This window comes from Mytilus californianus, unplaced genomic scaffold (assembly GCF_021869535.1).
Source record: "Mytilus californianus isolate M0D057914Y unplaced genomic scaffold, xbMytCali1.0.p SCAF_12, whole genome shotgun sequence".
NCBI classification, from domain to species: Eukaryota; Metazoa; Mollusca; class Bivalvia; order Mytilida; family Mytilidae; genus Mytilus; species Mytilus californianus.
Window position 1 is genome coordinate 41,746,391 of NW_026262604.1, and position 106,077 is coordinate 41,852,467.

The 106,077-nt window shown below is 33.0% G+C and overlaps 4 protein-coding genes across 6 annotated transcripts; 2 read left to right on the forward strand and 2 right to left on the reverse strand.

Annotated features, from left to right (window-relative positions):
* Positions 1-8,294: 8,294 nt before the first annotated feature.
* On the reverse strand, positions 8,295-22,969 carry LOC127721835 (solute carrier family 25 member 44-like). Of its 2 annotated transcripts, none has more exons than XM_052228644.1 (4): positions 22,953-22,969; positions 13,435-14,605; positions 12,917-13,044; positions 8,295-10,563 (listed from the first exon to the last, which is right to left on the reverse strand). In XM_052228644.1, the coding sequence occupies exons 2-4, from the start codon at positions 14,096-14,098 to the stop codon at positions 10,375-10,377; spliced, it is 981 nt and encodes a 326-aa protein (XP_052084604.1). In that variant the 5' UTR covers positions 14,099-14,605; positions 22,953-22,969; the 3' UTR covers positions 8,295-10,374. The 2 variants fall into 2 exon arrangements, with proteins under 2 accessions (XP_052084604.1, XP_052084605.1); XM_052228645.1 differs by having other exon boundaries at positions 22,863-22,969.
* Positions 22,970-26,168: 3,199 nt separating this feature from the next.
* Positions 26,169-72,992, forward strand: LOC127721822 (cytoplasmic aconitate hydratase-like). Of its 2 annotated transcripts, XM_052228628.1 has the most exons (22): positions 26,169-26,210; positions 30,871-30,963; positions 34,935-35,103; positions 40,377-40,514; positions 42,087-42,194; positions 43,444-43,513; positions 46,201-46,384; positions 46,859-46,998; positions 52,071-52,242; positions 53,258-53,358; positions 53,726-53,854; positions 54,668-54,815; positions 55,937-56,072; positions 57,451-57,535; positions 60,812-60,968; positions 61,868-61,992; positions 63,923-64,027; positions 64,591-64,733; positions 65,571-65,718; positions 66,285-66,407; positions 68,147-68,332; positions 70,986-72,992. In XM_052228628.1, exons 1-22 carry the CDS (start codon positions 26,195-26,197, stop codon positions 71,094-71,096), a joined length of 2,787 nt encoding a protein of 928 aa, XP_052084588.1. In that variant the 5' UTR covers positions 26,169-26,194; the 3' UTR covers positions 71,097-72,992. The 2 variants fall into 2 exon arrangements, with proteins under 2 accessions (XP_052084588.1, XP_052084589.1); XM_052228629.1 differs by lacking the exon at positions 42,087-42,194.
* A 3,214-nt stretch (positions 72,993-76,206) lies between these two features.
* On the reverse strand, positions 76,207-83,305 carry LOC127721836 (ornithine decarboxylase antizyme 2-like). Its single transcript, XM_052228647.1, is given in 5 exon segments — positions 76,207-77,968; positions 78,305-78,390; positions 78,818-79,107; positions 79,109-79,163; positions 83,131-83,305. Coding segments are annotated over 5 exon segments (657 nt in total). The 5' UTR covers positions 83,229-83,305; the 3' UTR covers positions 76,207-77,840.
* Positions 83,306-86,040: 2,735 nt separating this feature from the next.
* Positions 86,041-94,840, forward strand: LOC127721820 (uncharacterized). Its single transcript, XM_052228624.1, has 4 exons — positions 86,041-86,115; positions 87,975-89,158; positions 90,512-91,046; positions 93,231-94,840. The coding sequence occupies exons 2-4, from the start codon at positions 87,980-87,982 to the stop codon at positions 94,454-94,456; spliced, it is 2,940 nt and encodes a 979-aa protein (XP_052084584.1). The 5' UTR covers positions 86,041-86,115; positions 87,975-87,979; the 3' UTR covers positions 94,457-94,840.
* The last annotated feature ends 11,237 nt before the right edge of the window (positions 94,841-106,077 follow it).

Sequence of the window (106,077 nt, forward strand, 5' to 3'; positions counted from 1 at the left end):
TGAAGCTTTTTTTTTCTCGTTCGCTGCGCTCACTTGCCAAAAAGGTTCACATTGCGGCTCGCGGCAAATATTTTACGACATCAATGGGTAGAAAACCCGGTAGTCTATACAAACTGAGTTTGCACCTCCTTTCGACAAAGTTGACAAATTTTGGTGTTTATGTATGGTCAGAGGCGTTTTTATGTGAAAGTAATGAGATGGTTTGATTGCCAATGAAACAACATATCCAACTAAGTCAGACATCACGTGACTGTTGTGACGTATACTAGCCGCCATTTTGTATTATATTGCCCCATATAAAATGCATAGGTGCTTCAATAAAGTTTAGTTTTCTCATGAACCTGACCCGTTTTCTAACTTTTGCAAATCAATCCTTGATATTCAAACATATTTCTATCAAACAATGTTGGTCCTAACAGTTTAATTTTTGATTAAATTCTGTCACTGGAGAATCGTAAAAACATGTACTTTTTCTCGTTGTTTCTCCGTTGACTCAATGCTAAATGTACCGATACCCATGTCTACTTGTATAACAAATAAAGAAATTCCGTTAATAAAAATTAAACTTTGCAAATCGACTAAGTATATTCAAACATATATCTGGCGAAAAATACTATTTAAAACAGTTTAATTTCTGGGCAATTTCGGTCAAAAATCGATTTAAAAAAGTGAATATTTCGGGATTTTTCAAAATGGCGGATGATGTATATGGAAATGTTGCATCAAATCTCTGATGTTTCTGTTATTTTCTTTGGTGATATTTCGATATGATTGATTTCAAAATTTATTGATTAAAAAAATATTATTTTAAGTGTGACACGGGAACATTTTATTTTGACAGATATCCAGGATATACTGTTACCAGAAAATAGTTAACAATAAAATTTATAATAAAATTTTTTCTCTTCTTTTTTTAAAAGTTTTTTTTGCTGTTTTCTGTATAATTTATCTTTCTTTAGAAATATATTTATACATTCCTTTTAGAACAAAAAAATATTTACTTCCCAAGAGAGAAAAAAATCCCAACAATTATTATAGATAAATATTCCATACCTTCAAAATCCCATCACTTGACGAACAGGTGAACTCTGACTTTGGATGTAATGTTACATAACAATATATTGTCAGGTAGACGTGCAAACCAAAAGCAACCAGGTGACATTAAACATCCTGTGTATACATGTATTACCAGAGTTTAAATTTTGTGATATACAAAAGTTTTCATAACTGTACAAATAAATATCTTATCTTCCCCGTGTCAAACCAGAAGAAGTATGTATCATAATAAACTTTAAGAAAATATGAATATTATAAAAAAAAATCTTTTAAAAAAAAAATTTTTGCTTTAAAAGATAATCAAACTAATATTTCTGTTTCTATAATTATTTTAAAGAAATATTTTGATTCAAATTTTAATTTAAATGGATTTTGTATTATTTCGTAAAAAATTAAACGAGATTTCATTGAATATGATTTTATTATTTATTTTTTTAATTCAATATTTTAAGCAAAATCCAGGCATTCAATAAATCGATATAAAGTTAAACTTGTGTAAAAAAATTTGTTATTGTATACATTTGAACAGAGACATATAAAACAATATTTGCTCTGATTTCAACAACATTGTATACCCGACAATATTTATCGACAGAGTTATCGGTCCTGAATAGGACTGATATAGTTGGGTATGCTATCCAAAAATGAGACCAATGTATGTAGATAACCAACTAAAGGTCACTGTATGGTCTTCAACAAATTACAAAAACAAAATAATAAGTTAACTAACAAATGCCCCTGCATGACAAAATTCGAAACAATCGAGAAAACTAAGGCCTGATCTCTGCTAAAACATAAACTAAAATAAAACTAAAATACATATATTTCAGATAGACAGCAACAACGACAACCACTGAATCATATGATTGAACCAATAAACGAAAAACAAATATGACAGACAGCAACCAATGAAAACTTCTGGATTACAAACTTGAAACAATAATTACTGCAAATTATATCCCGGAATTTGTTTCATATTATGTACTTTAGACTTTTCTGTTAACTCCATTTATTTTTATTTTTCTGCATCTTAAAAATGTCTAGGAACAGTTATTATCCGTATGTTCGTTCAGCTGATATGATAAATGTTTTCCAGTTTTTTGCAAGTGACTTTGTTCTTCGGTAATGTACAAAAAAATAACTTGAAGTTAAGTTCATTTTTATTTCGAATTCTTACTGCTAGTATTTCTCTCCGAAAAATTAGACCAGGTATTAAGTTAAATAATGATTTATTTTATAATGTTTTATAAATACTATAAAGAAAACAGTAGATTGATTAATGCTTTGATTGATGCTCAACGTTAAAATGGTAAATATTACAGTCGAGGAGTATGCCAGGCAATGGGCTTAACGCGAAAAAGAAGACGTAGATACTCTTTCAGAAAAAAATTAAGGCCAAGGTCGTTGATACAAATCAGAAATCAGATTTTAAAAACTGTATGGGTCTATGAATACGCATGCTACATCAATCTTTAAAAGCCTAAATGTTGCAAAGCACCTGTCCTATCACCATGGCAAATATGTTAATGTCCTCACAGATAAAGCCCCAAACAACCTCGTGTTTGTGTGTAAATCACATTATATAAACTGCTTGATAAATGAATTAGCATTGACAATTCACATGGAAATTCAACATATACACCCACGACACTTACCACGGAGGAGATCCTGGATAAGCAAAGGTCTGTTCTATGTTCCTTTGGAATTTCAACCAAAGATGAATCTTCCGTCACTGTATTAAATTACATAAGTGAAACCTCTTTTTAAATTATTTACTTCAATCTAATCAGCAATCAAAGCTAGGCTGTAGAACTATTGTGAAAATACCTAACCTCCCGGTGACATAAAATCTAAAACTCTTTCATCTTGCATTAGTATTAAATCATTTGACTTTTCTTCCCTTTTAAAAGTTTTCCCCATTCCAAACTAAAAGACAAATTGAAAGAATTTGTCCTGCATTGTTTCATAAAGAATAATGGCCAACGTAGATACAACTTGAATTATCGTGTCTTAGGGAGGGATGAATCATACTTTGTAAGATATCACTCGGATTCAAACAAACAATTCCCCGAAACTGACATTATCAAAATGCCTGATTTCTTGGTTGACAACATATTTGTAAGGTTTGGAGGACGTGTTTTTCAGCAAACAATCGGCATTCCCATTGGAACCAACTGTGCACCTCTTCTTTCCAACTTGTTCCTTTATTCATATGAGGCTGACTTCATACTGGAGCTTCTTTAGAAGAATGAAAAGAAGCTAGCATTATCCCTTAATTTCACTTTCCACTATATAGGTGATCATGTCCTCTCACTAAATAATTGAAAGTTTGGTGACTATGTTGAACGCGTCTATTCCATCGAACTTGAAATAAAGATACAACGGATACAGTTAAGTCTGCCTCATATCTTTACCTACTACTAGAAATTTACAAGGGTCGATTGAAAACAAAACTTTACGACAAAAGAGACGATTGCAGCTTCCCAATTGTGAACTTTCGGTTTCAATGATGCAACATTCCAGCAGCGCCAGTATATATGGAATATATATATCCTAGTTGATACGATATTCCAGCGCTTGCATTTTCTATCATGATTTTCTTGATAGAAGCTTGCTGCTCACAAGGAAGCTATTAAAGAAGAGTTTCAAGTGATGTAGTTGAAATTATTCCTTTGAAAATTTTACGGACACCATCACGAGTTGGTTGATCGTTATGGAATATCTGTTATAGGATAAAACCATGTAGGAGGTGTTGTTAGACAAAGCCAGTTCGGCCAAAATTTCTAAGTTGCAAGGGCATAACTAACAAGCACTCAATGGATCAAAAAATCCTACCCACATGCATACACTACAAAAGTCAAAAAGTCTGAAAAGACCAGTTTTTGTCTGAATTTTCATGAATTTTTACTCGACATTCTTAATTTGTCTGAATAATTTTTTTAAATTCTTGACATAGTATGAATTTGTCTAATAAGGTTCTTGATTTTTCTTGACAAGTGTCTTGACAGTATGAACATTGTCTTAAAATTACTCGACACTTCCTGTATCATCTGATAAGAGTCTGGATTAGTCTCGACCAATTCTTGACTGTCTTAAATTTGTCTCGATCTGTCTTGACATATTCTTGACATTCTTAATAATGTCTGAATATGTCTTGACATATTCTTGACATTCTAAATAATGTCTGAATATGTCTCGACACATTCTTGACAGTCTTAAATATGTCTTGACACTATCTCAACAGTATAAAATTCACCTGAAATGTGAACAGACTTATTCTGCACTGTTTATGACATTCTATTGCTGTTGTATACTCCTTTTTATTATGGCTAAACTAAACTTTGAAGAATCAAGGATTAATTTGGTATAGTAAGATACCCTTTTGGTGCAACTAAGTTGGAATACCCTGAATAATCCCCCATGTAGTTTAATTTTGATTTATTTTTATTAAACATTTGAGTAATTGTTTTCACTTGGAATATAAGTCGAAGGTATTGACAAACAGCATTTAGATTTTTGCCGTTCGCAAAACTGCCAGTCAAATTTGCTTTACTAAAATAGGTGTCTTGTATCTCTTTTGGACCCCACAATTCATCTTTTGGGTGTGTGTGGCTAAGAAAAGAGGGGGGGGGGGGTCTTTCGTTTAGGTCAAAGAATTTGTTCCCATCTTGATTCAAAAACCTTATTCATTTTTTAGAACAACACAAAAACATTTTTTATTCAAATTTGAGTGTTGAATTTTATAATTTTTTTATCAAAAATAAATATTTGTGATAACTCCTTCCTGAAAAAAAAAATGTTTAGATCTATATTATGCATGTCTGTTTGAGAACCATTTCATAAGACCGATGATTTCTATAGAAATCATTGATGGGACCCATTATAAATACATTTTTTTTTATTATTCCTGGAGTAGATGATAATTTTCTTTTAATCTTTGGGAATTATTCAATTTGTTTTAATGTTTAAATAATTAACTTCATAATTTTGATGAAGAAAATCCATTTCAATTCAATTTTTTTTCATCAAAATGATGATTTTCATTTTCATCTATCAACAAAATTTTTAAATTATAGTGGCATGGTCGGTCAACTGATAAGTTGTATGGCTGATTACAGGTAAAGCAATAACTTCTATTTGACAGTTGCGTGTACTCTGGGGTGTGGAATACCTTAATTTTATGGGGAACATCCTGTCCATGTGTAATACTTAATATATTCCAACAGATGACATTACACAAATTTTTCTTCTGTTAAATGAATGATTTGTATATCATCATAATTTGCTATTTATATAAGCCACATTTTGGTATCATAATTATTTACCATATCAACATTGAATATTATGAATGTAGAATGAAATGTGTCTACAGTATGATTGGTTTGAATCATTTAATTTATAAGATTTAGGAATCAAAATTTGTAATTATTTAAAAACTCACATTGAAATTGTTTTATATCAACACACCCACATTTGAATTATTTTATACTTTAGATTTCATAGCCATAATTGCATTTGTAAAAATATTTATATACCCAAATTTTCAATTATTTTACATGCCCAACTTTTATTTTTGTTGTAAAGAAGTGTAACTTGAAACAACAGTATATCATATAAAGAGAAATAAAGTTATATCATGAATATTGGTCATGATTTGTAAAAATTTAGAACTGTCAAGTAAATTTAAGACACAATTCAAAATGTTCAGAATATGTCAAGCCATACTGAGAAAAAATAAGAATGTCGAGAATATATCGAGAAATTCAAGACAGTATTCAAATGTCAAGAATTTGTCAAGAAATTTTAAGACCATATTCAGAATGTCGAGAATATGTTGAGTAAATTTCATACAAATTTAATATAAATGAGAATTTGTCAAGAAAAATTAAGACACAAGTCATACTTTTGGAGAATGTCGAGTAAAAGTTCATGCAAATTAAGACAAAAACTGGTCTTTTCAGACTTTTAGACTTTTGTAGTGATATCTACATATTAGGATCTAACACTGTACAAAGTTTCATGTAGATGCAATAGACCATATAGGAGGAGTTGCAATGACACAGCTGGTTCTGGAAAGAGTAAAAATTTCTAAGGTGAAAGGGACTCAATTCTCAATAAACCATACAGAATAATTAAAGAACCTTAGCGCGCTCACATACCTCACGTCCCCACATTGTCATTGGAGAAATAAAATAAGTGTAAGAAAAACAAATTGAAACATAATTTCCTGCCAATATGCAAATCTACATAGTATGTCCTTATTATCTACAAAGTTTCATGAAATTCTGTTGTGTGGTTTCAGAGGAGTTGTGATGACAAACTGTTGCAAAAGTACATTGAAGCAAATAAGTTCAAAGGGGCATAACTCCTGGAAAAAAAATTGAATCTTAATTTCCTGTCGATATGCACATCTACGTAGTATGTCCTTATTATCTTAAAAGGTTTCATGAAATTCTGTTGTGTGGTTTGAGAGGAGTTGCGATGACAAAAGGTTGCAGCAGTATATTGAGCAAATAAGTTCAAAGGGGCGTAACTCCTGGAAAAAAAATTGAATCGTAATTTCCTGTCGATATGCACATCTACGTAGTATGTCCTTATTATCTGAAAAGGTTCATGAAATTCTGTTGTGTGGTTTGAGAGGAGTTGTGATGACAAAAGGTTGCAGCAGTATATTGAGCAAATAAGTTCAAAGGGGCGTAACTCCTGGAAAAAAAATAGAATCGTAATTTCCTATCGATATGCACATCTACGTAGTATGTCCTTATTATCTGAAAAGGTTTCATGAAATTCTGTTGTGTGGTTAGAGAGGAGTTGCGATGACAAGAAATAGGACTGACGGACTGACGGACAGACAGACAGACGGACAGACGGACGGACAGAAGGACGGGTCAAAAACATTATAAAAATTCCTTCACATGGTAATGTTTGTGTATCATGGTCTTTAATTCTTCAGAGTTTGAAGAGAATCCAACAAAAGATAAAAAGTTGGTCTTGACAAAACAGAAGGCTGATTCCTATATACCCCCCACACACTTTGGTGGGGTTAGCCCAGTTGTACATGCCATTTGCCTTTCTAAACACTACATCATAAAACTTAGATAAAGGCAACAGTAGTATACCGGTGTTCAAAAGTCATAAATCAATTGAGAGGAAACAAATCCAGATTACAAACCGAGGGAAACACATCAACAATAAGAGGAAAACAAAGGGAGAACAGGAACACTGAAGTGCAACAAAAACAAATGCCAACATACATAGAAACGAACTATTTGATAACAACTGCCATATTCCTGACTTGGTACAGTACATTTTAAGAAAAAAATGGTGGGTTGAACCTGGTCTCATGGCTAGCCAAACCTCCTGCTTACATAGCAATGTTAAAAAATATATCGCTAAAATGACAATACTATGTGACAGAAATACAGCACAAACACTCATCACAGAGAAACGCACCAACAAATAATATGATAGTTGACAAAACATGCAAACCACAGAACAACAGCAAATATCTTCCATCAATGACAGACACCACAGGACATCACAAACAGTGACGTTCTTAAGTAACGAACATGCAATCTCGAACTTTATACAATTATTTTCACAATACTAGTCCAAACAATTTTCATGACAATGATGGTATTGAAAGGCTATTTTATAATTATTTGGACTACAAACGATAAGACATAACACATTATCCAACCGAAACCATAACAGAAACATCAATAATAAATACATGAATGTTGGATGTACAAAATACCGAGACACGTCGTATAGCAATGCAAATTCACACTCGGTATAACAGTCATATTTGGGATTAGGTAGCGTTCGGTACTTAGCAGACAGCGACATAGATGTTAAACCACAATCTAAGAAATGGTAAAAATGTCATTAGTTAGTTTAGACACATACACATTGTATAGATCAACCAATTCGTGATGGTGTCCATAAAATTTACAGAGTGTCATTTTTAAATCTTTCCTCCTCATAACTCTGTTGGAGCAGTTTCTGCGTAAGGAGCACACTCCTGTATATGAAGTCAGTATAGTGTGAACATGCATGAGCATAACATATCAATTGAGATATGTAAACACCATACAACGGAGCAGAGGGTATGTTACTGCTGAGGAGTGGGAAATTGATAATTGGGAAGTTGAAATCGTCCCTGTTGTCATAGATTTTAGTGTTAAAAAACACAATAAAAAATCTGAACAGTGCATTTTCAAAATTAAAGACGTAAACATTTTGTTTTGATTTTAATTTACATATAACAATACATTATTTCAACAATTATGTAACATAATAAATTGTACAAATGTATAAATATATAATATCTTCCTAAATATGAAACTAAGTGAAAATTAAATGAATACATATGTTATTCACACACATAGTATACACAAGCTTTGAAACTTAAAACAAATCCTGTTCTAGATAATATAAAAATGCTCTCAATTATATCTGCCTTCCCTTATGGGGTTCCCCTTTCACAAGTTAATACTAAATGCAATAAAAATTCATATATATTTTCATGTGACATGTGGTGAATTCTATACAGAGTCAATTTATAAAAGTCTTAATTTGCATCATCCTAAAAAAACAAATTCGAATCAAAATCTACAAGTTTGTAATATCAACACCCAACATTCAGTAAAGCCTATAGAAAATAGAATAAGTTTTTTTGATAAATGGACAAACTTAGACAAGGAGTTTAAAAATCTGAAACAGAAACTTTTTATACTATGCCATTTATTATGATGATAATTTAATTTTAATTAATTTTCAATGATTGTTTATCAAATTTAAGCACTTTAATGGTCTTTATTTTGTAAAAGATAGTTGAATAAATTTGGCTTTCATTTTCTTAACACCAAGATTTATCTCCCCTATCTGATTACATTCCATAAAATCCTGTTTATAAAACACTTGATGCAAAGCTCTGATTAATTACAATGAGGTTTCATAGATCACAAACAATAATTAATTGTTATCAATTAAAAAACTTCCTTTGAGAATAGAAAAATAAATCTGTTTAAGGAGGTGGGTTTTTTTTATTACCATCAACACAATGTGGTCAGCACTCTAAAGATTCTGTTAATATTTTTATTATTTCCATACACCCAATGTGGTTAAATACTTTTTTTAAATATTAAATAAAACAAATTATCTCATTTTTCCACAATATTGCAGGTTCAATTCATTTGATGAAGAAGAGAAATGCAAGTTCCATGTAATCTATACATTCGGAAAAGGGGACAATGTAGGAGAATTGGGGACTCTGTGCCCTGCATTCTCATAGGTGGATATGACAAAATCAACTTGACTTTTAGTGTATTTTAATCTCCTTTGAAAAATATTCATCTTTTAAATAAATAAAAATCTTGATTAGACTGACTTTTTAAAACAGAATCTTTTTTCAATCAAGCAATTTCCTTATAAAGTGTTGATTTCAATTATTTTTCAATGTTCAGTTCTCCTGATTTTAGCATTTATAACTAATTAGGTAAATAAGAAATGGAGTACTATATCTATGTGTAATGAAACCAACAAACAAAAATCAGACACATAAAAAATAAATATCTTAGAACATGAGTACATACAAATATGATTTCCCTATACATTTTGTGTGCAAGTTTAAAAATATTAATAGTTTAAACATTCTTATATATTTATTTCATTTCCTACTCAAATCAGAATCTGAAAAGCAAATATTGAGATCTTTAACATAGACTGCATTAAAACTCATGAAAATATGCAATATTTTTTTTATTTCACAATCTTTTATTCTTTTACATGTTTTAGGCAACAGCCTATAGACATGATAGATATAAAGGCAATTATGGTTTTGTCACTGTACAGAAAAGTATTTGACACCATAGTTATGCAATTTTGAATTGCCTACCCTGCATGTTTTTTGAAATATCCTTAAGTAAAATTATTTGTTTATATGGTCGAGCAGCAGATAATTTGCTGTTTTTCATTTACCTAAACAAGCAACAGTCACGCTAGATTCTTTCCTGCAAGGGCACATATAACCTTAACTAGTGAGGATATGGGCCATACAAATGTATAGTTGCATGAAAAGACTTGGTTTAGTATAATGATTAATAAATCTATAATTACAGAAGAAAAAACTTACAATTCTTTCAAATAAAACAAACAAAAGTAATCCTTAAATAAATCATTCATCTTTTAGACCTAAAACTAAAATCATCCCTATCTTACACATCTTCCACTCATCACTATCATCACCATTATCTTCAAACAATCACATACATTCACCCTGAATAAAACATCTAAATAACCTAAAAATCTCTATCATCACCATCTTACATCAGCCTTGAATTCTTCCTTTAAACTAAAACGTTTAACTGATTCATAGCCAAAAGCAATCATCAAAGAGAATAAACAGCTGGTAGTCATTCTTGCGGAAATTCCCTTGGTCAGTATATTCCATCTTTCTTCTCGCCATAATATCTTTAATGTTTCGCTATAACTTTCACCTAGTACCTGGAAATACAAAGGTTTAAATGAGTCTGCTAGCTCACCTGTTTTCTAGATGTATAATGTAGACACATACAATTTGTACCAATATGTGAAAAGTATTTACTAATATTCTTCTAATGGCTAAGGTTTTCAAAAGAGCATGGTGAGTCTAGCCATTACAGATTTTGTTCTTACATTGTGCACTTACAGGGTTCAGTGCAAAACAAACATGTTAACCCCCCCTCACCCCCTTTCCAAGTCTGGATCCTGTAATTCAGTGGTTGTCATTAGTTGCTGTCTGTTATATCTATTTTTTCATTATTGTTTTGTCATAAATCAGGCAGTTGATTTTTTCCTTTGAAATGTTACACATTTTGTCATGTCAGGTCTTTTATAGCTGACTATACAGTATAGGTTTTGCTCATTGTTGAAGGCTGTATGGTTACCTATAAATGCTTAAATCTATGTCATTTGGGTTCTGTTGGATAGTTGTCTCATTGGCAATCACACCACATCTTCCTATTTCATATGGAACCTTGGCAGTCAAAATGGGACTTAAATGTACAGAAAACTCCTTTTTGAAACTTTGTTTAGAAAAATTCGAAAATGAAGCAGGGGTTTCAAATATCAAGTCTAATCTGGCTCATCTGAGTACATGTATATTCACTCAATAAAATTATTAAAAAACTAAATTTTGTGTGTCATATCTATGTCACTTGCAACCATATTGAAATATCATATTGACAAAAAAGTTAAATTTCATTTGTTCCCCCATAAATAAACCCGTTTCATTTTAGAAACCCATTATAAAACATTTTCAACAGGTTTGCGGGTTTTCACAGATCCCTGAGATAACATCATTATCAGGTCAACCATACATATACATATATGAAGAATCTGAAAACTCTTTATATTACAAACTATTTACAAAGATTCAGTTTCAAATATACACGTACCTACCGCCAATCCAGGTATAAAATAATAGAAATTGTTATATACATGTACTTGAAGATGTCAGTTATGTTTTTTTTTAAATGCTTGTAAATAAATTTGCCAAAGTTTAATTTTCTTTTGAATATTTGAGTTATCTCCACTTGCATGTCTCCAAAAGTTTCCTTGAATACAAGTAATATTTTTTTACAACTTTAAATTTTCATGAATAACCTTTTAAGCCTCTCGATTTATACAGGAGTTATAATTATCTCCCATCAAAATGACTTCACTGACTTATGTAAACAAATAGCAATGTTAACAAGGTAAGAAGTCCTTGGATTGGTCAATACAGGACATCCATGAACTCTTGTTCTTATTAACACATCTTATGGATTGGTCAATACAGGACATCCATGAACTCTTGTTCTTAACACATCTTATGGATTGGTCAATACAGGACATCCATGAACTCTTGTTCTTAACACATCTTATGGATTGGTCAATACAGGACATCCATGAACTCTTGTTCTTACCACATCTAATGGATTGGTCAATATGTAGGACATACCTGGACTCTTGTTCTTAACACATCTTATGGATTGGTCAATACAGGACATCCATGAACTCTTGTTCTTAACACATCTAATGGATTGGTCAATATGTAGGACATACCTGGACTCTTGTTCTTAACACATCTTATGGATTGGTCAATACAGGACATCCATGAACTCTTGTTCTTAACACATCTTATGGATTGGTCAATACAGGACATACCTGGACTCTTGTTCTTAACACATCAAATGGATTGGTCAATACAGGACATACCCGGACTCTTGTTCTTAACACATCAAATGGATTGGTCAATACAGGACAAACCTGGACTCTTGTTCTTAACACATCTAATGGATTGGTCAATACAGGACATACCTGGACTCTTGTTCTTAACACATCAAATGGATTGGTCAATACAGGACAAACCTGGACTCTTGTTCTTAACACATCTAATGGATTGGTCAATACAGGACATACCCGGACTCTTGTTCTTAACACATCAAATGGATTGGTCAATACAGGACATACCTGGACTCTTGTTCTTAACACATCAAATGGATTGGTCAATACAGGACATACCTGGACTCTTGTTCTTAACACATCTAATGGATTGGTCAATACAGGACATACCTGGACTCTTGTTCTTAACACATCAAATGGATTGGTCAATACAGGACATACCTGGACTCTTGTTCTTAACACATCAAATGGATTGGTCAATACAGGACATACCTGGACTCTTGTTCTTAACACATCAAATGGATTGGTCAATACAGGACATACCCGGACTCTTGTTCTTAACACATCAAATGGATTGGTCAATACAGGACATAACTGGACTCTAGTTCTTCACACATCAAATGAGTGGTCAATACAGGAAATAGTGACATACCTGAACTCTTGTTCTTAATACGTCAAATGGATTGGTCAACACAACAGAACTGATTCCAGCCAATGGAGCAGCCACCATTTTAAGTGCAAGTCTTGATGTAGATACTGGAAAAAATTCAATCATCCAACCTACAAAATATTTAACCAATCATCATTTAAACTCTGTTTGCCATTTCTATGTTGATTGTAAGGCTAACCTTTAGACAAACACAAGGAACCAGAAGAGGTTGTTTAATAAACAGCCAATCAAAAATGTTGCTGCAAAAACAAAAATAAATATAAAATAATAATAAAGGGAACTAATAAATTTTCTAAACAGACATTATTTCATTCACTGGTAATCTTACGCTGTTTATTCCACTAACTTTCTTTCAAGAAAGTGTAAGACCCAAATACTAAAACTTGGTCATAATTATTTTTCTTATGTCAGCAGTTGAACTGTCAAACCTAAAAATTGATTGAAGGGGTATATTTTAACGACATCTAGTTCTAAGGGAAACTCTCTATACATGAACTTACTTCCATATATATTATAGAAGAGCCACCAAAATCCACTTCCAGCAGAGTATACAGCTAAAGATACACCAGATCCTTTGTAAAATCCACGTAAACCTTCTGATTGCATTATCTCTCTACATATTGCCCTCACTGCACCAAATTTACTGTTTTTTATTTCATCACTAATATGTATTTTTTGTAACTTCTGTAGTTTCTCCTCAATGCGTTTATTTGTAGCAGATTTTTTTCCTTCCATCAACATTAAATGTTGGGACACAATGTCTAATGGAACTATAAAAAGTTGATTAACACATGAAGCCGAGAAACCAGCTATCATTGAAGAAATGTGGCCGTTATTTAGTCTTGCCGTCCAGTACTGTCTAACACTTTCATAAATAGTGATATAAATCACTGAAGAAGGGATCTGTATACAACTGACACCAAATCCTTGATAGAATGCACGAAATCCTTCACGTCTGCCGATTTTTACAATGGCATCAAACATTCCTTTGTACACTGTTTTACCAGTCTGTGTCTGTAAACGAGTCCTTACCAGTGTCAGTGGATACAGTAAACCACGTACACTTAAACTTGTCATTAAAGTTAATGGATAAAATTTAATTTTGTCCAGCATGTGGAATTCAATCACATGAATCTCATTCTCTAGATCTCTGCTTAACTCCATATTTAATTTTCTACGTAATGTTTATATTTTGACTTTATCTTTTGATTTTGGTTGAAAGGTAATTAGCTTGTCTGCTTATATTTTTGTTTATTTGTTTATGCTCTGATAATCAAAAAGTCATAACAATATGGGTAGGTGAAGAGCCCTCTCCATACTGGTTCCCTAAATATACTATTTCAGAGTTATAGTTTTCACTTTTGCTCCTGGATGTTGCCTTCAAATCTTCATGTACATATTCTGAATGTGTGCGTTTTCAATTATGCCTGAAATTTGTTTAAAATTTCTTTTTACTGCCCTTTAAGATATCTTCCTAATTAAAGTTCTTATTTTTCTACTAAATCTTCTGAGAGACAATCCTTGAATGTTGGTTCTACAGCTGTTAGTTTCATTCAAGTTCTTTTCTATGCCACTGAACTAGTATCTTTCTTTATGAAACTGTTTGAAGTATGTGATATTCTTTTAAACTTTGCTTGCGTGCAGAACATTTTTTAAAACAGCTTTTCATACCTGCAACAGAAGAAATTTAAATTAAAATTTCTGCCAAAATTTTCATTACATATCCTAAAAAGCAACAAATAGAAATAGTTAAATCATTTTACTATAATTACATGACATGTATGATGTTTCATAAGAATCTGTAATTTTTATTTGCTGACAACAATCCCTAGGCACTTCAATATCATATTTTATTTTTGTATATTAACGTAAATAATACAACAACTATGACTGCAAGTGCTATCCGTGACAAAGTTAAAACAATGCATAGAAAAACTAAATTTGCAAAAAGCCTGATATTACTCTTACTTTCATGGTTGTAGCATAAAAATGTAAATAAAAGAATTAAATGCTTATTTTGATAATTTAATAGGGTTGTAAAAACATTGATTGTGAGTACATTTTTAGTATGAAGCGTGTATATCTCACATCTGTATATACAAGTCTAAATTGAAAACAACGTTCAAACCTATGATTGCGTTGGATAAAAACTGCAATTTTTATATGTGTACAAGCAAAACAAATTTCTTGGTAGAGGGGTCTAAATACAGCACCAACAACATTTTCCAAAAGACCAAAAAAGTGAAAAAGTATATTTTAACAAAACGCATTTGACTAGCAGGTCGAACAACAGATGTTCTTAAACCCTGCTGACTGTCATGGCAATTGCCAAATAAACTGATCACCAGATGTAACAAAATGAATCTTAAATATTAATTTAATACCAAACAGAAAACAATAAACTTGCAGAAAAGATGGTGTACAGCAAACATGGCAAACATGAGGTGCAAAAATTTGTACACCATATCCGGATTTCGACAATTAATGTCTCTTCAGTATGTAAGGAATCGAAACAGTATTTGGAAGGCCATATAATTTACCTCAATTTAGGTTAGACTCTTGAATTTTGAAGAGTCGAAATAGGATCATCCTGGATGATATATATACTGTGCACCACTCCTTATAGAGCATTTTCTAACTTCTTTTTTATAAATGAGTAAGGCTGGTTAAACCAAGGTTATTCAGTATCATTGAACAATCAGCTTTTTCTGTGACATAACAATATAAGCATTGTGACATAACAATATAAGCATTGTGACATAATAATATAAACATTGTGACATAACAATATAAGCATTGTGACATAATAATATAAACATTGTGACATAACAATATAAGCATTGTGACATAATAATATAATCATTGTGACATAATAATATAAACATTGTGACATTTGAAATATGCACAAATTTGGAAAGTCGTCTATCACTCATGGGTAAATCTTATACAAGTCATGTTTATTTACTTGAAGATGTAAGTAATATTTACTTGTATGCTTGTATGGGACATGTTGTACATGTTGTATGGGTAAATTTGTGATTATAATTTTATTTTCATGCTTTGATAGTCTCCCCTTAATGATAATCTTATTAAAAAATTTACTTATACATGTACAAGTTATTTGTTTTTACAACCCATTAAATCATTTAAATTCTCATGTTTTGAGAGGTCAGAACATGCCTACAATTCTTTTTCCAGGTTTGTTAATTTTTTTTAATCAGAATTCAACCTTTAATAACAAGAACTAAAAAAAGAAATCTACTGAGCACAGATGTAAGGTAACTGTGCAAGACATTCAAAAATAGCTTCCTAATAAGGCGTGTAAATGAGCAGTATTTTGAAGATAACAGACAAATGAGATGTTCATCATGTACATTGTCCATGAAATCATACTTTTAAGAATAGTAAAGACAACTATTAATTACAGACAATAAAACACTCTATTAGAGCAATGTAGTCAACATATATATGTGAACATCCCAGTACAATAATCCTGTTTTCAGGGGTCTCCTCCCATCCTCCCGTTGAATAGAAAAAAATCCTGTGTATAAAAAATGAATGGAAATTTTCAGATGCCATTTTTTACTATGCTGTTTACAAATATTTAGTATTCGGATAGAAGATTGAAGAAAAATCACACAAAACAGACAATTTTTACATCAGACGGTTGCATTTACAACAGGGATTCGCCTTTTATTTCATTTGATTTGTTTTATTGTCCCATACAAGAATATATATGGTTTCGGGGTGGTGATCTCGACCGTTTACAAATTCTTAAACAGGAAGGGAGTGGGAGTGACCCCAGGGGACTCGCCTTTTATTTCATTTGATTTGTTTTATTGTCCTGTACAAGAATATATATGGTTTCAGAGGTGGGGATCTTGACCGTTTACAAGTTTTCAAAAAGAAGGGGGTGGGGTGACCCCTGTGGATTTCCTCTATATTTCATTTGATTTGTTTTATTGTACCATACAAGAATATATATGGTTTATGGGTGGGGATCTCGACTGTTTACAAGTTCTTAAACAGGAAAGGGGTGGGAGTGACCCCAGGGGACTCGCCTTTTATTTCATTTGATTTGTTTTATTGTCCCGTACAAGAATATATATGGTTTCGGGGTGGGGATCTTGACCGTTTTCAAGTTCTCAAAACAGGATGGGGTGGGGGTGACACCCAGGGACTCCCCCTATATTTCATTTGACTTGTTTTATTGTCCCATACAAGAATATATATGGTTTAGGGGTGGGGATCTCAACAGTTTACAAGTTCTCAAACAGGAGGGGGTGGGGCTGATCCAGAGGGACTCCCACTATATTTCATTTGATTTGTTTTATTATCCACAGTGATCCTTACTGAAAATCACGTGTGTCTATCACTTACTATTTTCAAGTTATAGTCATTTGAAAATTAAAAAAAAAAAATCCCACACTTCTGTTGGCCCCTCAAAATACCCCTAAATAGATCTCAAGAAGAAAAATAAAAAGAACTGAGCAAAACAATAAGTCTCCAAACTTTGTTTGGGAGACTTAATAGCAAGTAGTATAATTACGAATTTTGTTATAGTCCGATTTTCTGATGCCGATTATGTAATAGGCCGAGTTTATTATTGGGCCGAGATGAGATACCGGGATACTTTCGATACACTCGGGCTTTTACTTCTTTAATAAACATTGTAAAAATTGTAGTAGGAAGTACACCACTAATTCATGGCCCCATTGCTTTCTATGTTAAATTTTCAATTTCAAGCAGGCACAGCTCTTTTGTTTTAAGTTCAAATAAAGTGGCAATCATTGCATGTCAAAGCAACACTTTATGTTGTCTTGTACTGAAAAAATCAACATAATGCTTTAAATAAAAAACTTTAATGGCATATAAGAAAGAACTGGTTCCCTGAACTTTGGATGTACCAAAACAGGTACTTCAGATCTGACAAACAGGCAAAATGTACCCTCTTTTTAAATTTTGGTGCAGTTTTTTTAATATTCAAAATTATAAGTCAAAAAGTGTTCTACAATGATCACCAGTCATTCAGCTTTCATTTGATACCAAAAATACCTGGATATTCTACATATTTTGAAAGTTACACTCATGCGTAGGAACTATTTTGTGTTAAATATATACTATTTTCTGGTATGTGCTTTCTGGCCGGGCCGAATTAGTGGTGTTACACCTATAACAGAACAAAACTTGCTATATTGACTTCAGCTTTACTTTATTTCATTCTATGATCTTTTTCAAGCAATAAAAAACATATAAAGCTTTAGTCCAAATACTATTCGACTAATTTTAAGCTCAAATTGGACTGGTAGTAACATATGGGTTATTCAAAGAAAACTGCATATGGATATTACCAATGGCCAATATTCTTTTTTTATTCTCAATATCATTGTTCTATTTATTAATTTCTATTAGGAAAGTAATGTGCTTACCAATAGTCATATTTTTACCAAAGGTTGTTCATTTAATAAAAATATATTAGTCCAAACCTAAGACATAATTGAGAATATTGTCCCCCCTTTTTTCTTCAAATTGGAAAAGGGACATTTTTGGTAAAACCATACTTCTGTGGTACAGCATAGATTATTAAGAGCAATTTATACATCCCTCAGCTGGATAACTTGCTAAACTAGTTCAAAAGTACATGTACAGTGAGATTTTGGAATTTTTATACAAGTATATATATATACCAATTGCCTAGATTGTAAAAGGCAACCATAAGAAAACCAATAAAACTTCAAAAATTATCGATGAACATTCAGTACATTTTAATTCAAACTGTAAGCTAATCATAATAGAAGTAACTCAAAATTTCAAAAGCATCTTCCTAGAATTAGTTGTCAAACACCAGTTATAACTACATTATCTAGGAGTAGAACACACATCTTAAAGTAAGATAGTCTGTCACTTCCGGTTTGAGGCCAATGCCTTAGGAAAGTTTTTGCTATAGCAAGCTATAGCAAACTTTCCAAAAACAACTTACATAAAAAACAATAGACATAAAGCACTAATATAAGACTACTTGCAGTATTTGAAAGCTAGTTCGATGCCTATTACAACTAACAAACAAATCAGTGTCTCCCAGACTGAAGTAATTGTGAATATAAAACAATATTTATATATAAAACAACAACATGTGAATGTAAATTCTATTTGAGAAAAATGCAATGGAAAATAAGAGTTATATTATTTATATTGGTGAATTACTCATATTGTTTCATTTTTACAGTTTACTGGGTTTTTTTTCCTTTTGTTTGTTAGGTGCCTACTCGTCACTTTATTACATCGTTTCATACATAATTTGCGATTTGTATGGTCTAAATAATGCATATATCTGAAATAAAATAAGTTCAGCAAGTGCTTTAGTACAGCAATATTTCAGAAATCTTAAAATTATAAACCTTGTAAATGTTACTTCGAATACCCATAAAAAGTCATTTAATTGGTATTGTGATGCAAAAGAAAATGTTTGTGTTGTTTCAATCACATTCTTATTCCAAGAAGTCATACAGTAAGATTCTAATTAAAGCAAAACTAGTATTCATTTTGCAAACTCTATCAAAGTTTCAAATTAGTTTCACCCAAAGAAGAAAGTCTTGCAAACCTGGGAACAGTATATTTAATATATATGTTCCTGTGTAAACCTATAGCTATATATAACAGTTCAAAATGGGGTGAAACATACCAATGGGACATTCAAAACAAGTCGAGATAACTGACCACTCCATTGCAAAAAAATACAAAAGACAAGGGAAGGACCAACAAGTTCACAAAACACAAAAGTTACTTAGAACATAGAAAACTAAAGACTCAAAACGGGCTGCCCAAAACAAAGGATGATTTAAGGTGCTCATGAAGGGAAGGCAGTGTCAAAGCCGCAGGAGTGTAAAATGATTACTCTAGATAGTTGTCTGCTATAACATAGAAACTTTTTTATACTGATTAGACTTTCATTGACAGGCATTAAATTTGTCTGGGATCCATTTATTTTTCGTCTTCCAAACAGAAATAAATGTACCTTTCACAGTAATTAACTCTATGTCTGGTAGCAGTTGGCTATCATATATTTATGGAAAGGATGACCCATTTAATTCTGCAATCACTGTTTTTTTTTATTTGAAAAACTTGACACAAACATTCAAATACGGTACATGTATCTATGTATGTTGATACAAATCCTTAAAAAATCACGTTGATTCATGAAAAAGAATTCTGTCACTGTTATAAATACTAATACACTGTATTGTGGACTTACTTTAATTCTGTCATAAATGCAATCCCAAATTATTAAATAAAATTATCTGTAGGTCAAAAAAAGGCACCCCAAAGATCTGACCGAGGCATTTTTCAACCCCTAAGATGTATTTAATTTTACCTTTACTGCAGCTCGACCCTTAGAAGATTTTGGGGTATAATTGTACGTAGATAGATAGATAGATAGATAGATAGATAGATAGATACTTTATTCTCTTAAAACTAAATACTAGTTTACAGAGAAACATACAATATAAACACAATCAAATATTGTTTTTCTAAATATGATCAAATATGATTTTCTGAATTCTATGGTCAATAATTTCAGAACTGATTATTAAACATGGAGCGCTGAGCTGATTCCGATTGATGACTGGTTTCGAGATTAGTATGCCTTTTATCTGTTATAAAGTATCTGACAAAGAACCAGTTTTAAATTATCGATCATAAGTAAACATGTCCAATTAATATTTGTTTTTATCTTCTTTTCTTGTTTTTTGTATATTACTTTGATCATCAAAGTTGGATTTAATTTATTTTCTACAGAATGATTTTACTTTTCCCGTCGGACAAGCTTGATATGGCTTTTACTTGTCCGACCTTTTTTTCTTCTTGTACCGGACAATCCGACAAGCGTTATTGTCAAGCCCTGACATCTAGATAGTTAGGTGCGGTTACTTTATTTCTTGTGAAAATCCCTTAATTCCTTTTGTCCCTAATTAGAATCAGACTTAGAAAAATTCAAAAAGGTTATATATAATTAAGGCTTTTGAGACATTTCCACCACACTACCAGTTCGTCCACAGGTTGTTTCAGCCACAGTCAATTTGGCAATACTTTTCCATATTGTTCCTATGCATTAATTGGTTTGACCATGTTGACAGAAGTTTGTTTTGAAAAGGAATTTTTCATAACAAAAAGTACAGTAATTTGACCATAAAGTGTGCAACTGCTGTGAAACACGACTTTCTTATGTCACACATGATTAAGACATTCATAATGTCTCCCTTCGACTTTGGTTTGATTAATTCATTTTATATAACAGACTGAGACATTTGTTCCATTACAAACACAAGTATGAGAAACATGACCACAATACAAAAATGTTATAATGAAAAATATATATTTCAAAATAGAATCAGAGTCTTCTATTTATTAAATATGCATCCCAATTCAGATAATCCAATTAATTATCATATTAACACCTCCGAGTTAATAGGACTTTAAACGACATGCACCATTTGATATAATTATCGTGTGTTGATTAACAATTTTTTATAGATAGTAATATATTCAATGGTAATCATGTACAATTACTTGACAAAAGCATAATGAATACTTTAGATATATCAAAGAAATGATAATTAACAATTAACAAATGATCAGCAGCCGGTTGTACGAAAGTGTCATTAGTCTAATGAGCCATTAAGTCTTCATTAGCCTAATGCATCATAAAGGCTTAATGAAGACTTAATGACTCATTAGGCTAATGCCACGTTCGTACAACCCGCTGCAGAGGGATAAAGGTTTTTAATCATGTGTTAATTATGATAAGAACAATAATCTTCTTCACTTTTTGATAACATATCACTTTTCATTAACATTTTAAACAATCATATCTTGTTATAAAAATATCATTCTTATTTTAAAGTCAACATTTTTTAAACAATATTTTTATAACATTCTTAAGGTTCATCATAAAAAATGGACAAAAATGGCTGTATTTCCACCTCAAAAACTACTCTGAGTACAGACTTACCTGTCCAGTTGGAAAAGTTTTAATGCCTGGCATCCACTAGATATATAAAAGTTAAATGCATTTTGTGTTTCAGAAAGATAAAATCTTTTTTGGTTTTGATGGCCATTTTTTTCCTTTCTGCAGAAGGTGTAAAAATAAACTAAGTTGGGATAAAACTTTGAGATGCTCCCTCTCAGGTAAAAACTATATAGTATTGTATTGATTGTCCTTGATTGACACAGACAATAGGTATCTACACAATTATAGGTGAGTTAAAGGGTTTAACTGAGTGGACAGTATCAAAGCAATTCAGGTGTTTGTTTATTTTTACACCTTCTGCAGAAAGGAAAAAAAATGCCCATCAAAATCCAAAAATGATTATATCTTTCTGAAACAAAAAAATGCATTTAACTTTTATATATCTAGTGGATGCCAGGCCTTAAAACTTTCCAAACTGGACAGGTAAGTCTGTACACAGAGTAGTTTTTGAGGTGTAAATACGGCCATTTTTGTCCATTTGTTATGACATGTATGATGAACCTTAAATTAAAACAAATTTTACCAATGAATATAAATTAATGATTAAAATGTAATTTTTAATATTTCTGATTTTAAAAACCATTATATTTGCCTCTCTTTTTACAATAAAAACGATGTAGCCTTGTAGGGCCGAAATGACTTTGGCCGAAACGGCAGTGTGGCCGAAACGTCCTGCATCGGTATTAAGGGTATGAGTTTTTCTGAGTTACACAAAACAGGAAAACACATTGGAAACCAAATCAGAAAGGGATTTATAAGTCTCTTATGTAACTCTTCCCTGTATCACTCTTGTTGTACTTGTGACAGTTAAATTGTGTACGAAGCTCCTTTGTTGATTTCGGATGACAGCCTTAGATTGACTAACTTTTAATAGTTTTATAGAACTATTATATGTGTTACTTTATAACAGAGGTACTATTCTTTCGCTCTTTTCTGTGTGCTTTATAAACATGTGGCCTGTAACATATTATTATATATAAACAATCTGACCCTGAGATTAGGTTAGCTGGGTTAGCAGACAACTTTCCACAACGGAAGTTTAATCCTGAATAAAGGAGAGATCTTATCATGGAGCTGTAAACTGGGTTGTGCTAAAACGAGAAACGAAATCGAAACGCAATAAACGAAACGAAACTTAACGAACAAAACGAATCGAAGCGCATAGAAATATATGAAGTTTGATAGACTTACTATAAAAGGCTCAAACGTAAACTGAACCGTCACGAAACTGAATTTCTCCAAGAAGGCAATGGCTCGCGGACAAAATGTATATCAGATCACACCAAGACGTATAACTTAACTTATAATTATTTGTAATAACATAAGAAACACGACGGGTGCCACATGTGGAGCAGGATCTGCTTACCCTTCCGGAGCACCTGATATCACCCCAAGTTTTTGGTGGGGTTCGTGTTGCTTAGTCTTTAGTTTTCTATGTTGTGTCATCTGTACTATTATTTGTCTGTTTGTCTTCTTATTTTTGGCCATGGCGTTGTCAGTTTCTTTTCAATCTATGAGTTTGACTGTCCCTCTGGTATCTTTCGTCCCTCTTTTTTAACATCTAATACGTCACGGCCTTGGTCACACATATCTAATTAGCCTGAACTTTCAACAGTGAAGTAAGATAAAATTGAGAATGGAAATGGGGAATGTGTCAAAGAGACAACAACCCGACCACAGAACAGACAACAGCAGAAGGCCACCAACAGGTCTTCAATGCAGCGAGAAATTCCCGCACCCGGAGGCGTCCTTCAGCTGGCCCCTAAACAAATATATATACTAGTTCAGTGATAATGAACGCCATACTAAACTCCAAATTGTACACAAGAAACTAAAATTAAAAATAATACAAGACTAACAAAGGCTAGAGGCTCCTGACTTGGGACAGGCGCAAAAATGCGGCGGGGTTAAACATGTTTATGAGATCTCAACCCTCCCCCTATACCTCTAGCCAATGTAGAAAAGTAAACGCATAACAATACGCACATTAAAATTCAGTTCAAGAGAAGATGTATTCATTATTTTGACAGTCTATGAAACAGTTCTATTAAAGGCCAAAACGTAGAACTTGACCACTTTCTTTAAAATTATTGATGTAAATTAGTTCATTGTAAGGAGGTGGGACACTATTTCATAATGAAAGATTGTCCGGGACAGTATTTCATTATGAAATAGTGTCTGCAGACAATATTTTACATGACCTTTTGTCCGACAGCTATGCCCGGAGTTATTTGTATAATGAAATACTGTCCAGTACAAGATTTCATTATGAAATAGTGTCCCTGTCCATCTTGTCACCTCCTTCTGGGCAATAGTTCTCTATAAAATACTGCAGGTGACAACATTTCACTGTGAAATTCTGTCCATGAAAATATTTCTTAATCCAATCATGTCTCCCCTGAGAAATCATCTGCCATGAAATTGTGGGCGTTTCTGGAATTTTTAAAATATTTTTCAGGAAAAGTATGTGTATAACCATAAATTGCTGCACTAATTAATTATGCAGGTTTGTTTGTTATAATCAAACAAATAAAACAATTCAATGATATCAGTAATATATTAAATGTTTATAACCTCCCTTTCAGAAGACAAAATTTCATGACAATCCATCAATGAAATATTGTCTCAATATATACAATATATAACATTGGATAACCTCCCTTTAACAATAAAATTTCATACTATTCATCTTTGAAATATTGTCTGTATTTGGACAGAAATACCAGCTTTTGGCTTGTCCTTAATTCTAGTTAAAGGACGGTAAGCATTTTTGGTGACCGATCCTTCTTCTCTAGATTTGTAACCTCCTGTGATAAATTGTGCAGCTCTACCCTTTCTACAATGTAGTTGGTTGATGTTATTTGTGGTATATGAGTCTCATACTTTTGTCCCATATTCCATTGTGGATCTTACCAGAGACATATAATACAAATATGTCTCTGATCTTACTAATGAGATGTAGGTGGTTTTCTTGTAGTCTTTTGGGCAGAATTGTAGGTTGCGTCTGAGAAAGCCGAGTGTCAAATTTGCATTCTTGGCTACATTTGAGATGTGTGTTGTCCATTTTAAGTCTTCAGATACTTGTAGCCCTAGGTATGGATTGTGTTGAACCTGTTGGAGTATATGTCCATCTAGGTTGTAGAATTTCTGGTTTTCGTTCTTAATGCCCAGAATGTTGCAATGCTTTGTGTTAATTTAAAGTGCATTCCTAGTCTTTGTCCCATTTTCTAGGTTAACCAGATCTTGTTGCAGTGGTGTGTGATCTCGTTGTGTTTTTATGTTTCTGTATAGCAGACAATCATCAGCAAAAAGTCTAACGGTTGATTTGACTGCATCTGGCAGGTCGTTGATATGACAGAGGAAGAGAGGGGGTCCGAGTACTGTTCCATGTGAAACTCCTAAGTCGACTGCCGGATTCCTCTCCATCAATGGCAACTAGGGTAAGATCCATTTCCAGCCATTTATTTAGTGCATGGTCCTCTCATACCATATTCATCTAGTTTGTGTAATAATTTATTGTGTGTCACCTCAAATGCTTTCGAAAATTCCAGGATAGCGACATCAACTTGGTTACCAGCACCATGTGAATTCGTGATCAGTCGAAAACTAAGAGGCTATTGCAATTTTTTATTGGGTTCGTTGAGCTAAGGGAGCTACAATTTGATTTTTATGGGGAGGAAGGGGGGCTAGGATGAAATTTGAAAAAAAGGCAGAACAGGAGTTTTGAGTAAAAAAAAAGGCAGGATGAGCAACTTGGCAAAAAAAAGGCAGGATGACAATTTATGTAAAAAAGTCAGGATAAACTAATAAAAAAAGGCAAGACCGAATGGAGTGAAAAATAAAATCGCAGGACAGATCGAGATTCCAACTAAAAAAATATGCAGGATAACATTTTTCATCCTAGCCCCCCCCCCCCCCCCCCCCCCCCCATAAAAATCAAATGGTAGCTCCCTAACAGTTGATGTCAATCGAATCTATCGATGCCTATTTTTAGTGAGTCAACTGGTATTAATATCCACTGTCAATCAATCAATCAATCAATCAATCAATCAATCAACCAATTAATTATTTGATTTATAAAACTAAATTACGCTCTAATCATTATTTGATTAATCTTCGTTCTTTTCCCTCTCGGACAATAAAATCGTCCATTCCCAAAATAGAATTTGTTGAAAAGAAATCTTACGTTTATCCATCTGACATTGTCACACGTGACGAAAGCAAAAGTGAAAATGGCGACTACAACAGGTTTAAAAATTTGCTAATTTTCTGCCATTCTGTATTAAGAGAAAACTAAAATATTCCCTATTATTCGACCGTAGTTCATCTTATCCACATTAAGACTTACACGTATTTTTATATATATTCATATCACCTGTCAACACCTATTTCCATAGATCCTGTTATAACAATCGCAAGGTCATAAAATAGGTCGTCTTTAAAATTTATAAGATTGGAGATGTCGACTTAAATAATAGCATAAAATATAATCAGTTAATTGTTTTGATATTATTTGATTCGAGTCTCTCAATCCAATTCATTACCTATAGATGTCACATCAACACTGTAGAAATAATACATGTTGCTACAGTGTCTGCTTTTCTTGTGTAGCGATGCTTCTATAATAGCATAAAACATAATCAGTTAATTGTTTTGATATAATTTGAATCGAGTCTCTCAATCCAATTCATTACCTATAAATGTCACATCAACACTGTAGAAATAATACAGTGCTACAGTGTCTGCTTTTCTTGTGTAGCGATGCTTCTATAATAGCATAAAACATAATCAGTTAATTGTTTTGATATTATTTGATTCAAGTCTCTCAATCCAATTCATGACCTATAGATGTCACACAGTGTTTTCCGTAGGCTATTCAAGCATTGCGGTACCGCTACGCATAAATTTCGACCGCCATGCTTTCATCATTGCCGCAATGCATCCCGCTATGTGTGAAAATAATAACTGTGTAAAATATTTATTATCGATATTTTGAAAGTGAAGTGACAAGTGACAACACTCCACAGGTGTTTTAAACTCATCCGACTCATAATTGGATGCATCACGTCGCGCGTGCCGGGATTTTATAACCTTCTTGATTAGTTGCATGGTTGTATACATTTACACATCGAGACTTCGGTTACATAATAGAAGTTGCCAGTTAGCTGATAAATAAATAGTAAGATTAATCTCCAATGCATATCTTTCTGTGCCAAATAAAAAGTTTTAACATTTTCCCAGTATAAATTTCACCAAAAAACGGGAGTTTGACATCGTTATTTTACTGTGATCTTTAAAAAGTAGAAATTTAAAATTTAGTATAGTCTCTGATATCATAAAATAAAACTAACGTAATTTCACCGAGAATGAACAAAACCTTTTTTTTAAATAAAGTTTCGCAGTTTTTTCATCAGCTATATCAATGTATATTTACATCGATGAACTATTTTTTGATTGGTCACAACAATCAGTTATTTTTAGATTAGTCGCGGTTGATTGATTATATCAAAGAATACACATCACCGCAACCGTGCCGAGAAAAAGACGTGTCTTATGAAATGATGGAAAAACTTTCAAAACATACGAAGTTATTTACGGAAATATTGTTTTTAATATAATTAACTAGTGTTGTTCTATCTTTAATTCAATGGGTCACATAGCGGATTCATTTGCCGTTTTTTACACAAGTGGGGCTAAATAATTTTTCTTTCACTTCGGCAAGATAGGATTTTTACAATTATGAAGCGTTATAAATAAATCGGACAGGAATGTATTTAAAAATTGTCATGAAATAAAATGTCAGTTAGCTTCCAAACAGGTAATTGCCAAATATGTCATCTGTATGTTAGGTATTCTTCATTGACGACTTCTGTAATTAAGGGACGACATCAAAAGATCAATGTAGGATAAAAATACTTCAATCAAATAGTTTGGGGGTGGGGGTTAAAATTGCTGCAAGTTTTGTTTATCCAAAATCGACTTTACATATATCCATATTGGTCAATCAATTAATCAATTTTTCCCAAAGTAAGTTAAGGGGGGGGGGGGGTCAGTGAAAAAACTATGTGAATTAAGTTTTTTTTATCCTACAATGAACTTTTGATGTCGTCCCTAACGCAAATAAACTTTTTTATTATTGTTCCCTGTAAAATCTCTGTGAAGCAATGAAGACATTCAAAGTTTCATTTAACAACTTGCTGTTACTGCTGAAACCATTCTATCAGCAAATTGAGGACACTGTTAGTGAAAGAATGTAAAGACATGACATTTAGGCAGACAATGAACATAGTTGCCAGTCTTAGAACTTTGTATCCATGTCTGTCTAAGTATGCAGCAATTGGTCTTGTTTTGCCAGTTTCAGCAGCTGATTGTGAAAGGTGTTTTTCATGTTTAAACAGAGTTAAAACACCTTTGAGAAACAGACTATGCCAAAAAGTGCTGAATTGCTTAATGCATATATCAATTGAAGGACCAAAGGAGGAAGATTTTGATTTTGAAAAATGTGTGGTGAACTTTGGAAAGTTGAAACGGAGAAAGATATCAACAAAATAATGTGTACATGACATTAATTTGTAAATAACTAGTGCAGACTGGATTATTTTTATTATTGTTTATAAGGTCTTTCATTAATTCCTCTCATCTGTAATAAATACTTTAAAGTTCCATGACTTACCTATAATAAAACAATTAGATTGGTATATGGCTTTAAACATTTAAATTATGTAGTGTTCCTAATTCTGAAAAAGAATCATCGCGCGCCGTGTTGCAAATCCACCATGGACCCACCATGCATGAAAAATTTTCTAGGGAAGACACTGTCACATCAACACTGTAGAAATAATACATGTTGCTATAGTGTCTGCTTTTCTTGTGTAGCGATGCTTCTCTTTACCTACATGTACATGTAATAGATAAATATATAATATATGAGGCAGGCGTTACCTGTGAAAGGGGACAAAGTCCGTATACATTAGTTTTTTTTTAATTCAAGCATATATTAACTTCAGAATCTGTTAAAAAAGAAACAGATATACAGAAATGTTTCCGACGTTGGTCCTGTTGTTGGGGAATTTTGTTGTGACGTCATTTTCAATGTAAACAAAAAGCGCTATTATCTAGTAACGTATCAAAGAATGAATAAATGAAATTATTATTGTGCTTCTTCCCATATTTTACTAGACTGATAAATATATATTTTACTCTTAAGTCTCGTGACAAATGAGACCAGAAGAAAGAAAAAGATTTCTGCACAGATGTGGGAAACTAAAAAAAGTCTGGAAAAAAAAGTTAACGATTTTGAGTTCAGTAGTAGATTGTTTTCTTTTTTTTTTATTGATTTTTCTACCGTAATTGGGGACTTCATCCCCATATAAGTAATCTCCATTAGCTTAAATGTATACAGTGGCTTACTGTGCCAGGGGTTGCAGGATAAAATCCTGGTAGGTGCATTTGTAATTTTAGAGGTCAAATCATGCTCTCCCTTAAAAACCCACACTCAGAGAAATGATACATAACCAGGGTAAGTGATATAAATTTCATCATTATAGCATATATATTGAGGTGGGGAAGTGTATTGGTGCTTCCCCATACCTAGTAAATACATATATAACCACCATCCATTCAGTACTCCATTAGCTCAGTTGGTAGAGCTGACGCTTACTGGATTAAAAGGTAAAACCGTACGTCTGGACTTACCATAAATGAAGCTCCATAAGGGGGAGGCCCCAGCATTCCCCCTAAATCCGCATCTGAATGATGTAAATAATTTAGTCATCAATTCTTCATTTAGGGAGGGGGTATTCAAAGGTGAAAGTGATGTTCTAGATGAAAATACAACAAAATGTCAATAAACATAGTGCCATTGCGGTTGTTTTCAATATTTTAGTACATGTACTACAAACACAGTAGCAGATGGTAAATATATATATTTATATTTAGTAAAAACAAAATCTTCTTGTCTGCAAGATTGTAAATTCGTAACTTCCGGGTCCATTTCCTGTCAGAAAAACATTGAAAATATCCGATTGTGCATGGTTTTGAACAAAATGACCTGAACATTCTTATCCGATTTGCCGATATATTCTTATATCCGATATTCGATTAGACGATAAAATTAACATTAAACATATAGGGAAGGGTTTGGTGTTTTGAAATAATATTACAATAGCCGATATATTCGTTTAGCCGATATCCGATTAGGTGGAGTCTACTGTACTACAAACACAGTAGCAGATGGTAAATATATATATTGGTGACCCTATGATTTTATTTATATGAATTAAATAGAAAATTACATGGTAATTACAACATATCAAGTTTTATATGTTTTAGGAAAATCTATGTATTTGATGATTTTAGGACAATTTTAAGAATGTTTTTTACTTTGCCTGCTTTCTATTCAAATGTGACAAATGTCCGTCTATTTTGATAGAATCCATTTCAGAAAATAAAAGAGATAAAGGCATTATTTTGTTTGTTAGTTCATACTGCAGTTGTATGCAAAATCTAATTAAAATCTTTGATAAGTTTATGTTCAAGTGCAATATGCAAGTGATATGGTCCATTTACTGTCACTTCGTTTACCTAAAATTGAATAGAAGAAGACATCCTCATTATTTACACATCACATATACTGTAAAACAACTAATTTTTGAGAGAGATTTATTTTCGTAACTTTCCAGATTAGAAAAATATCGCAAATAAAAAGTGTCCAGAATATATACATGTATCAATTGGATCTTTCCCTGTATAAATACACCATGACAATATTAGAAAATCGCAAAGAACAAATCACTGTGAAGTCGGTTAGACAGGGCTAAACGGGAAAGTAACCTGGAAAAATAAGTTTGGTTTCCTGTATACATGGTATACATGTATATATATCAATATCTTTTGATTTTATCTTCAGAAAATCCCTTCCAGCATTTGGTGCAAACAGCTAACATTGGAGGCAAAGACTACAGATTCTTCAATGTATCAGCATTAAATGATCCTAGATATAGTGAGTACAATTCAATGTTACATCAATATTACATGAAAACCCTTCAACATTTTATTTATGTTATTGTCGGTTCAGAATTGAAAATAGAGAGTTCAGTGTTGCACCAAAGCCTCCGTTTTATGTTAGTCCTACAAGATATTGTGAGTACAAAATTATTTCATTCATTTCAAGAGTAATCTGACATGATTGTAATTTTTTAAGATACATGTAGTTGAAATACATGAAATACATTGTAGTTAAATTAAAATTCTCAATGAAATAGTTGAGGTATTGTAACATGAATGGTAATTTTTCCTTTGATCTTCGAGTGAGTTAACTTCGGTTATTTATAGAGGAGTGCGTTAACTGAATGATTTTTTAGTTATTGCACTCTCCAGTCCCGCCGTGTGTCGCTTGTCATAGGAAAAGCAAAGAATGGGAGGAGCTTAGACCAGTGCTCTAACTTCCATCTCAAAAGTTATTATTTCACTATCTGTCTCCTTGGCCTTATAAACTATGAAATCAACGATCATAAAATGTCCTAATAAATGTAAACAAAATGCATACACAACAATTAATATAACAAAAACAAATAGAGAAATGGGGGGGGGGGGGGGGGGGAGGAGGGGGGGGAGTGAGGGGGCTTACCCTAACACTAGCCAAACTTGTAAACCTAACCCTAAATTAAAAATAGTTCCCTATACATTGTTGTACTTGAAACAAATGACGCCCGGGACTAGACTTTTACACTTCGGGCAATTAAAACTTGTAACCGAATATGCCCGACGGACTAGTAACAAACAATTCTTGGCATTTCCAAAATAGTAAGTGGAAAATCCCCTCATCACTATTCTATCTTAGCCAATCAGATTCAATTACGTACGTCATCCGGGATTCCAAGAATTTGAACCGATTTTGTACATGTTTTAAAAATAGAACAACTAACTCTGGGTGGACCGGTATCATGTATTGATCGCAATTCATGTACTTTCAATATCAATTTCTCAGTACAGGGGGTATTGTACATTGCTTATGCCGAGATTTTCAATTAATGGTACTTGGGTGTATGATGTAATGATCGATATTGACCTGTCTTGTCGGACGGCTGTTAATTTGAGCTTGAAACCATGCACAAATTATTTCTAAACATTTTAGTACGGCCACCACAGGAACTTTGTCAGTTTCAAAACGAAAAACGGTAGATGAAGGGGGTAATGAGGCTGAAAATTTATCCCAAAAAATGCCAAATACGACCAGGAAAAGCGGAAAAAAAACATTTATAGTGTCATGGACAGAAAGATTCCCCATGGGCAAGGTCGACTGTTACTGATGATAAACAAGAGATGATGTTTTGTGAATATTGCCGTTATTTTCCCGATCACGCTGATAAAAAGTCTGCTTTGTATGTGGGAACAACAAATATACGAATTGAACCACTGGTTTAACATGACAATATCAATGAACATGTTTTCTGTGCCCGAAAATATTTAACAACCCATAGTACAAGGGATATCCAAAAAGATGTCTAGAGATCCTTGTTATAATTAATAAAACAAAAATTTATTTGATTTATTTTATCAAATACCGTGTATAATGCCGCATTCAAAACAAGGGACACCCACTCTAAATTTAAAAGATATACTCGGGCTAGCAGGTCAGTTTTGATGGGCTAGCAGCACTTTCAACAGGGCTAGTAAAATCCTGCTACCAATAAGTCCTGGGCTAGTGAGCAATAACAAATTTTTTTAACCCCTGTGAATGCTCGAGGAGAGCTACAAAAAGGAATAAAGTGGTCTATAAACAAAGAGGCGATATTGATAAATTGTTGGATACTTGTTTTTATCGTGACAATATAGATATTCCCAAAAAATTGTCACTGGAATTTTAATCGTTTAATTTCCTCCATTTAATGACCATTTATCGTGTCGAAATTAATGAAAAAATATATGTCACTGGATGTTTAGTAATTTTCTTCATTCTATAAAGGCCTACCTCTGTGAATTGATCATGCTTCAAATATTTGTCCCTGGATCTTACACGCATTCAACATGCAACCATTGCAATCAATTAACCGATCTTTTTCCAGTTCTTGGGAATGGAAGAATAGTATTAATTACCTTCATAATTGGTATTATAAAATGTTTCCTTCTTATCGATAAACGATAAAACTCCTTTGAAACTACACATCATTTTCGAGTTGGAGAGCAAATAAACATCGTATAAAATTTTGCATCACCCCACCCCCCATTTTTTTTGGGGGAGGAAAAACATTCTATAACACGTAAATGGCTATCGAGCCTGAATCCCACGCTACAATTCATTTAAATGTACCTGTATCTGACACAAAAATCCAACTGACATCTGCTGCATGTGTTAATTTTCCGGAAATCAGATATAGTATCATGCCACTATTTGATTGACATATTGAAAAGTACAGTAAAATTTTATTTGTCAGCATTTAACCTTTGACGTGTGTCATAGCCCATTAATGTTACAAATCATATATAGCCACGCCTTACTCATTAACGTATTTAATCCACTCAAAGCTACGCTTTTCGTGAATTAGATACGTTAATTTGTAAAAGGTGTGCTATATATATAACTTGTATGTAAAATTGAGAATGGAAATGGGGAATATGCAGTGTTCTCCATTTTTCACTAAGGTAAGGTGGATGTTTTGAAAAAATCACTTACAACCGGGTGTTTTTTATTGTTTTAACATTTCTTACCGGGTTTTTTACTGTTGGAGGGGGTCACAAAAAGAAGGATTAGTATTGTATACACATTTAATAAAATTGAACTGTTCTTCTGCTATCACTGCTAGCCATTCATTTGACAAATTAGTTTTGCGGATCTCGGATATGTCTTTTGTAGGACTCCCTCCTCCTGCATATGCATAGCTTATCGATCCAAGTTTATTTCTGTCCTGTTCCTCGCTTTAGTGCTGTATTTTTGGAACACAAAGCAGTTATATCCTCCTTCTGTGACGATTAGCCATTTAAAGTCCTGTTCATATTCATCAAATGAGGGGTAACCTCTCAATGTAATGACGATCTCTTTTATGAGGGGGTACATTTTTGAGATACAAATGAGCACATATTTATTTTATTTACAGAAAATTTTCCCAAAGTACTATACATCTATTTGGTATTATATGGTCAAAACATGTCCAAAAATTTTGTAATATTCCTGGACTTATATCTTCTTTATCATTAAAAATAATGGGACCTTCTTTTAGAAAAATTGGTCCGAGTATAATGATTTTTCCCCCTTTTAAGTTAAAAAATCTAAGTTTTTCTTTTTTCTTTTAACCTCTTGCCAGAGAGAAAGTCCCTCATTTAAGAGATATCCCTCATTTGGGGGATAGACGTATTTACACTTGTATGCAAATTTGTCCGCCATCATGTAAAATCATACAGGCTCCCGTAAACTTTTCCCAACGTGTTTATCTTCGCGATCGCTTCTGTGCCTTTTCCGTTGTTTTGATACTTTTTATTCCATTTCAACAATTTCAATACAACTATCCGTTTTAGTTGACTTATTTGGCCAAGAATTTTCCTTATCACCATCGTCATCTGCCTTTCTCTTCCCCCGATTAATAAAAGAAAACATTGAAATTTGATGATCCGCCATTTTTGTCAATGAAAACAATCAGCGAGGCGCAATTAGTATTTAAATTTTTACGGTTCGGAACCGAAAAAAATCCAGAATTTGAAAAAAAGCCGACCACCTCCTAAAATGGAAACATGGTCGGCTTTTAAAAGAAGGTGGTTGGCACACCCGGCTTAAATGCCGAATGGAAAACACTGATATGTCAAAGAGACAACAACATGAACAACCCGTCCAAAGAGCAGATAACAGCCAAAGTCTTAATATTAAAGAGAGAAGAGGTCACTGCATCAAAAGTTCTGTTCAATTGTTCAAGGTATCCTTCACATCAATTTCTGGTGGAAAGGAAACACTGATGATGATATTCAAATTTTACTTTTTAGAAAAGCTTCCGTACTCCATCAGAGTGCTATTGGAATCAGCCATCAGGAACTGTGATGATTTCCAGGTACTACAGAAAGATGTGGAACACATTCTGGACTGGGAGAAAAATCAGACCAAAAATGTTGAAATTCCATTTAAACCAGCCAGGGTCATCCTACAGGATTTCACGTAAGTAAAGGAAGAAATTTCAAATGGTTCACGAAATGCTTGACTTGAAAAAATTAAATGATTTAATTTATACTAGGCAGTAGTTACTAGTTATGTTACAATATTTTAAGTAAAAATATGGAAAAAATATTCTATTTAATAAATATCTGATATGAACTTCAAAATTTTATTCATAACATCCAGGCTATGTTAAATAAAATACCTTATTGACCTAATATAATGTTATTAAATTGATTTAGATTTATGTATGTTGTTTCAGTAATTTTTTTTAACTTTGTTTACAAAATGAGGGATAAACACTCAAATTAGAGTTAGTTTATTCCAATTATATAAATAAGAAGATGTGGTATGAGTGCCAACTATCCATCCAAGCCACAATGTGTAAAAAGCAAACAATTATTGGTCAAAGTATGGCCTTCAACACGGAGCCTTGGCTCACACCGAACAGCAAGCTATAAAGGGCCCCAAAATGACTAATGTAAAACAATTCAAACAGGAAAACCAAGTTAACCAACAGTCTAATCTATATTAAAAACGAGAAACACTTATGAACCACACCAACAAACGACAACCACTGAACAACAGGCTCCTGACTTAGGACAGGTGCATAAAAATGCAGCGGGTTTAAACGTTTTAACAGTTGCCAACCTTCACCCTAATCTGAAACAGTGGTGTAACATTACAACATAAAAAGACACACAATAAAATATCAATTGAAATGGCTTAACTCGATCAAAAAGACAATACACAAAAACAAGTAAATATCATAGATGCCAACCGTTACGATTTTCCCGTAATTGTTACGAATTTTGGACCAAAATTACGGTGTTACGACTAACAGTCTATTTGTTACGGATTCATAACCTGTCCAAAACAGTTCTCCGTTTAGAAATCATTTTTGATAACTGTGACGCTTCATTTTTATACGACCGCAAAAAAATTTTTGTGGTCGTATATTGGTATGACGTTGGCGTCGTCGTCGTCGTCGTCGTCGTCGTCGTCGTCGTCGTCCGGCGTCGTCGTCCGAATACACATTAGTTTTCGCACTCTAACTTTAGTTTAAGTGAATGGATCTCATTGAAATTTTACCATAAGGTTCAATACCACAAAAGGAAGGTGGGGATTGATTTTGGGGGTTATGGTACTAACAGTTAAGGAATTAGGGGCCAAAAGGGGCCAAAAATAAGCATTTTTGTAACTTCCAGACATAACTTGTGTGTAAGTGTACGAATCTCTCTGACATTGTACCACAAGGTTTCATATCACAAAGGGAATGCTGGGATTGATTTTGGGGGTAATTGTCTCCAAATTTTAGGAATTAGGGGCCAAAAAGGGGCAAAAAACAAGCATTTTTCTAGTTTCATGACAATAACTTGTTTGTAAGTGTATGGATCTTTATGAAATTGTACTACAAGGTTCCATATCACAAAGGGAATACTGGGATTGATTTTTGGGGTAATTTCTTCCAAATATTAGGAATAAGGGGCCAAAAAGGGGCAAAAAACAAGCATTTTTCTAGTTTCATGACAATAACTTGTTTGTAAGTGTATGGATCTTTATGAAATTGTACTACAAGGTTCCATATCACAAAGGGAAGGCTGGGATTGATTTTGGGGGTTTTCCCTCAAAATTTTAGTAATTAGGGGCCATAAAAGGGCAAAAAAACATGCATTTTTCTAGTTTCAGGACAATAACTTGTGTTCAAGTGTATGAATCTCTCTGAAATTGTACTGCAAGGTACCATACCACAAAGGGAAAGCTGGGATTGAGTTTGGGGGCGATGAATCATAAGGGGGTTCAAAAAATTGGGGGGGGGGGGGGGGATTTTTTTTTTCCTTTTTTTTCTTTAACATTTTCCATTTTAAATTGGTTATTTCTGATTTATATATAAAAGCAAATAATAATGATATGGTTTGAATAGGCATACATGTGAACCTCCCGACGGGAGTACAATAATCCTGTTTTCAGGGGTCTCCTCCCCCCTCCCGTTGAAAAAATCCCGTGTATGAAATTTTTCATGAATGAAAAATTTCTGCCCAACATAACATCTCAGGCATCTGGTGTAACTGACATTACCTGAAGTTATATTTTACCTGTAAATCAATTAACATGCATAATTATATGGCTTCACTTGTCAGCTTGGGTGTCAAACATACTGGTAAGCAACGATTTTTACCTCAGGCTAACTGCCGTTGTGTAACAAAAACTGTGTATTTATTGGGTTACTTCCCTTGATTTATCCTGTTTTAAGTTACTTTCCTTTTAATAATGAAAATTTTTAAAAGAATATAAATAAAATATAAATTGAACAAATAATCATAAAAGGATGGTTATTAAATGATTTTAAATGTCTTAGGACAAATAAAAAAATAATAATTTGAAAATTATTTGAGGATTCTATACTTCCTTTTAAGGCTTAAATTGAAATTTATATAGTAACTATGACCCTAACTTTACAGATAGAATGAATTTCTGAGTTTGCAAATAAAAACTATTTGCAAGAGAAAAAAAAAAAAAATAAAAACTATTTGCAGACAGCTAAACAAATGTTCTGGTTGCAATGATTGTTTTACAGAATATGAAGTAAAAAATTTAAAGAACATACTGGAAAAAAACAATGTTAGATTGAACATGTAGAATATAAAGATGGAGAAAGTACAAGGGTACTATAAACATAATAAATTGGTTGGAAAGTTGAAGAAAACACACTTTTAAAGACCATTTTTACAGCACACGGTTACATTTACAACAAAATTAATGTCGATTAAAAACCTCCTGATCTGAGTCCTAATCTCCTGACCAAAATTTCCCAATCTCCTGATCTGAGTTTCACAGTCCATCACATGTATGAATAGGTAAATTGAAAATTTTTAAGTTCTTAGACCACTTTCATTCTGTGTCAGAAACCTATGCTGTGTCAAATATTTAATTACAATCCAAATTCAGTGCTGTATCAAGCTTGAATGTTGTGTCCATACTTGCCCCAACTGTTCAGGGTTCGACCTCTGCGGTCGTATCAAGCTGCGCCCCAGCGGAGCATTTTATTGATAATTGTGACGCTTCATTTTTGATTTCATGTAACAGTAACATATATAATAACAATAGGGACTACCACCCCTTTCATTTATAAAGGTACCTGGGGAATAGAAATATGGTTAACACTGTCGACCAGCAGTATAACCCTCGTCAAAGAGGGGCGTCCGTTTAGTTGTGCGGGATGTATCAAGTACGCAGCCGCGTTCAGTCAGAATGAGGACATTAAATCCGATGTCTTGTGTTTAGAGAGTGCCAAGCTTTATGCACGTTTAAAACCCATGCTACAACTCTTCGAAGGGTCCTTATGTGGCCTGTGGCAAGGCTTCATTTCTGTCCCAATCCAATATACCCCCATTTTACAGTGGTTGCCCGAATTTTCCGATCTCTATTGTAAGACCTTCCTAAATTGAATTTATTGTTATTTTGTTCTCGTCCTCAAACATGCATGAAATATTTGTCACTGGACGTTAAGTAACCAAAAATCAATTGGGACTACCAGTAGAAAACGATCTCTATTTCTTGTTCAGTTCTGAATAATTAATGAACTTAAAAAGTCTTTGTTTTCAATTTTATAATGTCTGGTGGAACAATTTTAATTTCAATTTCAAAGAAAGAAACCTAGAAATCTGGACAATTCATTATACCTTTTGCATATATTATAAGAAATATTTCCATTTAGCGCGATGGTCAGTGTTCCTCATTTGCTCATCAACTTTGAATCGTAGTTCTGATAAATCAAGGACATCACTTTGTCACCGAGTGCCGCCCTAAAGGGTGACTGAGGAAAAGAAATATGGTCACTACAGGTTTTACTTCAATTGGCAGCAATACTCTTGCAATAGTGTGACGTCTGATTTGCTGTGGTGGATATACAAGTACGCAGCCACGTCCGGTCGGAATGGGGACATTAATTCATATATCTTGAAAAAAGAGAGCTACACACTGTGTACGTTTAGAACCATAGAAACAACTTTGATAGATCCTTAGGTGGCCTGTTGAAATTCTAAATTTCTGTCTCGTATCCCATATATCCTCATTTTCCAGTGGCAGTGTAAATATCTACCGACCCTCATCCCGGACGACCTCTACTAAAGGACCCATCTTTTGTATTTATTGTAAATTTGTTCTCTTCCTGTACATGCATGAAATATTTGCCACTGGACGTTAAGCAACCACTGTTCAATCAATCATCCCTGTATGCCCATTGTTTATATGATTATTATAAAATTTTACGTAAATATTAATGCCTTTTTACTGATTGCACTCAAAGGGGTTTGGCATCTTTGAAATATACACTGAACGAATAAGTTTGATCTATGACACAATATAAATAAAGAAGATGTATCAATGTCAAAAAGACAACTTTAACCTAGGACAAAATGGCTTTAAATAAAGTAACGTACACAGGTAAATTTAAATATAATAATTTTGTTGTTAGGAGTACAGAAACATTTTTTACAAAATAAATTTGTTGTTCATAGAACGAGTACAGAAGTGAAAATTTATTGTCATACTAAATAATTATCAAAGGTGGTACATATTAAATAGTAAGAGGTGATATAACACAAAATAAGTAAACATTGAATAACAGAAATGCATTACAATTGTGTCAACAATTATTATGTTTATTCCAATTAGCATTTTTCAGTCAAGGTAAAGTCTGCTGATACTTTTTAGTCAGAAAAATACTGCTCTATAACATATTTTTTAGTTAGGAAATCTTGATTGTTAATATTTTTGGGATACCAATTTTTGTGGGTAATGGGAATGAAAATTTAAAAGCTTTAACATGTATAATGTGGATTCATCATTATTCGTTGAATACCAATTTTTGTGGATTTCGTTGGTACAAGTGAACCACGAATTGAAATGTTCAACGAATTACAAATTTAATATATGCTTTGTATGCAGAGATTGGCAAAACCACGAAATCAAATATCCAAGAAAATGCAAGTTTTCCTCAATCCACAAAAACTAATACCCACGAAAATAAATGAATCCACAGTATATATATATCAATTTTTAGGTGCTTTTATTGTACGAGCAAATGATGATATCACAAATTTTTTACCCTCAAAAGACCACAAGTTTTTCCAACCATGAAATTTAAAAACCAATGAAAATAAAAGACTCCACAGCACATGTATATAATATGTTTAGTGGATATCATTCAATATTTCCAATAGGGTCAAAGTTTATTTCCAATATCAACTTCATCTTGTTAATTACATTTTCAGGGGGGTACCAGCAGTGGTAGATTTTGCTGCTATGAGAGATGCTGTCAAAAGATTAGGAGGGGATCCACAGAAAATTAACCCAGTCTGTCCAGCTGACCTAGTTATTGACCACTCTATACAGGTGGATGTGTCAAGGAGGTAAACATCTTATAAATAGGCTACGGTTATCTATGTAATATAATGCTTGATTACCTATCCCAAATGTTCTTTTCTATAACCAGTTTATCACCTATAGATACATAATTTTCCATTTCAGAATCAAGGGAATAATACATAATTTTTTTGTTCGTACCCCAAAAGGAAAAAAATGTCATGTCATTGGTTGAATTTCCATTGTTTATGAGGTTTCTAATGAAGCACTGTGATTTTGGGAACACTTTTGAAAATACCAAGAATGTATAAGATTCTGAAATAGAGAATTGAATTGAATATTTGTCTGCCGTTACGATGATAACAGTACATATTTGTAAAAATAAATTATAATTATTGACACAGTGAAAAAAAGTGTTGGTTCCAAAAAGTTCAACTGTCAGTCTGAGAAAATTCTTGTTTTTTAAGTTTTTTTCAAATTTTTGGCAATATTTTTTTTTAACTAAAATTGAATTTGGTTGCATTTTTAGCATTAAATCCCTCAGAAAACTTCAAAACTAGCATCTTCCAACTGATATCCAGTATATCATGCATTTTCCAAATTCAAAGGGTCTTAAGGTTTTATATAAATAAAAATAATGTAAATTCCTACCTGCACATTTTAACCAGGTCTTGCATGTTCTATCTCTTGATAACTTTGCTGTATAATGATTATTTTTATGTTCACTGGTGCTAGAGTAGTCATAGAATGTTTTGTCCAGTGTTTGAAATGGACAAATATATATTCCTCATTTTTGAATCTCAGTAAATAATGAGTCTCTGATTTGAAGATTGAAAAATAATATTGAAAAATAACATTTTTTCATTTGATCCAACATCAATATAATTGTACCTGAAAATTAGCTTTCAGGAATATTTCCAAACACTGAGTTATTAAGATAAAGCCCATCAGATTATTATAAAATGTCATACAGTATAATTGTTAGAAGGTGCTTATTTTCTGAATGATACTTAGATTCAGTTTGGCACATATATCCATTAACATAACAATTCAATAAAAAAAAACTTTTGGACTGGCAAATTTGTTATTATTTTAGGAAATATATCAAGAACTTTGTTACATGATGTCTCATTTAGAAGGACTTTTCAAAATGTTCAAAATGTTTTATTTGCTTAAACATGTTAAAAGTAACCTGGTGACCTCATACAATTTTTAAATATGACCTTGTGACCTAAGGGGGTACCTTACTGGAGCCCCACATAGTAACAACACAATAGGAAGACCCTCTTAGTGTCCTTACTAACTGTGATTAAGCCTCTTTTTAATTTGATACTTATATCATGATCATCTTAAAGCTTTATGTATATGCTGAATTTTCGTAAGAGAAAAAAAAACAAGACACAATAATTTGTATTATTATCATGCTTAGTTTCTGAAATAAAACTTTTTTATGATAAATATTTGAATATTGAATATTGATATACAGTATCTGAAAAATTTCTTGTATGAAATAATTATATACATGATATAGGAGAGAATAATATCAAGAAATATTTTAGATTTTATGAGAGTGAAATAGAATTAATTTTGTAAAATTTAAGATTTTTTTCTCCTTACAGTACTTTGAGATTCTCCCCAAACCCTGGAGGAGGTCAGCCCAAATGTTTGAACTGTGAAGGTCCTTGCTCTGATAAAATTTGTCCATTTCATGGCAACAAAACATCTAGGTTGGTAGCCATAGTTAAAAGGTGTTTGAGTGTTGTTTTATTTTATCAATTTTTTGACATGATATTTAATTAGAATTTGGGGAAATATCTTCATAAAAGATGAAATAGTTTGACAAATCTAAGGTTGATTGTCAGTAGTATGTGAACAGTGAGGTTAGTTGTTATATTTTTCCTCAAACATCAAGCTGAGAATGCATTCTTGCATTCTTAATGTCAGAAAGATTTGGAAAGAAGTGTAGAAAAATTCTCCTGGTAATTAGAAAAGTCTTTGCAATACGTGTATATAACTAAAGTCATTGAAAGTTACTGACAAAACTGTTCTCATGATACATAATTGTTTGAAATTTTATGACTTGGAAGTATTCCTTATTTTGAGATTTTCTAACTTCAATGAAGATGTTACCCCACAAGCATGCATATGACAAATGACATTGTATTCAGATTCATCTTTGTATATAAAGGATTTTCTCCATATGTCAGATAATGTTATTACTTTATAAATTTCATCTGATTTGGCATGACTTAAACAGATATATAATAAAGTTTGTCATATATATATATATAATGAAGAAGATTTATTGTTGTAGACTGAAATAGCGATATGGACTTCAGCAATATATATCATGTACATATATTTTTGAAATTTGAAATGATCATAAAGGAATTGTCTGCCCATGTTTATTTTATGATAAACAGAATGTCTTTAAATCGCTTTGACATGCATGTATATATCTGTTTAGGTTCTGCTTGATTGGGTAAAATTAATTCAGTAATATAAGACTTGATCAGGTAAAATTATTTCAATATAATGGAAAAATAAATATTTACTTGGAAATTATATATTTATGATACATGTGTGTCTTCAGCAGTCTAAACATGCTATTTAAAGGGAAATAATATACAGTCTTTCTGGCTCAGTTTGTTGAGCTAGTTTGTTCTTTTTACATCTTACAAGTTCAATTCCTCATGATTTGTATCACATATTTGTTGTCATTTCATTATTACTTTTTTCATGTACTTATTTTTTTTTTACCTCTACTTGCAAGAAGAAAAAATTATTAAAAGTAAAAGTTTGTCAAAAAAAATTGTCAATGAAAATCTTTTAAAACTGAAAATTGTTCAAAAGATATTATAAAACTTGATTTTATTTTGATCTACACACAGTTACTTGTTACTAAAATGTTGGTTATGTATGAAATGATGTCTTGATATAATATATATTAACTTTAATGGTGTTGCTTTATTACAGTGCTGATGCTTTAGAACAGAATCAGGAATTAGAATTTACAAGAAATAAAGAAAGATTTGTATTTTTGAAGGTGAGTAGAAATTAAAGGTCGTCCTAGAAACTATAGATATTAGTTAAGATGAAAAAAAAACCAGAAATATTCGTTTGAAGGAAAGAAAAATTAACGCTATACTGTTACAAGCAAACCCATTCATTTGATCAAGAAATATTTCCTTTCAAAAGGTCAGTTCTATTTTAGTTTTATCAAGTATGAAATAAGTAGTTGTGGGACATATGTCATGGAGACAGCAACCCAAGGACACAAATAACCACAAGCAGAGTTCTCGAAAATTGATGGTTCGAAGGTTCTGACCACCAAAATTTTGCAAAGGACCTACGCAATTTTGGTATTTTGCAATAGAAATGTGAGCCAGGGCTTACACTACTTCAAAATCACAGGGAGAAGTGACTTCTCTTTTTAAAACTGGAAGGGAGAAGTGGTGAGATTTGAAAGAGAAGTGCTCATTAGCTCACGGCGCTACAATGTTTGATTTTTACTATAATATAAAGGACCATATGTACTTTTTTTTTAAAGAGGTGTTCAATTCATACCTGAGTCATTTAAAGTAACAGTTGTTTCAGTTTATGTCTTAAATATATAGTCATTGCATTCTCAATTTTATTTATAGTTGCATAATTATATTAATCATCTTGTCAGAATCTACCAACTAAATATCTAGCACCTAAAAGAACTTTTTTATATCAAAAAGGCAAAGAAAGTATCATATATCAATCAAAATGCAATTAAAAAACTATTCTGTTTATCAACTTAATGAAATTCGCTGTTTCTCATTAAAAAGATATATAAATTTAACAAAGTTAAGTAACTTTAATCAATAAATTGAAACAATGCATTTACATGGAAATATATACATTTGGCAAGGAGATCTAACCAAAAGTCTATTAATGCGTGTGGAATGTGTAATTTTCACTTTTGGGGTCATTATTCTTTTATCAGCTGTTCAATTCAGGCGTCTGTAGTTATTATGGTAAAAATACGGATTTCGGTCATAGCTGGTCCTTTTCCGATGAAACCTGCCTCCGATCCATTGATCGTACAAATATTTCAATGGCGGTCGAAGAAAATTTACGAAAATAAACAAAGTTTGATAAGCGATTTCGGAAAGAAATATGAGGCTTTTCATGCAATCAGTGGATCAAACATTAACTAAAGGCAATTTTGATCACTTTCTAATGAAGTAAAAAACTTATTTTTGTCGAAAATCAGAATATTTTGATATACGATCTCGAGTAACAAGTACCGGAAGTTAAAGAAAATACTTCATAAAAGTTGTTTCTTTGAAATAACATACGACCAATCTGTAAAGTCAATACTTTCACATCTTTTTTTAACAATTAATCGTTTATGTCTTTGAATTTCTTCACTTTTAAATGAAAATAAGCTGTTTCATTGACTTGGTAAGAAGGGGAAATTGCCAATGACGAAAACGACTGCAAGCGACTATTGTAAACACCAGGGCGACTAGATATTGGTTTGACGGTTGGGCAAAGCGAAGTGACAGACATGAAAGCGACTTTTTCGCCCCAGTCGCCTGCTAGCGTGAGCCCTGTGAGCACCAGCAGATTTTCTTGAAGGACCACCAGGGAAAAAATTATTTCAAAAACTCTGCCAAAAGACATCTAGAGATTAACATACAGTCTCCAACAGTAGTCATGTGACTGTAAGAGCTGTTTAAAAAATATCAGAAGTTGCAACATAATTTAGTACCATTCAGTTTTTGTGGATTTCGATTTTTATAGTGTGATCATGGGATACATTTTGTGGCTATTTACTTTTTTATGCCCCACCTAGGAGCATTATGTTTTTCGGTCTGTGCATGTGTGTGTGGGTCTGTCCATCCGTCCGTCCGTCTATCCCGCTTCAGGTTAAAGTTTTTGGTCAAGGTAGTTTTTGATGAAGTTGAAGTCCAATCAACTTGAAACTTAGTACACCTGTTCCCTATGATATGATCTTTCTAATTTTAATGCCAAATTAGAGTTTTGACCCCAATTTCACGGTCCACTGAACATAGAAATTAATAATAGTGCGAGTCAGGTATCCGTGTACTATGGACACATTCTTGTTTTAAACATACTATTAATTCATTATTATTCATGGGATACCAATTCTTATGGATATTTCATGGATACAAGTAAACCATGAATTTAAATGTTCACTAAATTTAAAGTACAACATTTCTATAGGCTTGTATGCTGACTTTGGCAGAACCTAGAAATCAAGTATCCACGAAAATACTATTTTCTCCATTCTACAAAAATTGGTACATGAAAATAAATGGAATTCACAGTAATCTATCGATTGCAATTTGCTAAACATTCAGTTGTAAATATTTCATGCATATTTAGAACAAGAACAAATGAAAAATAAATACAATACATAGATTTAAGCAAAGACGGTCAATTGCGATGAAAGGCAGGTAATGAAGACTGCTATTGGAAAAATAGTGTATTATGGATAAAGGCAGAAACTATGCCTTGCTACAAGCCTATTTTATAGATTTAAAGTTCTGTTTTTGGAATATTGTAATTTTGAAATGTACATGTATATATGTATGTACTAATATTCAGGTCTTACGAGGCATGATAAAATTAATACACTGCATAAATATTCAAGTTGTTTTATTTTAGTCAGAATAATACACATGACAAATGTGTGTTGTCACTTACTTAAAAGTATGAGTTTGTTTTTCTTTACAGTGGGGAGCAAGGGCTTTGAAGAATATGTTGATTGTACCTCCAGGGTCAGGGATAGTTCATCAGGTCAACTTAGAATTTCTTGCCCGAGTTGTTTTTAACGACAATGGGACATTGTATCCAGACAGTTTAGTTGGAACTGATTCTCATACTACAATGATCAATGGTTTAGGAGTTGTTGGCTGGGGTAAGTTATTCCTCTCGAACTGAAACTGGATTTAGGCTGTCATGTTAATATTAGAATAAGAAGATGTGGTATGATTGCAAATGAGACAAATCTCCATCAGAGACCAAGTGATATAAGCTTGTCATTGTCAACATGCTTTCTATCAATGAATGTGCAGCTCGGGGGAGTATAGTTGGTATTGTCAGGTTTTCGTTCGTTTTAAAGGTAGTGACAGGATTGAGGCAGTCATGTAACAGGCCAGTTTGACTGCTTTCATGTTCTTTTATTTCTATGCAGTCATATAATATGCCAGTCACATTGTACTTTCAACTCTTTCATTTTTATGCAAATCTTGTTAGTCCAGTCTGACTGTACTTCATATATTTTGATGCAATCATGTAATATGCAAGTCTGAGTGTACTTTTATCTCATTCATGTTTATGCAGTCATGTAATATGCCATTCTTGCAGTATTTTCAGTCGTTTTATTTTGTAGGTGTCGGCGGGATTGAAGCAGAAGCTGTTATGTTAGGCCAGTCCATTAGTATGGTGCTTCCTCAGGTTGTTGGTTACAAATTGACCGGAGAAGTTGACCAAATGACCACATCAACAGATGTTGTCTTAACAATAACAAAGGTAAGGGGTTCAATCAGAATGTCTGAGGCAAAACATGAGGCAGATGACATGACTTGATGAGAATACATACCAACTTGGCAACTAGAACCAGAATAAAAACAAGGACTTGTATAACACTTCATGGTATTATGCCTTTTATACTCAAGGAGAAGGGACAAAATGGTGTATTGTCTTTTTTATGTCTGCTAGCTATATATAGTGTTACAGAACAGGGAAAAAACTTAACGGTCGCCCAGTCGCCCATGGCGACCAGAAATTGACCTGGGCTATCTTTTTATTCAGTTGTGGTAGCCCAGGTGGCGAATTGAAAACAAAGTACTCGACAGACGGAAATCCGCTGTTTACCGTGGCTCCAAGTGCCGGCTACTTCACGGACAAAAATTTAAATTCAAAAAGAAAAAAAAATCTTTTTAAAATGTATACAGGCAAGTGTCGAGAGTCGTATTGTCGCAAAGTTGCAATAAACAAGGATGTAAAATCAGTGTTTACCTTTGACTAAATATAGTTCACATTAATTCAGGTCACTGATTGGTCATCTAATTAAAGTCCGGAAAGTATCGTATGTTTGCAAGGATAACAAGAGAGACGTTCCGATAGTCATTTACAATATGAAGCGGTCAAATACCCTGTTCGGTTTTGGCTTCAAGAAAGCGAAGAAATTCAGAGAAGATGACAATAGCATGTTATGAAATAATATCAGTCAAATAAAAGAACGTATAATATATAATGTTGTTAAGAATCTGGAAAACAGTACCTTTTGTAGTTCCCTTTTCAAAGCCCACGTGGTGTCCAGAGAATGAAGGGTCAAAAACGAAAGTACGGTAGTGTCACCTATATTCGTGGATATAAGACCATTCAAACGGAATGCGGTAAAACTAATAAATAGCCATTTGATTTTTATGTTGATAATGTTACCTTAGAACTTCATTAAAATAATACAAGTTAGTTTGATTCTTTCCGTTTCATAGTTTCTTTGATATGACCTACATTTCTAGTGTAAACAAATCGGCATTGGATGCCAAGTACGTCACCTATTTTCGTGGGAAAAGTTCGTTCTAAAAATAACACAAGAAGAACACAGAGTATGGAAGTCCAGTGGTGAGCATAAAATTGTAATTTTATACAATAATATTTTTGTACATGTTCAGTTCAGTAAAAATAAAAACATTGTTTTTAAAGACTAAGTATTTAATTTTAATTTTTTGGAGACTGAAAACCTTACAAAAATAAAAAATGGAAACACCAAAAAAAAAAAAAAAAAAAAATTTTAACTTTTAAAAAATTATTAAAATTATAAGTAACAAAATAAAATCAAAAGTTGCTAATAACAATTATTTTTACTTACCATTAATAAAAAAAAATGTGCTTAAAGATACAGTTCAGTCAATTTTTTCCTTTGGAATCATGATTTAATTTCTTTCCACAGAAGATAAAGTTCATATTTATAAAATCAAGCAAATGTTCACAACTCAAAAGTGTTCCAACTGTTAATAAAGAACTGGCAACAGTAAATGTCTTTAAATATAAATAACTGGAAACGGTCAAACAATTATCAAATGTATATCGTTATCATTATTCTTCAGTTTCTTTCTGTTTGCAGGGTAAGCCATGGCATGGGCAGTAAAATTTATCTGACCTGCGTAGGACGGAGACATCACAGCAAAATTTAAGATGAGTCCAATGATCACATTGTAGAAATTCACATTTGGCCCATTGTGTGAATACAATGGAGATGCAATCCTGTAACTCCTTTGGCTGCCACATGTTACAAACACAACACAATGTGTTATCATCATCTTGATCATCTTCATCTGTAATTGAACCGTCAGAAACAACTATTTTTTGTAGTCCTGATGGAACTGGCTGTTGTGAATCTTGTTGATTCTTCTTTAATTTCTTGTTTGTGGTTGTTGAACTGGAAGAAGATGATGAACCATTTTGTTTACGTTTAGTTGTTGTTTTCTTAGCATTTTGGTTAATGTTATGTTTTGTTGATTTATTGTTTGTTTTAGACTGGGTCCTTGACTTTGACTGTGCAATGTACTCCTTTATTTCTTGACGTGTCTCTGGTTCTGTAATTGCCTTTCCTGCTACTATCTTGTAGATGGAACGTCTTTCCTGTTTTGGTGGATTTTTCTTGGACAAATTTGTTGATTTTGCAGTGAAGAAAGTTGTATTTTCATCTGGTTTTTCGTCAGTAATTTTTTCAGCTACATAAATCTGAATGTTTTCATTTTCCTGGTTTGATAATAAAGGTTCTGTGTCTGCATTGATCTCTGAATCAGACATTAAATTAACTGGTTCAGTTGTTTCATTTTCAATGGCAGGGACATCATCAACTTTGGTATTTTCCTCTGATTGGCTCTGTCTATGAATAGCATCAGAAATAGAAAACAAGGACTGATCTATAGCATCTTTATCTAACGGGTAAATACCAGATTTACGGAAAGCAGACTGCAAATTTGAAGGAGAAAGAGCAGAATTGTAAGATTTGCAGGCAATAGAGCATAAGTTGTATTTGTTAATTACTGCTGAATGGGTACGTTGGAATTTATGACATTCTGAACTGTAGATTCTTGCGAAAGGCCCAAAACAACCAACATCCATGGGCTGAAGAACATGGCTGGTGTGAGGAGGCAAAACATACAAGATAATTTTTTTCTCTACTGCCCAATCAATGATATCTGGTGTTATGTGAGTCCTGTGACCATCATACAGAAGAAGAATATGTTTGTCCTGCATACCAGTGACGTATTTAATGAAATGATTTTCCAGGTAGGACTGAAATATCTCTGAATTGGACCATCCAGTTTCACTGACAGACCCATCAGCACCAGGTGTGGCCCCTTCTAACAACTCCTGTATCATACGTTTACCAGCGAAAATAAAATATGGTGGAATTTGATGTCCTAAGGCATTACCACATCCCATTACAGTTGTTGTTTGACCTTTTTCTGAAGACAAGGTAGAGGGTACATACTCTGCAGAGGCCACAACATTTGGTGGTTTATAGTTTGGTTGTAAACCCTTCTCATCAACATTATATATACTCTGTGGCTTGTCTTTTAGCTGATATTTTTCCATTATACGGTTAAGTTCATCAAAGTACCTGTAAATTGATGCCCTTGAGGTTGCCTTTGCTCTAAGTTCTGAGATGGTTTTAGGTCTCCATACCTTTAGTTCAGGCCATCTACCCATGAAGCTGTAAAACCATCTCAATGACAGCTGCTTGTCGTCTTTTGTCTTTATACCCAAGTGAACAGCATACTCAGATCCAAGATCCACCACTTCAGCTCTGGTGTATGCATATCCTACTGCACCCATTTCTTTTATGTGCTTAACCAATCTTGCCTCCTGTTCACAGTCAAACACTGGTGGTGGTCCAGACTTTACGTTGTCTATAGAGATGTGGCCCAATACACGGTCTCTTAGTGTCTGTTCAGGAAGACAATACTTTCTTGCAGCCTTGGCAACATTAAGCTTCTTGTCAGTAACATCCAGATAAGCATTAGTCAGTTTTGTTGGTGAATACGACTTGTATTTCTGCCTTTTAAGTTGAACCTGTAAAATATTAAAAAAATAACACTAATAATTTTGTGATACACAAAACTTTTAACAAAACAAACAAATACACAATAAAATAAAATTGTGTATACAAATCCTCTATACTACCCAGTAATCAACGTAAGTTGAACTTAATTTACAAGAACTGTGCTCAATAACTCTTTTGAAGTTCATTTGATAAACCAAAATTCATCTTTTTTCGCTAAAATACATCAAAAACATATAAGATTATGACACTGATTGCGTTCCATAGATTTTTTTTGCTGACAGGGAATCTCCTTGTTAGTCACGTGATATTGTTCATTGGAAAGTAGAGTAACCAGACGACACTTGGATTTTGGATAATAACTTTGGAATAAAGGTATCGAGGTCGATGGAAATTAGTCAAATTAGGAAATAAGTAAAATCAGCCATTTTGCTAATTAAATGAATAAGTAATAAGTCTTACCTTGCTTGAAACGACGAGATTCATTTTGTATGTTGACGTTGTAGGGATATCCTATAGCAATCAAAACATGGGAATGATGACGTCATAACAATAACACGCATGCAAAATATTTGGGATTTCCGGAAGTCCACGAACTTATGTATCCACGACATTATGTGACTAGACTGTAGAATATTGTCGACCACAAATAAATAACATTAGTTCAAAATGATTTTAGTTTCCTACTTACTGAACAGTTTATAAAAAAAAAGAGAAAATCAGAGGAGATATCAATTTTATGACAATGCTTTTGAAATTCGTGTACAAGTCTTTTGAGAAAAAAGGGGGGTCATTTGTTAACAAATGTACGTAGTTACGCAAAATAAATCGATCAAGATATCTAATAAATTAGATTATTAAAGAAATAAAATTAAACATTTCGTCGATCATCTACATGTTTAACTTTTTAAGGACAGAGAATTCTTTAGTTGTCTTAAAAAGATATTAAAAAAAAAAAACTTAAATGATTTTTTTTTTTATTAAATTTGATTGAAGTCAACAACAAAAATAAGACAAAATTTACATTTTCCCAAGCATCTAAATCACCTCCAGGTATGCTCAGAATGCAGGGTTTTGAGTCTAAAATTTCAAAATTTTCTTGGGGGGGGGGGGGGGGGGGCATGCCCCCAAACCTCCCTAGCAAGTTCAGTATCACCGGTGATACTCATAGTGAAATAAAGTGGGCTACTAACTTTTTGTCTGGGCTAACTGATTTTCAAGTCTAGTAGCCCAGCTGGCTACTGGCCTTACAAAGTTAAGTTTCACCCCTGCAGAATGTGTCCCTCCCTGTTTTGTGATGAACACTAATGTCACTGGTCAAAGAACATAACATATATATTTATTTATGAATGTAGTTTATTTCCTTGAAAACCTTCAACCAAAGACTGAATCTTAATGTAAAATGCCAAAAAATACTATCCATTTATCAGTAAAAGATGTAGAAATGAAAGAAAATAATTATCTCCTTCTTTATTATCATTTCAATGAGAGGAATTATACCAAGAGTATTTGTCTTTTTTAGCACTTAAGGCAGATAGGTGTGGTTGGAAAGTTTGTAGAATTCTTTGGGCCTGGTGTTTCCAAGCTTTCCATTGCTGACAGAGCAACGATCTCAAACATGTGTCCTGAATATGGTGCTACTGTCGGATACTTCCCTATTGATAATAAAAGTCTAGAATATTTATTACAAACAGGTGAGTATTACATTTTTTTCATGAATTATATTTGCTAATATACTTTTTAATGGATGATATTTGATAGTATGTCTAAAGCTGATTCAAATACTTTTTTGTTGCCTTGAAATTATGTTATTATGTCGACTTGTATAAACATTGACCATTTAAAATTCCTTAAATTAACATGATCAAAAATATGTTTTTATTACATTTACTTTTTGACGATTTGCCTCCAAATTGCACCTACTTCTTAGAAAATTGTAGGACTTTTTAATCACAATTTAATAAAAAAAAACAAAAGATACTATTTCTCAGTCTATAACACATTTTACTCAAATTATACTTCATCAGGTCATTCCTGACCTGAATTGGGATAGCCAAAAAACATATTAATTCTTTGAGAGCATCAAAACCCAAAGGCCCTAAATCTAACAGCCAAAACAGTCTACAGTCAACATTACCTGCGGCAGCAGCTACACTAGTTGAAGCACAATTACTGTACATACTGTAAATTCAGAAAATTTTGTGTGTATTTATTATTGAGATTTTTTTATCAATGAACAAAAATTCAAGTTTAATTATTGGGATTTCAGGAAATTGTGCATACAAACAATGCTATCAGTAGTTGTTCAGTAGTTGTCGTTTGTTAATGGTTCATAAGTGTTTCTCGTTTCTCGTTTTTTATATAGATTAGACCGTTGGTTTTCCCGTTTGAATGGTTTTACACTAGTAATTTTGGGGGCCCTTTATAGCTTACTGTTCGGTGTGAGCCAAGGCTCCGTGTTGAAGACCGTACTGTGACCTATAATGGTTTACTTTTATAAATTTTGACTTGGATGGAGAGTTGTCTCATTGGCACTCATACCACATCTTCGTATAGATAGATCAAAATTTATAAAATGATTGTTATTATTTTTGCGAAACCTATACAGTTGTAATTTTTGTTATAATAAAAATATTGCAAAAATTTCTGAATTTAGAGTAATTTATGAACTTTATGAATTAATGGATATATGTTACTTTATCTTTTGAGGGAGAAGTAATGAACAGATCAACTTTATAGAGCAATATCTAAGATCTATCACAATGTTCAGAAATTATAATGATCAGAATGAAGATCCTGTGTTCTCAGAGGTATAACATGAATTAATTATTAGTACAAATGTTTCCTTTTGTAGAACTTAAAGGGGTCTTGTCATGTATTCTTGAAATATTTTTTAATTTTTTATTTATATATTTGTGCATATTATATGGTGCAATATTTTAGAATTGTGTTGGAATTACCATAATTATACCACATCTTTTAACACATTTTTTTACACTTTTTCAGTATAAGAACAACGTTTAGTGAATATTTTTTCAGTTTCAGGTAACATATCTTCAGTTTTTTCAACATATGCATTTGTAACATAAAAAATTTATATAACTTAAATGAAAAATATGTAGGTATTATAATTAAAAAACATGGATGATATTAACTGTATGATTTGGTTTTATTTAGGTTTATGAGCTAGACTTGTCAACAGTGAGGGCCTGTTGTTCTGGGCCTAAGAGACCTCAGGATAAAGTGGCTGTTACAGATATGAAGTCTGATTTTACACAATGTCTCAATAATAAAGTTAGCTTTAAGGTAAAAACAACAGACATGACAGAAAAAAGAATAGTGCATTGAGATATTTACGAGTCATGTGTTGTTCTCTTTTGGAGTCTTTGAAGAGGCAATTAAATCTTTGCTGTTTTCTATGGTCATTTATCGCTGCCTTGAATTATGCATTTAAATTGACAGTGAAATGTTTTTAAAGTGATAATTTTATTGTAAATTGCCTACAGCAAACAAAGCAAAAAATAAGACTCACACATGAATTTTGCAATATACCGTTTAAAGAAAAGAAAGAAAAAAATTGTCTATGATATATTAACTAATAACCATAATGACCAAGCAAACAAGACCTTGTTGAAAAAGATTAAAACAAAATACCTGACACAAAAACAAATACCAAGTTAACAAAGCTTCCTAAAGGATACAGTGTGCGGCTCAAGAAAGGGATCACTATAAATCCATCATGCTAGTAAGTATCTTCTACAGATGTGGTCACTGAAGCACATGTATCTTGGTATTAAGTATAGGTATTATTTATAGAGTTCCTTACGATCCTATAAATGTAATTTTAACAAGAATTTAGTTTTATAGTAGAACTTATGAATGATTGATTGATTATTGGTGGCTAAATAGGGAGTGGCAAATATTTTATGCATATATTCAGAACGAAATATATTTGATGTGTATCAGGTTTAAAATACACATATTAGATTATGCTATGCTAATGTTACAAAAAAATATATATGAAAATCAAACAATTTGATATGAATAAAAGGGTATGTTTGATATATATGTCATTGAGACAATAACCTAAAACAAATATTGAATTTGTTCTTTTTTCAGGGCTTTGCAATACCGTCAGATAAACAATCAACAACTGTTCCAATCATTTATGAAAACAAGGAGTATACATTGTCACATGGTTCTGTTGTCATAGCAGCCATCACTAGCTGTACAAATACCAGCAATCCATCAGTCATGTTAGGAGCTGGTGAGTAACCTCCCTTTGTATAAAATATACATAGTCACATGGTTCTGTTGTCATAGCAGCAATTACTAGCTGTAAAAATACCAGCAATCCATCAGTCATATTAGGAGTGATGAGTAACCTCCCTTTATTTAGAGAACCAATGAAACAGCTATCCACCCGAGACCAAAAATTGTAGATGTAAGCTATATGTCAGTCTATGGCCTTCAATAATGAGCAAAACCCATACTGTAAAGTAAGTATAAAAGGCCCTGAAATGACTAAATGTAAATGATTCAAACAAGCAAATACTTTCATAGGTTTTTTTTTTGTTATGACAGCCATAACTAACTGTGAAATGTTTTTTAAATACCAGTTATCCATCAGTCATGTGGGACCAGGGGCTCGTTTTAGAATAATCTTACAACAAAGTTTGATTGTAAATAAACTCATCATTGATATGTAAATCATACTGAAATGTTCATGACCTAGTTTTTTTTCGTAAGATTTTTTTTAAATGAGTTGCATGTGAGTAACCTACCTTTATATCTATGACAGCAAATGGTTAGCATTGTCATAGGGTTCAGTTGTTCTGTTAACCTGTTCAATAGTCTTGGTAGCCTTTAATAGCCATATAATTACAAGTAAAGAGCAGGCGGAAAACTTTTCTTTGCATCCATGACATTAAAGGTCACACATTGTCACATGATTCTATTGTCATGGCAATTATCAGTAGTTACATATGAAAGTGTTTTTTTCAACATAAAGAAGAAGAAGATGTGTATTACTTGTTCATAAATTCAACAGTTCTCTGAACCCTTTTTGAAAACCATTGTAGTTTTTGAGGTAATGTTTTGTCTATAAGTGTATCATTGCGAGATAAAGATGGATTCAGCATTTCACTAAGGATTAATTTCTTTTCACTAGATAATGGCTTTTAGACATAGACAATTTCATTTGGTAGGTATGAAATATCATCTACTGTTAAATACATGAAAGTAAATACACTGTGAAAATAAGTATAAATATATATGATGTACATGTAGATCTAGAATAATGTATTGTTTCTGTCTTATAATTACATGAGTTTAAACATATGAAGAAAGATACATGTACCAGATATATTTATTTTGTTTTATTTTTAGGCCTTCTAGCAAAGAATGCAATAGAAGCAGGACTATCCGTGAAGCCATACATCAAAACTAGTCTGTCCCCTGGCAGTGGTGTGGTGACCTTTTACCTCAGAGATAGTGGTGTTACTCCATATTTGGAAAAACTAGGGTGAGTACCACTTACTATCAAGTTGTTCATCACAAAAATCTCAGCAAGGAGTGTGATAATATATTTGATCTTTAATGAATATGTGTCTCATTTGCAGTAATCTTCTTATTTTTACTTCATTCAAAACAGGTTCTACTGCTTTAGAAAATAAAAAATAAAGACTAACATTTGTTGTACAGTCAGGGATATAACTCTATAGGGTTATTACAGAAAATAACTTGCATGTGTTATTACAGATAACTTTCATGAGTTGTCTACTCTTTAATCCTTAAATTTTCTAAATCTGTAATAACATATGTTTGTTATTTGAAAAATAAATCATACATAATTTGATTTTTAGTGGGCTCTAGGGAGCTCTGGAAACTTTGCGCAGAAACTAAATGCATAGCCTTGATAACTCATTTTTGAATTAAATTAATACATTTTTCATTAACCATGGTAAATCAATGAGACGAGGCTTTTATGGGATAAACTTAGCTGTAATAACAAGGGCTTAGTTATTAAAGGCATGTAACTTGTTATATGAGACACTTGGGAATTACTGGGAAGCTTGCGCAGAACCTCATTACATACTCTGATCATTATTTCTTACAATAAATTAAAATTCATTGTAATTAAGCATGATGAATGTCTGAGCAAATGCTTAGGAGTGATGTAGAGATGCTGTAATAACACCCTTTAGTTATTATAGGCATATTTTTTCTGTAATAACATAGGTGTACTTTGCATGATTGGCAAACTATGAACTGTTATATCTTTCTATCGTTAAGTATACATAAAGACAATAGTAATATCAATAGAACTTGTATACATTTTAACAAAACTAATGATGTATATTGTCCCATTGAAACATGTAACATACATATGTTATCACAGTTCTTTGATTTTTTAGTCCACAATAACAAATGTATGTTACTTTTCTCTAATAACCCTATAGAGTTATATCCTTGACTGTTGTACAGGTGATACTATAAAGATTCAATAACAAATATACATGTACTGACTAAGTTCGGGAAAGTAAGGATGTAAGCAACTATTAGTCAATGTATGGTCTTCAACAATGAGTAAAACCCATACCCTGTAGTGTATAAGGCCCGGATGTGACAAAATGTGAAACAATATAAACCAGAAAACCATGAGTGGCCTGATGATTCTATCAGATTACACCAGGAAAATATGAGATTTTTTTTACATATATATTTTTTGAATGAACTTTACTGTTTTCTGGTAATATGCTTTCATCAAGGAAGTACTTACTGAGCATGCTCTTAAGTTTAATACAAAATATCAATATTACCAATATATAGTTTATATGAACATGATATATAAATGTACAATAAGAACCAATAATGGGTAGTATTATATATTTGTTTTCCAGGTTTTCTGTAGTAGGTTATGGTTGTATGACTTGTATTGGTAATAGTGGACCATTACCAGAACAGGTCGGAGAAGCCATTGAGAAGGTTAGTTTGTCTGTTTGCTGTCAATATCTCTCTTCTTTACTGTCTTCTCTCAGGATAGCATTCTCTAAGACGATTATCTTGTGAAAGAAGGGCAAAATCTCAGACCTATGACACTAAATTTTCTGTTTTGTTTAATTTCTTATCTTATACTGTAGAAAATTGTTGGTTCCTTTTTCACCTATGCAACATTCAACACACACAGATTATTGGAAAAATTGTTGTTTATGTTTTTTTTAAAGTGGTACCAAACACCTTGACTAAAATTGAATTGACTCGTTTAACTTTCATAAAATTTTGACAAAGTATTTACTTTGACCCTTTGACAAAAATATAAAAATTTCAAAAAACTTGAACCACACACTTTATCAGAAAAAGTTCATTGGATATGTAGCAGTTTGACAAACACTAATTTTGATCATTGAGAAGCTGTATAATTCCTTAACCATAGAACATGATTAAAACCTTCAGCTGATTTTTGCAGAGTTATCTCCCTGTAGTGTTAAGTACCATCTTAACTGGAGGGGTTGGATGAGATAGCGAAATCTCATTAGGGTAGAACATTAGTAATAGCAACTGTAAATAGTGGTAATATGATCAATATTTTGACAGTATTTTTAGGTAAATAATTGTTAATATTGAAATACTTTTTTGTCAACAACTTTTAGTGATTAGGAATGTAATTTACTGTCAATATGAATGGTTTATATTTGTGGTCAAATTTTGTTAATATTGGTGTACTTTTTAGCAGATTGCTGACTTTCATGATATTTCTATATAGCAAGTACCAATTGTCTGCAGAGGAAAGTATTTTAGGTTTTTCAAGCATGATTTAAACATAACTAAAATATAAATATTCATTGATGAACCTTACATATGAATTAATGTGTTTTATTGAGTTTATATGAGCTAACTACAGTCAAACCTGCTATTTACTCTATTAAGTGAAAAACCTGCTGTCAGGTCACCATCTTCTTGTCCCACTGTATAAATTACCTATGCGTTTTGAACCTCAATTCAAAGGTCCTTTTCATATAAGGTAAGTTTTCTCTGGTCCTGAGACTAACAGGTTTGACTGTACTTGACACTTATTCCAGATTCAGTTGACCATTTTATTTTTCTTCATAAGCTATCTACATAGCTTTCATCTTTATATGCAATATTTGGTCAATGTCTGAAAAATATCAACTTTTTTGTTGAGGCTTAGAAACTTGGGAAGGGACAGGTTTTCCAAGTCCTTCAACTGTTTTGTGCTGAATACAGAAAGTTGATATTTTTTTCTGACATTGGTCTAATATTGTTTTTATACTGCAGTTAAAAATGGGTATAGTTATGAAAATGATAACACAATAATAAAACACATTTATCATCCCAAAAAGAACCTCAAATTGGACAGAAAGTGACGGGACATGAAATCAGCATTGCAAGATATATCACTTTGTTACTATATTTGGAAGATAAGGCTACACCAATTTGATTAATAGTTCTTTGGATTTTCCCGCTCCTGTTTTGGAGAAATTGACTTTTCAATAAAAAAAAATAATTACCGCTTCCACAAATTTTTGGGCCGCATGCCGCTCCAAATTTAGTTTCTCTTTGAATTTTTTTTTTTCTCATAGACATTTTTATTGCTCCAATCGATTCAAACGCATGCGTGATAAATCAAATTGCAAATAAAAGGTAAAAAATCGGGATGCCAACATGCAGTTGTGTCAGCTCATTGCCGTGGAGAGGTAGTTACTGAACACACAGTTATCCGAAATGCATCTCGTTTTATCTATGAAGACCTGTTCTAGGAGACAAATATTTAAAATCTGTCTTAAGATGACCATGCACGATTATATCAATGTTCGTTAGAACCATCGTCATCCCCAATCATTGTTTCAACAGACATAGACCTGAATCTGAATAAGTACGTTGCAAGGCCATGATATGGCATCAATGGCAATGGAAAAAAGGCGATGGAAAATTAGTCCCACGATGTGAGAGCAACCGAAGTTTTACAGCTATCAATTGTCTTGGTACACACGAGATTGTTTGGGAGTCTATTCCAATAAAACATTGTTCTTACAAAGAATGACTGTTTATATTGACTCTATGTTGTTCAGATTTGCTACGTGGAATTTTGAAACACCGGCTGCTATTATGTACAAATTTATCTACAATGCTTGTTATTTTATAGACCTATCTATCTTTGATGGAAATAATATTGAATTCCCATGAATTTTAGAAAAAATCACAGATTTATCTCATTTTGATGAAACCCCATGGCCATATGTCCTTGTTAGTCTATTGGTATGCAAGCAGAACTCTTTTGTAAGGGAAAATTTAACAGTTCCAACGTTCGAGACCAAAGAGGTGGTATTGTGATTGGCATGCTCATAATAATTAGGGATGTGTAATTGGTTCAACCACTTCTAGTCAAGCTAAAGAGTTTAAAATGCATTGCAGCCTTTAGGAACAAAATGAAAGAGTATTTTGCTGTCAGAATAATGCATGTGAATGTGGTGACAGGTATACGTATTTTAAGGGAATATTTTAATACATTGAGATCTACATGCATAACAATATAACTATCTTACTCATAATGTTGTTGAAATATTCACCTCACTCATTATGTTGATCATTAGTAGGTATGGATAAATAGTTCCAAGTGGACATCAAGCAGCCAATAAACAATCATTACCATATATTGATATAATGAAAACAACTATATATAAAAAATATTTAATATTTTCCAGGGGCATTTTTTTAGATACATACACATATTTAAATTTATTCAACATATGTCATTTACCTAACTAACATAATTCCTCTTGTTAAACTGCATCTGCTATGCTTCCTTAATATATACACATGCATGAATTTTAATGCAAATTCACGCAGACAAAGCTTATTTGACGAAAATAATCGAAATTAACTAAACCACAGCGAGACAAGAAAGTTGGGTATGGTTCATGCACCAATTCATCAAATTATATGCATTAGAGCATGTTTCTTCTCCTTTTTCTATGAAGTAACCCAGTTTTAGCATGTACATAAATTCTGATTCGCACAATTTTAAAAAAAAATATACCGCTCGCTTCACTTGCAGATCACCCGCCTCATAAAAACTCATTTTCAAGAAAAAAATACAATTAAAAAAATTTCGCTCGTTCGCCCCATATTTTTTGGAGCTTTTGTCCGAAGAACTACAAATCAAATTGGTTCGGCCTAAAGACAACAAGAATTTTTCTAGCTGCAGTATAAAAATGATTATTTTGAAATTCTTCATTACAGGGAGATTTGGTGACGTGTGGTGTGCTCTCAGGTAACCGGAACTTTGAAGGAAGAATCCATCCTCTGATACGAGCTAACTATTTAGCCTCACCTCCTTTGGTCATAGCATACGCATTAGCTGGAACTGTTCTCATAGACTTTGAAACAGAACCTCTAGGTAGGTTAAGTTTGGTACTTGTCATAAACAGGGAATGGTACTAATTGGGAAACTCACATTTTAGAAATTAAAGAGTTCTAAAAAAGTATTTGGGAAAAGATTTGTCCTTATCATAAAAGGGAATGGTACTAATTGAGATACTCAAATTTTGGGAAATAAAGAGTTTTTTGAAAAAGAGTAGGTAGGTCCGGTAAGATCCCTTTTTGGCACCAAAATACAGCATTTTACAAAGTTGTTGAAAATGTAAACTTTTAGTTATTTATTGGAAAGTAGAATACTTTTGTTACATAAATACAGGCTGTTTTTGACAATACAATGGACATACATCAGGTACTAGCATCATTTCATGCAAAAATACTGAAATCTTCACAATCTCAGCATTTGTGCTAATTTTAAGACAGTTTTTGTCTAAAATGGAAGTGGCCGCACTTGTGTTCAGTCTTTATATTTAAATATATGTTGTATTTATTGATAAAACATATACAAATGTTGAGACTGAACACAAATGCGGCCACTTCCATTTTAGACAAAAATCATCTGAAAAGTGACGTTTTATGGCATACATGTATTTGATAGATTTTTCATATTTAAGCTTGAATTTGAGCCTCTTTGATGACCAAATCAGTTAAAATCTTTAACATAAACTAATTGAATCGACTGAAGTAGACACTTAATTGTATAAAAAAGGTCAAAATCTTTCATCAGATGTACTTCGAATTTTAGGCCAAAATTAGCCCTTATCGGACCTTCTCCTTTGATGGGTAGCGACTATTTTAGAAAGATAGCCTGAAAATTACATGTTAAGTAATAATCAATGAAAAGTAATGCATGATGACATTATGGTTTTTAGATGTGAGAAGAAAGTTAAAATATTTTAGAAATTGATATATTCATTGCAGGAACAAATTCTGAAGGCAAACCAATATTTTTGCAAGACATCTGGCCAACAAGGAGTCAGATACAGGAAGTTGAAAAAGCAGTAGTGGTGCCATCTATGTTTAATGATGTATATTCCAGAATACAGGTACAGTAATTGGGCTTGTATAGTTCGCACTGGTACATTGTCCGCACCCCCCTTCTTGCCACGAGATTTCAGGTAAAAAAGCTTTTTGTAACTGTTAGAAAATGACTAATGAAACTCCTGTCATTTCAAATTGTGTGTGGTCGTTTGGGGTATTTCCATGGAAAACCCTTTTTTCCATCATTAAATAGACGTTGAAACTGCTTGTGAATGATTCTTAAACACATCAAGAGTGTTAAAATAAGTCAAAATCACACAAAAAACAATTTGGAAACTTTCATATATTTAAACCGGAAGTTTGAATAGCATGTGTAAAAGAAAATAAATACGGTGAGAGTATACGGAAAATCCGTACTTAATAGATATCACTAGAATACGACTTTGAAATTAAAACAGTTCCATCCTTATGTAAAACAATGTTTAATATATCTATCACATTAATGTTTGAAGGATCTTAAGTTAAAACAAAACACATGTGTAAGTATGAAACACCAAAACGGAACGAATAACAGATTATGTTTTGTAGTTTATACATCATAAGCTGGTTCTTGGTTGACTTTTTGACTTTTTTCGTTCTGTTAAATTCAAGCAGATTCCAGTTTATTTTAAGCAATGCAGTGAAAAGAAACGAGAAATTTTTGTAGTGAAGCATTAAATTTTTAAATTTATCAGTATACATTTGGTATTGAATAAAAGTAGCATATAAATATGGATTAGGTAAAATTATTAGTTTTGAAAATGATAAGAGCGCCCTCTACAATATCAATAACAAACACGGTGGAACGTAAACAAACTACCTCTGGAAAATCGAATTTTTTCTCTGATTTCTTGCTTATAGTACTCTATAGTCCGCACCCCTGTCTGGCAGGTTCAATTTTGGAAAATAAAACCGTGGACTATACAAGCCTTTATTCGGTAATTAACAACAGCATTGTTGAAAATCATTAAAAATGTTTTAGTGGTATTTTTTTTGAATAACCTAGGAATATGCTATCCAATGTTGCATTGTCTTACCAATAAATATAATAAAAAAAAGTAAAAAAGAAGAAAAGGTTACCACAGATAAAAATAAAATTGTAAGTTGAAGTTAAATCTTTGCTTTGTTCGCTGTTTGCATTTCACAGTCTTGTACAATGCATTTAAATGAAAAATTGAATTTTGTATCAAGTAATTATGTAAATAAAATGCCTACAGTGAACATATTGAAAATTAAGACGCAAGTCAAAACACACTGACATTTGAATTTGTTTATCATTAAGTCACTCATTCCAATATAGACCAAATAATTAAAGTAATGTCCAGATCAAAACTTGACACAAGTACTTTATTCTGAACTCCATATTTTGATTTTTTCATCTTTTTTTGTGGGGAAGAAATCTACAGCGAAAAAAGGCTTTTAGTATTTCTACATATAAAAATTGCAGCACAAAATATTCAACCGTTTTCATTGGAATATAATTAATTATAGAAGTTCTTCATACCATGTGAATTTGCACACTTTCTTTTTTTATTTTATGCCATTTGATGTAAAGGAAACGAAAATCATTCAATGTTTTAGATTTTTCAATCGTATATTTTTGTGTTTTTCATGGGCATAGTAAAGCAGTTACAATTTCTATTTATTAGAAATCTGTTTGCAGATAGGAAGATTAGATATATAATTTCTGTCCACAGCAGCTTAGACATGAGGAAATGGCTAGAATCATGTGTTTTTGTGTCACATAAGTTTTGAATTCTATTGTAGCATATTGCTAAACAACAACAATAAATTAATTTGGTTTTTGGTGAAACCCCTTATCAAATAAATATGTTGATTACAACCACCCATGCATTACAATATAGCTTATGTCTAAACTCTAAACTTGACCTCTTGACCCTCTAACAATCTTAAACATAGTTTGTGAAATATTATTTTATCGATTTATTATTACAGAAAGGGAACACCAGATGGAATAGTCTAGAGGCTCCAGAGGGGATGATTTATCCATGGGATGATAAATCTACATATATTAAATCACCACCATTCTTTGAAACAATGGTGAGTAAGTTACCGATTAACCATTTCTGAATCTAATGCATTCTGGGTAAACCTGGGAGGATCAATTTATGAGCTTTGCTCACAGTACCGAGCCTCCTCATGGGGTTTTTTGATAATGTGATTACTTGGCCATTTTTATAGTGATTATTTGATTACCAGACCAAATATTTCATGATTATTTGATTATCTTGTTTAAAAAATAATTAATGATTATGTGATTATATTGGCAAAAGAATTGTGATTACCTGGACACCCCCATGAGGGGCCTCAGAACCTGGAGTTTCTTCAATGTACTAGATAATTTTATCTAGGAGACACTATTATATGTATTATATGTATTTTTTGTTGTTTCAAAAAGGTGTAAACAGTTATGTTGATGATTGACTTTGGGTTCATTGAATGATTAATTTATTTATATAATACTTCAATTTCATGGTCATCTTTTTTAGCCACAATACTATTTTCATTCAGTTATTATTTTTTTCATAATTGGCGTAATAAGCAATGAAATATTTAAATCCTGTTTGAAAATATATACCCGGTATTTGTAAATAAATTTACAGGTGAAAGATCTTCCAGTTGTTGAGGGTGTGAAGGATGCCTGTGTTCTATTAAATCTTGGTGATTCTGTGACAACAGATCATATCTCCCCTGCTGGCAGTATAGCTAGGAACAGCCCAGCTGCCAGATACCTAGGATCTAAAGGGTAGGTAATGTTAGAGATCTAAAAAGTATGTGTAGCTATAAATAGACCAGCAACTTGTTTCACAAAAAAATATTATACTGACTTACAAGCTTTTTCACTTTTTAAGAATTTATGAAAAGAGTTTAATACACCAACCTGAAACCCCTTGGTCCAAGTATAGCTATAAAGGAAAATGGCTGAATGTTAAGCGAAGAAAACCTTGTTGGCAAAATACATTGAATCTTAAGGGATGATTATTGCTAGAAACAGCTTGGGGCTATTCCAGAAAAACAATATAGGGGTTAGGGGGTTGGAAGGCACTTTTTATTATGGCCATCAATCATATAATTGCTTTTTACTTTCCATACATAACCACACAATTTGAACTACGTGACCTGCCCCTACCCATACAAAAATAATTCAAGTGCATTCCAACCCTCCAACCCCATATATTTTTTTCTTGAATAGCTCTTAGATTTTCATTGCTTGCTGTGTGCCATATTTGTTTTTCTTTTATTGTTTTAGCATAAATCAGGCCATTGGTTTATCTGTTGAATTGTTTCACATTTTGTCATGCCAGAGATTTTTTAGCTCACTATTTGGTAGTGGTTTTACTATTGTTGAAGACTGTAAGATGACCTTTAGTTGCTTCAAAATTTCTGGCGGATAGTTGTCTCATTGGTAATCAAACCACATCTTCTTATTTTAATAAAGAAGTGAAATGATTAAATTTTATTATTAGTATGGTGAGGTACATTCCATTTACTAGATACCTTTTTAATGCTCTGTATAAAACAATAAAACTAGAAATATATAAACAGTTTATCATCTCATAACTTTACTGTTTTTTTTCCCCAGATTAACAGCTAGAGAATTTAATTCCTATGGGTCCAGACGTGGTAATGATGATGTAATGGCCAGAGGGACATTTGCAAATATTAGATTAGTTAATAAATTTGTTGGTAAACCTGGAGCTCGTACAGTTCATATCCCCTCAGGACAAGAGGTAAACAAACTTACACATGAATAAGTTTGGACTGTTCCAGAAAAAAGTACTAATCAGCGATAGAATTTGTCAAAATTACATTGCTGATCATTTTTTTTTAAACATCAATGCTTGCTTAGGATTTTGCAAATCATTAGCAATGCCCTGATATTTTTTCCGTCTTTAGAAAATAGAGCAGGATGGTTTTAATATATATTTTTTTTTTACGCTGAATTTTGTACTTTCTTACTTGACTTGTAGAATAAAACTTTAGCTAGTTGTTATTGTAGAAATGTAATTCTGAAAGTCAAAAAAATTTTAATGTTTATTTTCCTCATTTCTTAGAAATAATTTGATGACCATTTGTTGGTCCTTATTATAGTAAAATAGAGAATTGAAACTGGGAATGTGTTGAAGAGACAACAACCTGACCAAAGAGCAGAAAACAGCCCAAGGCCATCAGTAGGTCTTCAACGCAGCGAGAAAATCCCAAACACAGAGGGGGCTACAGCTGGTCGCTAAACAATAAGTGACTACTGATAGCGTTTCGTATTAAAATTAAGTGATTTGTAACAACATATTTTCAGATGGACATCTTTGATGCAGCTCAGAGATACAAGACTGAAAATAAATCTGTGATAATTTTGGCGGGAAAAGAGTATGGTTCCGGATCTTCCAGAGACTGGGCAGCCAAAGGTCCATGGATTCTTGTAAGTAATTTTAGAATGTGAATTCTTTATTTTTTTGGGTACTAATTTTCATTGATTTAGGAATTTACTATTTTCATGTATGCTTGAATTTGAGGATTTGATTGATTTTTGCATAGATTTCTATAAGAAGCTTGACGTTGCATTCCAACATTAGTGATAACCTTTACAGGCCAAACCAACACAAAATTAGTATCCAATGAATTTTTATGAATCTACAATAATTGTTGTGAAAAATTATCGCTAGAAACTAAGGGCGCACGTGACGTTGTCAATGTAAACATCAACGTTGTCATAGGCAAAATAGCGATAAACAGATTATCATTGGTCATCTCAACTCGATTGCTTTTCTCACTTTTGCTGTACCAGTTCAAGTGAGAAAAACTATCATGTTGAGATGACCAACAATAATCTATAATAACAGTGAACATTCTAATTTTCCACTGAAAGTTGTATTATTTTGTCATCCAGAGTTGTCGGAATGCAGTTAACTTGAAAATATCTTCAAATATTTTATATGTCAAAGATATGTTATGTTTGCTGTGATGGAAATATATTAATTTTTTTACAGAGGGGGCATTGAGTTTTACCCTTGTGCGTCTGTACATCTGGAAATTGATTTGAATTTTGGTGGCGTCACTTTTACCTTTATAGAGTTATGCCCCTTTACAAATGGAAAAATTGATTTTTAGCTCACCTGACCTGAAAGGTCAAGTGAGCTTTTCTCATCACTTTGCGTCCATCGTCCTGCGTCCGTCGTCCGTCGTCTGTAATCTTTTACAAAAATCTTCTCCTCTGAAACTACTGGGCCAAATGCACCCAAACTTAAACACAATCATCATTCAAGTATCTAGTTTAAAAAATGTGTCCGGTGACCCGGCGAACCAACCAAGATGGCCACCATGGCTAAAAATAGAACATAGGGGAAAAATGTAGATTTTGGCTTATATCTCTGAAACCAAAGCATTTAGAGCAAATCTGACATAGGGTAAAATTGTTTATCAGGTCAAGATCTATCTGCCCTGAAATTTTCAGATGAATCTGACAACCCGTTGTTGGGTTGCTGCCCCTGAATTGGTAATTTTAAGGAAATTTTGCCGCTTTTGGTTATTATCTTGAATATTATTATAGATAGAGATAAACTGTAAACAGCAATAATGTTCAGCAAAGTAAGATCTACAAATAAGTCAACATGACCAAAATTGTCGATTGACCCCTTAAGGAGTTATTGCCCTTTATAGTCAATTTTTTACAATTTTTTCATAAATTTTGTAAATTTTTGTAAATTTTTTACAAAATATTTTCCACTGTAACTACTGGGCCAAGTTCATTATAGATAGAGATAATTGTAAGCAGCAAGAAAGTTCAGTAAAGTAAGATCTACAAACACATCACCATCACCAAAACACAATTTTGTCATGAATCCATCTTTGTCCTTTGTTTAATATGCACATATACCAAGGTGAGCGACACAGGCTCTTTAGAGCCTCTAGTTTTATTTCCGTTCTCTAACTTAAGTTTGCCTCAACTAAATGTTATGAAGGACCCACAACAACTTATTAAACTACCAAGCCACTGTACATAATGTATATATGTTATTGTAAACTATTTTTCTTAATTATATTATTTTTAATTAAGTCCATATGTACATAGCACACAAGTTCCGGGAAGTTTTTGCACTCCTACCTAGGAGTCTACTCCCGTATTCGGAAGAAGAAAATATTGCAAATTTTCAATTTCAGGGTATAAAAGCTGTGATTGCTGAGAGTTACGAGAGAATCCATAGAAGTAACTTGGTTGGAATGGGCATCATACCATGTCAGTATTTAGAGGGCCAGGATGCTACATCACTGGGATTGACAGGGAAAGAGTCGTTCACAATAGAAATACCAACAGACATACAGCCTGGACAAGTTACTAATGTTAAGGTATGCACTTATAGACTAAAGACCAGTGTTCTAAATAGAAACTGAAGGCAGAGGGGCACAGTCTTAGGAAAAGGACACTTTTGTGTGGCAATCTTTTTTAAACAGATTTACAAATATAAATAGCCCCTTTATTTTGGTGTTTTTTTAATACCCAAACTCAACTTCCTTCTTAAAAAGATAGGCGAGTTTCCTTTGCGTTATAAAAAAACTATTTTTCACTCTCAAATTTTTTAAAGGATTCAAGTTATTGATTGTCTTGATACTGTCAGTTGATTGCTGAGCACTGCATTCCTCTAATGTGGGCTAATGAGGAAACTGAACCAGATCAGAAATGGGGCTGGATGAAGCAGTGTTTTTTATGTTCTGAATGGTGTATATGTTACTTACAAGGATTCTGAATGAAAGTAACACTATAAATTGTGCGTGTTCAAAGCACTTTTTTTTATTTACCATCATTCAGGAACACTCAAAGCTTAACATTTAAAAGCCAGGGATGTATAAATATGTAGTAGTGTTATAAGTTACATTACCAAAAGGGATATAAAGAGATCTTGAAACTGCACAGTGTATGGCTTATGATGTTATTGTGTTCCAACTCTACTCGACTGAGAAAAACTATTTTAAGTCAAGTCGCTCAAGATGGTAAATTATCAAAAAAAAAAAGATCAAAGCAAAATTAAGAAAATAGCAATAACCAAGTATACCTAAGAGAGACTATGGATGAATTACCATGAACACCAATTTCCCATAATTGGAAACAAAAATTTTGAGATGCAACTAAAAGTCACCATCAACTGACTACCTGACATTAAAAGCACAGGCATATGAATCGGGGGTTTAAAAATCCACTAGCTCAACGCCCGGGACTAGAACATTTACGCCTTGGGCAATCAAAATTGTAATCCAAAATGCCTGACGGACTGGTAAAAAAAATTCTTAGCATTACCAAAATAGAAAGTGGAATATCCCTTCCTCACTATTTTTATCTTAGCCAATCATATTCAATTATACTACTCCATCCAGGATTCCAGGAATTTGAACTGATTTTGTACATGTTGTAAAAATAGGACGAATAACTGGGTTGACTGGTATCATGTATTAATTACAATTCACTTTCAATATAGATTTCTCAGTACTGGGGGTATTGTATATTGCTCATGCCGAGATTTTCAATTGACAGTACTGGGGGTATGATGCATTCATCAATATGACCTGTCATGGTAGGCAACACGAAACCATGCAGCAAAGTATTGCTAAATATTTTAGTAACTGTTGATGAACATGATGAAGGGGGAAATGCGGTCAATACGTACGTCATCAGAAAGTTAAAATGCCAATTACGACTGGGAAAAGAGGAAAAGAACATTTATCTTATCGTGAACAGAGAGATTCCCATGGGCAAGGTTGGGTGTTGGTGATGGTATTAAAACCAGAAACAATGTTTTGTGAATATTGCTGTTATTTTCCCGATCACGCTGATTAGCGGGTTAGCAGGTCTGTTTTGTCGGGCTAGCAGTTCTTCCAACAGGACTAGTAAAATCCTGCTACCAATAAGTCCTGGGCTAGTGAGCTATAATCATATTTTTTAACCCCTGTGAATACTGTAAATTCAGAAATTATTGCATGCATTTATTATTGCGATTTTTCAAGAATGGACAACAATGTGAGTTTAATAATTGCAATTTGAAAATTATGCATACAGATCTATGTTTCAGTTATCATAATGCGAGTTCTTATTAGGCCACACTTAAAAATATTTTGGTTTGCCCAAACCCTACCCAACATGGAGACAGTGGGTAGGTAGGTAGGCATTTTCTTTTTTTTTTTTTTGGTAAAGAGAAATTTAAGTATCAGATGTTTATTAGTCTTCATGCCTATCTGAATAAAAAAAAAATATTTTCACATCAGGACAATAAAAGATTTCGAGTAGGCAGCTATTTTCTGGGTAGGTAGGGTTAGGGCAAACAAACCTATTCTTTTTTATGGCCTTATTGAGATAGGCAAGTCGTATTATTGGCATTAATAAAAACCTTGCAATAATTTCTAAATTTTACAGTAGTCTTGGGTCAAAATCAAACTGAACAAGGACTGTTCCATAAAAACATACATGGTACCCAGTGAAGGCACTTTTATAATGGGGTAACCACCTATAGAGGCAAAGTTAGAATTTCAATTACATTTTCACTGTACTTGACACTGAACCATAGCAGAGATTTCAAAGTGCTGTCACGGGGTCCCATGTATATTTTTATGAAACAGCCCTAATACAATGGAAGCCTTCTTGATTTCAGGCTGTCTTGGCGTAAAAATTTAGGTTTTAGGACTATTTCTTTACCAAACTTGGCTGCATAATGCCCTAGGGTTAGATAAAGGTCCCTATTGATTTTGGGTCAAAGTTAAAATTATGAAAAAAATCAAAATATTTAACATTACATCCCCAAACATACATGTATTGACTGTATGCATCTAAAGGGGGTTTGGTATTGTAATCATAATTGTAAAATGAGTGTGGTCAAGTTGAAACAAAAATAAAAAATGTAAATCAGACAGTAAGCCAGCAAAACAATAGAACCACAAATTAACATCCATGCACATTTTCATGTTAATCAGAATCTATAGTACAACATTTCAATCGTAATTATTTTATTTTTAGCTAAGTGACGGCAGAACATTCCAAGTTAAAGTACGTTTTGACACCGAGGTAGAACTGGTGTATTTCCGTAATGGTGGAATCCTGAACTACATGATTCGTCAAATGTTATAACAGTCACTAAAAATAGAAACTTGTGACCATAATAGAACTTGGAAAACTTGTTGTTGACTTGTTGATAGATGTTATTGTATGATTCTTTGATAGAAGAGGATTTTATTTTTTTTTTGTGGATGTTACTTGAAATGGTTAAATAACTTCGTTATTTGATTTCATGTATTAGTTATATGATTTGATGATGGAAAACACTTACAAAATAACACAATTGATTTGTATAATGAACATCTGTAATAAACATCAACAGCTCTGATCAGGGTCGAAATTTTGAAACATAAAAACATTTTTTTTGTTAGGTATTTTCAGTTGTTGAAATCCATGACATTTAGAACCTTTTTCAATATAGCTGGTGTGTTGGTAGAATTCAATGAAATGAAATAGTATTTCTTTAGCTAGTAATAATCACTTATCATTGCTATATTAGCAATAATTTAAACAATTATAGTTATTTCTCCCAAATAATCCATAGATTGTCCTCACATACTAATAGGTGAAAGGATTTAAGGCCTAAAATATATTGGATCAGGGAACTGCTTTTTTTGGTCACTTCACTGAGTTATGTTAAAGTATTAAACATTTTGTTTTAACATTGGTTCCCCAGATGTCTAGTCGCCAGGTAGCCCACCAAACCTGTAGGTCGCTGGTTGCATTTGACCATGTTAGAACCACATTTGGTATCCGTCCATGAAGAAGGGTCATTGATTAACAGGAACCATTTTGTTGCATATTTTACTCAAATAATTAAGTGGTTACAACAAGGATTTTAATACTATAAAATCATTGGTTACAACAACTTATTAATTATTGAAAAAAATTAAAGTCAGACCTCAAAATCATATTCAGTCTAGGATACCTTGAAGGAGCTTACTTTTGTTTTGGCCTTAGAAAGATATTTGTTATTTGTAACAATCAGTTTTGACAATATCAATTGTATAAATGTTTAAAAGGGATGTTCCAATTGAATGTTAGATGAAATTAGAAGCATAGTAGAAATATAGACTTAATTGACCAATCAAAAGTAGTCACATGATATTAATTCTAAAAATACATTAGTGATTGTCTTACATCTTGTTGTTATGTTTCATAGTTTAGAGTTAGATAAACAGACTTGAATACATATCAGTTTTCTTTTAGCAGTTAAAGGTGTAATACAGAAATACTGATTCACCATACAGAACATAAATAGTTAAACTTTTTTCGAAAGAGCCGATACCATTCCAATTTTGTTTAGGCTGATGATCCTAAATATAGGATAACTTGTGTGAAAATAGGATTTTAATACCAAAAATATTGCAATTCCAGCATGCCATTCATTCTGCTTTAGATATGAATACATGTTGTATAATTACATTGTTTGTATATATGTGTGATAATATAGTTGCCCCCCCCCCCCTTTTCATTAATTTTAAAGTATGAAGGATGATGCATAATAATGGGTGTTATGAGAAGGGATGGTATTTACATACATATTTCAATGATTATTTGATATTTAAAAGAATTTTTGCAATCATTTTTTTTTTAAATCTTGGGCATTCAGGTGCTTGTAAGAATTTGTTAAGAATGATGATTTTTTTTGTTGTTCAAATATTGGGCATTCTCATGTTGAGAAAAATTTATGGATTGTGAATAAATTTGAATAAATATTAATAAGATTAGGTACTGGTCTTATGTGAACGGAAAGTAAAAACAAACACCTTATACATATGTATTGTACTTGTAATTAGGTCAATAGGTTAAAAATCCTTAATTTAATAAATGACTTGTCAAAATGTTCAATGATATATCTGAGTCAGATTAACTTGAGCTTCACAGGGAGTTATTCAATCAGAAATTTTATATTGTAATTCATTCATGTCATGATTTATAATAAAATTAATATCATATTTATTCTTACTACATGTATTGTCTTGACCTTTTTCCTTCAAAACTTATGTACTACACTATACTCTGTGCTGATCTCTTCATGCTTCATTCGCCATTACTAGAGGAATCCTAGTTATCCTAGTTAGTTAATTTATTTTCCTTGGCATAGTGATATGCTTAAATTCAGCAGGTAATCTCGTCTGATATGAGGTCAGATGATGATTAACTTGTGTGAAAAAAGTTGATCCATCTTGTCTGCCAAAGTATTCAGAAAACTCTTTATTTGCTACGAATGGTCACAAATAAGGGAGGTTTAAACATAAACAATTGGGAAGTATTTCTTATATAAGAATTAGCAATATAAACTTTAATTGATTAACAGCTCATTTAAGAAAACTTGCACTGAAAATAGGATCTTGCTTTTCTGTCGTCTGATGAGATACATGTATGATCCTGATACAATACTTAATGTACTTTTCTGGGTCTACAACCTGCTTGGTCACTCTGTTATTCTCATATCACAGCTATGTGACAGAGCAGAAATGATCAGCGATGTTACATTTGAGAAAAAGTTATCAGCAATGTCACAATGCAGAACTAATCAAGGTTACTTCCAAAACAATCAAGTGTAAAAAAATGTCCAAGGGAGGCAAACAAAATAAAAACCAGAATTAGAACAAGAAACAGATCATTGAATTTTCTTGAAAAATATCAGTTGCTTGACACAATGTGAAGCTTTTTGGCTCCTGGCTGATATTTTACAAAACCAATGTACAGAAAACCTGACAAGACTATACATCAAGGCTCAATCTGATGGTAGACTGACATTGCATTCATTTTTTCCTATAAATAAAGTTCAGCTTTCTGAGCATTTTTTATTCACAAACTCAACTTCAATCAAGAAGCCATGCATATTAAGTCAAGGTCAAATAATCATGTTCAATTTTCACTCAACTTCAGACATTACAGCTTCTGTATACAAGATTTAGATTGTTTATATTTTTATTTTCCAGCTCTCATTCTTACCTTCTAAAATACATTTTATGGGTAATGAACAATTACATTAGAAGCCGAATTCAGGGGCGGATCCAGCCATTTTAAAAAGGGGGGTTCCCAACCCAGGATAAAGGGGGGTTCCAACTATATGTCCCCATTCAATACATTGATCGTCAAAAAAAAGGGGGGGTTCCAACCCCCGGAACCCCCCCTCTGGATCAGCCACTGTAATGTCTCATTCTGGAAAATCTTTAGAAGGCCAGACAATAAATGCAGATTGTACATACTAAATTGTTTCAAGTTTTGTTAAGATGTGGTGTGATTGAAAATGAGACAACTATGAAAACCCAAATTACAACTACAGGTCACCACACAGCCATTAACAATGACCAAAAACATTTGTTAAGTTCATCCACCTCATTTTTGTTGTTTATTTTGAACAATCTTCAGTTTTATGTATTAAAAGTATCTGTGGATTATTGTCAGTGATTTGTTTTTAGCCATGGTGTTGTCAATCCTAACTCAGTTTTATGTATTAAAAGTGTATGTGGATTATTGTCAGTGGTTTGTTTTTAGCCATGGTGTTGTCAATCCAACTTCAGTTTTATGTATTAAAAGTGTCTGTGGATTATTGTCAGTGGTTTGTTTTTAGCCATGGTGTTGTCAATCCAACTTCAGTTTTATGTATTAAAAGTGTCTGTGGATTTTTGTCAGTGGTTTGTTTTTAGCCATGGTGTTGTCAATCCTACTTCAGTTTTATGTATTAAAAGAGTCTGTGGATTATTGTCAGTGGTTTGTTTTTAGCCACAGTGTTGTCAATCCTACTTCAGTTTTATGTATTAAAAGTGTCTGTGGATTAGTGTCAGTGGTTTGTTTTTAGCCATGGTGTAGTCAATCCTACTTAAGTTTTATGTATTAAAAGTGTCTGTTGATTATTGTCAGTGGGTTGTTTTCAGCCATGGTGTTGGTCAATCCAACTTCAGTTTTATGTATTAAAAGTGTCTATGGATTATTGTCAGTGGTTTGTTTTTAGCCATGGTGTTGTCAATCCTACTTCAGTTTTATGTATTAAAAGTGTCTGTTGATTATTGTCAGTGGTTTGTTTTTAGCCATGGTGTTGTCAATCCTACTTCAGTTTTATGTATTAAAAGTGTCTGTAGATTATTGTCAGTGGTTTGTTTTTAGCCATGGTGTTGTCAATCCTACTTCAGTTTTATGTATTAAAAGTGTCTGTGGATTATTGTCAGTGGTTTGTTTTTAACCATGGTGTTGTCAATCCTACCTTAGTTTTGATGATGGATGGCTGTTTAACATCCAGTAGCAAATTAAACGCATATTCAGGAAGTCACACGACGTCATATGAATATAAACCCTGCTTTGTACTATACCGACATGTTTAACCACATTTTATATGTGCTAGTTCACAAGCTAACAGTCTGCAGGAAGACATGTCACCCTACTGGAACATATTATTTTGACTCTTGAGTCTGCCATTATTTGCTCTTAAATGAGCTTACTTGAGAAACAGCAAATACCAATTTTCGACTCTTTGGTTCTAACCCAAAAACTCCCACTTCAGTTTTGATTTTCTTGTTCATCTAGACATACATCACACCATGATCAAAAGCATGATGCAAACCACAGCTGTGACTATGACAGTAAAATTGATCATAAAACATATGACCATTGACAAACAAGAATGCTCAGGCTGAGCTTAGCTTTCACCCACTCATAATTATAAGTAGCAGAAAACAGAAGTAGGCGTCCCATCAATCTCCACAGCTGACCTGCTGACCAAATAATAAGTCATTTTGTTCAGTTGTAATGGAGAAGTGTGTGACTAAAATTTTACGTGCATATACCATATTGAAAAATCCAAAGTATTTTAGCAAAGAAGGAGACATCATAGAGTGAAAAGTGGATACATGTTACAACTAATCACTGTCACGCTGCTGGACAAATATGAAGTTATTCTTTTAAGTACTTTCTGAAAAAGACAGACAGACAGATGATTGCACTACAAATCCCATTTTTAGAGTGGAGTTATATAATTGTTTCACTTCAGGGCAAAATAGTGAATAGTATGCATGCTTCTACCCTAGCCATTCCGATGCAACCAATCAAATTTTCTGGGATATATCCTTGGGTATGGTATGATTACATAAATATAACTTTCATGCCTTTAGGCTATTTTATTCAAGAGAATATTGAAATCTAGGCTATCAGTAAAAATAACTAAAACTACAAGTAATTCTTAGATGAAATTTATTACCAGAAAAAGTTCAATAAATGTAAGGTTAGGGAGTTAAAAATGTAAAATTGTCTAAAGTCTAATGGAAAAATTCAAACTGTGAAAATTATTGTGAATGCTTGGCACATTACATACTAACCTGTTATAATACAAATCAAATGAAAATAATTAAAATATTGATTATATATCTGTATTTCATCAAAATATGTAATCAAGATTTTTGGTTCGAACTTTTACCATACAGTTAACCAAGGATTCACATAGAACATTTAATAACCAATGTTTTCATGGTCTAAATGGAATTCCCTCATGTAGAAGCAACATAATAATTTAGAAACAACAAACTGTCCTCTAATAGAACTATTTGTTTGTAGTATGTCACACTTCACAATACATGGCAATCATTACGCAAAACTCCATTCCTCTCTCATACACATTTTATTGAAATTCAGATTTCAATTTGGAAAAGCATTTGGTCGTGTAGAAGCCATTGTTATGGAATGGATTATATCCGATATGATTATCAACAATTCTTTGATATTATTGCTGCAAAACAAAATAACAATACACAGTCTGACCTTGTTTTTTTTTTATATAAAACATTATCACAGATTTGTTCGTATGGTAAATTGGTTCTCAGATCTTTTTTAAGATTATACAATGTAAATTTGATCCCTTCTCTCTTTGATTGCTCTTGCATTACACCTCCTCAAACCTCAGGGATTTTAATAAAACTTAATCTCAACCATCATCAAGACATTTTACAATGTCATTTTTTTAAGAGAATGCCAGTAAACAGTGTAGTAAGTTTATAACAAATTTGATGTATATTTACACAATCTTTGTTAATTTACATTAATCTCTGCCTTTGATCTCGTTTGATACAACTTTCTGAGTTCAAAATGTTACACATTATAATTGTATGACATTATGATATTCTATAAAACAAGGACAGATTGTGGCTTTTAAAAATAATAACTGAAACATTTTTGTGAAATGATAGAAAAAAAAATATTACAATTTAAACAAAAAAGTACAATAAAAAAAATATCCATGCCTGCTTTACAAAGTAGTCATCACATCTTTCCTTGTTTTTTTGTATTTTTTTAACTTTTACATTTTTTTTTCATTTTTTTTGTAAGATTTTATATACTTATTATAGTGTGTCTAATTAGTGACAGAGAACATAGATGATTTAAATAAATAATCATGCCATTGGTGGAATTTTCTACAGGGATATACATGTATATTTTTTGTTCCAAACACATTTAATATCAAATATTTGTGTTTTCTTAGAAATCATTCTTGAAATACAAAATTTTGACTGCTGAAGTGAAAAGCTTCTATCAAAATATTAATTTAGATTCAACTCAATAAATTTTGCTTTATGTTGGATAAAAGAAATCAAGACATTTTTTCCTCCAAATTTACAACTTTTTACTGTACTATTTCAAAATTTACAAATTACATTTTCTAAAAAGAAACATCAAATGACATGATTATATATTCACAAGTGAAAAAAATGTTTTGTTCAATATATACAAACAACATCAATTAAATGAATCTGACAGGCGGTGCTAAATATATGCTAAAAGTTAATTCATTGAAATCAGACGTTTATCTCCAAGCTGTCAATCATCAAAGTCGCCTGGGTCAATATTGTAGATCATGAAGATCACATCAGCACTACCAATTGAAGCATTTCCTCCAGGTGGCGCTAAAGCGAATCCCATGAACATGAAGGTCCTTATCAAGGAAGCTGAAAAAAGAAAATGGTTTAAAATTTATGAAATTCTGTAGGCTTATAAATAAACTGATAAACATTGCCACCTGTGGAGCAGGATCTGGCTTACCATTCCAGAGTAACGGAGATCATCCCAAGTTTTTGGTTGGGTTCATGTTTCTCAGTCTGCATGACTTTTAGTTTCTATGAAATCTATTACAATTTAGTGTTTGATGCTTTATTTATATACCAATTTGCAAATTTGTCTTTTGATGTGGAAAACAATGTTGTACACTAATAGCCTCACAAAGTATACCCACAATATCACTGTGAACTTTCACTTTATTACAATCTAAATTTATGTTCACTTACCTTGGTCAGACCGATTCTTCTTAAAACAGATGACCACATCATCACATCCTAACACTTCTTCGGCATATTCTAACAATCTGACCAAACTACAATTTAAAAAGACAATGTCATGAAGGTACACTATTTACTATTTTTTTACAACAGAAACATTACACCTCTAATCATTTGAATGGGAATGAGAAGTCTAAGTGTTGCTTGACATAGTGAAAGACAACAATCTTTTGATACCAACAATTTATGACACTTTAATTGAACTAAAACTTTTGAATCAAAACTGAAACAGAAAGAAGAAAATTTAGTTCAATCTACTCCCTGATTATAAGTTCTCTATTTCTTAAATTCAAAGTTAGTTGACAGGGATACCAGGTGTTGGAATTCATGCACAAAAAGTGTGACTTACAGGACTTAATTTAAAATTTGAAAATAAGCTAAAATGTAATATTTTTTAAATGCCTGTTATGTTAATTTTTCTAATAATAAATATGGAAAAAGTATGACAAGTGATACAAGTACCTTTCTTTAGATCCTTCTGGCAGGATTCCATTTGGGACTTCAACGTACAACCTCTTGTCACTCAAGACGGTCTCCCAACAAACTTCAATGGAATCGGCCAAAACTATTTTGAAGCACAAGTTCGAGGCTACTTGAGCTCCTACCAAAAGACTGATGCTGATCTTTCGATCACCATTCTTGAACATCTGATTATCAGTGAACTGACTTTTAGCATTGACAGGGGGCTCTGTTGAAACCCCCACACCGCTGCCCTCTGTCACGAATGACACACTGGCGGCATGGGGAACATCAGGAACACGACAGAGGCCCTGGACCCAGTGATATATAATACCGCTGACTGGACATGCTGAAATGAAAAAAAGAGATATCAATAGTCAATTCTGGTTATTTACATCTATAGCCTATTTGTTAGACAAAATTCTGCACTGTAAATTCAGAACAAGTTTAATTGTTGTGATTTTAGGATATATAACAGAGATATATCTTTCAGATATCAGAATGCTTATACACCGTATCGCTATTTAGTTCAATCCAGAAAAAAACGTCACTTAGACAACTTCCTGTTTGGGTCAAGTGTTGCAAAAACAAAGATCATCAGTAACGACCTGAGGGAGGAAAAAATTTAGAAAGCAAACACAGTGAAACTTTGATAGATTATGATCCACTTTTTTAAATCACAAATTATAAAGAACAGAGTTACAATGTCCCCCATGTTGCACATATTTTATCTATCCAAGGCAGAGGTGGATTTAGGGGGGCCCGGGCCCCCCTTTTGTGAGAAAAATTTGGTTGATTAAATAGAAAATCACTGAAGCATGACTGGAGCGGGCCCCCTCTTAGGGCAGTCAGTGGGCCCCCACTTATGAAAATTTCTGGATCCGCCACTGCAAGGTACAAGGGCAATAACTAAAAAAAACACTTTTTTTTGTTCTTTACAACTATTTATTAATATCTTAAAAGAAATGAAGGCTTCAGAGCATCTGCAGTGTGATTTCCATTATAATTCATATTTCCAAGGGGCATAACTCGTTAAAAATATTTGATCAGAACTTATTTTCGAAAGTGTCAAAGACATTACTGATATAAATCTATGATATGTGTTTCATAAAAAACTGGCAAGAATTGAACACATGAGAGCGATAACATTGCAATTTTCCATATAATCAATATTTTCAAGGGGCATCACTCTTTTAAAAGTAATTGATTGGCACTGATTTTTGAACTCTTCAAGTACATTGATGATATAAACCTATAATATAAATTTCATAAAAATCTGGCAAGAATTGTACACATTATAGCACTCTAACAATTTTGCATACAATTAATATTTCATATGAGAGCGCTAACAATGCAATTCTCCATATAATTTATAAATTTCCTAGGGCATAACTCTTTTAAAAATAATTGATTGGCACTGATTTTGGAAACTATTCCTCGACATTGCTGATATTAACCTACGGCATAAGTTTCATAAAAATCTGGCAAGAATTGAACACATGAGACACTAACCATGCAATTTTCCATACAATAATTGTTTCCAAGGGGCATAACTCTTAAAAATAATTGATCAGCACTGATTTTTGAACTCGTCCAAGACATTGCTAATATAATCCTATGATATAAGTTTCATAAAACCTGTTAAGAATTGTACAAATGAGAGCGCTACCGATGCAATTTTCAATATAATATGTTTACAAGGGGCATAACTCTTTTAACAATAATTGATCGGCACTGATTTTCGAACTCGTTCATGACATTGCTGACATAAACCTATGATGTATGTTTCATAAATATCTGGCAAGAATTGCACGCACACCTGAGAGCACTAACAAGACCAAACGGACGGACAGATGTACGGTATTTCCATGTCCCCCACCACGTCGCGCAGGGGACACAAATCATAAAAATGCTTTGTTTGAAGTGTTTACAATGGTTAAAAAATGTCTCCTTTGAAAAGTTTTAAGCAAAATACATTGTTTAAACAGGGCCCCAGACAGAGCTCCAGATAAGAATTCACAAATTGGGGTTTTTAACCACCATTTTTTTTATGTAATTGGGTGATAAAGTTTTTTAATTGCATTATCAATTACAATTCACCCCTCAAGCAAATATCAAATTGGGTTTTTCACCACCAAGCTCCTTAATGTATTGGGTTTTTTCATCAACACAATATTGAATATTTAGGCATGTTATAATCACATTATATATATGTGTTTCCATCTTAAATGTGTTTCTTTCTTTGTAGAATATGTGCTAGCTGTTTTATTTGGTTTATTCACTGACGAGCAATTGTACATTTAATTTGTGTCCCGTTTTAAACGTTCTGTCAGTTTTGTATTTTCTCAAAACTTATGTAAACTGCAGCTAATGTCACTAGTTGGACAGGAACTAATTGCCTTTCTAGATCCCATATGATCACCCTACAGTTTAATTATAGTTGGGGTAGGTGCGTGGCTAAGTGTTTAGATTTTTGTGTAATATATGTGAAATGTAGGTGCTGTAAGAAAGTTTTGCCAGTCCTTTCACCTATTTGCCAGATCTACTTTTTAATAAAAATAAAAAGTAGTTTCCAGATTTAAGATATACTCCAAAACCTTGAGGTTTATAGGGTGGTTTATAATGACGGAGACCACATTCAACTTAAATTTACAAATAATTCTGCAACATCAAGTAAATTAATGACAATGTTATACTGCACTTGCAAATAAGACAACTATCTTAAGCATCTAGAACAATTAGACCAAAACAAAGAAAGTGTCAAGCTGCATTGACGTAAAAAACGGATATGTGTATTCACTCATCAACTAAAATGAAAAAAATAATATATAAACTGTTTTCGTTTAATTCAATTTACATAAATCTGGGTTAAATTGTCCCTTATCAGAACTTTTGGTTTCCGATGCTTTCAAACTACATATCATGTCATAATTGATTTGGCCTTTCACTTTTTCCAACTGATTTCGTTTTTGACGGAACCCCGTGTTTATCGCTCTAGCAATGTTCTCGTTATGGTACGCAAACACGCCCGTGCGTTCAATGGCCGCTTCCTAAAATCACTAGCTGAGTCTTGTTATCATCATAACTTTCCCTCAACTATCAAAAAGAAGCTGAAAAAATGCTTCTACATGTTCTATAATCTATTCAATATTTTTACCGGACATATCCTTTCGTTTTATTTCATTGTATGTTATGATAAATCCCGAGCAATTCGAAAAAATATGACATCACTAGCCTAGCATCCTGACCCAATCTAATACTTCGTCGTGCAGTGAGCCAGGACCCCACGCTAAGCAAGTCACACGCTAATTGGATAAACGCCGAGAAGATCGAAATGTTTTCATAAACACGTGTACCTTTTGAGCAACGGAAAATTCCAACAGGGACCCATTACAGCTACTTGATGCAGGGCTCTATTTTTAGAACGAAAGGACATTTCCAATTATAAATATTATAAAAATAGATTTACGCGACGACTGTAATCAAGTAAGGGTAAATAACGCAAACGATAGCGAATAAAAGCGTTAAGAACCCATGTTTTTGGCATTTAATTGGGTTTTCCTTTGAATTAATTGGGTTATTGAACCCTGCAATGGGCAATTGCATTGGGTTTTCAATTATTTTTATTGCGTGATCACGCAAATACGCAGCTTATCTGGAGCTCTGCCCCAGATGAAAAAGTTGTGCAATTTCGGAACTAATCCGGATGGGAATAAATAGCGATAAGGCGTATAATTGCCATACTTAAGGCATCAGATTAATCCCATTAATGAAAATCTTGCAATACTTTAAATTGCCTCCCCTAAATATGCAAAGTATAAACATTTTAAAATCAATCACATTTTTTTAAATTGTAATGTTTTTAAAAAAGATTTATAATAATGACCTTGACCCCAAAATCAATAGTTTTCCTCCCCCATCCCTATCTCCCATTTGTTAATATTTTATACCAATAAAAAAAGGACACTTTTAAAACAATGTGAGTAATTTAATATGTAACATACACATACGGTCAATGACCTCGAAAATTATTCAATCAAGATCAGCTGGTAGTCATTTGATCACAAGTCGACAAGATCTGAATCATGAACGACATCGCTTTACAAAAGTGAATGCATCTTAAAAAAGTCATAATTTGTTGTATAAATTCTTTATCGTAAATGACAATGAAAATTAAAAAGTGAAAATCTAATTTTATTTCAGAAAATTTCCATCGTAAACAAACATCCGCCATGACAGTGACACCCTTTTCGGGTTTCATTTGTCGTATTAACTAAGTAATAACTGTTTGGTCTTAAGAGGACGTTGATACTTACATCTGAGTGCTGTGTAAAGCAGGCATCTTCTCCTTTTCTTCTTTCGCTTTCGGGCCAAAGTTTTCGTCAATAACGATTGCCTCGGCGGCCCTTAACATACCTTGATTCTCGTAGCTTTCTACGAGCAACGAATATTATTTTGTTCTGAACACGTCGGAAGTCCTCAGCTATTTATAGCAAATCTTTACGTCATCTGTAATATTTTTACAAATCTTGGAAAAAACGAATTTAAAATTCTATCGTGCTGAATAAAACGATAACAGAAACGTGTTACACGTATGAATTAATCACGTATAGGCTTGGTATTATTGAACAGTCCACGCACGTGTAAACTAATTGAATAGAAAAGGCTTAAATCTGTAACTTTACACAATTATTTAAAAAATATCTTTGTGACTTATGTCAATTAGTGTTTTCACCGTTGATCATGTTGATAAAACCATAATATTACTGGTAGTCGCTTGAGGCGGATAGATACACTTTTCCCTTTTTTTTGTACGGACAATGTTCTACTGGGACAAATATATATCATGAATGAGTCCCATTTTCTATTATCAAATTTTCTTTTATATCTCAAAATATGTTCCCAATTTCTCAATATTTCGTACAAATGTACGTTAAGCAACCCGTACTGAGATTATTAACACGTGCTATAGAAGTCTCAGACCCGACACTTGAGTAGTAGTTTAACATGTATAAATCAATTATATTAAATGTATACAAATGTGTTGGATGATAACTTGATAAAAATATCATACAACTTATATGGATATATACAAGATTCATGTTCCAAAAGTTTCCCCTTTTCTTATGTGGGGTTCTCGCTTGCTATTATTTTATGTGTTCTTGTTTTCCATTATATCTTATGTGTTCTTGCTTGTTAATCTCTTATGTGTTCTTGCTTGCTATTCTCTTATGTGTTCTTTCTTACTATTATCTTAGGGGTTCTTGTTTGCTATTATCTTAGGGGTTCTTGTTTGCTATATCTTATGTGTTCTTGTTTTCCTTATCTTATGTGTTCTTGCTTGCTATTCTCTTATGTATAAAAAAAGAAGATGTGGTATGGTTGCCAATGAGACAACTCTCCACAAGAGACCAAATGACACAGAAATTAACAACTATAGGTCACCGTACGGCCTTCAACAATGAGCAAAGCCCATACCACACAGTCAGCTATAAAAGGCCCCGAAATGACAATGTAAAACAATTCAAACGAGAAAACTAACGGCCTAATTTATGTATAAGAAATGAACGAAAAACAAATATGTAACACATAAACAAACGACAACCACTGATTTACAGGCTCCTGACTTGGGACAGGCACATACATACAGAATGTGGCGGGGTTAAACATGTTAGCGGGATCCCAACCCTCCCCTAACCTGGGACAGTGGTGTAACAGTACAACATAAGAACGAACTATAAAAATCAGTTGAAAGAGGCTTAACTCATCAATGGATAAAAATACAAATACTACAAATACAAGTGGACGTGGCCGGGTACTTGTATATACAAACAACAAAAAGACACTAAGTACAGATCTGAGAGTACTCGCAGTTACTGACAGCTAGTTCAAAGCCACTAACAACTAATAAAAAAATCATGCATCTAAGACTAAATTATCAATCCGTACACATCCAACATCCTTGGTGTTCTTGCTTGCTATTATCTCATGTGTTCGTGCTTGCTATTATGTTAGGGGTTCTTGCTTAATTGCTATTAACTTAATATGATTTCTTGCTTCAAACGTACTGTCCATCTATGCGACTCTTTGGCAGAAAATAAGTTAAGAGGGACAGCATGTATGAAATACACTTAAAGTAAGAATATAGAGGAAAATAAGTTGAAATGCTCAAGAAAATATAACAGATATATAAAATTCAACACTTAATAAAAGAGTCTAAAAAGGGAGGAAAAGAAAAGGGGTCCATGTCCCAATTCGGCACATGTGGGTAAAACTATATATATATATATGTTTTCTGCTCTTTGGTCGGATTGTTGTCTTTTTGACTGAACTCATTCTGTTGTGGATATTTGAGGAAAGGGGAATTTAGTTATCTGCAATGACCAACGGATAATCTATTTTAAACACAACAAATTTATTCGAAAATAAAGCCAAGATACATGTGGCCCCTAGCTCTTTTCCCAAGTTTCACCCAAAAATGGAAGAACTTATCCATGGAAAGGTTGTTGTATATATTGATAAATATAAATTTAATTCCGATTAATTCTCTTTGTTCGTCTAAATCTCCTTCTATGCTTCAAATGACCTGTCAACTAAGATATATTACTCAATATGATTTAAACACTAGATTGAAGGTTGTATGGGAGTCTTTTTCGCCGTCTTGGATTGTAAAATAGCAGAACACAATTACAGGTCTCAATTTCCAATGAAGTCAGCAAATTTCGATGCAGGAATGCAATTTTCTCATAATTTTATACATTCAGAGTCAAATAGTCGTTCCCTTGTCACTTTATTTGGTAATTTTACATGAGCAACACAACGGCGCGACACATGGTACGTGGAGCAGGAGCTGCTTGTACAATTACAGAGTACTTGAGTCCAGTCCTTGTTTTTAGTGGGGTTTGCGTCGCTCAGTATTGAGCTTTCTACGTAGTGTTCCTTTTCACCGTTTTTCTTTTTTTTTCCATGGCGTTGTCAGTCAGTTTCTTCGACTTTAACTTATGAGTTTTGATTGTCCTCTTGCAGTCATTCCCAAGGTTCGTCAGACATGTGGCAATGTCCAGTAATAAATGGTTTGGTCCAGTTAAAATTCTCGCACAGGTATTTTTTTTTCAAGAATTTGGGTTTTCTGCAGAAAAAATGTATTCGAATACACCTTATTAATCCGGATGTTATTCATTATTTAGCCCAACTAGTTTTCGGTTTATAATCATCAATCGAGTTATCGTTCTTGTATAATTATCGGCTGCAAAGTTCAATCGACAGTTCAAAGAAAAGCAGTCGAAAACCTTCATTCCAAAGTAAATATTGGGTATCTGCATTCGACAAACTGATGAATAATTATTGAAACTTAAAAAAGAAAGGCTATTTTCGTCGTAGGAAGTCGTCACAGGAAAAAAATTATAAATTTTGGACTAGGAGTAGACTAGGTTGAGGTTGACCCGAGGTCTGAGATTTTTCTCTATTCTATATATTTTTTGCCCATTATTCTGTATTCTGTAAACCCCCATCCACACCCTCTGTTATTTGTTATTGTCTATTTGCTGTTTTACTATCAATGTGCTGCCCTCACAATGTCACATTCCAAAAGACATAGAGCGTTATTTGAAGTCGGTATATATACATACATATACATGACAGTCAATTATATAAAACATAATCAAGCTCTGGAGCTTATGTTTACCTAGTCTTTAAACAAGAAATTTAATTTCAGACTTAACCAGAATGATTCAGTCGTTATATTCCACTGCTCTACATTTAGTCTACGATGGCTACATTAATGCCTGAAGGCCCTGTCAATAATAAATCGTCAAATAATCATTCGGAATTAGCTCTGGATTTACCTATCTCGATAACATGGAGCAATTAGTTGATTGGCTCTCTCTCACAGAGAGCACCAATCAAAATCCTGGATTCGTGACATGTTTTTATTGTATAAAGAATTCAGGCCCTCATGAGTGGGAGAGTTGATCACGGGGAGGGACTGAATTATTCGGGTTATTTCAGACTAGGGTTGCAAACAAGATTTCAAGCAAATGGTCCCAATACACCTTATTCCAATCCGGATAAGTTCTAAAATTACACAACTTTTTCATCCATCTATTCAACCAAATTTTGCAATTTTCACAGCTTTCTTAATATTTTACCTTAAGTTTAACTTCATAGAAACCAGATATATCCTGAATTGTACATGTATCCCCTTTCTACATGCCAATTTTCAACCCATGTTTAAAGTCCTGTAAGAAAGAACTGCCTTTCATAAGCCAAGTACTAAGTACTAAAAATAACCCCTGATTTTCTAGATCTAGAAATCATAAATTAGTATACTATCATGACTATGGAGCACATTAATCCTCAATTTTTAATGCAAACTCATAGACAAGTAAATTTTGGCTCAAAATGGTCAAAATATATTTCTCTTTCACCAAAAGTTTCATTTCTGTAAATTTGTTGGTTAGTTTAAGTAAACAATGACATCAAAAGCACTATTTTGTGTCAGAGTAGGGCTACTTTTACATACGTTCTAAATTAGAGGGAGTGAATTGGTGGTCTGACACCTAAATAGTGATAAGATGTATAACCGTGATAACCAGTGATAACCGTGATAACAGATTTTTTTGAACTTATAAAGTGAATAATTCTTTTCTTTGAATTATTTTTCAATGCATGTTATGCATGTTATGTATAGATGATGTATAAAATGCATTTTTTTTTTATAGATGTACACTTGTAGTTTATGAAAAACAAATGATAAACATGATAAATCAAACGTGTGTTAAATTAGCATACTACATGTCATTTTTTAAAATTGTTCAGATATTATAAATCTGTACATCATGTACATAACATTTAAAAAAAAAATTAGATGTGGTATGATTGTCAATGAGACAACTATCCAACAGGCTTGAGGTTGAGGTGTCATGAAATAGAAGTTCATTCATAATATAAGTTCCAAGTGGAAGAAATATTCTGTCATGATATTTCCACTGGAAAAAACATTACAGTATTTGTTTCTAATGGAATAAAGGGTATAAAATATTTGTTCCAACAGGAACAGATATTATTGCATTGTTAATAATAAAGTTACCACATCTTATATCTATGTGTAGTGTCAGGATCAAGAGAGGTTTTATCATACAATATGATATTTTTTTTATAGAGGCCATGGAGGAGGAGTTTTATCTTGATGATGTAGAGGAGGAGGACATAGACGAGGAAGATCTGGTGCTGGGAGATGAGGATGATGTCACAATGGTTACAAAACCATTACTAAATGACGAACAAATTCATGTCTGCAGTACAGATACAAAACCTACTCAGAGAATAACAAGAATGGCTTTGAGAGTCTTTTTTCAGTTTGTTTTCAGCCATGGAATTGAGTTGGACCTTAAAACGGCAAGCAAAAAAGAATTGTCTGATGTTTTGAAACAGTTTTTCTTAGAAGTTAGAAAAAACGATGGACAAATGTACAAAAGGAATGCGCTAAGGGCTATTAAATTTGGATTGAATCGTGGTTTTAAAGTAAAACGTGAAGATTTCAATTTCAATGATGTAGAATTCGTTCCTGCTGTTAAAGCGTTCAAGCAAGCCCTGAATGAATTAAGAATTTATGGGAAAACTGTTGATCCTATTGAAAGATTAAGTATCTATGATTTGGAGAAACTGTACAGTGGTAATGGGCTAGATATAAATAGGCCCACCACCTTACAATGGAAAGTTTTCTTTGATATCCTGTTCTTTTTGCTCTGCCCAAAAGGTCGAGGTAACTTACGCATGTTGACACCCTCTCATATTAGCATCAAATTCAACCAAAACGGAAGGAAGTATGTGCAGATTGTTTTAAATGACAATGACAGTAATTCTTCTGGTCAGCATGGTCAAGATACGTTGGAACCAGCAGTCACAATGGATGACCGTCAAGGTGCAGGCTGTATGTTTGAGTTACGTGGTCATTCTAAATGTCCTGTTGCCTCTCTAGAAAAGTACTTATCCAAGTTGCCAACAAACTGTAACTTTCTTTTTGCTCAGCCTAGTGACCGTGCAAATACCTGTGACCACAATTTTAGCCAAATGGGCTGCTGGTATCATAACTCACCTGTCGGGAAGAACAGCCTTGGTGTAATGATGAAGGAACTATCAAAATACGCTGAACTTTCAAAGATATATTCAAACTTTTCTGTCCATGCCACTGGCTCTTCAGTTCTGAATTATAAAGGTTATGATATAAAAGCTTTCTTAGATGTTAGTAAAGGTTATGGCAGACAATTTTCTATGTTCAATGACCTGGATGTTCGAGAGAAAATATCAGATATACTGATGGAAACTTTAATTCCAAATTCTACGGTAAGTATTTGTAAAATGCAATAAGAAACTAGGGATGTTAAGATATTTTTATGCCCCACATAGGGGTATTATGTTTTTCAGTCTGTGTGTCCGTTTGTCTGTCCATCTGTCCCGCATCAGGTTAAAGTTTTTGGTCAAGGTAGTTTTTGATGAAGTTGAAGTCCAATCAACTTGAAACTTAGTACACATGTTCCCTATGATATGATCTTTCCAATTTGAATGCCAAATTGGAGTTTTGACCCCAATTTCACGGTCCACTGAACATAGAAAATGATAGTGAGAGTGGGGCATCTGTGTACTATGGACATAGTCTTGTTTTTGACCTTTTTTATCAACCAGAGATTCAGATTAGCAATGACCAGCAGTCCAAGCCAAGGGTTACTGAAATGATTAAAGCATTTTTGTTTGTACATGTAATTTATAAACCACCTTAAAAATTGCACGGCTTTGGAATAGATCCTAAATAAATCCATTTTGAAAAAAAAATGAGAAAACTATCAACTAGAGGCCAAAGGACATGTAATCAGGATGTGCGCAGTTATCTGTCTCTGTACGACCTTCAACAATGAGGGAAACAGTCTTACAGCATGACCTTGTCAACTGTCAAAATATAAGCATCGACAGGATGTTAGACCATATAATTTATAAGTGTTTATAGCAAGACATACATTTATTGATGTTTTAAATTATGAATGTTTCATAGAAAGCAAAAAATATGCTAGTTTTCCTGCCGAAGATCAGTGTTTCTTTCAGGGTGCTCTGGCTTCCTCAACCATTAAATACTGGCCACCATGATGTAGCCAAGGTCCCTGAAAGTGGCTTTAAACACCAGCAGTCCAATGATCAACACAAAAAGTCACTGAATGAACTTAACAGGAATTTAAGTTTAGAGGATTTAGTATTGATATTCATATGTATGTACACATGTCTCATCTGCTACAGTAAAAAAAAAAATATTCAAACATTTTCTTCATTTTTGTAGATTTCACTCTACTGTCTTAATAAAAATTGTAGGCACAGGAGACATGGGAGAACTCAACATTATACTGCATGCATGTTCCTTTTTTTTAAATGTTTAAGTAGAAAAACATGAAAAAGTTCTGAAATCATTAAACTATGATGTTTATACTATATATCGTTAAAACAAAAACATTTATGAAACAATTTGATTTATAATTTTATAATTACTGTACATTACTTACCAGTCGTCAAATAATACTAGAATTATTTCTCCCTCCCCCCCCCCCCCCCCCCCCCCCCCCAAAAAAAAAATGGCCTTTAATCTGTTAATAGACTTATTTTATTCAATGAGGTACAATGTAAACAATTCTTAACTGATTCAATATTTTGTAGAATGTACAGGGAAGTGGTATAACTACAATAAAAATACAAAATCCTTTTGTACCAGTGGTAATACCTTCTCAGCAAGTAGTACCACGAACAATAGCGCTTGTTTCAAGGACCCCCCAAGTTGTAATCCAACCTTTGATGTCCAGTACACCACCTACAATACAGAATAGGCCAAGGACAGTATGTATTCAGCCGAGAAGTTCAGGTCCAAGTCCTGTGATGCCACTGGTTCAGACATTTCAACAAAATATTGTTCGTCCAGGTCTGATTCAAATGCGCTTTCAGAATCCACAAGATAGACAAGTTTCTACAAACTCTCAACCCTTACAGCAAATTGTGATAAAACAAGAACCAAAGGATCCAGACAGTCAAACCTCACTGAATTCTCCCTTCACCGAGTCTAGTCAATCAAAAACACACATGGCGACTTCAACAAGTCAGAACAATATACCAGCCTGTCCTCCAATGAAACCAGGAACAATATTGATCTCTGACAATTTTACAGGGGTGGTAACTCCATCTCTTTTTTGTCAATCAGGTAAGCAGTAGGATGTTTGTACTGTGAATTCTTTTTAGTAGTTATGCAGATTTCATATATATTCATCATGTTCATAATTCCTGTATGGGTTTTATGATGAACATTCCCAATATATATATTAAAATAAAAATAAAAAATCAATTGATATGTTGAAAATTTCCATTCATTGATTATATAAATGAATATATATTAAAAAAACAAATAACCAATAAAAGTAATAAATACATGTATCTATAAAATGTATTTTTTACTGAAACCTTTTACCTCCTTGTTAATGAATAATGCGAGGAATGCCTTAAAATACTTTATACATACATATGTATACACATCCAAAAGTAGATATTTTTTTGTTGTTAAAGACTATATGATATCTCTTCACCTTTTAAATTTTGAGATAAAATGTAAAAAAAGAGAATTTCACATTCTGTGGATTCATTATTGTTCAATCGATATATATAGATTATACCACTATCAATGACTATATCGAGTGTGATACAATGTTTATCTACTCCAGACAGTTTTAAAAATTTCCAAATTTAAAACGTGAGGCTCGATGATATTTTGAATATCTAAAATTTAACTGTTGAGAGGGGATAAATATCGTATTGCACAAGATTTGGTGGTGGAATCTGTTTCTCTAATGATTTTTAAACGATATGCAGACAAATTCAATCCTTCCTTTCGAATGATCTGCAAAAAGATGTGTTCTTTCTATGTGATGTTATCAGGCATGGTCGCCTTTTTCCATGACGTCACAAAAGGAAATTCACAGGAAAGCAAGAAAATTTTGACCAATGAAGAACTGAGATCAAACGAACCACACGTTGATTAAATAAATATAATCAACAGGTCAGGAAAAGGATAAATCTTGTAAGAATTAGTGAAACCAATCTTCGTGGGTTCCTCTTCAATGAATTACAATTTTTCTATAGGAATATATGCAGACTTACAGACACCATCACAAGATGGTTGACCGCTACGGAATATCCGTTTCACAGTTGATAGCGGATATGTTTCTAATATCGTAACTACTATCCTGTCCCCTTTTCCTGAATGTGACCTACCGAACTAGACTTATTACCGGGTTTGTACTAACATGAGCAACATGACGGGTGCCACATGTGGAGCAGGATCTGCTTACCCTTCAGGAGCACCTGAGATCACCCCCAGTTTTTGTGCGGTTAGTGTTGCTTAGTCTTTAGTTTTCCATGTTGTGTTTTGTGTACTATTGTTTGTCTGTTTGTGATTTTCTTTTTTAGCCATGGCATTGTCAGTTTATTTTCGACTTATGAGTTTGAATGTCCCTTTGGTATCTTTCGCCCCTCTTTTGCAAAATCATGAAATCAAATATCAATGAAAATGCAAGTTTGCTTCAATATGTAAAAATTGTACCCACAAAAACAAATGAATTTACAGTATAGTATAGTTATTGTAAATGATTTATAACATTTACAGTTAGAATGGCATAACTTAATTGTCTTTACTTCTATCTTGTTTGGAAATATGAACTGTAAATTCAGAAATTAATGTTTGCATTTATTATTGTGAATCACTGATTGCTGGTACAGATTCACAAGATTGAAAAAAAAATTTGTGAAGCAAAATCATTACTGAAATTACGAATGCAAGTTTTTATTAATGACCTGATACTGTCACATTTCTCGCAGTTAATAAACACATCGCATTAATAAACACATCGCATTAATTTCTGAATTTACAGTATTTAAAACGCATCTTGAAGCATTCAATATAGAATGTATGTCATTTTTAATTTCATATTTCAGGGGCAGATCCAGCCATTTTTAAAAAAGGGGGGGTGTCCAACCCCTGGAACCACCCCCCTTGAATCTGCCACTGTATTTAATAAATCTGTGAACTTCACATGCATTTTGTTGACTAATATGAACAATTAACTGCAGAATGATTGCCTTATAAAAACAATTCACATGGACTGTTTTTTAAATTCGATTGAATATAAAAATTTATGTGACCTTAATAGAGTAACACTTTTTAAAACATAATTTTAACAATTGGGTGACCCAAGGGAGGGAGGTCTTTCTTAAAATCTTATGAATTCCATGAAAGTTAATCTGGATCTTTTCCAAATTGATGATTGGATCCACCTCCAATAACTTCATCATATAATTTATATTGAACAATAAAATATGTTTTCTTTTACTTCAGGGGATTCTCCACCTAGTAAATCATCTGTTTCTAAAAAAGACCAGTCTTTGGTTGAGCTACAACAGGAAGTAACAAACTTACAAAAACAACTCAAGCAGAAGGACACATCACTAGAGGACTCTTCAGTCAAGTTAAATGATTTAGAGGTATACTCTGGGGAATACAAAAGACTTTTACAAGACTCTAAAATTCTCCAGCAGTTCCTGTCTGCTAGTCAGGAAAAGAATGCAGACCTCAGAACAACAATTGCAAAATTAAAACAGGATAAAGAATGTGTGAATGATTCTAATATATGTACCTCTTTTGAGAAAATGTGTTTGAATAGGCCAATATTCAAGCATTACACAGGGTTTACTCCAGAGGAGTTCCAAATATTGTTTACATTTTTGATTCCAGACAGCACTCATGTTCCATACAGGGGAGCAGGACACAGTTTGTCAGCCAGGTCACAACTTTTGTTGACACTGTTTAAATTTAGACATAACTTTACCTTCATAGACTTAGGGCATCGTTTTTGTCTGTCTAAAATCAAGGCTAAGAATATATTCTGTGCCTGGTTATATCAAATATCAGATAGATTTCAGGATGTGTATATATGGCCACATCGCGAAACCCTCAAAGCTCAAGTTCCAAGACACTTTCAACAAAATTTTCCAAGCACCTTTGTTCTGCTTAAAAGAATAAAAATTAAAGTTTTCCAGGAAAGGAACAGGGCAAATTATAGCAGCTTGCCAAGTGATGAGGCTTCTAAGAAATCAGAGAAAACTCGACATGGTATTCTGGCAGTTGATCCACGTGGATCTGTCATTGGATGCTCCGGATTGGTGGCTGGAAATTTGTCTGATTCAGAACTTTTTGAAAATTGTGGACTTAAGAGACAGTTAGTTACCCTTATGACCAATGGCAAGCTAGACAATGGGGATGGAATATTGTGTGAGGGTTTAGACATAGAAAAAGACCTTAATGAGATAGGACTTAAGTTAAATGATGTAGCATTTATGAAATGTGATATTTCTGATCAACTAAAAACTATGCTGCAGAGGCAGCATGTTCAGAACCACAAAATATTGGTGGACAAAGCTGTGAATCGATTAAAAAAGTTTAGAATTATTTCTCAGACTGTGTCATCATGTTTATCAGTATCGTGTGACAAAATCTTTCAAGTTACAGCATTTCTTACAAATTTCCAACCACCTTTGACCTTTGATGTCACATCTGACACTTAAAGTTAAAAGTATTTAAGATAATTTTACTTTCATTACAAATGTTTTTCTGAACATTGTAGTTCCGAACATCTGACACTTAAAGTTAAAAGTATTTAAGATAATTATATTGTTATTACAAATGTTCATCTGAACATAGTAGTTATGTTAATGATTGCCATTACTTTGTTTACTTAATTCTAAGATAAACTTAATGTTACATTTAGAGACAGGAAGTATTGGATCATAAAATAGTAGAAGACGATTTATCAAGATTTGTAACAAAATAAGCCGAATATTAGGCTTGATTGCATTTCATCAGTAAGACTTGATTTAGTGAAGAAAATTACGTGATTTTTTTGTGTTTTTCAACTGTTTCTATATGGCAATGATAAAAAAAGAAGCATAGTCTTGTATTTGTTTTAATGAGAGGTAATTCAAAAAATGTAAACAGTTATTTTTAGCTCACCTGGCCCAAAGGGCCATGTGAGCTTTTCTCATCACTTAGCGTCCGTCATCCTCTTAACTTTTATAAAAATCTACTTCTTTGAAACTACTGGGCAAAATTTGACCAAAGTTGGCCACAATCATCATTGGGGTATGTAGTTGAAAAAAATGTGTCTGATGACCCCGCCTACCATCTAAGAAGACTGACATGGCTAAAAATAGAACATAGGGATAAAGTTAAAGTTTTGTCTGTTATATTTAAAACTTATAACAAAAAGAAAATCTGATTACCGGTAGGGCGGAAATGTTCAGAATGCTGAGCTCCTAAATGTCTATATATGTTAAAACAGTCAAACGACTTATTATAGGAGTTATTGCCCTTTAAGGCAAATTTAACCATTTTTAGCTCACCTGGTTCTAAGGGCCAAGTAAGCTTTCCTCATCACTTGGTGTCCGTTGACGTCATCGTCTATCATCGTTGTCGTTAACTTTTTTACATTTTGAACTTCTTCTAGAGAACCACAGAATGGAATGAAACCAAACATGGCATGAGGGTTCCTTATGAGGTGCTGACCAAGTGTTGTTACTTTGAAGCTGATCCATCATCTATGATGGCCACCAGCTAGGAACTTTGTTTCACATAGGACCCTATGGACAATACATACACATGTCTTCTTTTAGAGAACCACTGAATGGAATGAAATTAAACATGGCATGAATGTTCCTTATGAAGTGCTGACCAAGTGTTGTTACTTTGAAGCCGATCCATCAGCCAAGATAGCCGCCAGCTGGAGACTTTGTTTAACATAGGACCCTATGGACAATACATACGAATGTTTTCTTTTAGAGAAACACTGAATGGAATGAAACCAAACATGTTGTGAAGAATCATTATGAGGTGCTGACCAAATGTTGTTACTTTGAAGCCAATCAATTATCCAAGATGGCTGCCAGCAGAGGACTTGTTTAACATAAGACCCTATGCACGGGTAGTAACCTCGTCATATCGAAAAGCGTTTAGTACAGTGATTTTGTCATAGTTTGGTTAAGATGAACATGGTTGTGTTAAGTGTTTTTGATGACAAACAGTGTCAAAATATAAACATTCGAATAGTTTGTTAAAGGAACTAGTGACAACAAATTCAAGCTGTAAGTATCTTTGTTTATAGCTAATATGTTAATACATCAAAATTTGTATCATATAGTTATCAATTTGACACAGAATAATGCTTGCGTATGTCAAAATTTACAAGTTGTGATACGTTTCTAATGCATAAAGAAAATTGGTTTGCTTACTGTCTGCTACATCACATATTTTGTTATGATATAAAACTGCCGTCAATTTTCCCGAAAAACAGCCCCTAGTGTACACAATTTGAGATTACAGAATATTCGGTGTCATGGTTTGGTTCATTCGTGTCATGGATTATTTCATGTCGAACATAGTTCAGTTATGTGATTCTATTCGTGAATGAAGGAAGAGTAACGATCAAAATAAACAGACATTATATATATTGAAATACTCTTTTTTAAATCGTTTTATTTGGAATACAAAAGGACATATATACGCACATTCAATGTAGTATTATATATATTAAGTACATGAGGTCTGATTGCCAATGAGATAACTATCCATCCGAGACCAAAATCACGTAGATGTAAGCAACTATATGTCGTTGTACGGCCTTCAACAATGAACAAAATCCATACTTTTAGCAAGCTATAAAAGGCTCTGACAAAATTATATGTAAAAAAAAATTAAATGAGAAAACCAATGTATTATACAATATTGCAAAAAATCATTTTTATTCGTTCGTAATAATAATTGATAAAAGTGGACATTAAATCGGCTTCATTCTAATTCGGAATTGTGATTTTTCATATATTTAAATTCTGAACTTGTGTGTATTTTTTTTTAATTTTAATTTTACTAATAGTTTTTACAAATTTTACAAGTGATGCCGCTCACCATATCATCGACAGAGTCAATCATGGACATACGGAGAAAATAATCTATGTGAAACAGAAGCAGCGCTTTCTGTTTTTGTAATTATTATCTCAAAAGTTAGTTTACAAGAGCAGTAACTATTTGAATTATAAAAGCCATATAACAAAAATACGGGACTTTGAAGAAAATTCTAAACGGAAAGTCCCTAATCAAATGGCAAAACCAAAAACTGAAACACATCAAATGAATGGATAACAACTGTCGTATTCCTGACTTGGTACATACATTTTTTTCTGTAGAAAATGGTGGATTAATAGAAAATGAAAGGATATGGAGTAAATGTACATGGGACAAAATCAGACACAATACATAGAAAACATAGAAAATTATCAATGAACAGGGCTTTTATTCCTGTTCTTCATTTTGACAGTTGATGTAGGGTCTTCAACAATGAACGAATCATTCATACCCTACAACAAGGTCAAGACGGCCCCTAGCGTCGACTTAAGCGGTACTATTGATAAAAATGAAGCACAGTTCACCTTCTTGCTCCCCATCCGCCTCTGAGTGCCAACTTGTGCGATACTTGTGTACGACGGTTCTCCAGTCGAAAGCACCAGGGATACAAGAAAAGTGCAGTAATTTTGAAAGACATCAATCGCCGCTAAAATATGCCTTGAAGTTACACATGTCGGGAGCGGTCAATGAATTACATAATTTATAATTACGGGCGAGGTTTTTCAAAATATATTTGTCATACATTGCCCAACAAAAGACCAATAACTTCGAAACAACAAATGATAGACAATACATATAAAACTAAACAACAAATAATAGACAGCACGGGGCACATCGAAATATATGTAAGAATACCTAGATTAAACCTGGTTTTATAGCCAGCTTAACCTCTCACATGTATGACAGTCGCATAAAATTCCATTATATTGACGATGATGTGTGTACAAAACAAACAGACATAATAGGTAAAAATGTCAAAAAATAAGGTTACAGCAGGCAACATTGTGTTATAATCTTAGTCACTATAAAAACAAAACAAATATTTCAACAAAGAAAAACAAAAAGGCTTATAGACAAAGGACATATGCAAAAACGAAAGACAAGAATACCAAAAAAATTACCATAGCACAATAACACAATGATGGGATGTATAAGTACCGAGCCACGTCAAATGGATTGGGCAAAAATAGACCAAACAGTTAAAGTAATAATTTACAAAGACAAATAAAAGAGTACCATAACACGTTATTAAGGTGACAAACAACGTCAGTACTTAGAATGTTTACTTAAAGACCATCGTTTATTATTTGTGAAGTTGAAAAGGAATATTTATCAACAAGGTCTTCCGATGAACATTTTGGAAAAAGGACGAGACGTTCTTTGACATACCACTGGTTCATCAACTTTCTGCTCAGACACTGGTGACGGTTTACAAAGTCTGAGTAGCATCTGCCAGCTCTTGAATATCGAATGAGTTGGGAAATGTATATCCCATATGCCGGAGAAGTTGGTATATTGCTACTAAGGTTGGAGAAACTGATAATTTTAAAATCAAAATCGTCTCGTTTGTCATAGATTCTGGTACTAAGATGAACGCTCATGTCAAATTCGAGTTATAAGTCTAAAAAATGAGACAGAGGAAGCCGAGTCTGTTGCTTTAATTTCTAGTTCTTTGGGATATTTTAGTGGAATTCAATCAGAAAAGTCTGGATTGTTAATGAAAAGAACAATATATATGAATGTGAAATTAAATAATCTGGCTTTTTGATCTTGTTTTTTACAAATGTCTGAAGGAACTCCGACTTATATGAAGATAAGAAGAGGTCGCTGCCGTACAGTTCTCTCCCATAGAAATACCTACAATTTGGTGACAAAGTCTACCTCCAAATTCAACAAATATTTTGTCAATAAGAAACTCCAGCATATACTGGTCACTTGTTCCTCTGTAGCATGTTTTATTTTTTTGTTCACTATTAACAAAATATGCCGTATGGTATCCAAAAGTAATAAATGTATAGCGTGCGCTATCATTTTTATGTTGAAAAGCATTGTAGATTTTAATTATTTCTTTTAGACGATTTTTCAATTACACATAGGGAATGGTGGTGCACAGGGTTGAAAAATTAAACGTTTTGATAGAATTAATTCAGAGAAATATCGAGATTTACATTTATTCAGAAGTTCTTTAAGAGTTTTTTTTTAAATCCATATATGGTTAATACCACTACGCGAGTAAACAGTTTCGCGGTATTTCTGAAAACCCTCTTTCATTGCGGAAAGAATCTTTGTCAATCTAATAGACAATTCTTTCGTCGAAAACATGCAGATGAGCTGGCAATGTACGGCCGTTTGTATGGAATTTTGTGAAGCTTAGGTATCCAATACAAACAAGGTAAGTCCTCCGATTTGCTACTCAAAGTAATGTTCATTGAAGCTATTAAGGACTTATGAATCACCAAAATCTCATCCTTGTCAAATGATGTTTTTGTATGTGGGATTACATGAGTGCTCATTTACTCCTAATTCATTTACAAGACACTCGTAGTAGTACGATTTGCATACAAAGACAAGTCACGAACAGTTAAATTGTTTAATGTACGCTTTGCCAATTACAGCATCTAATTTTGGTTTTAAAGGCTTTTTTTCTTCTTAGTCAGTTGGTAAATTGTGTAATTTCGTTTAATTAAAAGCGTTTTTAAACAAACTATCAATATTGAGCTGAAACACATCCATATTAATTTCGATCTAAACCATGACAAACTTGATCAAAACCATGACGAATTTTTAGACACTTAACCGAACCATGTCATAACTTAACCAAACCATAGCAATTTCGATAGTTTGCTTATTCTGCGTTAGTTTCTTGAAAACAACAATTCCAATGCAGATCGTTTGACTAACAAGGCAAATTAAAACATCTTATTTGCTTTTTATTTGCTCGTTTGAATAGAACTGAGGCAATCGTTCGGGGAAGTAACTTAACACAACCATGTTCATCTTAACCAAACTATGACAAAATCACTGTTCTAAACGCTTCTCGATATGACGAGGTTACTACCCGTGCTATGGACAATACATACAAATGTCTTCTTTTAGAGAACCACTGAATGGAATGAAACCAAACATGGCATGAATGTTCTTTATGAGGTGCTGACCAAGAGTTGTTACTTTGAAGCCGATCCATCATCCAACATGGCCGCCAGCGGGGGACTTCGATTTACATAGGACCCTATGGACAATACATACAAATGTCTTCTTTTAGAGAACCACTGAATAGAATGAAGTCAAACATGGTGAAAATGTTCCTTATGAGGTGCTGACCAAGTGTTGTTACTTTCAAGTCAATCCATTATCCAGGATTGCCAATAGCAGGGGAATGACAATACATGTATACGAATGTCTTCTTTTAGAGAACCACTAAATGGAATGAAACCCCAACATGGCATGAATGTTCCTTATGAGTTGCTGACCAAGTGTTGTTACTTTGAAGCCGATCCATCATCCAAGATGGCTGCCAAGAGGGAACTAAGTTTAACAATGGACCCTATAGGAAATATATAAACAAATGTATTCTAGAAAACCGCTTAATAGATTGAAACCAAACATGGTATGAATGTTTCTTTTGAGGTGCTTTCCAAGTGTTGTAATTTTGTAGGCGATCCATCATCCAAGATGGCCGCCATCGGGGATTTAGTTTAACATAGGACCTAAGGGAAATATATGCAAATGTTTTCTTTGAGAGAACCACTGAATAGAATGAAACCAAACATGGTATGAATGTTCCTTATGAGGTGCTGCCCAAGTGTTGTTACTTTGTAGCAAATCTATCAACGAAGCTTGCTGCCAACGGGGAACTTACTTTAACAAAGGACCCTATGAGAATATATACAAATGTCTTCTTGTAGAAAACTGCTTAATAGATTGAAACCAAACATGGCATGAATGATTCTTTTGAAGTGTGACAAGTAATTTTTCTTTTAGGCCATCAATCATCCAAGATGGCTGCCAACGGGGACTTGATTTAACATAGGGTCCTATGGGAAATACATACAAATGCTTTCTTGTAGAGAACCACTGCATGGAATGAAACCAAACATGGCACGAATGTTCCTAATGAGGTGCTGACATAGTTTTGATACTTTGTAGCCAATCAATCCTCCAAAATAGCTGCCAGCAGGGAACTTAAACAAAGGACCCTATTTGAAATATATACAAAAGTCTGCTTTTGATGAACAACTGAATGGAATGAAACCAAACATGTCATGAATGTTCTTTATGAGGTGCAAACCAAGTGTTGTTACTTTGTAGCTGATTTGTCAACCAAGATGGCTGCTAGTAGGGTAAGTAAGTTTAACATTGGACCCTAAGGGAAATACATACAAATGTTTTCTTCTAGAGAACCACTAAATAGAATGAATCCAAACATGGCATGAATGTTCCTAATGAGGTGCTGACAAAATGTTGTTACTTTGTGACAAACCATCATCCAAGGTGGCCACCAGCAGGGGATTTAGTTTAATATAAGACCCTATGGAAAATACATACGAATGCTTCTTTTAGAGGCGCACTGAATGGAATGGCCACCAGCAGGGGACTTCGTTTAACAAAGGACCCTATGGACAATACATACAAATGTCTTCTTTTTGAGAACCACTGAATGGAATGAAACCAAACATGGCATAAATGTTCCTTATGAACATTTGAAGAGACATCGATTGTCGAAATATGCATCTGGTGCAGAAAAAAATGGTACCGTTTATGTTATTGCTACCACTGGTTCGATGCCTCTGCTGGTGGACTGATAGTCCCCGAGGGTATCACCAGCCCAGTAGCCAGTACTTTGGTACTGGCATGAAAATACGGATTTTGTGCTATTAAAATTTGCTGATACAAAATTTTGGAAATTATTTATAGTTAAGTAATGTATCTCCCTCATGCAAAGCTCTGATTTCTTGCCCACATTTGTTATACTTTTTGGTCCTTTTTGGTTTATAGCTCCTCGTAATTTTAATAAGCTTGATTTTCAAATATTTTGGCCTCGAGCATCACTGAAGAGACATTGATAGTCGAAATTTCGCATCTGTTGCAGAAAAATTGGTACCGTTTATGTTATTATGAGGTGTTGATGAAGTGCAGCAAGAAAAAAAAGTATAATGATTATAAAAATAAGAAGATGTAATATGATGTAATATGATTGCCAATGAGACAACGCTTCACAAGAGACATAATGACACAGAAATTAGCCATTATAGGTCACATTATTGCCTTAAAAAAATGAGTAAAACCCATCCTGCATAATCAGCAATAAAAGGCCAGGAAGTGACTCAATTGTGCTTATAATTTTCTAAAGCATTTTGTAAGTTAAGCAATCCTATCAAATTCTGTCAATCAATTCGTAATGTGACGAAATAATCAATTTTTCAGAACGTTATTATATAATTTGGAACCAAACTTGTTAAAGTGGCCTATGATTTTATTACATTTTTAAAAATAGCATGACACCAAACACAATTTGGAAAAGTGTTGAACAATAGAGATAGAGAGTTTAAAGGCCTGGATCTCAGCTACATTGAAGCCTAGGAAACAGAGTGCAGAATTCAATCTGTCAACGAATAAAGAGAAAATGAATAAGTGGTTTTGATCACATCTTTGATGTAATTTAATGGAATAATTGGCAGTTACTGATTTGGCTGGTAAAATTTTAATGTTTAAGAAAACTTTAACTAACTGATGAGGCTATCATATCTAGCTTCATGTAGCAAGCACATTCTGACCCTTCTCTTAGAAGTGTTTGCGATATCCTTTTTAGCTCACCTGGCCCAAAAGGACAACTCGTTGTTGGTTTGCTGCCCCTAAATTGGTAATTTAAAGGAAATATTGCAGTTTTTGGTTATTACATGTATCTTCAATACTATAATAGATAGAGATAAACTGTAAACAGCAAACTTGTTCAACAAAGTAAGATCTACAAATAAGTCAAATATGGAGTTATTGCCCTTTAAAGTCAATTTTCATAACTTTTTGGTAAATTTGTGTACTCTTTTATAAAAATCTCCTCCTTTGAAACTACTAGGCCAAATTAAACCCAACTTGACCTAAATCATCCATAGGGTATTTAGTTTAAAAATGTATCCGATGATCCCGCCCATCAACCAAGATGGCCGCCATGACTAAAAATAGAACATGAGGGGGGAGGGGGTTGGGGTGGGGTGGGTGGGAAAAATGCAGTTTTTAGGCAGTTAAGCTGCCTTATGCTACCACCCTAGATTTGTGTTCTTCCCACTGAATGGTGAAAAAAGTACTATTGTTATTATTTAGCTCGCTAATATGTTATTAATAATTAATTGGACACATTTTTCATACTTTCAATTCTGGAATACAAAAAATATGACCAGCAAAACCTTAAATGATCGTCGAACAACCCAAAAGTTTTGAAGTTGCACATAGGAAGTAGTGCTCAATAGAAATCCTTATGTAGTTTATTTTCCCCTGTACTTTTGGCTAAGATGTCAAAGAACAATTGTATGAAATATTTAATCGCCGAAAATCTCTAAAGACAAGTCGTTTACATTTCCCAAATGGCAAAAGTCGTAGGAATATTGTTTGTCCGCAATACGTATTACAGTAGTCTAAGTTGGCGGAAATTTTAACTTAGAAGACGAAATGTTCGTACCTTTTAAATTTGGAGGATTCTGTTGATAGAAAGGTAATTATTGTTAGTCATGATATTCTTTTTGTTTGAGGTGAGTGTTAATAAATTGTGTATTCACATTTAAATTTCTTCCTTTTATATTATTCCATTTTCACATAAATGACCTTGTCAAGTATTAATGCACCAACAGGTGATGTTTACACTTTACCAGAAATCAAGAATGTCTCACTAATAAGGGACAAGAAGAGTGTAGAGACAATAAGCGACAAGTAGAAAAAAGTTAGCGACAGGAAGATTTGACAGGAAGAATGAATTTGCGACAAGAGGATAAATTTAGAGACAAGAAAGTTTATATATATACTATTAAAATAATAGATTTAAGGAAAAGTCAATTAATTACAGTTGATTTTTTTTCTGTTTTGTAAAGTTTTAAATTCTGTGCATTTTATAGCCCTACGTACTTTTCGACGCTTCTTGTCGCCTCTTGTCTCTAATTAGTGAGACCTTGTAAATATGTCAATTTTGCCGAGAATAACAGTAGAATGTGATATGGATATTAGACCTAGAAAGATCGTGTGATCATAGTAAGTCACACAAAAATGTAGAAAACCCATTCATATATTACTGTATACAGGATGTCTGAAAAATGTATAAAATCAGCGAAAATCAATAAAGTGCAAATGTGAATTGGGAAATATATGCGGATAGAAGAATTCGATTTACATTATCTTGATCATGACATGAAGCCAGTGTCCAACCCTCAGGCACTTGTTTATTTCCATGGGAAGATTTAGCTCATAATATACGTTGATAGTGGATCTTCCCATGCATAAAAACAAGTGCCTGTGGTCTGACTGACTTTGACATTTCAATGTTTATGACATTTTTTCTAAACCAGAACTTTTTTATTTCTGGGACTAAAGAAAATCTTCATTTATGGCTAATTTTAAAGAAGCTATATCTTTTAATAAGTGTAAAGTCCAAGAATGTTTGACAAACCGTTTATTTATTCCAATCTTGGTATAGATCTCAAGTAACATCATGGACTTGGAGGGGGCAGGTCATTTACATTTACTAAAGGCAGGTCAATCAGACCTCACCTTTGATTCCTGTAATAGTAAGGCATTATCTGATTTGTGTCATTGTACCGTAGAACTTAAATTGAACAAACTCAGTGTTCTCCACAGGTAAGCAAGTCAACTCACACTATTGTAAAGTCGTACCATGCCACCCAACTGATACCACTAAAGGTGAACTCAAATCATCATTAACTACTAAATTTTGGTATGCACAATATAATTGATAGACCTATCAAAGACCATGTGTCAACTTACAACAGAGGCAGACTAGAGCAAACTATATTAAATGACATGTACATTGTATGTATAAAATTGAACGAAAGAAATAAAATTTAACATAATTTTATCTCTCTGACTCTCAAACTGCTCAAACTGCTCATTTTTTTAATTTGTCGAAAATCAAACTTTGATCTGAGTCTTAAAAATAATATCCCATGATCCAATAATGATTTCTTTTCAATTTCATGGACAAAACTTGTGTAAATATATTTTATCATGATTGTATGTCTAAATAAACAATATAAATATTTAATTGCAAACTTGGCCTATATCATCCTTAGAGTATTTAGATTAAAATATGTATCCGATGACCCCAACCATCAACTAAGATGGCCGCCATGGCTAAAATAGAACATAGGGGTTCACTATAGAAGTCTATGGGAAAATTTAAAAAAAACAATTTCAAATGGTCACAACTTGAAAACAATTCAAATAATGATAAGGGGTTGATTGATTAATTAATTGCTGGTTGCTTAACGTCCAGTGGCAAATATTTCATGCATGTTCAGGACGAGTAATGATAAGGTGTCTTCAGTAACCATTGTAAGACTACAATGGGATGACCTGGTTTTAATTTAACTACTCGGTCAAATTAAACCAAACTTGGTCTAAATCATTATTGGAGTATCTAATATTATCTATTATGATTTGAACCTTATTTTACATGATTTCCAAAACCACAGTAGATACAGGTGAGAGCCTCTAGTTACTTGTTCAAACTGGTGATCATCCTGTTAGAAGCTGTATGATGACATAATTGAAGCTGTTAATTTTCTCCTTGACAATATCTGTGAACGAATCGACAGTACAGGTTATCTTCAGGTTGTAGGCATTCCCATGGGGATCATTTGAGATCCTTTAATAGAAAAAGTGATACCGTCTTGTTATGAATCACACAAGGTATGGCCAAACTCTTAAAATATGAAAAAAATGTAAATTGAGAAGTCAATCTGGTTTTTTCCAGTAACACAATGTTTTACTTGAAAATTAGTTCGATTATGCTTTATTTTGTAAGTAATGGAGTATCTTTGAAACATATTTTGTATACAGGTTAGTTCAAGTGATTTTGTCTCCAGACCTTCTTTCTTTAATGTAAAGCTTTACACAAATAGTTAAGCATTCATGTTTATTGCGTGCTACAACTTTTGTCGCATGCGAGACAAAAAACGGGAAAAATCAAATTATATGAGGCAAAAGTTAACTTTTTGGGAGTTAAGTTACA

Excerpts from the sequence above, each read along its gene's own strand:
- LOC127721820 (XM_052228624.1), top strand. The coding sequence starts at position 87,980 with ATGGAGGAGGAGTTTTATCTTGATGATGTAGAGGAGGAGGACATAGAC. Across the intron at positions 89,159-90,511 it reads CTTTAATTCCAAATTCTACG|AATGTACAGGGAAGTGGTAT; the intron begins GTAAGTATTTGT and ends AATATTTTGTAG. Across the intron at positions 91,047-93,230 it reads ATCTCTTTTTTGTCAATCAG|GGGATTCTCCACCTAGTAAA; the intron begins GTAAGCAGTAGG and ends CTTTTACTTCAG.
- LOC127721822 (XM_052228628.1), top strand. Across the intron at positions 30,964-34,934 it reads ATTAAATGATCCTAGATATA|AAAAGCTTCCGTACTCCATC; the intron begins GTGAGTACAATT and ends TTTACTTTTTAG. Across the intron at positions 52,243-53,257 it reads AGAATATTTATTACAAACAG|GGAGAAGTAATGAACAGATC; the intron begins GTGAGTATTACA and ends TTATCTTTTGAG.
- LOC127721835 (XM_052228644.1), bottom strand. The coding sequence starts at position 14,098 with ATGGAGTTAAGCAGAGATCTAGAGAATGAGATTCATGTGATTGAATTC. Across the intron at positions 13,045-13,434 it reads CTTCTATAATATATATGGAA|GTTGGATGATTGAATTTTTT; the intron begins GTAAGTTCATGT and ends AATATTTTGTAG. Across the intron at positions 10,564-12,916 it reads TATTAAGAACAAGAGTTCAG|GTACTAGGTGAAAGTTATAG; the intron begins GTATGTCACTAT and ends TTGTATTTCCAG.